Source organism: Miscanthus floridulus, chromosome 17 (assembly GCF_019320115.1).
Source record: "Miscanthus floridulus cultivar M001 chromosome 17, ASM1932011v1, whole genome shotgun sequence".
Taxonomy (NCBI): Eukaryota; Viridiplantae; Streptophyta; class Magnoliopsida; order Poales; family Poaceae; genus Miscanthus; species Miscanthus floridulus.
Genome location: NC_089596.1, coordinates 73,772,949 through 73,916,057, shown reverse-complemented (window position 1 = coordinate 73,916,057; position 143,109 = coordinate 73,772,949). Strand labels below are relative to the sequence as shown.

The 143,109-nt window shown below is 45.8% G+C and overlaps 6 protein-coding genes, 2 long non-coding RNA genes and 4 pseudogenes across 8 annotated transcripts in view; 5 read left to right on the top strand and 7 right to left on the bottom strand.

Moving 5' to 3' along the window:
- LOC136516288 (uncharacterized) overlaps positions 1–1,801 on the top strand; it is a 1,835-nt gene extending 34 nt beyond the window's left edge. Inside the window, exons 1-5 of the long non-coding RNA XR_010773993.1 lie at positions 1–19; positions 123–188; positions 350–440; positions 703–778; positions 1,605–1,801. The exon at positions 1–19 is cut by the window's left edge and continues 34 nt beyond it. This is a non-coding gene — a long non-coding RNA (uncharacterized lncRNA). The remainder of the gene's footprint in view (positions 20–122; positions 189–349; positions 441–702; positions 779–1,604) is intronic.
- A 3,316-nt stretch (positions 1,802–5,117) lies between these two features.
- Positions 5,118–6,440, bottom strand: LOC136518646 (peroxidase 54-like; annotated as a pseudogene).
- Positions 6,441–13,539: 7,099 nt separating this feature from the next.
- Positions 13,540–15,192, top strand: LOC136518216 (peroxidase 2-like). Its single transcript, XM_066511864.1, has 4 exons — positions 13,540–13,923; positions 14,007–14,201; positions 14,325–14,487; positions 14,701–15,192. Exons 1-4 carry the CDS (start codon positions 13,669–13,671, stop codon positions 15,054–15,056), a joined length of 969 nt encoding a protein of 322 aa, XP_066367961.1. The 5' UTR covers positions 13,540–13,668; the 3' UTR covers positions 15,057–15,192.
- Positions 15,193–25,824: 10,632 nt separating this feature from the next.
- Positions 25,825–28,789, top strand: LOC136515794 (peroxidase 2-like; annotated as a pseudogene).
- A 488-nt stretch (positions 28,790–29,277) lies between these two features.
- On the top strand, positions 29,278–31,871 carry LOC136517232 (tubulin alpha-1 chain-like; annotated as a pseudogene).
- A 16,484-nt stretch (positions 31,872–48,355) lies between these two features.
- On the top strand, positions 48,356–57,806 carry LOC136517255 (CSC1-like protein At4g02900). Its single transcript, XM_066510796.1, has 12 exons — positions 48,356–48,953; positions 49,724–50,107; positions 50,323–50,472; positions 50,899–51,034; positions 51,203–51,304; positions 51,559–51,678; positions 51,824–51,904; positions 52,090–52,430; positions 55,938–56,183; positions 56,298–56,622; positions 56,838–57,071; positions 57,209–57,806. The coding sequence occupies exons 2-12, from the start codon at positions 49,794–49,796 to the stop codon at positions 57,464–57,466; spliced, it is 2,307 nt and encodes a 768-aa protein (XP_066366893.1). The 5' UTR covers positions 48,356–48,953; positions 49,724–49,793; the 3' UTR covers positions 57,467–57,806.
- On the bottom strand, positions 53,122–53,796 carry LOC136516372 (uncharacterized). The gene is made up of 3 exons (XR_010774009.1): positions 53,733–53,796; positions 53,575–53,646; positions 53,122–53,491 (listed from the first exon to the last, which is right to left on the bottom strand). It is a non-coding gene; the product is annotated as an uncharacterized lncRNA (long non-coding RNA).
- An 18,087-nt stretch (positions 57,807–75,893) lies between the features above and the next one.
- Positions 75,894–82,554, bottom strand: LOC136518942 (peroxidase 2-like; annotated as a pseudogene).
- A 3,739-nt stretch (positions 82,555–86,293) lies between these two features.
- Positions 86,294–90,259, bottom strand: LOC136515043 (probable histone deacetylase 19). Its single transcript, XM_066508737.1, has 4 exons — positions 90,026–90,259; positions 89,856–89,950; positions 86,461–86,542; positions 86,294–86,347 (listed from the first exon to the last, which is right to left on the bottom strand). The coding sequence occupies exons 1-4, from the start codon at positions 90,040–90,042 to the stop codon at positions 86,308–86,310; spliced, it is 234 nt and encodes a 77-aa protein (XP_066364834.1). The 5' UTR covers positions 90,043–90,259; the 3' UTR covers positions 86,294–86,307.
- A 1,935-nt stretch (positions 90,260–92,194) lies between these two features.
- On the bottom strand, positions 92,195–93,747 carry LOC136518321 (peroxidase 2-like). Its single transcript, XM_066511971.1, has 4 exons — positions 93,363–93,747; positions 93,081–93,275; positions 92,775–92,937; positions 92,195–92,649 (listed from the first exon to the last, which is right to left on the bottom strand). The coding sequence occupies exons 1-4, from the start codon at positions 93,615–93,617 to the stop codon at positions 92,294–92,296; spliced, it is 969 nt and encodes a 322-aa protein (XP_066368068.1). The 5' UTR covers positions 93,618–93,747; the 3' UTR covers positions 92,195–92,293.
- Positions 93,748–108,306: 14,559 nt separating this feature from the next.
- LOC136519104 (peroxidase 2-like) lies at positions 108,307–117,200 on the bottom strand. The gene is made up of 5 exons (XM_066512762.1): positions 116,940–117,200; positions 116,655–116,813; positions 109,099–109,134; positions 108,777–108,939; positions 108,307–108,659 (listed from the first exon to the last, which is right to left on the bottom strand). Exons 1-5 carry the CDS (start codon positions 117,198–117,200, stop codon positions 108,307–108,309), a joined length of 972 nt encoding a protein of 323 aa, XP_066368859.1.
- A 6,400-nt stretch (positions 117,201–123,600) lies between these two features.
- On the bottom strand, positions 123,601–125,168 carry LOC136518394 (peroxidase 2-like). The gene is made up of 4 exons (XM_066512044.1): positions 124,784–125,168; positions 124,502–124,696; positions 124,196–124,358; positions 123,601–124,070 (listed from the first exon to the last, which is right to left on the bottom strand). Exons 1-4 carry the CDS (start codon positions 125,036–125,038, stop codon positions 123,715–123,717), a joined length of 969 nt encoding a protein of 322 aa, XP_066368141.1. The 5' UTR covers positions 125,039–125,168; the 3' UTR covers positions 123,601–123,714.
- Positions 125,169–143,109: the final 17,941 nt, after the last annotated feature.

The window sequence follows — 143,109 nt, the reverse complement described above, 5'->3', positions numbered from 1 at the left end:
TATGAGTGCTTGCTGTTTGGTGTGTTCCCTGCTCTTAAAAATCCAGAGAAATTTGTTGCTGCATTTATTTCTTCATCTTGTGGTACAATCAAATAATGATGCTTTTCATATTTCATTTTCAGATCTTGATGACACTTTCTATCCCTTAAGCGCTGGCACCAATCTTTCTTGTCGCAAAAACATACAAGGTGGGTAATGATACTAATCTTTTTTTTTCACTGCTTCATGCTTCATGTATTTATAGGCTGTTTTCTTGGAGCTCTGTATGAGCACGGTTGCCATTTTGACACCACAAAACCTTCAGGTATCACATATTTGTAAGATGAATAACAAACATTCTTATTGCAAGGGAGCTGAAGGAATATCATCTCTACTTGCTAGGAGCCCTGATGGCTGGAGGGCGAGCCCTTGGTCTTGATTTCCTCTTTGCTGTGAATCAGGTTATTGCGCCTACAGACTCTCCTCGCATGCCAAATAAGAATGGAGGTAGTACATTAGCAGCTTAGGTGTGTTCACACTATTACAGATTTCAGAAATGGCCCAAACAAATTCCAAACGTCAGGCAACAGTAGCTGACCAGTCAACGAACACACTCATGACCAGTCAACGAACACACTCATAGCCTATCCAATAGATAGAAATTCACCTGGACAATTGTTTGTTTTATTTTTTTACAAATTTTGTCTTGTTTTGTATTTCAAGGAGGCAAGGGAGGTGAAGATTGTCTTGGTGAATGAGACATAGGTGCCCTGGTCCAGCAATTAAGAAGCAAAGCATGGTGAGTTGGTCTCTTTTCTTTGTTGATTTGAGTGCATATATGAAAATTTTGGAGAGCAATTTAGGTTAGCTTTCTATAGATCTATTTGGACAGTAATTATTTGAGTTCTGGATATCTACTTTTATAGATGACACCACCACACAACAATGCTGTTGGTCATTTGGTCCTTATGGCAAGAAGGCCGTGAGACATAATTTTTGACAAAATTTAAGGCACTGTTTTTTTGTTGCCATTTTTGTAGCGTGCTCTTAATCCTCTGTTTCTATTTTCTGATAGTCCTGTGTTAAGACCAAAAATTGACTTTTCAATTCTACACGGTGTTCTAATAGTCCTGTGTTAAGACAAAAAATTTCCATGATGTTCATTCTAGCATCAGCTAAGATAGGCTAAGAGATGTTGTCATAGCGATTTTAATGTCAAAGAGGACTACGAGAGGCTGTGAGATGCTTAGACTTGTTTCTAAGAGGGTACAAACAACATGTTGTTGCCTTCTGTTAAGGTACTCTCTCGGGTTAAATGATTGCATGTTTAGCTAATTTCCTTTGTTTGCTGGCTTAGGTCCCTTCATGTTTTTTTTTGTGGTTAGGTTCCTTCATAATTGTTTGCATGCCTTTCAAAAAAAAATCATGACACTGCGGATTTAGTTTTTATGATAGTACTTCCATTCTTGTACTTAGGTTCCTTCATGATTATTTTTTGTTTGCGATTTGGTTCCTTCATGATTGTTTGCATGCCTTTTAAAAAATCCTGATACTGCGGATTCAGTTTTTATGATAGTACTTCCATTCTTGTATTGTGCTAAATTCAGTTTTTGAATTTATGAAAGGGAATGCTACCAACATGGTGCTTTTGAGAGGATGGAGGTTGGCGGTAGACGACGTGGTGCTGGACTTGGACAAAAGAAAACAGATTCTACAATGGAATACGTCAACCTCCTTAGTGGTTTCTTCTATTTTTGGCACTGTTTTACTTTTCGAAAAATACCACAAAGCATTGTTGTAACATGCATTCCATGAAACATGAAGCCGGCAACCGGTTTGTCCCCCATCTTATATGAGCAGTGACTAGTGATTGCTCATGAAATTGGTCAGATCAATGAGCTGCTAGCTTTCATGATATTTGTAGGGACTTTGATGCTTTTTTGAGGGACCTGCTAGCCGTGACCAGAAGATGGCTGTGATGAAATTGGTCAGATTAATGGCCTGCTAGATGTGACCAGAACATGGCTGTAGCAAAAGGCAGACAATCTGTAATAACCATTGATCACGTATAATAGATTGATTTAGATTTACCATATTTTTCAAATTCATAATAATAGGTTGTTTACCAAGTTTGATGAATGAATGTTTAATATGTGTTACCCTAGATATTGCCGTAGCGTTAGCATGGACAATATACTAGTAGTAGTGGTGGGAACTTATTCTTTCTTCTTAGGCACATAAACTTGCTTCAGAGGCGACCAGACTTCATCGAATCATCACTTTTCTTTGTGTACTACTTTGTCATAAGTTGGTCAAAAGTCTATTGGGATTTCACCACTTTGCTAGAGATCTAACTTTTATTTGCTCTCTAAGTTCCGACCTCCGGATGCTTTGATGTTAGTGTGCTTGGGGTAGGGGTGGAAACAGAACGAATACAGATAGATTTTGGATATCTGTTAATCTGCTATCTATTTTTACCGGATACGAATATGGATTTGAATATTCTCGAATACAAATACAATCGAATAAGTCAGATTTAAATTGGATATTACTCAATTTAATTAATATCAAGTATTTTTATCAATAGTTTTTGAAGCAAGTAAGGTTAGAGTAAAGGTATACAGCACACGAAACACAAGATATTTATCAGCTAAATATTTTAATTATTAAATATATAAAAATGAAAATATAAATAAGTACTTATTTCAATTATATATAAAACATTTATAAGGAAATTATAAAAAATTTTGCGAGTAAGGAAATTATAAATTAAAGTGCATAAAAATATTATGCAACAATAATAAAATAAAATAATACATTAAAATACAATTTATAACAACGAATATATAAAGCTCAAATTAAATCAACACAATATCGGATATAGATACAGTCGAGTATTCCATGATTTTTACGAATATGATATGGAATTGCATAGAAAAAAATTACAAGAAATGGATTCAAATACATTCATTTTAGCATCCATATCAAAAACACATGTGACTATGGATATAGATATTTAAGTTTTATATTGGATGCACATTCGAACAAAATGGTTAATAAGGCATCCATTTCCACCCTACGTGGGAGGGCACGATTTGTATTAACAAGGCCAATAAATTGATCTTGCTGATTTTTGCTGTCACGAGCGAGCACTAGCACCTTTTTGGTCCCCCCCCCCCCTCCCCACCCCAACCCCGAGCCTATAAAACTTGATAGTGATCTTGATGTCCTTCTGAAAATCAATGGACCTCTTGAGCACAACTTCGTGACCTGAAATCTTCTTATTCTTCCATTCTTCCATAGGATAACCAATTATCACAATTTTCTAGTACTAAATTCAGCTTGATCAGTCCATAAGGGCAGTCCCAATGAAAGAAACTAGTAGTTTCTATAATATAGGATACCACACAAAAAAGTACTGCTTTCCAACCCATGGTTTCTATGAGTAATAATTATTTTCTCTTTCTCTCTCCCAACTCTATCTTCTTCCTTCAATGGGAGTGCGGCACGAGCCCCCTAGAAACTGGTGGTTTCTCCCCAATGGTGATTTCATGGTTTCTTGGTGCATTGGGTCAAGAGAAGACCTGATTTCTTCATGAAGAAACCATTTCTAGGATTTTTGTTCTCTTTCTTCATTAATTACGTTGCCATGTCAGCGTTTTACCTACGTGGCAAGTCATTTAATGAGGATAGAAACCATCATCAATACACCATTGGGACTGCCCTAACAAGACAACGGGATTGTTCAACGTCAGGGTATAAATCGGAACGACATCGTGTCGACCTACATCCTAGATAGACTCAATTAATCCTCATTAATGGCTGATTGGACTTATCTACGAAAGACATTGCAATCATTAGTAACATTGGAAACAAAATTATGAAACTTACAATATGCATGGCGTTTCAACTCAGCGAGTGGCGTCAAAAATACGATTGCATACATCAAAAGTAAACATCTTCTGTTCTTCATGATTGTTGTGAATCCGCTTGAGGGAAAAGCAAAAAAAACCGATTTAGCTTGTGCTAGACATACAAATTCAGCAACAAAATAATCTTTTGTTTTATAGTTCGAGCTATCTAAATAATACTCAATAGCATGCATGGTCGGACAATGTGAGTTATGAGATTCTCCCGTGTCTCAACTTCGGTTTTCGACTGCCGATTTTTTTTTTTTTTTTTTTTTTTTTTGCATCAATTGATCAAAGGTGAGAAACTCTAAGTGTTCAAGCATTTGTCTTTATACGAGAGCGTAGGCCAACAAAGTCAAATCAACAGAATATTTTTTTAATTATAAAATTTGAACATTAGTTTTAATACCTCTAAATCTTTTAACATAATCGAGGACAAACTCATCACGCCCATGCTTAAACAATGTTAAATTAGATATTGTAGAGATATATAGGGGGTCCTATCTTGATTGGATCTCGAAGAGTGAAGATGGACAAATATTTCCTCCATCCCATATCAAGTGTCGCTATAGGATTTATGCTGGTCAAACTTTTTTAAAATTAACTAGACTTATAGAAAATAATAGTAATATTTTTATCTTTAAATAAGTTTATTATAAAAATATATTCAACGATTCATCTAATGATACTAATTATGCACCATGAATATTAATATTTATATATATATATATTTGGTCAAAGTTAAAAACGCTTAACCTCTCGGGAAGTGAGAATGACACTTTTTATAGGACAGAGAAGGAGTAGATGGGTCGACGTACTTCAAAAGTTCTTGAAACTCTCTCACATCCTAGATTGTTCCTATATAATATATGTGTGTGAGATCCAAATATATGGATACAGTTGTATGGTTAATTGCCACCTTTCATCATGTGATCCACACAATTTCCTGCTGGAGAAATTGGATTTATCACTAGCTGAAGAGAGACCATTAAAGTAAAGTTGAGAGAAACCCTTGGTCACACATGACATTATTAACAACATAGAAATTATATTTTTTGAGAAATGCATATACAAGTGGTGTAAAAACACTTCACATTTGCTTTCCAACAACGGGAAAAAAGGGTACATACATTCTCAATTTCAAAGAATGACACAAAAATGATTTGCGTGGACATCACAATAACAGGTTTTAAAAAGGAAATCAATCAAATTGAATGAGAGTCTTCATCAATAGCCTTTGCTATTGACCCTCCGACAGTTCTTTCTGACCTCTCCATCCTTCCCTGTCAACGGGCTGATGTTGCCCATCTTAATCATGGATGTCACAAAGTTCGTGAAGAAATCCTTTTGGTTGCTCGCGAACCGGTGAACAACAGGTGCAGTGGTTGTCGGCGCCGAAGTATCAGATAGCATGACCTGGTCAGATGGCAGCTGCGCTTGGCCATGCAAGAGGTTGCCATAATACTTGTTGTCAAACACGGTGGGTGTAACCAGGTCCAGGTTCTCCAGTGCACCCTTTGGTTGCCCCGCCGAGCAGTTCTGACGCGTAAACTGGCACTGGACTTTGCCGACTGTGTGTGCTCCTGGAGTAGAAATTTGTTGTTGACATCAGTGTGCACGCCGTATGAAAACTTGCATCGGCAAGTTTGAACTGCACTTACAAATTATATATCGCTGAAATGTACTATGAATTATTCAGTATTTGTAGTTACCTTGGAGGGCGACGAGGTCAGTGTCGTCCAGGTTGACATTTCTGAACTTCTCCTGGAGCTTGTCAAGGGAGTCGAAAGGGCTGGGAAGGTTGTTAGCACTCTGGACGTTTGTCGTCGTGCCGTCTCGGCGGCCAAGAAGCACTCTCCAGCGTGGTCCTCCAGCCTGCGCCCAGTTCCGTGCGCGATTCTTTTCCGTCAGTTCAGGTCAGCCGAGAAGCTAGATTGAGGTAGTTGCAGTTCAATGCTACTAGAGGATACATATAGTTCGGACGCTGGCTTACGAGTTCAACGGAGATCTCCGCGGCGAGGGCAAGAATATCAGCGCAGGAGACGATGCCCGGGCACGCTTCCTCCAGCGCGCGCTTGATGCCGTCGACAACCGGGAAGCCGCGCGCCGAGTTGTTTGTTGGCTGGCACGTGCTTCTCGGTCTGGATCGCCGGGAGATCGTCGTCCAGAAGAAGGGAACCATCGCAACCCTGAAAGCCAACATTATTTGACGATCATTCATGTCAGATGATGCAACGCTTGTAGGTGCGTACATGCGTAACATGCTACACGAGCACTATTGATCAGCTCACGTACGTTGACGAAGCAGTCATGGAAGTGGAGGCGGATGAGGCTGGCCGGGATGCGCGGGTCGGAAACGCGCGCGTCCTGGATGACGCGACGGACGACGTCGTAGGCGCCGGGGCACGACTGGTCGTAGAACGCGGAGCTCAGCGCCGCGCCGGCGCTCGGAGAGTGGCCACGGGCAGCTCCAGCCAGGGCGAGCAGGAGAGCGCAGTGCGCGGCTAACAGCCACCCAGGAGACGACGAGATGCGAGAGGAAGCCGCCATGCGCGCGCACTTGCACGACGCCGATCGACCTGCTACGATAGATGTCACTGGAGAGGGCTAGCTGCTCGCTACTCGCTACTGACAGCGTCGCGGACTGGTTGGATTGGATGTGAGAGGCAGAGGACTGGTTGGATGGATGTGCGGAATGAAGGAGCATGTATTTAGGTCGGTCTCAATGGGGGTTTCGTGGGTGTATCATGCACATTAATTAGATGACACATCAACAAGAAAATGAATCTTTGCATGATTTTATGAGGAGAGAGAGGGAATACGTTTCATGGCCACGACACGTTTGGGCACCGTTACCAAGTCCTCGGTAACTGAATGAAACTCGCGTTGAGGGGCGTCCAGCGTTTCATCCTTATCCCGTGTGGCCGGGCTCCCGACGGCGCGCCCTTCTTGCCCTTTCCCGAATCTTCCCGCCCCCTTCCGCCTCCCTCCAGTCGTTCCCGCCCCTCTCCTCCTCCTCCGTGGATAGGTTCGCCCCCCGCACATCGCATGCGCTAGGGTTTCAAATCAGCGAGCAACGCTGCTCCGATGGCACCAGCGGCGATGCAAGTGCATTTGTATCTGAGATCTCATGCTAAACTATGTTTATTTGTGCAGGGTGAAAGCATCTATATGAATCTACGGGGTGCATCTCGGCATTGTTGGTTGAATGGTCATCATCAATTTACCGCCAGTTATCTGTCATCTTTTGCCATTGGAAAACTTGTTGTTCCAGTTATCTTGCTGTTACAATTCGTCTTAGTTATCTTGCTGTTCCAGTTATCTGAACTTATGCAGTTCATACTGCAGTTTGTAGTGCAGTTCTGAAGTTATCTGAACTTATGCAGTTATCTAAATTATGTAGTTCGTACTTGCTGTTCTGTTGGTTGAAACTGAAGTTCTGAATGTGTAGTGCATACTTGCTGTTCATACTGATCTAGGAGTCGATGAAATGCATTACAATGTGTAGTGCATACTTGCTGTTCTCTTCCTCTTGCAGTTCTGAAACAGCAGTTTATACTTGCTGTTCTGTTATCTGAACTAGGAGTGCTGCAGTATTTGTAGTGCACGTATTTTAGTTTTTGTGAAAATGGCTACACGAGCATGCGGTGCATATGATCCCTTCACTTTGCTGCAATTAAGTGCTTCACTTAGCTTTGGAATTGGTGAAATGAAACGCTGCACTGTAAGGGCACTCCCAATGCAGAAACCACTATAGTTTCTATAGGCATTAATTGTACTGCCACCTAAGCATTTTGCTGATGTGGCAAGGTAGTTATTGAAGAGAGAGAACAAAAATCATAGAAACCGGGTCTAAGTTAGAAACCATGTCTACACGAGAACCAAGACACGAAGGGATGTGATTGGTAGCGAATGGAGAGAGAGTGTATGTAATTAGATAAAAAGTTGTTCTGTAAAAACTATCCATTGGAACCATGGTTTCTATACATAGTGTCTATAAAAATTAATAGGTATAGAAACTATACGTAGTTTCTAGCATTGGGACTGCCCTAAAGGCCAGTTTCATTTACAGTTTCATCACGCTCTAGCTGATGTGGTCTTTTAGAAACCGTTTAGTGAAACTAGCCATTGAAACTGGCCGAGTCTCGACTGATAAGCTCGCGGACGTCTCGCGGACTTTTCTGGCATGGGCTGGGATTTTGGGTGCTCTGGTTTGACCGGAGCATGTGCATTTGAATGGTTTGTAGTTTAGCACTGGGCGTCTGGGCCACTCTCTATGGCTGCTACTGCTTGCACCTTCCTTTTCGGCACGCGGTTGCAATGCTAAAATATTCTTTCAGGATTGATACATGCATGCAGTTGAATGATGATTGCGTGCTTGCGTGTATGCTTGCCGAAATTAGCCGCAAGCGTCAGCCTTTGCAGCGTCCGGGGAAGATGCCCAAAACTCTGTGGCCTGTTCCATTTCTTCCGAAAAGTAGCAAAAAAGGGACGAACCGTAGGGTGCAATTGTGTCGGGTTCACGGGTGCTTGCCATCCCTGCCGACTGCTGGTGAACAACCATGGGCCATGGTTTGCAGCTGCCAGGAAACAGCCGATCGTGTGGCAAATATCTTGTTAATCAGTGCTAGCTTGTTGCAAATATAGTTATTAATCTTTCTTTATTATACCTCTGTAAAATGCATAGTACTCCCTCTATACTAAAAAATAAAGTTGTTTTGGACAGCTACACGGTCTCCAAAGTATTGCTTTGATTCCTTGTTTTTATAAAAATATTTATCAAAAAGTGATATATGTATATTTTTATGAAAGTATTTTTCAAGACAAATATATTTATATGGTTTTCACATTTCCAAACTCAATGACTTAAAAGTTATTCATGATTTATATTTCCAATGTTTGACCCAAGCCTTGTCCAAAATGACTTTATTTTTTTAGTACGGAGGGAGTATATATTGTTAAATCAGTGGTAGGTTGTAGCCAACTCATCACACAGAAGCTTTCAGATTCGAGATTTTCTAGGTGTGTCTGCCGAGCTTCCAAGAGGGACGCAGAGCGTTTGCGGAACGCACCACCTATCTTTCCCCGCCGTGCGACGTCCCCTCCTGTCTTATTCTTCCTCCTCGCCGACGACGTCCACGCCCCCTTCCCCCGCCCTCGCTTCCACCGCCTCGCCGCACCACCCGCCTCCCGTTCCCTGCCCATAGACCCTGCCCTCCTCTAAACACAGGGCCGGTGAGCTTCGTCGTCGTCATCCTCGCCGCTGTCCGCACCACCCGCCGCCGTCCGCACCACCCGCCGCCTCGCTGTGCCACCCACCTTCTGCCCCCGCCCTCCACTAAACACAGGGTGCAGTGAAGCTTCGCTGTGACTCCCTACCACTAGGCCCACCCAACCGCCGTCTCCCACCGTCCCGGCGGGCGGCGCCCCCGCCGCCCTGTCCTGCCCCGCCGCCGTCCTGTCTCGCCCACCACCAACATCGTCCGCCAAACCCCCTTCTAAAGGATGCCAGGGAATAGATCTCCTTACCTCAAAACCCTAACTCCAACGAGCTCCTCGTCGGAACCCTAGCTGTCTTCCTCCTCCTCCTCCTCCTCCTCCTCCTCCTCCTCCTCCTCCTCCTCCTCTTCTTCTTCTTCTTCTTCTTCTTCTTCTTCTTCTTCTTCTTCTTCGCCGGGCAGGCGCGGGCGCCTGGGCCGGGCTGCGTCGCGCGCTCATCCGCGAGTGTGACCGATCATCTATTTGATTTTGCATTCCAAGAGGTGGTTAAGGAACCTTGGGATAAGCCAATGCATCACACATAAGCTTTCCACAGCTTGGGCATGCATAAGTTGCACACAACCGCAACCATCCTCCGAGCTAGGAGCGAATCCATCATTTTGGACGCTAGAATGAAATTCCATATGGTGTAGAAAATTATACTCCAGCTTGACTCCGATCATAAAAGATATAGAGCGCTTTCAAACGACGAGTTTTTAATCCACAAAAAGCTTAAAAGTGCCTCATGTTTTATTTATTAAGCCTAAGTTGCTAAGGTTATGCTTAGCACCACCAAGTGATTAGAAATAATTAATATCAAGATTATACATAACCCAAACCATCCTTGGAACCAATTAACAAAAAAGATCCAAGCCACCAAGGATTTGTCGATACCCATCTGCCAAGGATTTGTCGATCCATCCAACACTTCTAAGGTAAGGAGACAAGGAATCACTACAAAGCTTTTCTCAAGTCATTCTAATAAGTTGCTGATGCTAAGGTTTCAACCATCTAGCCATATGGAGCACTCCTTCAAGAGTGGCACACATGGTCACGGTATAGCACGCACCTTCCTAGGACAAGACCCTTCCTGACTAGTGTCCCTCTCTTGCCCTTTTGGTAAGATGCAGACAACCTAGAACCGATAAAGGTACTAGGCTAAGATTAGAGTCATGTAGTTTTCATGGTTATACAATAAATTCTGGGGTGGCCATCTTAAGATTCAATCCTTAGGAGGGTAGACTATAGAACACTCAAAAGACCCAATCCTCTAGCCCCCTTAGCCATGTTTTTAAAAGGCGTCATTTTAACATTGATTTCTATGAGTCATGAATCAAGTTAAACATGTAACAAACTAGAAAACACATCTGTTAACCTATCAGATCTACTGTAACCCTACCCCCAGGCTATATAAGGAGAGTTAAGAACCCTCCCCCAATCGGTAGTCTATTCCTTTGTTTCTAGCGCATAGCTTATATTAGTGCTCTTACGAATACACAAAGATCCATTTCAAACTGGACGTACCGTACCACGTACATGAACCAATATAATCTCTATGGTCTTGTGTGTTACCCATCTGTTTCCATGTACGTGAATACGCTGATCGATATTGTTGGAGTAAGGCCCTGTTTGGTAGGGCTTCTTCACCGGCTTCAGGAGCCGTTTTGTGCCAAACGGGGTAAAACAAAATGGCTTCATCCAAGAAGCCCCTTAAATCGTGCTCTCACATAGGTTTAAGGTGGGATGGAGCCAAAAATAGTGGTTTCATCCGACTTCACCTCATCCTGAATGGCGTTCTGTGAGAGTATATTTTAAGGAACTATATATGTGGAGTCATTTTGCCAAACGATTTACCAAAACGGCTCTAGCTCCACCGATGGAGCAGTTCATGGAGCTAAAACCCAAAAAATAGCTTCACTAGTGAAGTGGAGCTGTGCAAAACAGGACCTAAATGCTTCTGACTGATGTATTGTATCTTGTGAGAAATGTGCTGACAGTAATATCGAAAGTATAATATTCGACAACAACCTCTACTTAAATGTGATAATCTATAGCTAATAATAAAGAGATAAAATTTCTCTTCACCTATTTTTTTGTCCGGCCATCCCTAAACTAACTTTGTGAACGTGGAAAACTGCCTATAGCCTTTCTCTTTATATAACTAGGAATCTTAATCCAATTATATCTCTCCAACTGTGAGTAACAGGAAAAGGAATCGTAATCCAAATGTCAAAAATATAAGAATAGAAATCTAATAAAAGGAAAGAAGGGTAGAATTACTTTATGCGTTTCTTTTCTATTCTTTTTTCACCTTTTTCGGTTTGTCCGTTTTTACTTGCTCCAAGTACATGTTGCTTTACGTTCATTTGGACAATTTTCGCTTGGCTCCGAATAGTTCTGATTTTTTCCTTTTCTAGAGTACATTCTAATTTTTGTCATGACTGTTTTCTACTTGGCTTCGAATATGCTCTGATTTTTTCTCATGGATATTTTTACACTAGCTCGACTTTTTTTATTTTGTTTTCATCATTTTCTCCATCTGGTTTTTTCGTGTTCTAATAAATATAATAACAGTAAAAATAAATAATAAATAAGAGATGACGGCCATTTTAATTTTTGACTCTCTAAGAAACAAAGATTTTTACCATTAATTAATTTAATTTTTTATTCAAACTCATGACTCGTGCTATAACTCACTACGTATTGAATCCTATTGCAACGCAAGAGCATGTTTGCTAGTAAAATATATAAAAAAACGAAAATAAGGGCCACTGACGATTGAAACCACTGAATCAGTACTGACGCCCACAATATCATTGTTAGGGCGTCCCCATCGGTCAGCCTGTTCGTCAGGCCGTAAACAATCGTGGATTATTTACTACTAGCTAATTTGGTATGAGAAAAAAATACTATTTCAATTTATAATCTACAATCGTACACGAGCGAGCGAATAGACCGAGGTACATCCACCTGTATGCGTGAAAGAATCAAAGAGAGCAGAGACACAGAGTCTCTTGGGACTTTGGGAGGAGTGCGAGCCTAGCGACTGTTGGCTCGCTAGCGATTGATTTTTTTGGCACCCTCTCCCTTCCACGTAGGCGCAAATTGAGTTGAGCCGGCGACGACGTCGCCCTGTTGGGGACGGCCTTATCGTCTGTCTATCCAGCAGCGGTCCTTACGCTATATATTCAGGCCGTTCGGCTGCTCAATTTATTTCTAACTTATTATCACTCACACAATATTATTAAATTATTATCAAAAAATCATTTAAAATCTGATCTAATCAGCCGAACGGGCCCATTAATGCCACGGCTAGTTTTGAACAAACAGTGATAGGCAAGCCCTGTTACTGTACTATTGATTATCCTTACTGGATCCAATTGTACAGTGATGTCGGATTTAGATTTGACGATGATGGCTGGATCTGGACTAGTGAGAGATGTGTCGAGCCAAGAGTACATAAAACTATACATGCATTTCATTTATTAAAAAACCAATAATCTACAAATACATATTTTTGAAAGTTGATTTTTATACATCAATCCACCAATTCTAGCTTTTCAAAAGCAAAAACTAAAGCCCAAACAAAATGTTATATATATGGACGTAGCAAAGAGTTGAACTAGTTTATAGAGGTATATGAAAGATTGAGAATTATTATATATATTCACAACAAGACAACTTTTTTTAGGGGATCGCAACAAGACAGCTACTAAGAAGCTCCCTATATACATAAGCACGGGCTTAATGCGGCCGACGGGCACAACTCCAACTGCAGCGTTAAAGATACTGATGGTTCTGGGCCTGGGCGTCTATACCTTCCTCATCTGAGAGACTCTCTTTGACCCGGCCACATGCCCACATGACCGGCCGTTTCGTCGCAGCTGCAAGCCATGGTTGGTCGCCAGCAGTCGGCAGGGATGGCAAAGCACCAGTGGTCCGTGGACCCTATGTCCTATACAATTGCACCCTACAGTTCGTCCCCTTTTGCTACTTCTCGGAACAAAGGGAACAGGCCACACAGTTTGGGCACCTTCCCTGCTCTCAAGCCTGCCGCTTGCGGCGAATTCCGGCGAGCATACGCAAGCACGCAATCATCATTCCACTAAACGCGGTCACTTTTCTCATGCCGCCATCATGCATCATCCTGGAAACATTTCAGCATCGCAACCGCGTGCCGAATTGATGGTGCACGCAACAGCAGCCATAGACAGTAGTGGCCAAGTGCTAAACTAAACCATTCAAATGGACATGCTGCGGTCAGCCGGTCAAACGAGCACGGAGCACCCAATCCAAGCCCATGCCAAACAAAAGCCCGCGAGCTTATCAGTAAAAAAAAAGGAGTCGAGACTATAAATACTCCCTTCCCTTCGCATATCCAACCAGTCCCCTCACATCCATCCCAGCAATCTCAAGAGCACCCACAGCACCTACGAGACGACGCTGTCAGAGTAGCGAGCAGCTAGCCCTCTCCAGTGATATCGTAGCAGCTCGATCGGCGTCGTGCAAGAGCGCGCGCATGGCGGCTTCCTCTCGCGTCTCGTCGTCTCCTGGGTGGCTGGTAGCCGCGCACTGCGCTCTCCTGCTCGCCCTGGCTGGAGCCGCCCGTGGCCACGCTCCGAGCGCCGGCGCGGCGCTGAGCTCCGCGTTCTACGACCAGTCGTGCCCCGGCGCCTACAACGTCGTCCGTCGCGTCATCCAGGACGCGCGCGTCTCCGACCCGCGCATCCCGGCCAGCCTCATCCGCCTCCACTTCCATGACTGCTTCGTCAACGTACGTGAGCTGATCAGATCAATAGTACCTCATTGCCTTGCATCATCTGACATGAATGAGCGTCAAACAATGTTGGCTTTCAGGGTTGCGATGGCTCCCTTCTTCTGGACGACGATCTCCCGGCGATCCAGACCGAGAAGCACGTGCCAGCGAACAACAACTCGGCGCGGGGCTTCCCGGTGGTCGACAGCATCAAGCGCGCGCTGGAGGAAGCGTGCCCGGGCATCGTCTCATGCGCTGATATCCTTGCCCTCGCGGCCGAGATCTCCGTTGAACTCGTAAGCTAGCGTCCCATCTAATCCTCTGTATATCCTATTGCATTGATGAACTACCTCTCTAGCTATCTTCTCGCCTGAACTGAACTGATGGAAAAGAACCGTGCACGGACGAACTGGGCGCAGGCTGGAGGACCACGCTGGAGGGTGCTTCTTGGTCGCCGAGACGGCACGACGACCAACGTCCAGAGCGCTAACAACCTTCCCAGCCCTTTCGACTCCCTTGCCAAGCTCCAGGAGAAGTTCAGAAACGTCAACCTGGACAACACTGACCTCGTCGCCCTCCAAGGTAATATATAAGCCGCTCTTACTATTTTGGTACATCTATTTTGCTATGTATCTAGATATGATAACATGTCTAGATATATAGAAAAATGGATGAACCAAAAAAGTCTAAAGTGACTTATAATCTGGAACGGAGACAGTATGTTACTGTTCAAACTTGCGAAGTTAATTTTTATACGGCGTTCACGCTGATATCAACAACAAATTTGTACCCCAGGAGCGCACACATTCGGCAAAGTTCAGTGCCAGTTCACGCGCCACAACTGCTCGGCGGGGCAACCACAGGGTGCACTAGAGGACCTGGACCAGGTTACACCGACCGTGTTTGACAACAAGTATTATGGCAACCTCTTGCATGGACAAGCGCAGCTGCCCTCCGACCAGGTCATGCTATCCGACCTTGCTGCACCGACAACCACTGCACCTGTTGTTCACCGGTTCGCTAGCAACCAAAAGGATTTCTTCACGAACTTTGTGGCATCCATGATTAAGATGGGCAACATCAGCCCGCTGACCGGAAAGGATGGAGAGATCAGAAAGAACTGCCGGAGGGTCAATAGCAAAGGCAATTGATGAAGGCTCTCATTCAATTTGATTGATTTTCCTTTTTTTAACCAATTATTATGTTCGCGCAAATCATTCTTGTGTCATACTTTGAAATTGTGAGAATATATGTAGCCTTTTTTCCGTTGTTGGAAAGCAAATGTGAAAAGTGTTTTTACACCACTTTTATATGCATTTCTCAAAGCTCTTGCTTGGAAGGCACCGCGTCTGGACAAGGACGTCGTTGGGCTGCCCTATGTCGGCCAGCAAGCCTAGGGCACCATCCTTGGTCGTCAAATCAAGCGATGAACAACAACATTGGGTTGGAAGAGAATAGGGCAAAAATGGGTAATAGATGTAAAATGATCGATTAGATGTTGGATACCTCAATGGCCATATGTACCCCTTATTTTATAGGGAGGTAGGGTTGTCTTATCCCATTGAAAAACCAATGCGGTACTATTTTTATGTCGCTTTATAGAGATTTCCTTAGATTGGGCCAAAACTGGCGTGGACCTTCCGTTTTGAGTGTTAACAGACGGCGGCGGCAAGGATTCTACCATTCCCATCTCGTTGGTGGTGCATTGGCAACCCTTCCTGGGCCCCGGAGCTTCGTGTTGGCGGCCCTCTCCTTCAGTGGCAAGTCTGGTGCCCCGATGGACAAATCCTGTGGTGTGTTGACCAGATCCAGTGACCTGGAGACTGGATCTTTGCTTTCCTGGTGGATGCTTGGGGAGGTCTTGTGCGGCACTGTTCTTAGGCATACCCACACGTGTGCGCATGGAGGTGATGGCCACAGGTAGGAGCGGTGCGGTGATGGCATCCTTGCCCGTGTCGCTTCACCATTGGCACCGCACTGCAGGGTGGAGCCATAGGCTCGTAGGGTGTTGGCACTGAGAGCAATGACCTCTTCAGCCCTTTGGCAACAAGCGTGCTGGCGGCTGGTCCACCTTCTCCACCGTGATGATTGTGGAAGGTTGGTTGGTGGAGGAGTGGTCAGATCTGACGACCACTCAACGACTCCGTGTTGGTTCTTTGTAGTGGCGCGTGGTGGTGTTAGTTGTTCCTAGGTGGTCTATCGGCCATGGTGGGCTCCTTGAAGAGCAAACATCATGGTTGTCAGGTCTCTTCTTTGGCGATCCACAAGGACTTAGCGGCGACTCGGTTGGCTGCGATCCATTTGGACTGGCGCCATGGTGGATGGTCGCGCATGTTTGTGACCATTCTTCTGTAGCAGCGACAATAGTTGAAGGTGACTCTGCATGGCTAGTTGGCTGCGTGGTGAATCGACATCGATGGTTGCATCTTGTTGGTTGGTCTAGTGTGGCGGTTGTGGAGAGGAGGCTGCAATAGCAGCTTGGTGTGGCCACATGTGAATGTCCAGTGTTTGGTGGGATAGTGGTGGCTGTGAAGCTAGCACCGTGTTGACAAGTTACGTATGCCTATGACTTAATCAGCGTAGCAGCGTATTCCCACTAATGGCGGCATGCCGCAGACATTGCCTCGATGGCTAGCCTAGCATGGCATGGAGTAGTTTGGTGCGGCAATGGAGGGCCTTTTGTTTGAGGGGTTGGATTGGGATTTGGGTCATTTTCGGGCAAAAGCCATGCTTGACATATTGATCCGGCAATGGTGATGCTTTTTGCGTCATTTTCGTCGTTGGAGACATTGTTGTGAGGTCCTCCATCACCTAGGTTTCTCATGGTTGAAATATCTAGTACCGGTCTACCAGTTGATGCTGGCAGCATCCAAGGACATCGCAACCTCCTTGGAGGCATCATTGTTAAGAACCACCTTCCCCAACAGAAACTCGCCTCACCCGCATAAGGTGACCCTTAGTCATCGGTGTTTAGGTTTCTTTGGTTGTTATCCTTGTGTGGGTTTGTAGTATTGTGCCATTGTAACATTCTCCTTCTTTATCAATACATAATCGACAAAGTTCTTGCCTGTAGCTCTTTGTAATAAACAAATACATATTTTCAAAAGTTGTTTTTTATATGTCAACCACCAATTCTAGCTTTTCAAAAGCAAAAGCCCAATGAAATCTTAGAGCATCTCCATATCCCTTCCCCGTCCATGTTTTTTTTTGGGAAAAATGAGAAAAACTCATTTCCAAGAGTACCCCATATCACTTCCCCATCTTTTGACACTTGGCAAACCAGCCTCCTCCGTGCGTAAAAATGCGCGCATCGTAGTTGCGCGCATCCAGACTTCCCCATGCCGTCTCCTCCTTCCCGCGACAATTTCCAGCGCGTCGTCTCCTTCACGCCATACTCCAGGCTCCGTCTAGGGGAGAGGATCTTCGCCGCCGCTGCTACACGTCCAGGGCAGAGGTGGGACCTCGACGGCGAGGAAGGTACGGCGACAGGAGGGGCAGATGAGGTGGTATCCCACATACTTGCGCTCGAACTCGTGGAGGAGGCGGCATCCAGCGCAGACGGTCTAGAAGGTCCCGGGGGGCAGGGCGTTGAGGGCCTCGTGTGTTGGTGTAATCCTGATCACACATGTGCAAGGAGTATGCAATGACGTGGCGTGTCTGAGATGGAGACGGCAAGGCGGGAAGACCAGTTTCAAACTGGGGAAGCCAAGCCAGGCGTGGTGACCACGCCCACGTTCTGCTGTTAACTGCAACATGTGTTTTCAGTAAACTTGTATCGAGTGTGTAGCAGTTTTTTATAGCTGCAGAGTGTGTGTTAGCTTGACATATATAATGCAGGGTCATTAGGGAGTTGAGTAATGCGTCGTGGTGCTGGTTAAGCACATTGTATCCAGAACAAACCAAAGTGAAAAAGGGCACTATCTCCCGGTAGTCCACCCGGCGGTTCCAGTTCTTGTGTTCGCTGTGTTGATGTTCTAGCGCATTCCTTGATTTTTGTTGTTCGATCCAGCCACCATACAGCGTGTAATTGAGATCCTAGACCTTCATTTGGTATCGGAGCCTTGATTACACGCGGAGATACTCCAGATCGGAGCCATGAGCGTGAGCGGGGAGAAGGGCGGCGGGGAAGCTCGTCAGGTTTACCCGACTCTGACGAACACGAATTACACCAGTTGGTGCATTCGGGTTCAGGCGATCATGGAGGATCGGGGGGAGTGGGAGGTGGTGGAGCCGGAGGCGGGGAGCGGGACGTCGGCGACGCCGAGTGCGGCGGAGCAGGCAAAGGCAACCGCCAAGGACAAGAAGGTCAAGGCGCATCTTCTGCAGTGCATACCGGATGACTTGCTGATGCAAGTTGCCAAGAAGAAGACTGGCAAGGAGGTGTGGGAGTCCCTGAAGGCAAGATTCGTCGGCGTAGATCGAGTGAAGGACGCTCGGATGCAGACGCTCAAGGGCGAGTTCGATGCAATCCGGATGAAGGAGGACGAGCTGCTCGATCAGGTTGTGGGGAAACTGACGACACTGTCAGTGAAATATAACAGCCTGGGTGGAAGCCTTGATGATGCAGAGATGGTGAAGAAGCTTTTTGACATTGTCCCTGATCGTTACCTCAACGTCGTGGCGGGCATAGAGCAGTTCTATGATTTGAAGACATTTGCATTTGATGAGGTGGTGGGGCGTTTGAAAGCGTTCGAGGAACACACACGGCGGAGCAGTGGCGGCACGCGATCTGACAGTGGGCAGGTGCTGCTCACGCAGGCGGAGTGGGAGGCCAGACAGAAGAGATCAGGTGGTGACTCTTCGGGGAAGGGGAGGAAGCATGAAGGCGGCGGGCGAGGTCGCGGTCGGGGCCGATGTGGAGGAAGCGGTGGCAGTGACGCCGGGAAGGACGGCACGGGGAAGCGTGACAAAAGTCACATCAAGTGCTTCAAGTGCCGCAACTATGGGCACTACGCCAACCGGTGCCCGGAGGAGAAGAAGAAGGAGGAGGCGCACTATGCAAAGGCGGAGGAGAACGAGCCCACGGTGCTGCTCGCAGAAACAGCTATGCTGGGACTGAATGAGCACTCGTCATCAGGGCAAGTTCAGAAAGTTCAGAAAGTGTTTCTGAATGAAGCCAGAACAGTGCCAGAGCTCCACCTGTCAGAGGGAGGCAATTCGACAGGCAACATTTGGTACTTGGACAATGGGGCAAGCAACCATATGACTGGTGATCTTCAGAAGTTCAGAGATTTGAATCGAGCTATAACAGGCAAGGTAAGATTTGGTGATGACTCTACTGTAGCAATTCGAGGTAGAGGTACTGTAGTGTTTCAAGGCAAATGTGATGATCAGTGGGTGTTATCTGATGTCTACTACATTCCTAAGTTGAAAAGCAATCTTGTCAGTTTGGGTCAGTTAACTGAAATAGGACACAAGGTTGTACTGGATGAAGATGTGTTAGAAGTGTTAGAGAAACATCCTGTCAGAGTTATCATGAGAGTGCCTAGAACACAAAATAGGATGTACAAGATTGAGTTGAGAACAGTAGAACCAAATTGCTTATTGGCTAGCATTGATGATCAAGCCTGGCTTTGGCATGGGAGACTTGGACATGTGAATTTTAGATCTCTGAATCAGCTGGTGAAAAGGGAGATGGCTGTGGGAGTACCTGAGATCAGTCACCCAGATCAGGTGTGCAGTGATTGTCTTGCAGCTAAGCAGACTAGAGCACCATTTCCTAAGTCTACACAATGGCATTCAATTGAGAAGCTCATGCTGGTTCATGTTGATTTGTGTGGACCAATATCACCAGAGACAGCAGGAAGGAACAGATACTTCATGCTGTTAGTTGATGACCATTCTAGATGGATGCAGGTGTACATGCTGCAGAGGAAGGATCAAGCATGTGAAGCATTTGTCAAGTACAAAGCAGATGTTGAAAATGTCACTAGGTGCAAAGTGAAAACACTCAGGTCAGACAGAGGAGGAGAATTTCTAGCTGGACAATTTGCCAAGGTGTGTGAACAAGCAGGAATCAAAAGGCATTTCACAGCCCCATACTCACCACAACAAAATGGTGTGGTGGAGAGGAGAAATAGGACTGTGATGGAAATGGCTAGAGCACTGTTGAAGAGCATGAAAATACCAGGAAGGTATTGGGGAGAGGGTGTCAGGCATGCTGTTTATCTGTTGAACAGGCTGCCAACAAAGGTGTTGGGTGACAAAACTCCATATGAAGCCTGGAATGACAGGAAGCCTAGTCTGGGACACCTGAGGGTGTTTGGGTGCATATGTCATGCCAAGGTTGCTGTACCCCATCTGAAAAAGCTTGATGACAGGAGTAAACAATTGGTCTACTTTGGAGTGGAAGAAGGGAGTAAAGCACACAGATTGTATGACCCTAAAAACAACAAGATTGTCGTTAGTAGGGATGTAGTGTTTGAAGAGAAGAAGATGTGGAGTTGGGGGTTAAGCCTGGGCACAAACATCACTGAAGAGTTTGTAGTTGAAGGAGACTTTGAGCCTGAAGGTATTGTGAATGTTGACAATGTTGTAGCAGATCAGGCAGGGGAGACAGATGCAAGTGTTGAGAATTCTGTCAATGTGCCAGATGAGCTACAGATGCCTGTAGGAATGTATGATCAGGGAGATACTGAAATGGTCAATGCAGGTATGTTGACACCACAACACAGCATGTCTCAAAGTGACAGTTCCACACCACCATCAGTTAATGAGAGTGGAGCAATGAGGTTCAGAAACCTTGATGAAATTTATGATGAGACCACAGAAGTTGAACTGATGGACTCTGATGTAGAGGCATTGTTGGCAGAGGCAGATGAGCCATCTTGTTATGGTGAAGCAGCTGGTCATCAAGAATGGATGGAGGCAATGGATAAGGAAATGCAATCCATTGAGAAGAATAGAACATGGGAGCTGGTTAAGCTGCCTGTAGGGAAGAAGCCTATTGGATTAAAATGGGTCTTCAAGTTGAAAAAGAACTCAAAGGGTGAAGTGGTGAAGTACAAAGCAAGATTAGTTGCAAAAGGTTATGTGCAAAAGCAAGGAATAGATTTTGAAGAGGTGTTTGCCCCTGTAGCCAGATTAGATACAGTGAGACTATTACTGGCTTTTGCAGCTAATAATGGCTGGAAGATTCATCATTTGGATGTGAAGTCTGCTTTCTTATATGGGGAGCTTGAGGAAGAAGTCTATGTGTCACAGCCTGAGGGATATGCTGTGAAGGGAAAAGAGCAGTATGTTCTGAAATTGAGCAAAGCTCTTTATGGACTTAGACAAGCTCCTAGGGCTTGGAATGTCAAACTTGACAAAAGCCTGAAAAATCTTGGGTTCAGAAGATGTTTGAGTGAACAGGCAGTATACACCAGGGGGAATGGTGTTGACACAGTCATTTTAGGTGTCTATGTAGATGATTTAATTGTTACTGGAGGAAATCCTAAGGCAATAAATTTTTTTAAGAGACAGATGATGACTGAGTTTGAGATGACAGATTTAGGCTTACTGTCATACTACCTTGGGATTGAGGTAGAGCAAAAGAAAGATTATGTTACTGTGAGACAGACTGGTTATGCCAAGAAAATTCTGTTGCAGTTTGGGATGGGTGATTGCAATTCAACAAAGTTCCCAATGGAGCCTGGTTGCAAACTTGATGCAGACAAGAGTGGTCAGGCAGTGAATGCAACTGAATATAGAAAGGTGATTGGGTGTCTCAGATATTTGCTTCATACTAGACCTGATTTGTCATACTCAGTTGGAGTAGCAAGCAGGTTTATGGAGAAACCAACAATTATGCACACAAAAGCAGTTAAGCAGATCATGAGATATCTGAAGGGTACCATCAACCTTGGACTGGTGTATGTGCAAGGTGGATGTTCAGATAAGTTAGTGGGCTACACTGATAGTGATCATGGTGCAGATGTAGTGGAGAGAAGGAGCACAGGTGGCATGGCATTTTATTTGAATGAGAACCTGATAACATGGTGCTCCCAGAAGCAAAAGACAGTAGCATTGTCTTCTTGTGAATCTGAATTCATGGCAGCCACAGCTGCAGCCAAGCAGGCATTGTGGTTAAGAAATATGATCAGTGAGATCACCAAGGAGAAACCTAAGGCAGTGACTCTCTATGTTGATAATAACTCGGCTATTGCACTCATGAAGAACCCTGTCTTTCATGGCAGGAGCAAGCATATTGATATCAAGTACCATTTTATCAGGGAGTGTGTAGAGAGAGGGCAAATTGTTGTGAAGAGAGTTGGTACCGAGGAGCAGAAGGCAGATGCGCTGACCAAGCCACTTGCAGCAGGCAAGCTGATTGTGATGAGGCATTTGCTTGGTGTGAGAGATCTCGGTGTGTGCCAGGATTAGGGGGGAGTGTGTTGGTGTAATCCTGATCACACATGTGCAAGGAGTATGCAATGACGTGGCGTGTCTGAGATGGAGACGGCAAGGCGGGAAGACCAGTTTCAAACTGGGGAAGCCAAGTCAGGCGTGGTGACCACGCCCACGTTCTGCTGTTAACTGCAACATGTGTTTTCAGTAAACTTGTATCGAGTGTGTAGCAGTTTTTTATAGCTGCAGAGTGTGTGTTAGCTTGACATATATAATGCAGGGTCATTAGGGAGTTGAGTAATGCGTCGTGGTGCTGGTTAAGCACATTGTATCCAGAACAAACCAAAGTGAAAAAGGGCACTGTCTCCCGGTAGTCCACCCGGCGGTTCCAGTTCTTGTGTTCGCTGTGTTGATGTTCTAGCGCATTCCTTGATTTTTGTTGTTCGATCCAGCCACCATACAGCGTGTAATTGAGATCCTAGACCTTCATCGTAGGCCTCGGTGGCGCGGCAGAGCGCCTCCTCAGCGGCGTCTGCGGAGGAGGGGTAGTCGACGACGTAGTCGGGGCCGACGCGGAGGGCCTTGACGAGCAACTTGAAGTGGCGCCGGAGCTAGGAGGCGGAGAGCGGCGAGGCGTCGGGGTCAACGGGCTCAGGCAGCAGGAGCGTAGCATGGTGGGAGGAGGCGTCAGCGAGGAGCACATTGGCGGCGTTGACCACCACCGAGGCGCGCGAGCAGGACGAGTACAAGCGGGAGGAGCGGAGGGCGTGCCTGCGCGCGGCACGGAGCCGGCCCGCGGAGAGCTCCGACTCGGGCAGCGCCATGATGTGTAGCGTGCTTGAGAGGCCGGCTGGGAGGTGGCGGTGGCCGTCTGGGAGGTCGTTGCGGCCGGCTTGGTGGAGGGCGAGGCCAGCTAGGAGGAGGCAACGGCTGGCTGGAAAGTGCCTGCAGTCGCCTGGGATGCGGCCACGGCCAGCAGGGAGGAGGAAGCGGCGATAGGATACACGCGAGCGAGGATGGGTTTCGCGCGACACAGCCAGGCCGCGGGGAAAAAATGCCGGTGAGACCAAAATTTTATTTTTTTTGGAAGTCATTTATTGAAAACTCTTGGAGATAGCCTTCTTTTTTCCTCACAATAATTTTTTGGGAGTTGTAAAACTATAAGTTTTGGGAAAAAAAAACAGGCACTCTTTGAGATGCTCTTATATATGTGGAGGTAGCAAAGAGTTGAGCTAGGGCATTTTATAGAGGTGTAATAAAGAAAGAGAGAGAGAGAAGTATATTAGCAACAGCCTACTACTAATTAACAAGATATATTTATTCTCCCTAGACCAGCACGGGCTGAATACGGGCAACCATCGGCCGTTTCCTCGCAGCTGCAAGCCATGGAGGCATGGCCCATGGTTGGTCGCCAGCAGTCGGCAGGGATTGCAAGCACCCGTAGACCCTACACAATTGCTCGCTACTGTTCGTCCCTTTTTGCTACTTTTTGGAAGAAATTGATCGGAACAGGCCACAGAGTTTTGGGCACCTTCCCCGCTCCCAAGCCTGCCGAGCATACGAGCGCAAGCAATCATCATTCAACTCAACGTGATCACTTTTCTGGTGCCTCCATCATGCATGGATGAATCACGTAACAATATTTTAGCATCGCAGCCGCGTGCCGAATAGAAGGTGCACGCATGCTGCAGCAGCCATAGACAGTGTCCAGGCAACAGTGTTAAACTAAACCATTCAAACGGGCATGCTTCGGTCAAACGAGAGCACCCAATCCGAGCCCGGCCATGCCAAAGAAAAGTACGCGAGCTTATCAGTCGAGAGAGACTATAAGTACTCCTTCATTCTTCGTGTCCAACTAGTCCCCTCACATCGGCCTGCTTGCTTGCTCGTAAATGATCGTAAATTTCTAGCTGAGAATAGTGTTTTTCTCTCATACCAAACCAACCAGCAGTAAATAATCTACGATCGTTTACGACCTCCCGAATAGGCTGTCCCTGCAATCTCAAGAGCACCCCCGACACCTACGAGGCGACGACACTACCGGAGACAGCTTCTTTGCCCAGACTTTGCCGAGTGTTTTTTTCGTACACTCGGTAAAAAGACTATTTGCCGATTGCCATATAGAAAGCACTCGACAAACAAATGACACTCGATAAAAAGATAGTTTGTCGAGCGCCGAACACTCGGCAAAGAATAATACTCGACAAAGACCAGTTTTGCCGAGTGTCAAACAATAACACTCGGCAAAGGACCGCCGCCGTTAACGGCTGACAGCCGCCGTTAATCCTTTGCCGAGTGTCTTCTCCTGACACTCGGCAAAGAGGCTCCTTTACCGAGTGTCATTTTTTGACACTCGGCAAACCATATTTTTTTTCACTTTTGATCTTCAAACTTTTTCTGCAATCCTCAGACAATACCTGGTACTCCATGTTCTAATGTGGCATATTTCTTGGACTTTTCTATATTTCTTTAATTTATTTCATTTAATTGAATTTTCTTGGATAATTCAAATTATAAATGCTAGTCATTCGAATACTGAAAAAAAGAATGGAAAAATGATATTCATGTTATTTAGTATAATGTGAAGCCGTATCTAGGAACAGACCACCAATTTCGAACATCTTGTTCACGAAACATGACCACGAACTTGCGGTCGAGTTGTTTTTAAATTCTATAAAAAGCAAACGAAGTCCGAAAATCATGAAAATCAAAATAGAAATTAATATTTTTTCTTAATCATTTGGACAGGAACTAGGCGATTGTGGCGAGTGGAGGTGGTCACACATGCCAAGTCAATGGCATCCTCGGTCTTCTGTGCAATGAGCACTTCCCTGGCCTGGTTGAGTACGCCGGAGTGACGGGGCCGGCCTACTCGTTTGACCACTACGTCGCTGCCCCCGATGCTGCAGATCGGGCCCACAGGGTATTCAACAACAAGGCAGAGCGGGTGAAGTAAGAGCTGTGGGTAAGTCTTTCTCGCACTATATTGCTCAATATATTCTTGAAATAATGAATGGATACATCGTGTTTGTATGCATGATTTCTTTAGATGCCAGGACGGACATGAGGCCAGGGCGGATGTGGTGGCTACCAAATGCTGCAAAAAAACTCATCGTGGACATGCATTACGAGGCGCGTATCCAGACCGTCGTAACTTACCACGGGACCGTCCTTGGAACGAAGGTCGCCAAAAGACACGCAAGATCCATAACGCTGACCCGGGACCAGTACCTGCAGGTAAATACAAAACATTAACACTAATTCCTTTTGAGATTAAGTAGGCTTAATTTCATCTTCTGATATGTCATATACTTGATGGCATGTAGATGATTTCTTATTGGTGCGCCGCGCATCCCTACTGCTGGGAATAGATGGTGGATAGGATTGTGCCGGGAGCGGCGTTTGATGATGCTAGGTGTAGCACATCATCAAGGCAGCCGTAGCCTTAGCGGATACGTAGAAACATGGATATGCAAATTCATTTATTTATTCTAATACTCAATTCTGCATGATTTCTAATCATCTTGCATTTTTTTCTCGCAGTCGGCGTCACATGGTGGCCAGCCTTGCTCCATCTTCAAGGCATTTGCTATGGCCCACAAGGGCAAGGCGACGTCCGACGTCAACTACAACCTGGAGGACGGGCCCGAGGCGTACAGCAATGCGACCGTCCACAACCGCCTCAGTGAGTACACATCGATGGCAAGGGATGTCCATGGGTCAGAGTACGATCCGAGCACCGAGGACCTTGATGAAGAAGTCGTCATGAGGGTGGGCGGAGGCAAGAAGCATGGGTGGTACTGGATTGACGACGACGCAATCGACTTGGCCGCTACTCCCAGTCTCTCCCAGATTCGAGCAAGCAGCACGAGCCCGGCTATACGACCTCGGCAGGACACTTCACACCACCGGGTGGAGGCACTCGAGGTTATTCCTGGTTTATTTTGTCGTTCATTGGTTTTTTTCATACCTTTTCTTTGCATTATTGTAATATTTGGGTGAATATATTGTAGGCCCAGCTGAAACAAGAGAGGATGATACGGGAGCAGATGCAGGCGAAGATGGAGAGGGTGGAGGCCGAGCGAGAGGCCGAGCAGCGGAGGATGACGGAGATTCTTCAATACATGTAAAGTCTTGGCGCTGCTACGGGTGTAGCTCCGCCACCTTCGCTATTCGCTCCACCTCCACCTCCACCTCCTCATTATTCTACTCCTGTGAGTATAAATGTTTTAGTTTGTATGTTCATGCTTACGGTCAAACCTAGTGGAATATGAAAGTTTTATTCATGTATGGTATATATTTATCTTGTCTCACACATGTAATCTCTTCTCCTTTGTGCAGAATCAATCGGAGGCATCGAACGATCCTCATGCTTCAGCGAATCCTTCACCAAATCAGTGATGATACTTGTGGTTGTTAATGGTACTTCTATTTGCAATTGTGGTTGACGATGATGGAGCACTTGAATTGCTTGTGAACTTATTTGTGATATATTGGGAGACATGTGACGTTTATGATATATATGTGGCGTTGGTGATATATATGTGATGTTGATGATATATATGTGATGTTGGTGATGTTTGTTATATATATCTTCTGTTTGTTTGGATGGGATGTAAAAAAAATAAAAAAATTATTTTCAATCACTTTGCCGAGTGCAATGGCCATGACACTCGACAAAGTGACCATCTGGGAACTACCTGGGAACATGCTTTGCCGAGTGCAATGGCCATTGCACTCGGCAAACATCACAGGTTTGCCGAGTGCCACGGGCCAGGCACTCGGCAAAGGTCGCTACTTTGCCGAGTGTCTAAGTCAACGGCGCTCGGCAACTCGGGTACCTTTACCGAGTGCTTGACCTTGACACTCGGCAAAGCCGCCGTCACGGCTACTTTTCTTTGCCGAGTGTCGGATTGGCACTCAGCCCGATAAAGTGCACTCGGCAAAGAGGTCTTTGTCGATAAATTGTTTACCGAGCGCTCTTTGCCGAGTGTAAGGCTTTGCCGAGTGTATATCGGCATTTGCCGAGTGCCTCAGGCACTCGGTAAAGAAGCTGAATCCGGTAGTGTGACGCTGTCAGTAGAGAGCAGCTTTCCAGTGATATCTAGCCTGTTCGGTTGGCTGGTTCGTATCGTTGCTGGTTCGTTAAGAAGTACTGCTGGTTGGTCTGTACGAGAGAAAAATACTTAACAGCTCAATCGCCGATCGGCGTCGTGCAACTGTGCAAGTGCGCGCGCATTGCGGCTTCCTCTCGCGTCTCGTCTCCTGCGTGGCAGTAAGCCGCGCACTGCGCTCTCCTGCTCGCCCTGGCTGGAGCCGCCCGTGGCCACTCTCCGAGCGCCGGCGCGGCAGCGGCGCTGAGCTCCGCGTTCTACGATCAGTCGTGCCCCGGCGCCTACGACGTCGTCCGTCGCGTCATCCAGGACGCGCGCGTCTCCGACCCGCGCATCCCGGCCAGCCTCATCCGCCTCCACTTCCATGACTGCTTCGTCAACGTACGTGAGCTCATCAATAGTGCTCGTGTGTAGCATGTTACGCCCCTTGCATCATCTGACATGAATGAACGTCAAATGAAATAATGTTGGCTTTCAGGGTTGCGATGGCTCCCTTCTTCTGGACGACGATCTTCCGGCGATCCAGACCGAGAAGCACGTGCCAGCCAACAACAACTCGGCGCGCGGCTTCCCGGTTGTCGACGGCATCAAGCGCGCGCTGGAGGAATCGTGCCCCGGCATCGTCTCCTGCGCTGATATTCTTGCCCTCGCCGCGGAGATCTCCGTTGAACTCGTAAGCCAGCGTCCGAACTATATGTATCTCTAGTAGCATTGAACTGCAACTACCTCAATCTAGCTTCTCGGCTGACCTGAACTGACGGAAAAGAATCGCGCACGGAACTGGGCGCAGGCTGGAGGACCACGCTGGAGGGTGCTTCTTGGCCGGCGAGACGGCACGACCACCAACGTCCAGAGCGCTAACAACCTTCCCAGCCCTTTCGACCCCCTGGACAAGCTCCAGGAGAAGTTCAGAAACGTCAACCTGGACGACACTGATCTCGTCGCCCTCCAAGGTAACTACACATACTGAATAATGCATAGTACATTTCAGCAATATATATTTATATACGTACAGTTCAAACTTGCCAAGTTTTTATACGGCGCGCACACTGATGATATATCAACACCAAATTTCTACTCCAGGAGCGCACACATTCGGTAAAGTCCAGTGCCAGTTCACGCGTCAGAACTGCTCGGCGGGGCAACCAGAGGGTGCACTAGAGAACCTGGACCAGGTTACACCCACCGCCGTGTTTGACAACAAGTATTATAGCAACCTTTTGCACGGCCAAGCGCAGCTACCATCCGACCAGGTCGTGCTATCTGACCCTATGGCGCCGACAACCACGGCACCCATTGTTCACCGGTCCGCGAACAACCAAAAGGATTTATTCACGAGCTTTGTGGCATCCATGATTAAGATGGGCAACATCAGCCCGCTGACAGGGAAGGATGGAGAGATCAGAAAGAATTGCTGGAGGGTCAATAGCAAAGGCTATTGATGAAGACTTTCATTTTGTTTTATTTGACAGATTTCCCCTTTTTTTGCCTATTAATATGTTCGCGCAAATCATTCTTGTGTCATTCTTTGAAATTGTGAGAATGTATGTATTAGACCGTTGGAAGCTCTTAAATTTGATCATTGCAAACGCTAAGGGCCGGCCAGCTGGGCCGGGGCAACGCCACCACGGCAGCAGTTTTGTGGCCACTAGCCCACTAGGCGCTGGGCCGCTGGCCCTCCCACGCGTCCACGCCCCCTCCAAATCACACCAACGGTTTACCCTTCACCTGCACTTCAAAACGCGTGTAAAAATAAAAAATAAAATAAAAACTGTCATCTCGCTCTATAAAACTGAGCCGAGTGGAAAGGTCTGAAACCGTAAGCTGAGCACCGCAGAGAAAGGTGTCTTCGTACTTGCCTCTCTCTGCGACCCAGAGCTTTTACCCCTCCTCCCATTTCCTGCCGCTGCTCCACCATCCCGACTGCACCATGAGGGAGTGCATCTCGATCCACATCGGCCAGGCCGGTATCCAGGTTGAAAACGCGTGCTGGGAGCTTTACTGCCTCGAGCATGGCATTCAGGTACCGATCCGTTCATTTCCTCTTCCGTTCTTGCGCTGTAGCTGTGGGTATATGTTGGATCTATGTGTTCTTGGGGTTGTTGTGCTCCAGATTTGGTGGATCTGAGTGGTGTGGGGAAATTATATTTAAAATGAGTTGTTCTGTTTGCGGATCTGATAACCGCAAAAGTTCTGTCCGTGTATTGTTGTTCATCTTGGTTGGTTCGTGCAATCCTTGCGTTATTGGAACAATGTAACTCTCTATTTGAAAGGCACGGTTCCTTTGGTTCGGTTTATTTATATTGTATTATATAGATCTCCTAGTTTGGATAAGTTAATTTTAGTTATGTTGGTCATGAATTTCTTCATAACTGCTCTATTCACATTTCTAGGTTGGTTTACCTTAGATCTGTTAATTCCCCCCCCCCCCCCCCAAAAAAAAGCCTTAGATCTGTTAATACCGCTACAGAAATTTGAACTATATGGAGCGAGTCAGTTAGGTTTTCTTAATTTAAGATTTGCCTCAGATCTGTTTCAATTGGGCTGGATCTAGTAGTTTATAGGATTCTGTAGGCAGTCATGGTTTCAAGTATTGTCTCTAAAATGTTAGCAATATATGATTGATCAACGGAAGATAGGATGCTTGAAGCTAATGTGATCTGATAATTTTGCCTGCCTGTTGGGCCTTACCTTGTCATTCAATTCTGCCATTTGCCCACGTTTTGGTTGCACATCATGCATAAACAGATCTAATAGTAGTAGATTGTATACTTCTGAGTGCCCTGTCTAGATGTTCTTTAGGATTGGTCATATATAATAATTTGTTTCGTAATGTGTTGTGACATTAGCATGTTTCTGATCTGGGGGCAAATTTGTTGTAAATTTCTACTTCTAGATTCCTGCAGTTGAATTGTTCTTGTGATTTGCGTACCTAACTCTGTTCTGTATGTTCAATTCAGACTGATGGTTAGATGCCCGGTGATAAGACCGTTGGAGGAGGTGATGATGCTTTCAACACCTTTTTCAGTGAGACTGGTGCTGGGAAGCATGTCCCCCGTGCTGTGTTTGTTGATCTTGAGCCCACTGTGATCGATGAGGTGAGGACTGGCACTTACCGTCAGCTCTTCCACCCTGAGCAGCTCATCAGTGGCAAGGAGGATGCTGCCAACAACTTTGCACGTGGTCACTACACCAGTGAGTAATATGATCTTCAAGGGCATTGTTTCCAGTTGTTCATTCTGTAATGAACATTTGACTTACTTCGATGGTTGCTTGTCTTGCAGTTGGTAAGGAGATTATTGACCTGTGCCTTGACCGCATCAGGAAGCTTGCTGACAACTGCACTAGTCTCCAGGGCTTCCTTGTCTTCAATGCAGTTGGTGGAGGAACTGGCTCTGGCCTTGGTTCTCTCCTCCTTGAGCGTCTGTCTGTTGACTATGGCAAGAAGTCCAAGCTTGGGTTCACTGTGTACCCGTCTCCTCAGGTGTCCACCTCGGTGGTTGAGCCATACAACAGTGTCCTATCCACCCACTCGCTCCTTGAGCACACTGATGTTGTTGTGCTGCTTGACAATGAGGCAATCTATGACATCTGCCGCCGCTCCCTTGACATTGAGCGACCAACGTACACCAACCTCAACAGGCTTGTGTCTCAGGTAAGCCATGGGTTTTGGATGCCAAACAGAAGGGCTAAGCATGGACTAATTATGGGCTAATAAAAGCTAATGGGTGGTTAGAGCCCATTATCACAAGAAGATGCACTAATTTTTGGCCCTGGGATCTAAACACTCCCTTAATCCATTCTCATTGTGTTGTCTTGAAACTGGAGCATCTGAGCCTGTCTCCAAAACTAACTGTTTTCCTGTTACACTATTCTGCTGCAGGTCATCTCATCTTTGACTGCCTCCCTGAGGTTTGATGGCGCTCTGAATGTTGATGTGAATGAGTTCCAGACTAACCTGGTGCCCTACCCAAGGATCCACTTCATGCTTTCATCCTATGCCCCAGTGATCTCTGTCGAGAAGGCCTACCACGAGCAGTTGTCCATGGCTGAAATCACCAACAGCGCCTCTGAGCCATCTTCCATGATGGCCAAGTGCGACCCCCGCCATGGCAAGTACATGGCTTGCTGCCTCATGTACCATGGAGATGTGGTGCCCAAGGATGTGAATGCTGTTCAAAGCGCACCATCCAGTTTGTGGACTGGTGCCCGACTGGGTTCAAGTGTGGCATCAACTACGAACCCCCCAGCGTGGTGCCTGGTGGTGACCTTGCCAAAGTGCAGCACGCTGTGTGCATGATCTCCAACTCCACCAGCATGGTGGAGGTGTTCTCACGCATTGACCACAAGTTCGACCTCATGTATGCCAAGCGTGCTTTTGTGCACTGGTACGTGGGTGAGGGCATGGAGGAGGGTGAGTTCTTTGAGGCCCGTGAGGACCTGGCAGCACTTGAGAAGGACTATGAGGAGGTTGGTGCTGAGTTTGACGAGGGTGAGGAAGGGGATGAGGGTGATGAGTACTAGACTATTGGTGCTGCTGCTTTTGGTCCATGTGATGCTATTATCCTGAGGGCTGTGTGATCTACCATGTTATGTGTTGGTTTGAACTGTCTGTCGATTGTGTGTGATCTACAACACCAGATGTTGTAAGACTTTAATGTTAAATTCCCTGCTTTGTTACTGGGTTATTATGAACGTTGTTATGGTCTAAAAATGTTAGCTTGTGGTACCTCACTTTTTTACTGTGATATTTCTTGTCTTCAGTTTGGTCACTGTCGATGTTTCACCACCGATAGCCTGCCACGGGGGTACCCGGGGCAGTATGTTCAGGCTTCGGCGTATGCCGAACTCGATGGTTAACGCAAGACACAGTCGATTTATCCTGGTTCAGGCCCTTGATCGTAGATCGAGTAATAACCTTACGTCTAGTCGGCGTTAGCCTTTGCATTGGATTGATTGTCAAGTGTTGTGTTGTACAATGGTCGTTCTGTCTCAGGAGCCCTGCCCTCCTTTATATAGTCAGGAGGCCAGAGTCCTAGTCCGTTTACAATGAGATTTTCTAGTAGGATTACTTAATAGCTATACTACTAAGATTACATGGGGAGAATCCTAGTTGGACTAGATCTTCTCTCTCCCTTGCGGGGTATCCTGTGGGTCCCGCATCGACAAGCCCCCGAGCACTTCATGGTTGAGCTCTGAAAGTCTCGCTTTGCTTCTTCAAGTTTTGTTGAGTAGGAACAAAATGTCATCCGAGTGCTTTCTGGAGCGAAACCTTGTAGCGCTTCTTGGGATCTTCGAGTGGTGAGTGCTTTTTGAAGAAAAAGTACATCCACCTGGTTGTAGCCCCCGAGCCTCTCGCTATTTGAAACAAGGAGCTGGAGGATCTTGTCTTGAAGTTGCTCTGATTGTTTGTTGAAGTTTTATGAAAAAGAACTCGAATATGGCTCGTTCCGAGTTATTTTTGTCATAGTGTCTTGAAGTGATCTGCATTGAGGAAGTCTTTTGGTGACGTGCGCTTTTTTGAAGAAAAAGTGCACTCACTGAGTGTAGCCCCCGAGCCTCTTGCTATTTGGAACAAAAAGTTGGAGGGTCTTGATTCTTGTCTTCGAAAAATTCTATGGCTATGTATCCTGCTTTCTCCATGTTCTTCTTTTTTAGAAAAGAAGTCGGATGGAGAGTCTTGATGTGTTGTCGTCATTGTAGTCTTGAGCTTCTTGTATTCTTGGTCTTTTGTCTTTGGTTCCGAGCCTCCGGGGGGTAGTTGAAATGAAAGGCCGAGCTCCCTAGCTTAGTGTTGATTAAGCTATGATGTTGGCCGAGGCCCCGAGCGTATATCCGTGTTGTTTTGTTCGGGAAGAACTCGGATGCGGGGTCTTGGTGTATTCTTTGATAGTCTGCTGTTGTCAGATGTAGTTGTATGGTGGTGGTTGAGTGTAAATGCCTTTTGTTCACGGGTTGTACTGTGCTAGTATATTCTTCCGAATATGCCCGTCTTCGAGTACTGCCTCTTCTCGCCTGAGTCGTCCATTATTGTGTCCTGTCTTTTCACTGTGTCCTTTGTTAGGCTTATTTCGTTGGTACTCCTAGTCCATGTGCGCTGATCCTTTGGTCTATAAATACTGTCTCGGAGTGCTTGTTTTCATTCATTGGATATTCTGTTGAAGCCTTGGTGGTCATGAACATGGTAGTTTGTGAAGTAGAGCAGCCCCCGGGCATGTTTTGTAGTTTCTGTGTGTCTTGCCGTAGCTGGAGGAAGTCTTGTGATAGGGATTAGAGGTAGGCTAATCCCGCGACAGCATTGTGCCAGGATGTACGTGGTGGTAGTTGGAGGAAGTCTTGTGATGTGGGCTTCGTTCCTTCATCCGGCAGTTCTGGATTGATCCTCGTTGCCTGTCTTGAGACCGTCTGGTGCAGATCAACACCATATCCAGCATCACATCGGTCTTGGGTAGACAGATGCCCGCCGGCCTTCTCTGCTCCATGTTGCCCTGCCGTGCTGCCGATTTCTGCCTTGGATGCACTGCGTTCGTCCTTTGAAGAAAACAGTGTAGCTAATGGCGGTCTGTCCTTCCGAGTAGCAATTTGGGACACGTAGTCGTTCCAGAGCCTAGTCGTGTCCGTGTTCCTCTTTGCTACTTTGCTTTTCGTGGTGCCGAGTTCGTTGGGTCTTGTATGATTTGTAATCTTCTATTTTTGAAGTCACTTGTAATGTAACAAATCTTGTCTTCTGAGTTGTCTTTGACTTTTCTGTTGTGATCCCTATCGTTCATGAGTCTACCGAGTTCTTTCTTACATAACCGGGTTCTTTTGTTCCTCGTGAGGTAGCCCCTTTTTTTCTTCTTGGTTCAACGAGTTGTTCTTGTGGCTATCCGATAACCCTGTTGTGATGCTGCGCGGATAAGTCTGAAATCTGCTCGTTGGTTTGTACCGTTGTGTGGATTCGTGCCCTCCGTCGTTTTAGCTGCCTCGGTAAATGGACCGTTGCGTTCCCACGCTGTGCTTTAACGGGCCTTATGGGCCGTTTGTATCACTGAGAAATCTATTTAAAGACCTTTTATCTTCCTTTCCCTTGTCACCCAGCTCTTGCCTTTAAACCCTAGTTCTCAGAAAACCGCCGCCATCATTGTCGTTATCGCCCGAGCACCATCATTCTAGCTTCATCCTCCTTAGCGCCTTTGTTGCTTCCGCCAGTTCATGGGAAAGAAGAAGACCGCAAGCAAATCTTAGGCGACCTTCGTGGACGAGGAGTCATCGCTGCCTTTGATTGAAAACCAGGAGTTCGTGGCCATGAGGGCAGCTCAGAAGGTTTGGCCGGCTCCAACAACCAGCGAAGACCAGCTGCGCGAGCTTGTTAGTGATGGCTTGATCCAAAGCAAAGTCATCGCTGAATGGAGAGTTCCGGGCGAGCATCGAGTTCCGGCCCCGGGTCCTGGTGAGATTGTCCTTTTTGTTTCTTTTGTCCGTGCTGGTCTTTGTCTTCCTGCTTCCGTCTTCCTTCATCAGTTTCTTGGGTATTTCGGGGTTAGTTTGAACCATCTAACCCCCAATGCCGTTCTCCATCTTTCTGTTTTTGTTCACCTTTGCGAAGCCTTCCTTGGGATCCCTCCTTCTCTATCTCTTTTTCGTTTTTTCTTTCGCCTGAAACCTCAACCCCGCCGCGAGGAAACCAGTGCCCTCGGCGGTTGCGGGATTCAGTTTTGCCAGGGTCTCAAAATCAAGTTTTTTGATTATGACCTGGTCGATTCTGTCAAGGATTGGCGCGCCGAGTGGTTTTATGCTGCCAATTTGATCCCTTCTCTTGTTGTTCACTCCGGATCCGGTCCTGTGGCGAATGACCGGTGGGACAAGAAGCTTGAGTCTCCTGCTGAGATTCAAGCGATTCAGCCACTCCTTAATAGGATTAGCACGCTGAAACAGCAGGGATTGACCGGCTTTGGTATTGTCTCAAGTTTTCATCGTCGCCGGGTTCAGCCCTTGAAAGAGCGAGAACATCTCGGCTTTGAGTATTCTGGGGCCGAGGATCCTTCACGCATGGTCCCAGCTCTTGAGCTGACCGGTGAGGAGGTACTCGAGCGTCTCCAGAAGATGCTGAAAGGAGTGAGCGTCATTCCTCCTGCCGTCCCTGAGTACTCGGCCAACAACCCGCCCCCAGCTGTGAGTTGTCTATCTTCTTTTTTTCTTTTTATTTGAGTTCTTTATGTACTCTTGCTGCGTCCGTTCTTGCTTAGCTTTTCCTTGTCTTGGTGTTTTGTCTATTTTCGCAGGAGCTTGGGTGGAACTTTGTTGATCCGATCCCCCTTGATGTTCTCCCTGCTGTGGCGGAGACTGGGGATCGTTTAGCCGGTACTTCTGCAATTAGTAAGTCTCAAACTTTTACAGCCCTTCCTGGGGTTTCTTTCAGATTTGATGATGTATATGAAGAGTATGTTCCTTGTCTAGTCCCTCGCGGTCCTCGCAGTGTCCCGAAGAGGGGGCGAATGGACGGGTCTTCATCTGGCTTGCCTGTCTTCAAGAAGCCTCGCAAACCAAGTACTCCCTCAGGTACTCCAGTTGTTGCTAGCATGCTCTTAGGTGAGCACATTTAGTACTCTTTGTTCTTTTATTTTCATGTTTCTCTCTTGAACCGAGTACTTTTCATCTCTTTTTCAGCAGGTGCTCTGGTTTCGCTGGCTGAGGAAGAAGAGGATGATGAAGTTCCCCTCATCATGCGGCGGTGAGTTGTTTTTCATATTCTTGTCGCATTGAATTTTTCCTCTTTGTTTTTAATTTTAGTCTTGAACTTTTTTGAAGTAGTCGGAGGTCAGGTGTGAGTTCTTCCGAGGCTCTCGCGCCGACTTCTTCCGAAGCTCCAGGGTCGAGTTCTTTGGTTGCCTCTGCCCCGAGCTGTACTGCTCCTCCGGTGCGGAGTTCTTCCACGGCTCCAGCTCTGGCTTCTTCCGCGGCTCCGCTGTCGGCTGTCCCGCTCCCGTCGCTGGGTGGCGGGGACGTCTTCGCCGTCGTGGTTCCCCCTGCGAGGCCTTCTCTTGGCTTCGTAAAGAAAAAAGTAGTCGGGTGAGTAGATTCTTGCTTCATCTTTTTGGCTTTTATCTTCCTTCCTCTGGTTCTTATTGGTGCTTCCTTTTATCACTTTTCAGTGCTTCGTCTTCTCTAATTTCTTCATCGACTTCTTCTCTGCCTCCCGCCGTGCCAACGAGTTCTGAGCCTCGAGACTCACAACATTCTGTTGATGAAGTCGCGGCGGGGGCTTCAGAGCTACCTGGCGGAGTCGCGGACTTGGTCGCTCCGGAGGTAACTGTGGCTGTCGCGCCGGGTTCTTCTGGGGGTTTGGCTCTGGCTTCCCTGGAGGTTGCTCTGGTCGCTCCTGCTTCGCCCCAGCCGGCTTCTCTTTCCCCTTCTTTTGCCTCCGACGGCCCCTCCCTGTCCGATGATGTGGTGCAACAGTTTGATGCCACTCATCGGTTATCGGAGCTGACCGCAGCCTGGGGGAGCTTGTCGACCCTTGCGACTTCTTTTGGTGAAAAGCTCCAGGTAAGTTTTACTGCCACTTCTCTTTTGCATGCTTGTTTTTCTTCTATCCTTACGCCTTGTTTCTCTTTGCCTCTTTCTGCTCAGTCTTTTTCTCGTGATCATTCTGGCTTCTTTTTCTCATCTGAAAATGAGAGGAAGTTGTCTTCGGAGGTGGACGCTCTGAAAGCCGATCTTGACCTTCTCCGGGTTGAGTTGGAGACGGAGCGTCAATTGCACCAAAAGGAGGAGAAAGCCCTTCGCGCCCGGGTAGTGGAGACAGAGAAACAGAGAGATGCTGCGGTGGAGTCTGCGAAGAATGAATGCAAAGGTGCCACAGGTTCTGCCTGTTTCTTCTTGTATTTTGACTTCTTTTTCCGCTGACTTGTTCTTTGATGTTCTATCTAGCTCTCCGAGTTGAGAAACAAAAGCTCTCGGAGAGTATTGATGAAATGAAGGCCCTTGTCCGTTCTAGTCATAATAGAGCTGAGGAGGTAAACACTCATGCTGAGGAAGAACTCGCCCTTGCTAGGCTGATTAGGCGTGGAGCTGACAGAGATCTTGTGCAGGCCCAAAAAACCATTGAAGGCTTGTCTGGGAAGCTGGCGACGGCTACCGAGAATTGGAATGCCTTGTGGAAATCTTTTCGCTCGGTGGCCGATGTCCTTCGAACTCCAGCGGATGACGGGCAATCTTGGGCGCAGTTCATTCCCCGGATTCCGACTCGTTTCCAAGAGTTCACGAAGAGGTGTGCCCAAGTATGTACCAAGAATGTGCTGGCCTAGGTCCGGGTCCTTGCTCCAGAAGCGCCTCTCTCCAAAATAGCAGAAGAAGCTGAAAGCCAAGAATATCTTGACGCCGTTGAAAGGATGGAACCCGAGGTTGAAGATCTAGCCAGTAGGGTTGTAGATAGTCTAAATATTGATATTTCCCTTTCTGATGACAACGCCTGACTCGGTTGAGCGTCCTCTTGTAATATTACACTTCTTTTTAAATGAAGATTCTTTATCTTTGTTGATGTATTCTTTGCATGGGTGTGGTTGAAGTTACTTGACTTGCTGAGTACCTTGTCTTGTTCCTGTCTCTGCTTCGTAAGACAACTCTGTGCGTTATTCTGACGAGGCCCCTCGATTTGTCGAGTACTTTTATTTTCTTCTTTCCTTTGTGATTCGTCGAGTGCTTTGTCCGTGCTATGACTTGTTAGATGTAGATCTTTTGTGTTAACAACCTTTCACCTGCGCTGTGTAAAACAACTCGGTATAGAAAGTTGCCTCGACAAACTTCGTTGTCCGAGTGCTTTCTTGAGTGGCGCTTGTGCTTTTGTGAGGAAAAAGTATTCCTATCTGGATGTAGCCCCCGAGCCTCTTGCTTTTCGGAACGAAGTGCTGGAGGATCTTTTGAAGTTAAATTTCGGTCGACTCAGCCAATTTGCTTTTTGTTAGCTTTTAGCTACCCTCATTGGCGAGTTGAAGCGTTTTTTCAGCTATTTTGCTCTTGGCCGGGATGCTCAGGCATGTTTTCAGCCATTTTGCTTTTTGTTTTGGGTGTTAGCTTTTTAGCTACCCTCATCGGCGGGCTCAAGCGTTTTTTCAGTTATTTTGCTCTCGGCCGGAATGCTCAGGCATGTTTTCAGCCATTTTGCTTTTTGTTTCGGGTGTTAGCTTTTAGCTACCCTCATCGGCGGGCTCAAGCGTCTTTTCAGCTATTTTGCTCTCGGCCGGAATGCTCAGGCATGTTTTCAGCCATTTTGCTTTTTGTTTCGGGTGTTAGCTTTTAGCTACCCTCATCGGCGGGCTCAAGCATCTTTTCAGCTATTTTGCTCTCGGCCGGAATGCTCAGGCATGTTTTCAGCCATTTTGCTTTTTGTTTCGGGTGTTAGCTTTTAGCTACCCTCATCGGCGGGCTCAAGCATCTTTTCAGCTATTTTGCTCTCGGCTAGAATGCTCAGGCATGTTTTCAGCCATTTTGCTTTTTTGTTTCGGGTGTTAGCTTTTAGCTACCCTCATCGGCGGGCTCAAGCATCTTTTCAGCTATTTTGCTCTTGGCCGGAATGCTCAGGCATGTTTTCAGCCATTTTGCTTTTTGTTTCGGGTGTTAGCTTTTAGCTACCCTCATCGGCGGGCTCAAGCATCTTTTCAGCTATTTTGCTCTCGGCCGGGAATGCTCAGGCATGTTTTCAGCCATTTTGCTTTTTCGTGAAAACAACTCGTTGGAGTTCGTGACAAGACATGCTGTGGATGAATATCATCTTTATTGATCATGAGTATAAACTAATACATATGTTGTTGAAGAGTATTGTCTTTCGTTGATTGTAGGTCCCTTGTGGCTTGCATATCTGTTTTTTCTTGAGTTGTTTTTACGCGTAGAATCTTCTTAGCTGGCTGATGTGTCATGTATTGCTAACTTCTTTTTCATCTTCGGTCATCAACTTGTATGTGCCTGGTCCGGTGACTTTTGTGACAATGAACGGGCCTTCCCATGGACTGAGTAGCTTATGTTGTCCATCAGTCTTTTGTATCCTTCTTAGTACTAAGTCTCCAACTTGTAGTGATCGCGGTTGGGTACTCTTGTTGTAGTGCCGTCTTAAACCTTGTAGGTATCTGGCTGATTGGAGGGTAGCGTTTATTCTGACTTCTTCTGAGCTGTCGAGTTCTAATCTTCTTGTGTGTTCTGCTTCTCCTTCATCATATTGTTCTATTTTTGGGGAAGTCCAGATCAAGTCGGCGGGTAGTACGGCCTCTGACCCGTAAACTAGGAAGAAGGGTGAGTGGCCTGTTGCTCTGCTTATCTGAGTTCGTAGCCCCCATACTACTTTCGGTAATTCTTTAATCCATTTGGACCCATAGTCCACTAGTTCTTCGTATAACCTTGGTTTTAATCCGGCTAGTATGAGTCCGTTAGCCCTTTCTACTTGTCCGTTGGCTTCTAGATGTGCAACGGACGCATAGTCTATACTGAAACCACAGTCTTGTGCCCAGCTCTTGAATTCCGTAGCCGTGAAGGGGGAGCCTAGATCTGTGATGATTCGATTGGGCACGCCGAAGCGGTGCATAATGTCTTGGATGAACTCAACTGCTTTGGTTGCGCTGTACTTTGCGAGCGGTTTGTATTCAATCCACTTGGTGAATTTGTCGATTGCTACGAAGATGTACTCGAAACCGCCTTTTGCTTTTTTCAAGGGTCCTACTTGATCTAGCCCCCAGCAGGAAAAAGGCCAAGCGGGTGGGATGCAGATAAGATTGTGAGCTGGTATATGGGCTTGTCTTGCAAACATTTGGCAACCTTTGCATTTTCTGACAAGCTCTTCGGCGTCTTTTAAAGCGGTTGGCCAGTAGAATCCGGTGCGAAATGCTTTGCCAACCAGTGTCCTTGAGGCGGCATGATTTCCACAGCAACCTGAGTGTATTTCATTTAGGATTTCTTTGCCTTCTTCAAATGAGACACATTTTAGTAGTACTCCTGATGATGCTGCTCTTCTGTAGAGTTTATTCCCTACTAAAACGTAGTTTTTGCTTCTGTGAACAACTTGTGTGGCCTCTGCTTTATCTGCTGGCAGTTTATTTTCTTTGATATATTCAATGAAATCTTGGGTCCATGAAGTGTTGATTGTCAAGATCTGAACGCTTTTAGCCTGAATTTCATTTGTTGTTTCACCGGGTTGTTTGATAGAGGGAACTGATAGCTCTTCTATGAATACGCCGGGTGGAACCTTTGCTCTGTCTGATCCGAGCTTGGCAAGGACATCTGCTGCAATGTTAGAATCGCGTAGGACGTGTAAAATTTCTAATCCTTGGAAGTGTTTTTCAAGTTTCCGTATTTCAGCACAATAAGCACCCATGTTTTCTTTGGTGCAGTCCCAATCTTTGTTGACTTGGTTGATGACCACTGCTGAATCGCCGTATACGAGTAATCTTTTTATTCCGAGGGTAATCGCGACTCGTAGCCCATGGATGAGGGCTTCGTATTCTGCTTTGTTATTTGTAGCTTGCCATAATATCTGAAGGACGTACTTGAGTTGTTTTCCTTCTGGAGAAATGAGGAGAACGCCTGCACCGGCCCCGCTTAGTTTGAGTGATCCGTCAAAGTACATTTTCCAGTGGTCGAGGATTGTATCTGATAAGGGCTGTTGAATCTCTGTCCATTCGGCCACGAAATCGGCGAGGGCTTGAGATTTGATTGCTTTCCGTGAGGTGAAATTGATATCAAGAGCTCCAATTTCAACTGCCCATTTGGATATGCGCCCTGTGGCGTCTTTATTGTGTAGGATGTCTCCGAGTGGAAAATCTGTCACTACGGTAATCTTGTGGCTTTTGAAATAGTGGCGAAGCTTCCGTGAGGTAATGAGTAGAGCGTAGAGTAGTTTTTGTACGTGTGGGTACCGGATTTTGGATTCTGACAGTACTTCGCTGATGTAGTATACTAGACGTTGCACTTTATACACGCGCCCTTGTTCTTCTCTTTCTATGACTATTGTTGTACTGATTACGGTGGGAGTTGCCGCGATATATAGCATCATATCTTCATCTTTCTTTGGAGGTGTCAGGATGGGCGATGAAGTGAGGTATTCTTTAAGTTTTTTGAAAGCTTCGTCGGCTTCTATTGTCCACTCGAACTTGTCTGTCTTCTTTAGTAGTTTAAAGAAAGGTAACCCCTTTTCGCCGAGTCTTGATATGAAACGGTTGAGGGCCGCCATGCATCCTGTTAGTTTCTGCACATCTTTGACACTCCTAGGTGGGCCCATTTCTGTTATAGCTCGAATTTGCTTGGTGCTGGCTTCGATCCCGCTCTGACTAACCAAAAATCCGAGTAGTTGTCCTGAGGGAACTCCAAATACACATTTATTTGGGTTCAATTTCCATCTCCATTTCTTCAAGTTTTCGAAGGTTTGCTTTAAATCTTCAATTAGAGTGTCTGGGTTCTTTGTTTTCACCACCACATCGTCCACGTATGCTTCCACATTTTCACCTATTTGATTCCCAAGGCAAGTCTGGATAGCTCTTTGGTACGTGGCGCCTGCATTCTTTAGTCCAAACGACATGGTCTTATAGCAGTAGGCGCCAAACGGGGTGATGAAAGATGTCTTGCTCTGGTCTTCTTCTTTTAGTGCGATCTGGTGATACCCTGAATAGCAATCGAGAAAAGATAATAACGCAGATCCTGCTGTTGAGTCAACTATCTGGTCAATGCGTGGTAGCCCGAACGGATCTTTTGGGCAATGTTTGTTGAGATCTGTGTAATCGACGCACATACGCCACTCGTCCGTGTTTTTCTTCTGTACAAGGACCGGGTTGGCTAGCCAATCTGGATGAAGGATTTCCCTGATGAATCCGGCTGCCATCAGTTTTGTTATTTCCTTTTTAATTGCTGCCTTCTTGTCGGGTGAGAATCGTCGTAACCGTTGTTTTACAGGTTTGGAGCCTTCGTTAACATCAATTCTGTGCTCAGCCAACTCCCTTGGGACTCCTGGCATGTCGGCTGGCTTTCAGGCGAAGATATCTTTGTTGTCCCGAAGAAAGTTGGTGAGCACGAGTTCCTATTTTGCCGAGAGGTGAGCACTGATAGTTGCTGTCTTGGAGGTGTCGCCTGTGCCTAAGTCGATTTGCTTGACGTCGGCTTCTTTTGGTGGTGCGATGATACTGGGTTTTTAGCCGGTATTTCTAATTCTTCTTGGCTTGTTTCTGCAGCGATTGCGGCTATTTCTTTTCTTCCATTGTCAGCTTGTGCTTTAGCCGCAATTTGGATTGCCTGAACGTCGCAGTCAAAAGCGTGCTTTAAATCGCTTCGAAGAGAAAGGATACCGTGGGGTCCTGGCATCTTAAGCAGTAAGTACGGATAATGTGGTATTGCCATGAATTTGGCCAGTGCTGGACGTCCTAGGATTGCATGATATGATGAATCGAAGTCGGCGACTTCGAATTTGATAAACTCTGTTCGGTAGTTTGAAGGAGTTCCAAAGGTAACAGGTAAAGTAATTTGTCCGAGTGGCATGGCTGCTTTGCCGGGTACTATTCCGTAAAAAGGTGTGCTTGTTGGTGTAATCATCCCGGCGAGTTGTAGTCCCATTTTCCTTAGAGTTTCTGAAAAGATGATGTTAAGCCCAACTCCTCCATCGATTAGTACTTTGGTGACGGTCATACCAGCTATAGTTGGATCCAGAACCAATGGATAATGGCCTGCGTTTCCCACGCTAGTCCATTGGTCTTGTCTGGTGAATTGGATAGGATACTGTGACCAATTGAGGTATCTTGGTGTAGCCGGTTCTGCGGTCATAATGGTCCGCAGTGCTAGTTTTTCTTGATGTTTGCTTCTGCAATCCGGAGCTCCTGAGAAAATCACTGCTACCGTTCCCCTAGGTTTTTGGAATCCTTTGTCCTCGTGGTTGTCTTCTTCTCTTTTCTGATTGTCCTCTTTAGTGTCTTCTTTACTATCTTTTCTTGTGTATCGATCTTTGAAAGTATAGCAATTTCCGATGGTGTGCCTCCCACTAGGGTGTAATGGGCAACGTATGTTTTCAATGTCATCATATCTTCTGGGTTTGGTAAACTTCTTTGATTTGTCGGCCATTGCCACAGTATTGTCTGGTCTACGTTTTCTTTCTTGATGTCTGCTGTTTCGATGATTTTGCTTGTCCGAGTTGTCCTGGTTGTTTCTGTCCGGGAACCTTTCTCGTGTTTTTTCTTCTGCAGTAATCATCTTTTCTACTGTTCGTCTGAATTCTTCATTGTTTCTCGGATTTTCTTTGCAGAAGTCTTGAAATTGCCACCTAGCCATGATTCCGTGAGAGAAAGCTTCAATTACTTCTCGTTCGGTTATGTCATGCACTTGAGCTCGTAGTTCGCCGAATCGTCGATAGTAATTTCTGAGACTTTCACCTCCCTTTTGCTTGAGTCCTTTTAATTCTGCATGGGTGATTGGATGTGTAATGATTCCCGCAAAATTCTCACAAAAAGCTCTTTGCAAATCCTCCCAATTTCTGATAGATCCTGGGTTCAGTTTGTCGAACCATTGGAGAGGCATGGCTTCCAGTGCCATGGGAAAGAACAGGGTTTTGATATCGTCGTCTCCTCCGGCTAGTTCAATTGATTGTGAATATATTCTGAGCCATTGCCTTGGTTCAGTTTTGCCATCATACTTGGAGTGGTTAGACGGTTTGAATTTGTGAGGTAATCGTACCAATGTAAGCCTGTTCGCGAAACAGGGGAATCTGTCGTGCGTCTTGGTTTCTTTGAATTCGGATTCGGCACCTTCTTCTGGCCAACTGTCGTTCTGACAGGAATAATCTTGCGAGATTGTCTGGGTAGGTACCCTACTCCTAGTCTTCTTTGGTTGTTCAAATCGGTGGCCTTGATTATGTTCCTTCCTACTTCCTTCGTCATGGCTTCCACCCGGCCCAAGTCTTTCGAAAGCGGATTTTTCCTTTGATTTTGATCTTCTTGCCTATGGGTTGTTGATTTGGCGGGTAGTCTTGATCGAGCTCTCTCTTCATGCGTTTTTGGGATCGTCGGTCGGAGCAAGTCCTGGAGCTGTTCATACTTCTCACTGGGATGTGAAGTTTTTCTGAGTTCTTCTAATGCTTCTTGAATCTTATCGTAAGGTGTATTCGCCGTGCGTCTCCCCTCGACTTCTCGTTGCGATTTTCTTTTGTCGTACTCTGCCAATTCTGACTCGTATCTGATCCAAGCTTCCCTGCGCTGCCTAGCACGGTGTTGACGCCCTTGCTTCAACTTGTTTTTTCTTTCTCTAGCTTGTTTCTGACTATCTGTTTCTCCGTCGTAGCCTTGGGCAAAAGGTGATATGTTGGATTCTGATTCATCTGATGATCTAACATCGGGTACTTCTGGGGGATTTAATGGTGACCGCGGTCGTCGAACCATGAGCACTTCTCGCGCATGAGTCGTTCTGTTATTGGCGTTAGTTTTCATGCTGTCGGAGTTGTTAATAACTTTAGTGGATGCCTCGGTGTCGTAGATCGAGTCTCCTTCTTGGTAGGGTAGAATTGCTGTCGTCGTCGTGCCGACTAGTTGGGTACCGCTGTCCTCAGGAACAGAACCTGGCCAGTGGATGATGCAGTCTTGGGATGTTATTGTTAGCACGAGACCCTCCTGAGCTCCTGTCAGTGGTATCCCGCATCTTGGATTGAAAGATCTTTCGAACTGTCCCTGATAGGATTTTGCCATGTTGTCGAGCCCAAATGGAAAAGAACTCGACTTCTTGGAAGAACTCTGAGGGTAATCCGAGTTGTTTTGGGTTGTGCTCTGGAATCTTGCCAAAAAAGAACTCGGTTTTTTGAAAGCACTCGGATAAAACTTCGCCTTGATGTTTGAATTCGAATCGGATATGAGTGGCTGTGAGATCTGATTTGAATCGGATACTGTGAGTTGTGCGAATCTTCTGGTAAGCTGATCCGTTGTAGTTGGTGAAATATGAAATTCTTTATGACGATCTGGATCTTTGAGGAGATGGCCCTGAAGCTTGCCGTTGTTGTCCGCCTCGCAGATCCACGAGCCGAAGATGAAAGTTGATCCCGTCGGGAAGATTATGTTGTCGAGGTCCATCGAGTTCTCGGATGCAAAGTCGCCGAAATCCCCTACCTGGCGCGCCAGCTGTCGATGTTTCACCGCCGATAGCCTGCCACGGGGGTACCCGGGGCAGTATGTTCAGGCTTCGGCGTATGCCGAACTCGATGGTTAACGCAAGACACAGTCGATTTATCCTGGTTCAGGCCCTCGATCGTAGATCGAGTAATAACCTTACGTCCAGTCGGCGTTAGCCTTTGCGTTGGATTGATTGTCAAGTGTTGTGTTGTACAATGGTCGTTCTGTCTCAGGAGCCCTGCCCTCCTTTATATAGTCAGGAGGCCAGAGTCCTAGTCCGTTTACAATGAGATTTCCTAGTAGGATTACTTAATAGCTATACTACTAAGATTACATGGGGAGAATCCTAGTTGGACTAGATCTTCTCTCTCCCTTGCGGGGTATCCTGTGGGTCCCGCATCGACAGTCACATAGGTGAATGTTTGTTTCCTGTCTTATGGACCTTGGGGATGGTTTTTACTAGAGTAGAATAGAATAGCTGCTAGCTGCTGCTGCTTCGGTGCTTCCGGTCTGCAGGCTACTACCTCCGTACTAAAATATACTACATTTTAATTTTTTAAGAGTCAAATCATCTTAAGTTTAACTAAAAATATAAGAAGAATTATAAATATTTATGACATCAAATAAGTATACTATAAAAATATAATTAATATAATTACAGTAATCTCAGTTGTATAGATGAACGTAGTTGTCAATTTGGCAGCTGTAACTGAATAATGGAATTTTCCACTTCAACAAAAGCTAGAATTTTATTGCCACTTACGAATGAGTTTTTTTAATCCACGTGCGTGGCACACGTGCATATTCACTATTATAATTAATATAATTAATAAAGAATCTAGTATCATAAATATTATTATTGTATTATATAAATTTAATAAAAAAGACGGTCAGTGTCAGTTCTGGTTGACGTTTATGAATTTCTTGGAGCTTGTACGTCTAGAGGGTCAAAAGGGCATAAGCTGCCTGTGAATTATTTACTGTTGACTGATTTGGTGTGAGAGAAAAATACTGTTCCAGCTTATAATCTATGCTGGTTTGTTGGTGCTCTCGACGTTGGTCATCGTGCCATCTCAGCTGCAAGAATAAGGATGTCACACAGAAGATGCTAGGGCATGCATTCTTCAACATAGCCTTAGCTTGGTGTGGTCGATCACAAGAAAACAAAAATAATAGATATATAGAACTATATTCTATTATTAGGGTCTGTTTGGTTCGTCTAGTAGCTATTAAATTTAGTAGTTTTTAGTTACTTTAGTAACTTTTTAACCAAACACTATGACTAAAAGCTACTAAAAAAGCTTGTGACTAAACCGTTTAGTAGCTACTAAAGTTTAGTAATTCGAACCAAACACCCCCTTAGATTATATAGTTCACACTCATCCTCATCGAAAACACAGCAACGCACTGCAGGTGTGTTGCACCGGTGCATGCTTACATAGCTACACAATTTCAGTGTATATTTCCTGATGTTGCATTATGTTCTTCATTTGCAGTCTCCGCTCCCGCTAATGGCTGGACCTAGGCATGCTTATATAGCTACACAATTGCTACACTGTAGAGTACATCCTGTTAAAGGACCCCAATCATTCGGGGGCCTAGAGAGGCCACACCATTGGAACCCTTGAGTGTCGTGGTCTTGTTAGTAATTAGAATGCCGATATATGGGTTTTGTTGGCCTAACACTTAAGACATAAGAAGTTTATCTTGGTTTAGGCTTGTGCCCTACGTCCAACAGAGAATTCGTGTTAGTGTTCGGAAGAAGGGGTTACAATCGAGCAGGCAAAATGGACATGTGAGTACAGGTGTGAGCTAGTCATCGGATCGGCCAATCTTAGCTAACTTGCTCTCTGATCATTTTTTGTGTTGTTTCTCGTCTTGCCCTAATGGCGCCCTTCCTTGCCTTACGCATCCGCATACAAAGCAGTTTTAGAGAAGTTGGGGCATTGGCGCATTCCAAAGGAGACTGCAGGGCGATCGAGATTCCCCGGATGCGTCGTAGATCCGGAGCCAAATCTCGTCATCTTGATGCCTGCACGTGTTGTTGAAAGAGCCGTCCCGTGCAGCGGTTTCTACCCTCTGCGGCCTATAGGGTGACGCCTATAGTCACCTCCTATCACAACTGCCTTTTGCGTCCACTATTGCGACAGTCCCATCACCGAAGGCGCATGTCGTTTTGCCTTAGACTGCGAGGGCTGGCGGGCCTCTGATAGCCCTTCGTGTGGCACAGGAGCCGGCCATTGGGTGGTGGATCGCTCGGGAGGTCCGCCTTGTGGCCGTTGGGTGATCTGTCCACCTTGCCTGATCGACGGTCGCATGGGTAGGACGGTTGAGCGATGGGGGCGGGCGCGTCCAACCTGTCGCCCAATGTCGGTTGTGATCGAGTCAGTTGGCTTTGTATCCACCTGGGGCGTATGAATATACCCGCCAGATGTAGCCCCCGAGCCCCTATCTAGTTAGAAGAATCAGTCAAGAAGACGTTAATACGTAGTCGTGGTGAGAACAAGAATATCCATAATGTAAGGCATGCATTCTTCAAACACTATCTCGATGTCGTCAATTATATAAAAAAATCAGTACATTCTATTATTAGATACTTGAGATACATCTGGTCAAAAAGACAGCCACACACACTTGGCAGCAGGTGTGGTGCTCACGAAGTCACGAGCCGTGGAAGTGCAGACGACTTGCCTCCCCGTTGGCATGGCTTCGGTGGTCTGCCGGACACACAAGAAAGTGGGACCCGACTCATCTGTACTCCGTATATAATATAATATAGCACTTCTTGTGTGTGTGTGTGTGTGTCTATATATATATATATATATATATATATATATATATATATATATATATATATTGCTGGCCGGGGACGGCACGCACCGCCGGCTTACGATTTGTCCAATTCTCGTGTGCTTCGCCTTCGTAAACGCATCCCTGGCCTCCTCCACCCTTCGCCACGGCCACTTGATCGCCCAATTGCTAGTGCGGAGAACGCGAGGAGGGGAGATTGCCGGGGCTATCACCTTGCTGCAGGCGGAGGCGCCGGTCGAAGAAGGATTCACGGGCTCACGGCCCACGGCTTCTCTCTCCTCTCGGCTCTCGTCCTGACTGCAGGCGTAGATACGCGCGCGGTGATCGTGATCCCCATCCGCCCCTCCGTCACACCAGTCTCGTCTTGGCCTCTCCTCTCGGCTCTCACGTGCAAACCTAGGCGCCGGCGCCGGCGCCGGCGTGCTCCTAGCGCTAGCGTGAGTGCACGGCCAAAGCGAGGGACCGGCGGGCGGTGGCGCGGAAGAATCGGGCCGGCAGGCGGGCAGCGGAGGCGCCGCCGTCCTTGTGTGGGGCAGGACAGCAGAGGCGGACACGGTGCTCGTGCTTGACGGGGCAACAGAGGCGGGACCGCGGGAGGAGGGATACCGGGGAGTGCGGCAGGCCGGCAGTGGCCACGTCACGCAGCATGCCGGGCGCCGGCAAGGCAGCAACGAATCCTGGCAGCAGCGCCCAGCAGGTTAGTTGCAAAATCCCCACGGCATTTTCCCATCACACGCCCCAAATCGCATCTCTAATTCAGCTGCACAAATTGTTTATAGTTTACTAGAATTTGTATACGATAAGGATGACCTAGATTGCATCCCTAGTTTTTTGTATTTTGCATATTGCACCCTAACTTTTGTTAAGTGTCCAACTTGTAGTGTAGGCTGACATTCTTTTTTTTTAGAAGTCTACGGAGGGGGAGAGGATCCCCCACCTGATGCATTTCATTTAGGGGCCCAAGGCCAAATTGGTTCAAAGTACATAGGTGGTTTGAACGACAAACTAGGGTGACATTCACATGCTAGCATCGGTAAACTCATAAAGATAGGAGAGGTGATGTTAAACCGAAGGGTCATTAGTTAGGTATTTTGATTTTCACTTGCATTGTGTTTGTTGTTCATTAAGCATGAAATTGAAATATTGTACACATAATTCATTTTATGCATTAATTTTGTTACCTGTCAAAGGGGCTTAAATGTTGGCCCTAGCTAGGCATGAGAATTTACTAGCTCCGCCACTGGTTCTATGGCCTCTATATATATGATACCTAGCTTCTGCCGTGCCTTTTATATATTCTCCTTCATCTTCAGAGCATTGATCAAGGGCCTTGACACTAACTATTGTTGTGTTAACAAGAACCTAATCTATGACCTAGTTTCATTTGATGGACCAACCAGCGGACATATTTATTATTGCAAATGTCAATGTCCTACTTCTCTTGACTGTTTGTTTGTTTATATGCAGCCTTTTGCTTCAACAGCTTGCTAATACTACTCTATGATGCTTATTCAGTAGTGAATCCCATAATAGAGATATGGGTTCCCTCACTGATATTGGAGTTTCTGCGGGACTAAACATACTATCTGCAGTGGGTTTCCTTCTTGCATTTGCTGTTCTGAGGATACAGCCTATTAACGATCGGGTATACTTTCCAAAATGGTACCTCAAAGGGACAAGAAGCAGCCCAAGGCAATTGGGAACTGTTTTCTCGAAGTTTGTGAATGCAGATTTGTCAACATATATCCGGTTTCTAAACTGGATGCCTGCAGCACTGAAAATGCCAGAACCTGAACTTATTGAGCATGCGGGACTAGACTCTGCGGTATATGCCCGCATTTATCTTCTTGGGTGAGCATGATATTCGTGTTTCTCAATTTTCACATTGCATGATTGTTTTTAGTTTCATGTCTTTAAAGTTAAAAAATAATTATTTAGACTGCCAGCTTGATGTTAGAACATGATCATTTGACTTGTTGGAACATATATATACACTGGAAAATCAGTATATTTATAGCATTAGTACATTATATTTCCTGATGCTGAATTATGTTCTTCATTTGCAGTTTAAAAATATTTGTGCCAATTGCTCTGCTAGCATTTTCTGTTCTAGTTCCTGTCAATTGGACTAGTGGAACATTGGAAAATGAAAAGGGACTAAGTTATGACGAAATTGACAAGCTTTCAATATCAAATCTAGGAAAAGGTTCAAAAAGGTGTGAACTAATTCTACTACTTGCTTATGATATGTGCTGTTTAGTGCATCTTGCAATGCTAGAATTGAGCATGCCTCCTTTTTATCGAGATAGTTTTGTGCTGCATGATACACTCCATTCGATTGGGCTTGTTCTAACCTCTCATTTTCAGATATCTTATATCCATTTTCTCAGTCTTGTTGGAGATTAGCATAGAGTCTTAATTAGAACACAAAAAGATTGACTGCAATTGTAAGATTATGATCAAAAGAAACACAATCATTTCTGATATCTTCAATTTTTTTTTCAAGCATCTGTGCATTTATGTAGTTGAGGATTGACATATTCTTTCATTTCTCCTATTACTTCGCATAGTCAGATAAATTTTCTATTTTGTCTTTTTGAGTGAAGAGATATATCTACTGAATTCTTGAACTATTTTCATAGGTTTTGGGCACACATAGCGATGTCCTATGTGTTTACATTTTGGACGTTCTTTGTGTTGTATCACGAGTATAAGGTTGTGACAACGATGAGGTTGCGCTTCCTTGCTAATCAAAATCGTCGACCTGATCAATACACAGTAAATGTTCTATCCTTACAGTTTCAGTAAACGTGTCAGTTTTACTATATTTATTTGTTAAGTCTGCGTCCTATTCAATGAAAACATTATTTATTTCAGGAAACTTGTTGAACTGTAAAATTTCCTAATTGCCACTCCTAAGTCCTGACCCTTTTCTTATTTATTTAGGTTCTTGTGCGAAATGTACCTCCAGACCCAGATGAATCAGTTAGTGAGCACGTTGAGCACTTCTTTGCTGTGAATCACCGTGATCATTACCTTAGTCACCAGGTTATAACTTTCATTTGATTATGTGTACTGTAGTACTGTCATGATGATTTATATGATCAGGCAATTAGAAAATAAATAAATAAATAAATAATTGTTTATATTTGGGTTTCTTCTTTGATTGTACTTCTTAACTCTTCAACTCATGCAGAAAGAGTTGCTTCTTTTCCTGTCTTGTTCTTTTTTGAATGAGAGATCACATGTCCATTCCAGTTCAAATTTTGCTTCTAGAGTAACTTTATAAATCTGGTCAACAGATTGTATACAATGCAAACCACCTTTCTGGCTTGGTTGAGAAGAAAAAAGGACTGCAAAACTGGTTAATCTACTACGAAAACAAGCATGCTAAAAACCCTGCAAAAAGGCCAAAAATAAAGGTACAACTTCTCTGTTTCAGACATTCTCTTGCACTGAATGGCTTTTTTTTTTCTCTTGCACTGAACGACTTTTGCCATCTAAAATGCAATTTCAATGGATACATAAAAGATTGCAAGTGGTATAACTCCAGTAAATTTCTTACAGACAGGACTGTGGGGTCTTTGGGGACAAAGAGTGGATGCTATAGAATACTACCAAAAAGAAATTGAGGATTTATGTAAACAGGTATACTAAAGCAACAACCACCTCTTCATCAGTTGATACTATCGTCAGACTGTCAGGAACCCTCCTTGCTTCCTTCAATTCTACAACCAATTTACTTGATACCATTTATAGTACTCCTTGCTTCCTTCAATTCTACAACCAATTTACTAGATACCATTTATACAACATTTTCACATGCATTGCAGGAGGACGAGGAGAGGCAAAAGGTGATCACTGATCCAAACTATATCATGCCAGCAGCATTTGTGTCTTTCAAAACACAGTGGGGGGCTGCGGTTTGTGCTCAAACACAGCAGACAAGTAATCCGACCGTGTGGTTAACTGAGTGGGCTCCAGAACCTCGTGATATTTTCTGGGCTAATCTCGCAATCCCTTTTGTTGAGCTCTCAGTTAGGAGGCTTATTGTAGCTGTTGCCTTCTTCTTTCTGACCTTTTTCTTCATGATACCAATTGCTATTGTCCAATCGTTGGCAAACCTAGAAGAGATCGTGAAGGTGCTTCCTTTCTTGAAACCTATAATAGAAAGGTAAGTGTTAATATTTGTTAGTTTACAGTTAAGTATCATGAAAAAGCATTTTTGGCATGCTATTTTACAAGTAGGTTTCACTTAATCCTACCATCTTGCAACTTAACTATTGTCACGCTGACTTCCAGTGACTCATCAATATGGTGTCCAAGTGGGCTTGTTTTTGCCACAATATTGGGCGCATTTTAAAATAAGATGGTCAATGTTTGAAATTTATTAGTAGGCATTATACATGGCCATCGGGCCGTGCCGGCCCGGAACAGTGTCGTGCCTCAACGGGCCGCCGTGCCTGTCGGGCCGTGCCTGCACCGTGCTCGTGCCTGGCCTTCGGCCCAAGGCACGGCCCGTGGGCCATTTGGCCGTGCCGTGCCGCCCGTTGGGCACGGCCATTTTCACCGTGCTGGGCCGGCCTACAGTCCGACAGGCAAAAAAACACCTCCAAAAAACCACCAAGTGCTGAAACACTTCATTTTCAAATTTCAACAAACAAAAGATCACATTTTCATTCACATTCACATACAGTTATCAACATTCACGTTCATACACAGTTATGAACTGATCTGATCAACATTCAACATTCACATTCACATTCACACAACTGTTAACTGATCAACTGATCAAGTTACCATTTTCATTCACAGTGACAGACTGACAGTTCACATCACATATCACAGCACAAAGACAAAAGGAGACTAGATTATATGAAAATGATGATCAAAAGGAGCTGTTTTGTGCAATGCCGCCTCATTAAAAACCTTTCTAGGTAAAACTCACCCTTGTAAGAAACCCTAAAAAGAAAAAAAGAGTGCAGCCAGCTCAAAGTCTTAGTCTTAATGTGTTATTACAAAAGCCAACAGCTGTGGCAAAGTTCACAGAATGGCTGTAGCAAAGTTCACAGAAACAGAATGATAGAATCAGAGTCCACACTCAGTCACTCACTCTTCTTACTGTCACAGACACACAGACTCACAGTCACACACACAGCTTCACAGCACAGCACAACAGACCAGCAGTCCAGCACAGCACCAGCCACCAGCAAAAGACCAAAACTCCAAAAGTACCTGCAAAAATAGAAGAATCCAATCAGTCCAAAAGTATTGAGTTGATTGAGTCATAGTATTTAGTTGAGGTAGACAGTCAGTACCTCTCAGGCTCTCCTCTCTCCAGTTCTTCTTCACTTGTTGTATCCAGCACAGCAAAAGAAGTCCAAAAGTACCTGTAAAATTGTACATAATTCATGTTATTGTTTTGCCATTAATGTAAACAGGCTGGTACTTATAGTTATAGATTTGAGTTGAGTACCTAAGAGCGAGAGGAGAGGTTCTTCACTTCTTCTATCCAGCACCAGCAGCACCGCCGCTGCCGCTGCCGCTGGCTTCGCCTTCACCATCAAGGAAGAGGTTCTTGAATGCCTCCTCTAGGTCCACATCCTCAGGTGCATGCTGTTCTCTTCTTACTGCTTGCTCCCAGTCCTTCATGCAGGTGAGCATCTCCACATGCTCCGGCAACAAGCGCCGCCGTCGGTCTTCGAGTATCCTAGCTGTACAGCTGAAACAAGACTCGGAAGAGACACTAGATACAGGAACAAACATGATATCTCGAGCCATAATAGATAGGATTGGATAGGTTAGCTTGTGGTCACGCCACCAGAGCAGCATGTCAAAGGATTCCTCATAACATGTGACAGGGTCACTGTCCAAGTAAGCTGAGAGCTCACTGACACCAGAACCAGATGGAGTAGATGAAGATGAGGGGGAACAGCCAGAGCCAAGGGAAGCACCAAGACCTCCAAAGATCCTTCCCCATGCCTGCTTTCTCTTACCACAATGAGCTGAAGGCTGTGAAACCCTTTGAGTCCTAGCTGCCCCACCAAATTTCTACTCATACTTGTTAAACAATCTGTACAATTCAGCTTTGACATCACCATAGTATAAACTATAACTGGATCCAGTATGTTAAGCAAGCAATTCAAGCACATTAAAGAATCCTTTGATCTTCGAGATTAATCGGATGGGTGCCATCACCGTCACCGAGATCGATGCCGAACAGCCTGGCTGCATCCTCACGGATGTCGTCGTCGTTCTCCACTTCCAGCTCCTCCCAATCCGAGGCCGAGGGAGGGGGGGAGGGGGACGGCCGGCCGGCCCGGCCCCGGCCCCTGGCTCCAGCTCCAGCACCGCCCCTCGACGGTGGACAGGGGCGCTTTGACACTGGTGGGCTTGCCATGGCGCCTCCAGAGGAGGACGACACGGCGTCAGGCACCAACCTGCGAAGAAGATGAAGAAGAAGATTACAAATTTAGAACTTACAAGAACAGAGACAAGAGAGTGACAGTGAGTGAAAGAGAGAGACAGATCTAGGGTTAGGGTTTCGACCCACCTACGCCACCGGAGCCCAGTGCCGGAGAAGAGGCCAGGGAGCCAAGAGCCCAAGACCGAACCAGAGGAGAGAGACACCGGTTAGAACGACGGCGAGCGGCAGCGGAACGACTGACAGGCACAAGCCACTCACATGATAGTATGGTACACCGGAGGAGGAGAGGAGGGAAAGGAGGGAGGAGAAGGAGAAGAGGGAAAGGAGGGAGGAGAAGGAGAAGAGGGAAAGGAGGGAGGGAGGCGAGGTGCAGGACCGGCGGCGAGGTCACCGGAGCAGGGCCGGCGAGCACCAGGCGAACGGCGGCGACAGATCGAGGTCGAGGTGTCGAGGCACCAGACGCGAGGCGAGAGCGGAGAGCGGTCAGCGACTCAGCGGCGAGGCGATTGGAAATTTGGAATGTGAAGCTAAGGTTAGGGTTAGGGGCGGCCCGCAGCGGCGCCTGCCTTTTATATCAAGAGGGGGAGCCGGGGAGGGGGCTTGTTGGGCCAGCCAATGGGCCGTGGGGGCACCGGGCCGCCACCGGGCCGCCTCTTTGGACCGGGCCGTGCCCGTGCCGTGCCACGGGCCAGGGTGGCGGCCCAAGCCCGTCCTGGTCGCTCGGGCCCGGCCGGCCCAGGCCCGGTGGCCACCGTGCCATGCCGTTCTCGGGCTGGGCCAAAACGCTGGGCCGTGGGCCGGGCCGCGAGCCCGCGGGCTGCATGGCCATCTATAGTAGGCATCAGTTTAAGGAGCAGAGCCTCTTATGTAGATTGTGTGATTTTAATACATCCTTGCTAAATCATTTGACTCAATGCCTGTTTGGGTAGCTTTTGCTTCTACAAAGTTAGCTTTGGCTACCACTTCTAGGAAGCAGATTGGACCTAACCTTATTAGTATAATAAGTTATTAAGTTATGATCACAGTTTACCTTCAGTTGCAAATATGGTATCTTGAATTATTAAATGATGCAATTATGTTCGCTTGAAGAAAATATTGTTTGTCGATTTACAAAAGTGCAATTACTGGTTGCAGTTACCAAGATTTTCCTTGGAATGCATAATACATAAAATCCAACACCTTTTTGTATGATAAATTGTTTGCAAGGTAATTGTTGTCTAATGGATCTAAATTCTATCGTGCAATGTCATGCAGAAATTCCCTTCAAGCAGTTATCCAAGGCTTCTTGCCAGGGATCGTATTGAAAATCTTTCTTATACTTCTCCCAACAATTCTAATGGCCATGAGCAAGATTGAAGGACACACATCGCTCTCTGGATTGGACAGGAAAACAGCAATGAAGTACTACATTTTCCTTTTCGTAAATGTGTTCTTGGGGAGTGTAATAACTGGAACAGCATTCCAACAACTAGACAACTTCATCCATCAGTCCGCTAATAAGTACGCTGAATTAAAATATCATTTCTTGCATTATGATAGTTTTGGTCAAATTTGCTATCTACCTAACAAATGCATTATCTTATTCTATGTCATTTTCACTTGTGTCACCTCAAGAATTCCAGAGGTTATTGGAGAGTCCATTCCTATGAAGGCAACATTTTTCATGACATACATAATGGTTGATGGCTGGTCTGGTATAGCTGCTGAAGTTCTTCGGTTGAAGGCATTAGTCATATTCCATATAAAGAATGCTTTCTTGGTCAGAACGGAGCACGACCGCGAGCAGGCCATGGATCCTGGAAGCCTGGATTTTTACAACTCAGAACCACGATTACAGCTGTATTTTCTGCTTGGTCTTGTATATGCAGTTGTCACACCAATGCTTCTTCCCTTCATCATAGTGTTCTTCAGCCTTGCATATCTTGTTTTCAGACATCAGGTACTACTCTGTTTGAGTTTAAATCACCATTATGTTTGTTGGAATCTTATTCACATTCCATAAAAAACAGCAACTTTGTGTTCAAAAAAAAAAAAAAAAAACAGCAACTTTTGATTACAACTTTGCCAACATTTCATTTGATACTTCAAGTACCATACTCTATTATCGATCTTCTCTAACATGGGTCCCTAATATATTTTTCCCTATTTTGCAAGATAATTAACGTATATAGTCAGCACTACGAAAGTGGTGCACAATTCTGGCCAGATGTGCACATGCGACTAATCATAGCACTGATAGTATCACAAATCCTCCTACTGGGATTGCTGAGTACACAGGAAGCAGAGAAGTCCACTGTTGCTCTTCTCCCACTTCCTGTCCTCTCCATTTGGTTCCACTATGTTTGCAAGGGCCGGTTTGAGCCAGCGTTTGTGAAGTTTCCCTTGCAGGTAAGACAAAAAAATGAGCTCACAAATATATCTGAATAAAGTGTCATAATGAATCAATGTTAAGCTATAATAGCATGGAAAGCATACAAAAATGGGACCTATTCTGACATAAGTTGCCATATGCTTCTATTTGGCAGGATGCTATGGTAAAGGACACATTGGAACGGGCGCATGATCCGACTTTAAATTTGAGAGAGTACCTAAAGGGTGCTTATGTGCATCCAGTCTTCCAGAAAAATGATATATATAAGGTTGTCGCCATGGACGAGGAAGAGAAGAACCCCATCGTTGTGACAAAGCGGCAGTCTCGCACGAACACACCAGGGGGAAGCAAATTCAATTCCAGTTCTGGTGGTACTAATGAAGGGGAATTCAGTCGGGTGCCTCCTACCTAAAGCCTGATTCTTTCATGAGCAAATATAATTTTTTAGCCCAGTAATCTTGTAAATGTTTGGAGAAAATGGAAATACAAAAGGAGGCAGTAGGATAGTGAAACAGTGGCTGTATTATATATGATCTACAATTTGTCAATTCATTAGTTCATCAGGACAATTTGAGCAATTAAGAACTGGAACTTCATCCAAAGTTGACGTAAGTCTTCCCCTGACATGATAAAAAAAAAAAGTCTTCCCAATGCGCTCCAAGACTCTGTACGGACCAAAGTACTTGTAGGAAAGTTTAGGATACGGTCTGCTTGCTACCGATGATTGGGTATACGGCTGCGGACGTAGCAGCACCTGATCGCTGACTTCAAACTACCTGTCAGAACACTGTCTATCAGCTTGCACTTTCATTCGATTTTGTGCTTGCTCCAGGCGTTGCTTGAGTGCCTGACAGTGCTGCTCTCTGTTGTCAATGACTTGTGCCACTGTAGGGGAAGTCTCGGCAGTGACTGTTGGACAGGCTCCTAGATTTGGATCATATCCATATAGGGCTTTGAATGGAGAGCACCCTAGAGAGCTATGGAAAGATGAATTATACCACAGTTGTGCTAAGGGAAGCCCACCTCAAAAACATCTCAAGACACTGATTAACTCGCTCTGTTTGACCATTAGACTGTGGATGATATGCTGTTGAGAAATTGAGGTTAACTCTGTACAGCTTGAATAGTTGCTTCCAAAATTGGCTAACAAAGATAGTATCTCTTTCGGTCACTATGGATTGTGGCTGGCCATGCAACTTAACAATGTTGTCTAGAAACAACTGATCTATTGTGATGGCAGTATAGGGATGTTTGACAAGTGAGCAAACTTGGTGAACCTGTCAACTACCACCAAAATCACTGAGTAGCCTTCTGATTTGGGGAGTCCTTCAATGAAATCCATGGATAGATCCTTCCATACTCCAGTAGGTATAGGCAGTGGCTGGAGTAAGCCTGCTGGATGGGTGTTATTGTGTTTGGCTTGCTGGCATGTGGAGCATTGCTTAATGCAACTGTCCACATCCTTCTTCATTCCTTTCCAATGAAAGTGCTTCTTAAGTCTGTGATAGGTTGCAGCCACCCCTGAGTGACCTCCAATGGCACTTGCATGAAAAGTTGTGATAAGTTTGGTCTACAAAGCTGAGTTATGTGCAATCCAAATGAGATTGTTCTTTCTGATCAATCCTTGATCCAAGATAAAGCCTTTGGCATTAGGATTAACAATTGCCAACTCTGTGAGAAGTTGCTGTGCTTTTGGATCAGTCATCTATGAGTTGAGAACCTCTTGAACCCACTGAGGCTGCACTACAGAAACTGCCTGCAAGGTATACATGTGTGCTATTCTTGACAAAGCATCAGTTGCTAAATTTTCTTTACCAGGTTTATACATAATTTTGAATTTCAAGTCCATAAGTCTGATCATTGCTTTCCTCTACAGATCAGAGCGCAGATTTTGCTCATTCAATCATTCAAGTATGACAGAGATTTGTGATCTGTCAAAATTATGAATTCCTGCAATTGAAGATAGGGTCTCCACTTTTTCACTGCCATTATCAGAGCCAGGAATTCCTTCTCATATATAGATAAATTCTTGTGCCTTGGACCCAATGCCTTGCTTAGATATGCAATAGGTTGGCCTTTTTGCATGAGGATAGCTCCAATTCCCTATGCACAAGCATCAGTTTCCACTGTAAACTGCAGTTTGAAGTTGGGTAAAGCAAGTACTGCAGTTTTTGTCATTGCTGTTTTGAGCTTGTCAAAAGCTTGGTGTGCTTCAGCAGACCACTGGAATTGCTTCAGTTTGAGGATGTTTGTAAGTGGCTTTGCTAGCAGTCCATAGTTACTGACAAACTTCCTATAATATCCTGTGAGTCCTAAAAATCCTCTGAGCTCAGTCGTTGACAGTGTAGGCCAGTTGAGCATATCATCAATTTTGGTTGGGTCTGTTGCCACCTTTATCAGATATAATGTGCCCCAGATACTCTAGACTGGACTGAGCAAATGTGCATTCGGACCTTTTGAGATAAAACTGATTTTGCCTAAGTGTTTCCAGCACCTGTTGCACATGTTGTAGATGGTCAGTCCAAGAATCACTTTATATGAGTATATCATCCAAAAACACTAGCACAAACTGCCTAAGAAATGGTTGAAGAACTTGATTCATAATACATTGGAAGGTGGCAGGTGCATTGGTGAGGCCAAAAGGCATTACCTTGAACTGGTAATGTCTTTGATGAGTCTTAAAAGCAGTTTTGCGCTCATCTGTTGGTAACATCCTGATTTGGTGATACCCAGATTTCATGTCCAACTTTGTGAAAAATTTGGAGCTAGCTAATTCATCTAGAATTTCTTCAATGATAGGCATAGGAAATCTATTTTTTATGGTCATGTCATTTAGTTTCCTATAATCAACACAAAATCTCCAACTGCCATCCTTTTTCTTTACTAGTAAAACAGGAGATGCAAAAGGGCTGTGACTGTGAGTAATCATACCAGTTTCCAGCAGGTGCTTAACTTGCTTTTCACTCTCATTTTTGTGCTGTGGAGAATTGTAACACCCTCGGTGTTACACCCTAAATAAATTACTAAACCATGTCATGAGCATCATGTTTACGTGATAATGCATGTGATGGAATGAATAGATAAAGTATTGCAACCTAAAATGATCAATAAAAATGCTAAATGAGAAGCTATTCCATAACTTAGGCAATTATCAAGTAGGGTTTTAAACAAATTTTTATGGAACAAAAATACTATAGAACATGTGTGTGATGCTTAAATAAAGTTTGAAGTACAAACTTTGTAGATGACAATGAAATACTTGTTGTGGAAAAATAACATTGCTAGCTAACATTTCTAATAGCCTAAAAATGGAACTTGAAATTAAATTCAGCTCGAGGACTTAGAAGAATTTAAGTATATATAAGCAGCAAGACAATGCAATGTTTGGTGATTTATTTTGTGAAATCGAGTTAGAAGTTGGTGTCCTGTTGTAGCTCGGGTTGGTAGCCTGATATGCTCTCTAGAGCATGGTGAAGATGGTTTAGGCTCAAGAGCAACCGTTTAGTTGTTATAGGCACTTTAAATTTCGTGCGCAACATGTTCTTGGGTTGGTTGGCCGGGTGGGCACGGTCACCACGTCCCGGGAGCGTGACGTCGCCTCACTGGCTCGCCCCATGCGCGCAAGCGCGCTGCTGCACGAGGTTACTGACACCGTGGCGCCGTGTTGCGCTGCTACTGCTCGCATTGTCGCCTGCCCCACAGCGCTGCTGCCCTGTCCCACCGCGCTGCCGCACTGCCGACCCGCCTCGTGCCGCGACGCAGCCACTGCCGCTGCCATCGCATCGCCGTCGCGTCCGCGCCTATCGACTGTACCCTTACCTCGTTGCTGGCCCGGTTAGATGTTGCGCGCACGTGGTTGAGCTCGTCGTTGCCATGCCATTTATGGCATTGCGGCCGCATGGGCCATGCCGGTCGTGGACGCACGCGCTTATCCGTAGCGTCTGCGCGCGTGCCTCACCGATCACGCCGGCCACGTCCTACCAAGGCGAGCCCGAGCTGAGCCCACCTGTCGCGCCCCGTCTCTCTCTCTCTGCTGCCACCGTCGGAGACGCGGCAGCATGTTAGACATCGAGTGTTCACCTCTATTCAATTCAGCACGTCTGCAGCTTCACCATCAAGTTCTCCAGCTACCCAACCCCACCCAGCCATGAAGCACACACTGCCAAGCTCCAACTTGGCGCTTTTCCCGCCGCCATGCCGATAAGGCCGCATCCGGTCGCGGACGAGGGCAGCCCCCCTACCGTATGCCCTGATCCAATTCACCTGCACCACTAGCTTCGCCTCACCTCCCTCTACACCTTGCCCACATCAGCAGAACTGCTACCGCCTCTCCGTCGCCGCTGGCGCGACCGTGCCACCGTGGTGCGCCGCCGCATGGCTCGGCCGCACGTGGCCACCCCTCCTCCGCCATCCTCCACCCCTACCGTCACTTCGTCCTGGTCCATTGTAGCCTCCTGATGCTCACGCGCGAGTCAGTTAGGTCTATAGCAGCCCCAGCTCATCGAAGTGGGTGCGCCACCGTCACGGATGGTCGTGTGTCGCTGCAGCTCGTTCCAGCGTGTTCTATCGCCTCGCATTGCTGCTTGGTGTAGGCGGTTGGACCGTAGTTGAAGGTCGGCTCGACTGACGGGCCGACGCGAGCCCCAGGTGGCCGGCGCAGCAGTGCTATGCCACCGCCCATGGCGCCGCCGTGCGATGAGTCGCTGGGGTGCGCACGAGTGAATTAGGAAAAAGTCGAGGGGTTAAGTGAGAAGTCTTGTGAGAAGGGAAAATAGCGTTAGGACTTAATTATAATTTGGCAGAAGTGCGAGGTCTATTTTGCAAAAGCGGCAGCTCGCGGGATTCCCCCGCCGTGGGCCATCTCGCGCGCGGGCCGGCGTCGCATGGGCCGCTGCTGCACGTGCTGCGCAGCGCAGGCCGCGCGTTGTGGGCCGCGCGGAGAATCCGTTTTCTTTTTTCAGGGGATTAGTAAATAGTTTTCTAATTTAATTTCTAAGCTGATCTTTGGTAATTAATATAAAATCATGTAGGTGTCCAAAAATTGTAAAACATATTTTGTGAAGTTTCTAAAATTGTGATCTATCTATTAGTGTATTTAGTTCATATATATACATGTTGATACTTGGAGCTATTAAATCGTTTGAAAGTGCTTCATATTATTAAAATTAATCATTATAGGAATTTTTGTGGTAAATTAGTGATAGCTTTAATCCTAAAATTTTTACAGTGGCTTCATTGTATTATTATGTGCTTACTATAATTTTTGTAGCCTTAGAATAGACTAAGCATTAGGGTAGTTAAATGCTCTTTGTTTCAATATATATTAAATCATTAGTAGAAATAAAGATATATTCTTAATTTGTAAAGCTAGGTATTTGTTAGTTGAACCCAACACTTTGCTTGATGAAGATGATAGTTAGCTTAGTACCTTAGTCATTAGAGCTAGCTTAGTAGCCTAGTATGCGTATCCTTATTTTAAGAGTTACTGTTGCCTAAATGCTAAGTGTTGCATCATTATTGCATGCGTATAGAGAATGAGTTGGCGGAGATCGTGACCACTGGTGATCACGAGTTCGAGGAGATCATCGAGGAGTACGAGAAGGAGATTCTCGTGCAGGAGGAGGTCCTGGAGCCACCACTAACTGACTCGGCTGACACCACGCCTGCCCAAGGTAAACCCCGGTGCATAACCCTTATTTTTGATAATCACTGTATATATGTGTTATGTGCATTTACGTTACAGGAATTTTATAAAAACCACATGCATAGAGATATCTACCTTTGAGTCCTACTAGTACATGTTCAAGTAGTTGCTATGTTTAGGTTTTCGGTAGCGTGAGTAACAGACAGGGCAAGGATATGGTATGGTATTGGTGGGTGTAACAGGTTGTGTCCCGAGGCCAATGCGGCTTAGCTTGGTTACACTGTTTTCCCTGTTCGTGTCGATTAAGGACCGCCTGTTCCTGTGGATGGTAGTCAGGTCACAGACTTATTATCCTAAGTATATACTTGCTTATGGGAGCGAGAAGGCTCGTTACACTCTTGTCGTGGGTTTTGGCTCTTTCTGGACTGACTGATTGGAGGAGGGGAAAGGTGGAGGTCTGAGCACCATGTTGAGATCGGGTCTTAAGTGTCGGGGCTTGGAGTCCAAGTTTGGATGGAGACCTAGACCCCGTGACAGGAGTGGAATGGGTTGGTCTTGTTTGTGCCTGGGGTATAAACGGGGCATGTGTTTCGGGTACCTAGGTCGGATATATTGGTTCGAGAATCGCCGTTTCTGTGAGACGGTACAACTTGGCTATGGTCTAGCACCGCAGTAAGAACAGGAATATAAAAGATGGTAAATTAGTTCTGATTGCTCAACCTTTGCTTGAAAGTAGAACATGTGCTTACCTTGAATGGTTAGCTAATGAAGTAACCATAACTGCTAATTAAACTTGATCTTAAGGACGTACTTCTAGTAATGCTTTTCGCAAATAAAAAGAAAACAACAAACCCATATTGCCTATCATATCCTTGAGAGTCGGGAAACTATTCTCACTAGTCGGGTAAGTCTTGCGAGTACATTGTGTACTCAGAGTTTATTTTACCCTGTTGCAGGTGCAGTTTGAGGAGTAGCTCTTGTATGGAGGATTCTTCTGGTGGGCATAGACGGATCCATGTATCGTTTCCGCTAGATGTTTATTTCCATTCTGCTATTTAATTATCGTACACTGAACCTTGGTATTGTAATAAATAATTTTCAAGAACTCTTATTGTATAAAATAGAGTAAGCATTGTAAGCTCGTACTCATTATTGGATTCTAGAGGTAGAACGTGGATTGATTCAAGTTCTCCCATGGGGTGTGCTCGATGAAACTGTTCGATATAGCTAACTTTCGGAGTGCTTAGTGTCTAATGAAAGACGAGCGCTTTCAAAAGCGTGTTATTTCGGGCGATTCTGCCACAAGAATAGTGGTAGGGTCTAGAGTTTACATGTACTGACCCTGGATGGAGAGGGATAGCATGGTCATAACTCCTTGGAGGAGGTAGATGTTGTGAGTCATGAAAATTATCAGCATAGATATCCAACAACAGCTTCAGATCTTTAGAAATACTTGGGGCAGGTGTTGCATTTGCTTGATCAGGTGAAACTTGATCCATAATCACATAAGCCTAGATATCATTGCCTTGAGAAGACTTGTATAATTGAGTGGCAGAAATTGGAGTAACTTGATCAGGAGTATTGGTAAGACCTTGTATGGTGATAGAAGTACCCATATGCTAGAACTGCAATATCTTAGCCTGCCAATCACATTGCATGGGGCTATTGGCCTTCAACAAATCATATCCCAAGATAGCATCATAGGGTAACATGTCCAACATTATCATATCATGGGAAATGTATGACCTTGTATAAACCACTACAGATTGGGTACCTTTCTGGCGGTGGTGAGCCATTCTCCATTGGCTTGCTTCACTTTCTGTTGGGATATTGGCGCTGTTGGAAGATGAGCTATCTGAATAAAATGGGAGCTCACAAAACTATGAGAACTACAAGTATCCACCAAGATCAGCATAGTTTTGTTTTGGGCAGTGGTTCTGAGCTGAATGCAGTCTGAGGTATGAGTGCTAGCCAATGCATTGAGAGATAATTAGCAAAAGTCTTCAGTAATCATATCCTCAATAGCCATTTCATTAAGTAAGTCTTCGTTGATCTCCTTGTCTAAATCACTGACCACTAGGGCATTCACTTGAGGTTTGTTCCTTTTAGTACAATGTTCAGCATGGCCATGCTCAAACTTCTCGCCACAGTGAAAACACAAGTTTTTGGCCTTTCTGTAATCCCTCAATTCTCTATCTCTCCATAGGTTTCCATATGTTGTTGCTGGTTTTGCCTCTGCTCTCTGTTGCTAAGGCCTGGTAGCTTGACTGTTTCTCTAAAACTTTTGCTTACTTCTGTCCAGCACATTTTGTTGGGTTTTGGTAATGAGAGCTGCTCTATCCACAATAACTAGTACTTGAGGTTCTACAGTGGCCTTGATGTCATCCTTTAATCTAGCAACATGTTGAGTAGCAAAATACAACTCATCATGTTTTCAACTGTGCATAGTGATGTTATATTGCAAAGCTCAAAACTAGGTTGTATGCTCTTCCACTGTCCCTGTTTGCTTCAAAGCAATGAGGTCTGCCAGAGCAGTTCTATAATCATCACTCCCAAACTTAGCTTGAATGTCTTGATAAAAGACTTGCCAAGTGACCGTAGGGTGACTGAGCTTATAGGTTTCCCACCACTTGGCAGCATTGTCCTCCAAATGCATAGTGGCTGTTGTGGTCCACAAGTCTTCTAGGATAGCATACATGCTAAAATAGTTGTTGCATTTGTTGATCCAAATCTTGGGTTATTCCCCAGCAAAATTAGAAAATTATATCATTGGTAGAGTGTGATGAGGAAGCTATTCCTTCTTTGGATTGGTTTCTTCTCTGTTCTCTTTCTTTTGATTGTCAAAAGTAGGCTTATGCTGCTTAAAAGTACTTGGTTTCAAATTTCCTTTACCCTTGGCATCAGCAAACACATTGGTGAAGGGAGCTTCTTCTTCATAAATCACTAATGTTGAACCACCACTCAGAGATTGGGCTTCATCTTCAAACTGTCGAAGTGTTAATTGAGCCACTGCATGACCATTAGCCTTGACTTGCTCTGCTATAAACTGTCGAAGTGTCCACCCTTCTGTTGTTGTCCTCAAGCTGGGTTTTGAGGCCCTACTGGATGATGCCAATGTCATTCAACCTTGCAAACAACATGTCAAAATTGTCCATCACCGAGTCCCGACGAGTCTTCTCATCATCATTGCTGTGAGACATTTCGTCGAGTAGAATCTATGTCTGCTTTGAGGGCTTTGGAGGAGCCATGATGAAGAATTGGGGAAACAACAGGCTTGGATGAAATCCTCCCCTATCGCGTGCTTCACCTGTGAACCCAACACCTGGAAGTGAGGCAGGATCGAGGAATTTTACACAGAGACAAGCGCTCTGCAACCCAAATCCATAGACACTTCCCTACCGAATGCCACCACACCGCAGAAAACAACCAAACACCAGAATTTTACACGAGGACTGGTGCCCCGCAACCTTTGTGCATTGTTCATAGCGTGCTAAAGGAAAAAGTCTTGAATCCACAGAGATCGAGCTTACAGTGGGTGATGCTGTCAAACCCTTGGTGTCAAAGCAGGTATCCCATCGGCTTCACTGAGTTGTTGGAGAACTGGTAGTCGGAGCCACTGGCACTGAGCTACTGGACCAGTTCACACCGTTGCCACACCACCGCCAGTCATTGCCACCACCAGATCCCGACACGCCGCAGCACCAGTGTAACGACCCGAGTCCGTTGCAACCCAAACAACCATTTTGATTAGCGAAAGGAGTCAGCCATTGACCATCCATGAAGACTCTCAACATGCAAACATGACACCCGACATCGATAACCCACCGAAGTACCTTGTGAGAATCCCCGGATAACTATGGTCAGGCTCATATTCGGATTAGAAGAGAACTTCTACATGGATTGGCAATTCTCCTACTGACATCATCAACACCCTATCACTCTCAAGGACATACCCTAGCATGATACCATGGTCATCGATGACATTCATCCAATGACTTAGTCAATTCAGCAAAGACAGGGAATACCGAACTATCTGCCAATGTACCGGACTATTCGATAGGAGTCAGGACAGAACATAGTTAAATGGAATTGAGTTGTTTCTTATTTATGACAGTATGAGTTGGGACACTTCACTAGCTGAAGGAGCACTCTCCCACTCACCCTCTCACTCATCCACTCATTTGCAAACACCCTCTCTCTCTACCTCTCAAGAACAAGGAAGGACCCTAGAACTAGAGAGAGAAAGGAATGGAGAGAGGATTGATTGTAACACCTCGGGTGTTTTAAATACTAAAACCTGCCATGTCATCATATGCATTGCAAAGCATTTGGCCTTAGTGAAAACTTTGATATGCATACACTAAAACAAGCTTATCTTTATGTGGTATGTGTTGAATTGTATTGTTTGAATCAAGTTCAAAGTTTTGTTTGGATTTGAATTTTTAAGAAAACCCTAATTTTTGGTATTTTAATCCTACCCTGAAAACTCATTTCAAAATCTAAGCATGTTTTGGGGTTGAGCCTAAAAGCAAAAGTGTAGAGCTTGTCAAGTTATACAAAGTTTGTTTTTGGAATTTTCAAAGTTGTTATAAAAAAATTGATGTAATTTGAAAAGGTGAAATTCTTTAAATGTCCCCTATTTGAATTCAAAATTTCATTTCAAAATGTAGACTGAATTAGGGGTGGTTATAAAAGCAAAGTTGTAGAACTTTGAATTTTGAGCAACTTTTATTTTTGGAGATTTTTGAGTTGTTATACAAATTTGGGAGTAATTTAGAAATTTAGACGAATGGTAATTATATAATTATGTTGAACAGTAGCCGCGGGCAACTGTCACCGCCGGCGTCCTTCTCCTGGCTTCCAGTCGCGCCTGTGGCCGCCCTCGGCTTCACGCTGGCACGAGCAGGGCGCTACGTGTCGTCTCCTTGCGCCTTTGCCGCCCTATAAAGCCCTGGTGCCATCGCCGTTCGTCTCCTTTCTATTCCTCTGCTTTTCCCGTCGCCACCGCTCAACTCCGGCGAGCCCGCGCCATCACCGTAGTGCTTCACCGTCGCAGCCAAGCCTGTCCTAGCTCCGTCTCCTCCTTGCGAACCCAGTCGTCCAGCAATTGTTGCCTGATTGCGCCAGGAAACGCTGCTCGTCTTCTTCCTTCTTCACGGCCGGCAGCGCCATCGTGGTGTGTGCGTCGCTGTGGCCAGCACGCTACGGTCTGCCTCTGACCTTGCAAAGCCTTGCTTCAGCTTCGTCTCGATGCCATGGTGCTTAATAGCTTGTTGCTTGATCGTTTTGTCCACTGCAATCGCCGAAACACCACCACCGACGACGTTTTGCTCCGCCATGTTTGTTCAGATCGTCGAACCACCTTGCTGTTGCTCCTTCGGCTCGGTCTTTGACTCCAACGCGTTCGGGGTGAGCTACTGGTGTTTCCTGGACCCTTTGTTTAACTGCTACCGGTCTCCTGTCGTCGGCGTAGCGCCGTCGTGCAGTCGCATCCGCCATGGCCGGCGTCAGGCTTGAATCGTGTTGTAATTGAGTTAGCTAGTGTCTCCAATCGATGCGCCGTGTTGTTGTGATCGTGTTGGTGACTTTGCTGTCGCCGGTGACCTCGCCGTCGGTGAGATTTCACCAATCAAAGCTATTGTCTCTGTGGTCAGCGCGAGAGGTAGAAGATGACATGTGGGATCGGTTGTCAGTGACTCAGCGTTCAAAATGGGTTTTTCTATTTTGCAGATTTGAATGAATAGTGATAGTTTTTGTTATTTTTGTGTAGAATTATTTAGAGTTCCAAAAATTATGAAAATTTTTGTGTGACCTCTTTGTGATGTATATTATTTAAGAAAAATATGAAATATTGTTTTTCAGTACTTTTTGAATGTGATGAAAATTGCTCAATTAATTAATAAATGGGTTTCCATGATTTTTCTAGACTTATTTATTTATCCAAAAATTATGAAAATTGTTTTGCCACTTAGTTATCATGTGATGAACCTTTACAAAAATTTTTAGCTCAATTGGAACAAGTTGATTTATTTCATAATTTTGAATTAAATAATTAATTCATAAAAGCAAATATTAACATTTAATGATTTAGGTTTTGTTTAAATTTTGGATTGAGTGATGACCTTGGGTCATTAGTGGTAATGATCCTTGGCAATTGATGTATGTGTTACAAAAAAGGTTTAGTTAGTTTGATTTACAACTGTACCGCGAAGGAAAGTTGTATTCGAGTGGTTAATTTTGCATCCATCATCGAGCATCATGTTTCGAATCCCGCATCATGTTAAACATGGCATTGTTACTACGTGTAGTGAATGAAGGTGAACACGTGATAGTTAATCAAGTTGCGGAGGAGGTTATCTGTCTGTTGAGGTCGGATCTGATAATTGTGGAACGTCGCAGGAACCTGACTTTTCCGTGAATCAAGGCAAGCCCCGGATGCATTTAAACTACCTTGTGTTTTACAAATTTTATCGCTTTTGCTTTTATATACTGCATTAAGTGATTAGAAGTCAAGTGGAAACCTAATTGATGCATTACCAACCTTGTTTTTCCATATCTACCTTGTTACCAGTTTTATTCGTAAATGCCTAGTTATGCTTAGTCATGCTTAGCCGGGTGATTACCTATCACCTGCGAGTTTCAAATGGATCTTTGGTTACTTATGTTATCATGAGATATGAACATGTGAAGTAATAAATCTAGACTGGGCGGACTCGATGTGTGAGAGCCACAAGGCATGGATGTCTTATGAGCGGCTTCTTTCTGCCTATGTCGATTAAGGTCCGTCTGTTGTTGAATTGCATGAGGTGAGACTTTGTAGTACTAACCCCATACTCCAGTAATCCTTAACTCGGCTATTCTATTACGAGAATGGCTACTCACGCACTGGGAGTGGAGAGATGGCGGGAATACCATGTACCCACGTGGCCATGGGCTGGAATGGTGGAGTACTGTATTCTCGGGTGGCACAGACCCATTCTTGTTTTAGAGGATCCAAGGGTAGGTTGGTATATGTAGGTCAGGGACCTGCATATGTCGTGTGGTCTGGAATCCCCAGCTGGGTTTTTAATCGATTTGAATCCTCGTTGCTCCTCGGTTATGGAGACTCAACTCACTGTTCATCATCATAGTTAATAACTAAAACTTGAGTAAGATTTGAGAAAAAGTTTGATATGAAGTTCATGATCTCATTATGGATCATGGCAGATTCATATGTGGTTCTTATAAAGTTTTATATGTTGAAGTAAAGAATTTTGTCAAAGAGCTTTTATGCAAAAGAACTTTGATTATTGTTAAAGCCATACCTTGAATCCCTGAGCCTGCATTCCTGAGTCGTCTCAGTTTTTATTCCGGTTAAGTCTTGTTGAGTACTTTTGTACTCAGGGTTCGTTGACCCTTGTTGCAGGTGAGCCTCATGAGCAGGTCTGTTTTGGACCTTGCTGCATGAGTGTTGTTCATGTCGATGACGATAAGTGAATGTGTGATCCTTGGGCAGGATGCTTATTTTTTGTGTTTGTATTATGATACTAATGCCACTCCACTACTACTATGGTTTGTAATAATTATCGAACTTAGTTTGTAAGGTTTGAAACAACTGGTTTGTAAATTAAGTTATCATAAGACTTCCGCTATTTTACTCTGATGTTGATATTTGAATAAATGTTGTAATACTGTAATGACTCTGTAATGTGATCCTGCTCGGAAATCATGGATGATTTGGGGTTCCCCGAGGACAACCGACAGCCTTCTTAAGTTACCAGGAACCTATGCATAGTCGTCAAAGGTCGTTAGACAGTGACAAGTGCATGTGGGTCCTATAATTTAGGAGGTTTTGCCACATTGAAGGAGGAGAGGAGGAAGAAGAAGAGAAGCATCAGCACCTTCCCATGGATTCCATCAACATCTTCAACAAAGTCATGGTGAGCTCAAGAGAGTAGCTCTCATTTTGTGGATTTTCCCCCAAAGTGATTAATGTGTGGTTTTTTATGGAGGTTGGAAATGATGGAGGCTTGGATGGAAGAAGAGTTGGATCTTCAATCTTTTGACTATGGAAGCTCTTAATCTCAGAGCCAAGGATCTCTATCTCAATCTCAAGGTTTATCTCTTATCTCATGAGTTTGGTTTAATTCCTAAGCCTCAAGCCACACTTAGTGAAACTAGCTTACAACTTAGCCATAGTGAGCCTAGTAAGCCACCTAAACTACCATAGGAATGTTTGGCACATTCAAGATGCAACGGTAGAAGTCGAGAAAGAGAAGGGAACTCATACTCGCGTGTGAAGGATGCTACACCTGGATAATTAACTACTAAAACCAATGAGGGTACAACTTGACTTATCTAACTAACCTAGTTAAGGAATGATATTCCTAATGTGATAACCTTGATGATAACTTGGATAACATGCTCATGCTAAGGGTAGGTCATCGTGAGTGTGGGATCTCAGACGACATAGCTCATGGAGTAGTAATAAGGAACATGTATTGGGATATGTAAGTCTGAGTGACCACCCGTACAGACCACATGTCATGGATGGGGTCGACAAGCCAAGTAACTAGTTATGACCTGTTTCTCTGTGAAACTGGTAAGGGGGTTGGCATCGGTTGGGAATGTCTAGGACATTGACTGGGCAACCGCTCGAACCTTTTGTCGGACACTCGGGCCGAATTAGGGAAAGGTTAAAGATGTGAGGCAACCCTTATCTCTGGTGCACGAGATATGGAGGTTTGCCCCATTTCTCCGTATGGGTATAGTTATACACCTCTGCAGAGTCTTGAAAGCTTGGAGTCCTTCGGGATGGAACTATTTGGTTGTTCTTTCTTTCTATACCCATGGTAGCATGAATGATGAACTATGAACATCTTGGTTATAATGATGAGTACTTTAATTCTAATGTTGAACATAGCATGTCATACTCTTAAAGAACATCATTGCTTTCTGCCTTCATACAAATACCTGATAATCACCCTATGCATCCACCAAATATTATATTTTGGAATTAAGTCCTGCGATTATGAAATGTACTCACGGTGTGGCCGTTAAATTATTTTGCAGGAACATCATAGATTGATTTGAGCTGAGTCTCCATCACCGCTACCTAGTAGCATCGAGGAAGGGCAAACCCGAGCATGCTGCAAGTTAACTCTGAAGCCTTGTTTGAGTGATCTTGAGTGACCAACCTTAGGAAGGGTACATAATCTCGTCCATCGGTTGGACTAAGACATATAATTCATGTAAACTTTCTTTTGTAATTTACCCAGTATAAGATGTTTTGAGCATTATTCATTAGCCTGTGTTGGTTTGGTATGTGAATTGTCGTATGCCACTCAACTTGATCCTGAAGAGGAGTTGCTTAGTGCGCTCCTGGGGGCCTCGAAGTCGTGAATTTGACGACCCCCGCAACAACTAGGGAAGCACTACGCACTCAGCAATGTGCCGAGTTTGATCGACCTCGACATGGACCTATGGTGAAGCACTAACTCGCCGGAGCAAATCAACGCACTGCACCTATCATCGGGGATCACCATCCAAAACACAAGATACGGGCTGAGAGATTAGGATGGGTGGGGTAGATAGTTGCCGAGGAAAGATCGCCTTTGATATCACTTGTCACCCCTAGCCGCCGGCGAGTGCCGTCGACATGAGCAAGCAAGGGATCACCAGATTTCGGCCGAAGCTCAGAGGAACACCTCCGACTCTTACTGTATTAGTTTCGATAATTGTCGATAAGTTCTTACGATGCACAGTTCTAAAATATAAGCATAGAACCACCTGCGCATCGGGTCCACACGTCATAGTCTAGCTATTACATAAACATGAGATACCCACCCTGTTCTGCAGCACTACTTCAGCAATATTTTTCAGCGAAGGAACAATGTTTTTTCCTCTCACAACAAATCAGCATAAGCATCATCAGCAGCTAAATTTTAGCGAAACAAACAGGGCCACTGCCTTCTATTCTTGAATACATCTTCTTGTCTTGCCGCCTTCAGTTCTGGGGTGTGACACTGCACCGCACAATCTCCTAGTCCTAGGGTGCGATAATCTTGGGGGAATCGATCAATCTAAGTCATGATTTTGACCAATTTTGCGCATATTGTTCCCGTTTTGTCCTCTAATTCGGAGTCCGTTCTTAAAACTGGTCTAGTTTTCGCATACGAACTCGGATTTCGACGTTCCATATATCAAAATTGATTAGAAAAAAACATCGGAAGCTCTTAATCTCAGAGCCAAGGATCTCTATCTCAATCTCAAGGTTTATCTCTTATCTCATGAGTTTGGTTTAATTCCTAAGCCTCAAGCCACACTTAGTGAAACTAGCTTACAACTTAGCCATAGTGAGCCTAGTAAGCCACCTAAACTACCATAGGAATGTTTGGCACATTCAAGATGCAACGGTAGAAGTCAAGCAAGAGAAGGGAACTCATACTCACATGTGTAGGATGCTACACCTGGATAATTAACTACTAAAACCAATGAGGGTACAACTTGACTTATCTAACTAACCTAGTTAAGGAATGATATTCCCAATGCGATAACCTTGATGATAACTTGGATATCTTGCTCATGCTAGGGGTAGGTCATCATGAGTGTGGGATCTCAGACGACATAGCTCGTGGAGTAGTAATAAGGACCGTGTTTTGGGATATGTAAGTCTGAGTGACCACCCGTACAGACCACATGTCGTGGATGGGGTCTACAAGCCAAGTAACTAGTTATGACCTGTTTATCTATGAAACTGGTAAGGGGGTTGGCGTCGGTCGGGAATGTCTAGGACATTGACTGGGCAACCGCTTGAACCTTTTGTCGGACACTCGGGCCGGATTAGGGAAAGGTTAAAGACGTGAGGCAACCCTTATCTCTGGTGCACGAGATATGGAGGTTTGTCCCATTTCTTCGTATGGGTATAGTTGTACACCTCTGTAGAGTCTTGAAAGCTTGGAGTCCTTCGGGATGGAACTATTCGGTTGTTCTTTCTTTCTATACCCATGGTAGCATGAATGATGAACTATGAGCATCTTGGTTATAATGATGAGTACTTTAATTCTAATGTTGAACATAGCATGTCATACTCTTAAAGAACATCATTGCTTTCTGCCTTCATACAAATACCTGATAATCACCCTATGCATCCACCAAATATTATATTTTGGAATTAAGTCCTGCGATTACGAAATGTACTCACGGCGCGGCCGTTAAATTGTTTTGTAGGAACATCATAGATTGATTTGAGCTGAGTCTCCATCACCGCTACCTAGTAGCATCGAGGAAGGGCGAACCCGAGCATGCTGCAAGTTAACTCCGAGGCCTTGTTTGAGTGATCTTGAGTGACCAACCTTAGGAAGGGTACAGAATCTCGTCCATCGGTTGGACTAAGACATATAATTCATGTAAACTTTCTTTTGTAATTTACCCGATGTTTTGAGCATTATTCATTAGCCTGTGTTGGTTTGGTATGTGAATTGTCGTATGCCACTCAACTTGATCCTGAAGAGGAGTTGCTTAGTGCGCTCCTGGGGGCCTCGAAGTCGTAAATTCGATGACCCCCACAACAACTAGGGAAGCACTGCACGCTCAGCAATGTGCTGAGTTTGATCGACCTCGGCATGGACCTATGGTGAGGCACTAACTCGCCGGAGCAAATCAGCGCACAGCACCTATCATCGGGGATCACGATCCAAAACACAAGATACGGGCTGAGAGATTAGGATGGGTGGGGTAGATAGTTGCCGAGGAAAGATCGCCTTTGATATCACTTGTCACCCCTGGCCGCCGGCGAGTGCCGTTGACATGAGCAAGCAAGGGATCACCAGATTTCGGCCGAAGCTCAGAGGAACACCTCTGGCTCTTACTGTATTAGTTTAGATAATTGTCGATAAGTTCTTACGACGCACAGTTTTGAAATATAAGCATAGAACCACCTGCGCATCGGGTCCACACGTCATAGTCTAGCTATTACATAAACATGAGATACCCACCCTGTTCTGCAGCACTACTTCAGCAATATTTTTCAGCGAAGGAACAATATTTTTTCCTCTCACAACAAATCAGCATAAGCATCGTCAGCAGCTAAATTTTAGCGAAACAAACAGGGCCACTGCCTTCTATTCTTGAATACATCTTCTTGTCTTGCCGCCTTCAGTTCTGGGGTGTGACACTGCACCGCACAATCCTCCTAGTCCTAGGGTGCGATAATCTTGGGGGAATCGATCAATCTAAGTCACGATTTTGACGCAGGCTGGCTATCTTGTTTTCTTTCCCAGATCCGCCGATAGAGACCAATCAGAGATGGCCGACCGCTTCCTATTCTGGAGACTCGCCTCGTGGATGTCTAGGTGGCCGAGTCCCCTCGACGTTCGTGCCTTGCCTTCCTGTGCTACTTATAACACCTGTCTCTAGGAGATGAATGTTCGGAGAGTGGAGGAGATGGATTTTGTGTTTGTGATTTTTCTTCCCCCTACTCTACTCTTTCGTTGCTGAAATTTCTGTTTTATTTTGTTGCAAGAGAAAACATTATATTAGCGAAAGCTTCTCATCTTGCTATATCTCCTGCTCAGGAAGGCGACATTGGAGCCCTCCGTAACCTTGTCAATGGATCTTCTCATCTTGCTGTATCTCCCGCTCAGGAAGGCGGCATTGGAGCCCTCCGTAACCTTGTCAATGGAGTTTCTGCAGACTGCACCACCGTAGCCCTCAGTCTCCCTCGACCCTCGACCCTAGTGGCGAGGCGGCATATATTCATGCAAGGGCGTCATTACTTCACGTTCCAAAACTATTGATAAAAAGAAAGGAAATGTTGATATTATTAACTAAATTGAGTACATATTCAAATGCGAATTCAAATCCGGCTTATTCGTCTTATATCCGTATTTGAGAATATTAGAATCTGTAATTGCATCCAGCAAAAAGAATTGACAGCTGACTAATAGATATCCAAAATTGGTTCATATCCATTCTATGCCCACCCTTGTTTAGGAGGCCGAAGACGGGTAAAACATTTTTCACGTTTGCTTTACTTCCGGAAAGAGAAAAGCGGAACATCTTACAGTTACAAAGAACGAGGAAGAGAGAAGCGGACCATCTTACAGTTACAAAGAATGTGGAAAAGAATTGAAAGAATGATTATTTACACGTACATCGCAATTGGTCAATCAATCAAATTGAAAAGAAGTTTTCAATAGCGTTTGCTGTTGGTCTTTCAGCAATTTTTTCGTATCTCTCCATCAGTCCCAGTTAGCGGGCTTATGTTGCCCATCTTAACCATGGATGCGGCAAAGTTCCTGATGAAATCTTTTTGATTGCCTGCAAACCGATGAACAATGGGAGCGGTCGTCGCCTCCACGGTAGGGTCTGACAGCATGACCTGGTCGGAGGGTAGCTGTGCGGCGCCGTGCAGGAGGTTACCATAATACTTGTTGTCAAACAGGTTGGGGGTGACCTGGTCTAGGTTCTCAAGTGCGCCCTTTGGCTGCCCAGCTGCGCAATTCTCTTGCGTGAACTGACATTGTACTTTACCAAAAGTGTGCGCTCCTGAAATAGGAATAATTTGTTGCTGAAATCAGTATGTGAGCCATACTATAAAGAATTGTAGAGGTCTGAACACTGAACCGTACACGACTGTATTTTCTGATATGTTTTGGTAGATATAAGTAGTCGACATTACCTTGAAGGGCGACGAGGTCAGTGTTGTCGAGGTTGAAGTTTCTGAACTTCTCCTGGAGCTTGTCCTAGGGGTCGAAAGGGCTGGGTAGGTTCTTGGCGCTCTCGATGTTAGTCATTGTGCCGTCTCGCCGGCCGAGCAGCACCCTCCATCGTGGTCCTCCAGCCTGCAAGCACGTAGTTCATGATTCCGTCAGTTCTCAGTTGAGATAAAAAAAAGATGCAGCAAGATTGGGATGCTAGAGCTAGCTAGGTATGGGGTTCTTACGAGTTCGATGCCCGAGATCTCCCGCATGGGTGAGCCGACCGCTCACCGTCGTTTTCGACCACACACTACGCCCAGAGGTAGAAGAGGGAGAGAGAATAGAGCGCACACACAAAGCACAAACACCAGCGTTGGCCGAAGCTCTGCAGAGAAGATGGCAAAACTGAACTCGCTCTCTTTACTGAGTTACAGTGGGAAGCTACATATACAACTGTATCCATCTAATCCTAGTACACAGACATGTCAGGCTGCTAGGCTGCTACAGTGACTAGATGTGATAGTTGGGCAGACTTTGGCGCTTGCCCCTGCTGTGGCTATAGTGCGACAGGGGAGCCTTTCGGCACCTGCCCCTGCCGCAGCTACAGTGCAGCAGCAGGGGAGCCCTTTCGGCGCCTGCCCCTGCCGCGCATACAGGGAGGGCAGCAGATTACTTTACAATTCTTCCCCTAATCCTGTTGCTAACCCTAGAACCTCCACCATGCCGATCAACTTCTTCAGCTCCGTGAACCGAAGACGGCCGAGCGGCTTGGTGAGGACGTCCGCGAGTTGCCGACCAGTTTCGATGAACTCGATGACGATCTGCCCTCCATCGACACCGTCCCTGAGGAAGTGAAACTTGACGTGGATGTGCTTGCACCGGTCATGGAGAACTGGATTCTTTGAGAGGGCCATGGCGGACTGGTTGTCTACCATCAGTGCTGGTGGGTGAGCTTCCACACCGGTCAGCTCGCCCAGCAGCCAGCGTAGCCACACAGCTTGGCACGTCGCTATGGCCGCTGCCACCTTCTGTTTTAGCGACAACCATGAGATTGGAGCCAACCCGAGGAAGACGAGCATGCCATAGGTGCTCCGCCGTCCGTCGATGTCCCCTGCCATGTCTGCATCGCTGAACACAGTGAGCTACAGTCCACTTTCGCCGGTCTTGGGGAAGAAGATCACCTAATCCACCGTCCCCTTGACGTAGCGCAACAGCCGCTTCACCGTAGCCTAGTGATCCTCTCGGGTATCCTCCATGAAGCGGCTGACGTAGCCCACGGCGAACGCAATGTCTAGCCTTGTGTGGACTAGGTAGCGTAGACTGCCGACGATGCTCCGGTAGAGTGTTGCATCTACCTTCGCTGCGGTACTAGCCTTCGTCAGCTTCAGCCGCTCCTCTATCGGAGTCACGCATGGCTTGCACTCAGCCATGCCACTCTACTCCAACAGCTTCGAGGCATACGCGCTCTGATCGAGCATGAGCGTCTCCTTCCCCTGTCTCACCTCGATGCCGAGGTAGTAGGAGAGCGCGCCGAGATCGCTCATTCAAAAATGAGCCGCCATCTCGCGCTTGAAGCTGTCGATGTCTTCCGCATATGCGCCGGTGACGATCAAGTCGTCCACATACACGTCGACGACGAGCAACTCCTTCCCCTGTCGCCGTGTGTAGAGCGCATGCTCGATTGCGCACCGTGTGAACCCAAGCTCGCCCAGCGTGACGTCAAGCTTGGCGTTCCATGCTCGCGGGGCCTGCCGTAGCCCGTAGAGCGCCTTGTATAGTCGAAGCACCCTGTGCTCCGCTCCCTTGACGGCGAAACCCGGAGGTTGCCTGACGAAGATCGTCTCTGCCAGCTCACCGTTGAGGAAGGGCAATTTTATGTCCTGGTGATGGACGCGCCAGTCCTTCGCTGCTACCAAAGCCAGCAGCAGTCAGATAGACTCCATGCGCGCTACCAGTGCAAAGACTTCCTCGAAGTCAATGCCCTCGCGATGGACAAAGCCTCGGGCGATGAGGCACGCCTTGTGCTTGACAATGGCACCGCGCTTGTCCCGCTTGACATTGTACACTCACTTTAGGCCGATCGGACAGCATCCTAGAGGTGGATCTATGAGCTCCCAAGTCTTATTTTTCTTGATCGCCTTCATCTCCTCTAGCATCGCCCGTCACGAATTTGCATCGCGCTCGGCCAACGTGAACGTGGGTGGTTCCTCTGCACTAACCAGAAGCAGCTCTGGGTCATTGAGCAGCCGACCCGCTAGGCCTGAGGACCCTGTGCAGTCGACGGTGTCGACCAGCTTGCAGAACTGCACCTCCTCACCATCGTGGAAGGCATCCACAAACTCGATGATGTCGCTTGGAGGTGAGGCGAAATTGATCGGCGTCGAAGGAGTCCCCTGTTCCGCCGGAGTGGTCGGCACAGCACCTAGAGTGCTCGGCACCCCAGCTGCAGTGCTCGGCACTACTCCTAGACCGCTTGTCACCACTCCTAGAGTGGTTGGCACCACTGCGGGAGTGCTCGGCACCAGTCTTAGAGTGGTCGGCACCACTGCAAGACCTCTCGGCTCCGCTACGGGAGCGTTCAGCACCCATCCTGGAGTGGTCGGCACCACTGCAGGACCACTCGGCACCCGTCCTAGAGTGGTTGGCACCACTGCAGGACCGCTCGGCACCACTCTTGGAGTGCTCGGCACCCCTCCTAGAGTGCTCGGCATGGCCCCAGGAGTGCTCGGCTCTGTTGCTAGAGTGGTCGGCGTCTCCTCTCTAGCATCTCCACCACCGTGGATGACCAAGTGCTCGACGACGAAGGTGCTGGTGAAGACACGTAGCTTCCCCCATGCTCGGACTATCCCAGTCCTAGGCCGCCTTCTCGTCGAACATGACGTTGCATGAGACGACCACCTTACCTCCGCGTGGGTCATAGAACCGGTACATCTTGGTACCTTCCTCGTAGCCTAGGAGCACCATCGGTGTGCTCCTGTCCTCCAGCTTGGTGAGGACCGACTTCGTCTTCCCGACGTGTCCGATGCAGCAAATGTCCGGAGGAAGGACATGCTCAGCTTGTGCCGATACCAAGCTTCGAATGGCGTCACGCCCTTCAGGGTCTTTGTGGGCGCGCGGTTGAGGATGAACACCGCCGTGGTCACCGCCTCAGCCTAGAACATTGCCGGCATGCTCTTGGCCTTCATCATGGATCGAGCCATGCTGACCACCGTCTAGTTTCACCTCTCCACCATGCCATTCTGCTGTGGCGAGTATGGCGCGGTATGGTGTTGCTCCACACCCTGATTCACGCAGTACGCAGCGAACTCCACCAAATTGAATTCGCCGCCATGATCAGTCCACAGCATGCGCAGCTTCTTGCAGCTCTCTGCCTCCGCGCGTGCCTTGAACTTCTTGATCGCCTCCGTCGCCTCGTCCTTGCTCGTCAGGAGTTGCAGCCACATATAGCGACTATAATCATCTATGAGCAGGAGAAAGTACCGTCGATCACCGTTTGTGGTTGGCATGATTGGCCCGCAGAGATCACCGTGGATGAGCCCGAGAGCGTCCGTCACGCCATACTTGGCCGCCTTTGGGAACAGCAGCCTCCTCTGCTTTTCGGCCAGGCAGCTGTCACACAGCTCGCCTATGTGCTTGATGTGGGGCAGCCCTCAGACCATCTTCTCTAGCTGACCGAGCGCGTCAAAGCTAGATGGTCGAACTGGGCATGCCACAGCCACGGCTCCTCGAAGTGCCATGCTGCCAGGCAAACCGGCTGCTCCACCTTCAAGTCGAGCAGGTACAATCAATTACGTGAGCGTTTTACCTTCGCGAGAAGACGCCACTCCCGATCCCGGATCTTTAGGATCCTGCTCTCGATCAGTACCTCGCATCCACGCTCATCCAGCTGGCTAATGCTAATGATGCTTGAACATAGCTATAGGATGTAATATACATCCGTTAGCGCGTGGTGCTCGCCGTTCTGGCGCCAGAAGATGATGGTGCCGCGCCCTTGGATCACCACCCTTGAGCTGTCACCGAACTTCACAGTGCCGGTCATGTTGCCGTCGAGCTCGGAGAAGGCTTCCATAGAGCCCGTCATGTGGTTGCTGGCGCCAGAGTCCAGGTACCACCGCTGCTCCTGCTCGCTGCCCACATGTCCGAGGTGGACTTGGGCGCGTGGTTCGTCAAGGTTAACAGCCTTCAGAGCCTTGTCGTTCCCTTCCACCGCTGTCACCTATCCCTTCTCCGTGGCCTCAACATCGTGCAGTGCACAGAACGTCGTCATCAGAAGAGTGGCCTCATCATCCTCATCAGCCTGCACTAAATGGGCCTCAGCCTTCTTCTCCTGCTTGCGATTTGGGCACTCCTTTGCCCAATGGTCCGTCTTCTCATAGCGTCGGCAGGCGTTGGGATCGACCTTCTTCTTATTCTTCTTCTTATTCTCTGAAGAAGCCTTGCCACGGCGCTTGCCATCGCCACCGCGGCTGGAGGAGGCTTCCCTAGACTTCTTTCGGGCAGCCCATTCCTCCTCTGTCAACAGCAGCTTACCATTGTCCGTCGTTGCTATGGCCTGCTCCATTGGCTCGTCCACCGCCCACAGACGGCCTGTCACATCCTCAATGGTGAGGGTGGATAAGTTCAGCATCGTCTCTATGGAGAGAGCGATCTAGATATACTTCACCGGCACGGAGTGGAGGTACTTAGAGACTACCTCTTTTTCGTCGATGGTGACGCCGTAGCTCCTCAGCTTGCTAATGAGCGACTGCAGGCGGAGGGAGAAGTCCTCCACCGACTCACCATCCTTGAACTTGAGGTTGGCGTACTGCTGCTTCAGTAGCTAGACCGTCGCCTTCTTTGCGTGGTCGGAGCCAACGTGCATCGCTGCAATGGCCTCCCACGCCTCCTTAGCAGAGTTCTTCACCCCCAACGGCTTCCTGTACTCCATTGGCACAACAGCGAGGATAGCCTCCAACGCTGACATATCGTATTCTTTCTTGTCGGTGCCCTTGTTAATGGTATTTCAGAACCGTCGGGCTCTGAGCTTGACTTTCATGGTCACCGCCCACTCGCCATAGTTGGTGCGAGTCAGCGTCGGCCAACTGGTGTCGCTGACCTCCCGCACCGTGCGCACGATGACCTCCTGTCGTGGATGGGCAGCCACAGCAGCGCTGCTGCGGTCGCCCGTCTCCAAACCATCTGTTATCACTAGCGGTTAGTCCGGTGACGGCGCTTGTATGGCTTTGATACTACTTTTGGGTCATGAGATCTCCCGCACGGGTGAGCCGACCGCTCATCGTCGTTTCCGACCACACACTACGGTTGGAGGTAGAAGAGAGAGGAAGAACAGAGCGCGCGCACACACAGTACAAACACCAACGTTGGCCAGAGCTCTACAGAGGAGATGGCAAAACTGAACTTTTTTCTCTTTACTGAGTTGCAGTGGAAAATTACATATATAACTGTATACATCTAATCCTAATACACAGACATGCCAGACTGCCATGCTGCTACAGTGACAAAATGTGACAGCAGGGCTAACTTTGACGCCTGCCCATGCTGTGGTTATAGTGCGATAGAGAAGTCTTTCGACGCCTGCGTCTGTCGCGCGTACAAGGAGGACAGCAGATTGCTTTACAGATCCCGGCTGCTAGGACGAGGATGTCGGCGCAGGAGACGATGCCAGGGCACGCTTCCTCCAGCGCGCTCTTGATGTCATCGACCACCTCGAAGCCACGCGCTGATTTGTCGTTGGCGGGCACGTGTTTCTCGGACTGGATCGCCAGGAGATTGTCGTCCAGCAGAAGGGAGCCGTCGCAACCCTGAAACATTTGGCCGTTCATTCATGTCAGATGATGCAAAGAACGCACTTAGCTGCAGTGTTCATCCTACAGCAATATTAATCAGCCACGGGCAGAAGCAAGCATTGGCACTCACATTGACGAAGCAGTCGTGGAAGTGGAGGCGGATGAGGCTGGCCGGGATGCGCGGGTCGGAGACGCGCGCGTCCTAGATGATGCGCCGGACGACGTCGTAGGCACTGGGGCACGACTCGTCGTAGAACGCGGAGCTCAGGACCACGCCGCCGCTAGGAGCGTAACCGTGACCGTGAGCAGCTCTAGCCAAAGCGAGCAAGAGTGTGCAGTGCGCGGCTAACAGTAACCCGAGAGACGAGACGCGAGAGGAAGCTGCCGCCATGCAGGTCTGAATGCTACACTACACGTGCAGTGATCGCTGGAGATCGAAGCTGGTTGATGGCTACTACTAACAGTGCAGACAGCTGGCAGGCAGGTATCTACGTCTAGTGCCGGTGATGATTGCTGCAGACGGAGCTTGCAGTTGCAGAGATGAGAGAGCCCGATGCGAGAGGGATAGGTGATGGATGCGGCAGCTTTTATAGTCTCCAGCGAGCGACGGGCAAGCGGACTGTTTCGCTGGGATGGAGGATTGTCTTGGGCGTGCGTGTGCGTTTGACATTTTCCATGTGCCGGAGCATGTCAATTTGAGTACTTGTTAGGGCCGGCGATATGCCGCTGCACGCGGTTGCATCTAAAAACTAGTATATTGTTGCGGTGTTGACCGATGAGGCCATGTACACATATGATTGCGGCCCTTAGCAGAAGCGGCCGTGACGAGAACGAGCTAGTGACCAAAACTGCAACCAGTTTATATATAAAAAAAATAGTAAAGTAAAAAAAATGAAGGTGCGGTGATGCTCAGTTCAGCAACTTTGGATCAGTAGGGACATTTCCGCTTTCGAGCTGTATTGGTATGGAGTATGGACCAGCTCCAAAGTTAGCGGGGGGGGGGGGGGGGGGGGGGGGGGGGGGGGGGGGGTGATCGGTATTTTTTTAAATGGTAAAAAAAAAATTCAGAGGTGATGTTCATAATCACCTGTATCAAACGTCTCGAGAAACTAAACAATTTTTGGAGTGGATATATAATTTAGGGTGGAGGGTGTTAGCAACCATCCTTGAAAATGTTTTTAAACTTGCAAAAACAGTAGAAATGTGACCTCTTATCTTACGTGAGCCCTCTACCACACCACTTAATCACTTGCTTTTACTATATATCTAAACATAGTGTATATCTAAATATATAGTAAAATCTATGTATCTAAAAAGTGAAAACCTCTTTATAGTTTGGAATTGAGGGAGTATCATTTTGTCTTAATAACTTCTACAAATATTTTATTGAATTTTTTTGACATAAACCAATTGTGGAAATAAATATTCATCTAATTTCTAACATCTCGTAAAGCTCTATAACTTTGCATAGAGCATGTATCCATCTAAGGTCATTTAATTTTTTTAAAGAAAATTAAATTAAAAAATCTAAGAACTCAACAAACATCTAGCCCAAACATTGACTAAAAACTATCAATTATTAAGTTTTACATGAACTTCAAATTTTTGTTATAAAGTTTGTCTTTATCTGGCTTTATTTTAAAAGTTATGAATTTACTCCCACCAAAACTATTTTAAAAGACGAGCTATCTTACCTACTACCTCCAAAAATCGAGCTCTATGGGGCGGTTGGTGTTACCAACCGTCAATAACATCAATCACCTATAGAAAACATTTTTCTAGGGCAGTCCGTTTGCTGAATCCCTCAGGTGACTTCAAAGAAACAGAGTCACCACGCCCTTTGGTCTCTGCCCATGTAAACCTATCGTCCGCAAATGTGACATGTTCCACCTCAAGCGCACATTGCACAAGTAATAAAGATCATCATCTGCACTGGACGTAGGGTACCCATACTTGACCTAGTATAAACATACTTCGTGTGTTACCCCCTCCACTCGACTACCGTGATACCCAAATTACAATTTGTTTGTACATTAAAAACAACGAAAGCCACTACACCACAACACCAAGATTAGCGATGGACGGTCTGACGCTAAAAGCGGCTACAACGACAGACAGTCTGATGCTAAAAAGTTATAGCGACAGACTTCTGCAGACGCTATAAGTCCTGACGCTAAAAATCTTTAGCGTCAGACAGTCTGTTGCCCTGAATTTTTTTAGCGACAGATAGTCTACTGCTACTCTTTAGCGACAGATGCTCTGTTACTAGGCATATACCGACAAATATGGCTGGACGAAAAACTCGAAGCTCGTTAGCTCGCTCGGCTCGTGGGTGGCTCGACTCGGCTCGGCTCGGCTCGTTATGATAACGAGCCGAGCCGAGCCAAGATTTTAGCTCGTTAGCTATAACGAGCCAACTCGAGCCAGCTCACGAGCCGCTCGCGAGCTAAACGAGCCAAGCTTCCAGGAAAAAAGTATCAAAACTTATATTAATTTTTGTATTACTTCATGTCTTGCACTTTACAATTGACTGGTAACTGGTCTAGACCCTATAAATTGACTAGTAACTGGTCTAGATGCATTTCTTTTATATTATTATTATTCTCAAACTTTAGATAAATATAAATATTATATTTTGTGTATTTTTTATACCTGGCTCGCGAGCTTAACGAGCCAGCTTGAGCTTTTAACGAGCCGAGCCGAGCTGGCTTTCTGGCTCGTTAGGATAATGAGCCGAGCCGAGCTAGCTCGTTATCTTAACGAGCCAGAACGAGCCGAGCCGAGCCAGCTCGTTATCCAGCCTTACCGACAGATCATCCAACAGTACATGTATTTATAGCGACATATTGTTCTATAGGACACTATAAATATATATAAAAAATAAATACAATGAGAAAATATGTAGCACATATCATACCCAGATTCAAGCTTAAGGTCCATCACATAAATATATAGAAACACATACATCACATGGAGATCAATACATATATAGCATACAATCTTGTCTTGCACAGTACATCAAACCCTGAATAGTTATGATCAAAAGGACACATGTCTTAAGAGCACAAAAATGTATAATAGGCAAACTTGCTTCCAATTATAACTTACAATGCAAGTGACTGGAAGCCGAGAAAAGATGAAGAACTAACTGTGAGAGGCCACCCTTTCAAGGTCAAATTGTTCCCCGCCTGATTAGAGCCTGCCAAGCATGAAAACGAAGATGGAAAAGTATGTTACAAACAGCAACAGTACCATTCTGGGCACTAGTTGTAAAATCAGTGTTTTCACTGCGCTACTGTTGCTTCTGCTGCCGCCGTTGCTGCTGCTGCTCTTGCGGATGCTGTTGTGCATGCTTCTGTAGCAAGAGTTGCTGCATCTGGATCTGGTGCTGCGATTGTTGTTGCTGCTCCCGTGCTTTAATCGACTGTGTGGGCATAAATTTATATGCCATCATATAAAGGTGCACAAGAGTATAAGACAACACAACCGGCAAACAAAAAGTCATAGTTACTTCCTCCGATCACATATATCTATAACTTTGACCTAAGTCATAAAAAGTCAAACTTCTCTAGCATTGACCACCAATATCTTTGAAAACATATTATTTCAAATGAAAAGAGTAATGAATTACAAAAGTAGTTTCTATAATGAGTCTAGTAAAGTTGTAATGTCAAGCTTGTCTTGTTAATCTATATAATTTAGATATTTATAGTCAAAGTTAAAAGCTTGACTTAGGACAAACCTAGATGGATTTATATCTTTGATTGGAGCTGCATAATGTGTAATTAGGCTGCATTGAGCATGGTCTATGGCAATTTTAACTAGATGACAAATATAATTACTAGCAAATAACATATAAGTAAGAAATATATGTTGAACGTTATGATTACAAAAGTAACAATGTGGACATCCATTCCAATTTCTTTTGACTAGTCTATCTTTAACCATGTAATTAGGCACTTACAGGAGCTTGCTTCGAGGAACCAATGTCTTGTGCCATGGGTTCCAGTCCTCTATGATCAGATGCAACTCTGCCACCATCCTGCACAATACAAGATCAATAAGAATGTCAGCAGATAATCACATTAGTCGAGCAAACAGAAGTGCAAAAGAAAATGAAAATACCTGCACTTTGGTCTCATTTTCACCAAATTCTCTCGACATTTATACCTAGAATGCTCCTCCTACAAAAATTGACGAGGGCCACACATCAGGATGAAAAATAAAACCCAAAACGTAATGAGTACAGTCACTCAGAGAGGAAAGGGGCTAGAGAGGGAGGGAGGGAGAGAGAGACCTCGCTGACTCGTCCACAGCCTTGTGATCATCCACTTCCATATCAGAGTCAGGATCATGCCGTTCATCTAGATCATCTTGATCTGCTAACACGTGCAAATAGAAGAAAGGAAATTACCACTACTTTTACCTTCTATCCATTGCACAATCTCTGAAGGAGTGATACTTTGTAAGCAGAATGCAAAGAAAACAATTGTTCCTACCTGCTACCTGGTGAACTGAACTATGAAAGAAAAGAAGTAAACTGAGCTAACAGGCAAAATGAACAGATTCCGTAGAACTTGAGCAAAATAGTGAAAATGTAAGAATTGATGTAGTGGAGGTGGGCATAGCTGACGAGCAGTCTAGTGAATCTAGCAAAATGTACAGTGATAATAAAGAGTAAGAATTGACCTTACAAAACCAAACCATTTTTTGAATCACAATTTTCCTTTGCCAGAAGCAGCACTTGTGCACCACTGGACGGCTACTGAGTAACCAGGAGACATATGTACGAAAGAGTTCTCTTTTTGAATTATAGTTATAACAAAGCGCAGTCACAACAATAAACTAATGGAGGATAGTACTCTCATATATGATGGCAAGAAAATAGTTGAATCAAAGTTAGCAGATGTGCAGAGTGGCTGAGACCAATTGCTAAATAAAAGTGTTGGGAGTCAAACTAAATCGATTTCACCTTTAATCAGCTCTTGAGAGCAGCAACGCTACAAGATAGAAATATCTTTGAGCAGCAACACTACAAGATAAAAGTATCCCTTTTACAAACTGGCATGACAATTTAAATTGGAGGTTACATGTTTCCTGCAGGCTAAGTGCTTTAATAAAGGCTACATGTTACCCTTACAAAAAAAATCTTTGTTCTGGCTCTGTAAATTTCTGAAAGTACACTGAGAAAAGAATAACAAAATATAAGGGAATGGCTATAGGCAAAGGACCCAGACGCATGCGAGCAATGTGTTTAGAGCAATTCGTTTAGGAAAAAACATGTGAATTTGAGCTCAGCAATCAAGTGTAATTGAATAAATAATTTAAGCATCGGTTAGAAATATGCACAGCTTTGCAACGTTTAAAGGCCAGGAGATTTGGCACATTTATCCGAAACCAAAAAGATCTAATGCAAAACCGGCCAACCGCATCTCTAAAATAAAAGCTGAGGCATGCTTAGTGGATTAGTGATTGAGGGACCACCAGCTACCGGAATAAGATGGATTCATGAGCTTCCTGAATCAGTTCAATTGGAATACTAAACCTTCAGGTCATATTTTTCACAAGATAAGCAACACTCAGTGGTGGAGCGGCGGCGGCAGTGGCGGAGCAGCGATAAAAGAGCAGAGCACCAACTGCGTGAGCTGGTGAACACCTACAGCAACACAGTAGCCAAGTTGATGTTACAGAGCAATATTGAATATCCAAATTCGTTCCAGAACAAAATGTGACATTCTTCTAGCTTGACTACACGAATAAGGCTTAATGCTTTAAACAAGCACTGAGAATACAAATGGCACAGTGCAGTTTTGGTACATAGGAGAGACATGACATTCAAAGTGTTAATAAGAATCATTCGTTCATATAAACTTCTTTCACAATGTATAAACTTTATTAGAACATAAATTGAGCGATGACATGTATGGTTATTGAGAGCTATGAAATCTACTAATATTCCTCTTGCTGGTTTCATCTCTTAAACATTTTTGTTTCATGTAAAACATAAGTGTTCATAAAATCAAAAGTTCTAGCTAGCACCAGCAGACTAATCATGCTCTTGTAATTTATCTCAAAAGTAGACCGAAGAACACACCTGAGTAGCAATGACAACAGTAAACTGGGGAAAGAACGATGGATTAGTGTCTATCAAATGAGCTGGAAACTCCTCAACAAACTTGGCTTTAACAGTGTCATTAAGCTCTTGTAGGAAAGAACATATAGATTTAGCTCTTGGTTGCCCCAAACATCCTTCATCCACTGCATGCAAATTTAAGGTCCCAGAATATGAGTTCCATCAATTTCGTGGGGATGAATTCAGAAGAACAGGTGGAATCACAAAGCGAAGAAATTACACAGAAAATTGTTCCCCAGATCAGATGCTTCAACTTTGGAGCCATCAACAACAGTCACACTTCCTATTCCTCCAAGCACGAGGTTCTTCAACGCTTCTGTTCCAGTCGGACCACAGTTAAGCAAGCATATGCTAGCCTTCTCCAGTGCAGCCTGACCTTGATCACCCCATATCCTGCGCTTTGCAGTTAACACGTAACAGGTGTCTTTCAATATCTGGGCATGCAATCCGATCAAGTACTGGAAAAATAACAAGCTTGTACCTAACAAACTACAGGTTAAATGACAGAATGGATTTCATTAGTTTTAATAAACAATGCCTTGCAGTTCACAGAAAATTCAACACTCAGTTTGCAGTTGAGTATGTAATAATGCCTTGCAGTTCGCAGAAAATGCAAGCACAGGCAAATTGTCTTTGAATGCCACACGAAAAGAACAATGAAATCGAAACCAAAGGAAGAACAAAGACAAGCATGTTCTTATTTTTCTTCTTTTTTTTGTTTTTGAACCGGAGATTCATCTGGCTGTACATCAAACATGTCCAAAAAGAATCAGATTTTGACTTATCACTTCCAATAGAATACCAGGGCAAATTCAACCAACACTAAATATTATTTGTAAAGTTACATTTCTGATAGCTTAACACTTGTTACCAATCACTTTATGTAGATAGTTGAAGACTTGAAGGATAAAACTAACTAAAATAAATTATCAATCATCCAATTTTTGTTCATGTTGGCGTTAATGATATATGTTCAATTCAGCATGATAAGTCCTAACATTCAGACTGATCGAGGCCATGGAGAATAACACTAAGCTTGAAAAATAGCATCAAAGTGTGCTTCAAATAAAAGAATATTCCGTGGCAAAAGCCACTCTTAATTTTTAACTATAACACAGTCTCTGGTACACGAATAATTCAAACGAACTGAATATCAAACAAAATATGGATGAGAAGAAATCCACAAAAAATGTGGAAACTGGAATGTGTGCACTATCTTCTCATGCCACCTCAGCTGAGAAGCATAGCACATGCATGTATATCACAACATTGAAACACATAGCAAGTCCACTGTATCATTCATACACATAGCACATGCATGATATGCAGTGTAATATGCCTTGGTAAGGCCTGAATTCTTTTTTTTAAACCACATGGCATAAAAAACTAGAGAAACATTTCAACCTACAAAATTATGATATGCTAGTCACATCAAATTATAATTTCCAAGATACGCTTAAGCAAAACAAATATAAACAAATGGGCATGCTATTGTCCTGCTCGAGATAAGACACCAGAAGCAAGTAGAAAAATACAGAGTAGAGGAATCAATCAAGTACCTGCTGTCCTGCTCGAGGGAGGGATGCTGCAGCAAGGAATCAATCGGGTGAGCTGTGACTTCCGGTTCTTCTCCCCGGCCTCCTCCTCCTCAGATCTGCAAAATATCTTAAGTTAGGGTTCGGGTGCTGGCTTTCACACAACAACAAGGGAAGAGAAGGGGCGTGCATACCTGGTGGGTGCGCTCATCACCGGCGAAGCACAACAGCAAGGGAAGAGAAGGTGGTTGGAGCGGTGGTGTGCTGTCGTGGATCTGGCCGGAGGAGAAGGGCAGCCGACTCGCCGTGGATCCGGCTAGAGGAGAAGAAGGGCGGCCATCCCATAGTAGATTCGGTAGGGGGAGAAGAAGGGCGGCCACCCCGTCATCAATTTGGCCAGGGGAGAAGAAGGGTGGCCACCCCATCGGCCGGCGGCTAGGGTTCTGGTTGGCAGCTATGAGCTCGTGCACCATGCCTGACCCGCGCTACCGTGGCCCGTCTAGGGAGCAGGGCGACCTCAGCGCCGGAGAAGGGAGGGAGGGAAAGCTCGCGTTGGGAACAGAAGAGCAGGGGCGCCGACGCCGTCGTCAGTCTGCTGGGAGGAGGTCGTGGGGGAGAGATAGATGCGGGTGGATGGGGAGCGATGGCCGAGCAATGGGATAAGGCGGCCGAGGCTGCGTGCGTTTGCCGTGGGCCAGGCAAAAATTTGCGCACGAGCTGGGCGTGGGGCCTATTTTTTTTTAGCGTCAGACAGATCAACGTTATATCTGGTTTTAGCGACAGACGGACTAACATTAAACATGAACATCTATAGCGACAGACAACAAATCGCTAAATGAGGATTTAGCGTCAGATGGTCTCTAAGTTATCTTTAGCGTCAGATCATCCATCGTCAAATATAATTTTTAGCGTCAGATGTCTGACGGTGAAGCGGTGTTGTGGTGTAGTGAGCGTCAAGTTGTGCAAGATACAATGTGCTGTCATCACTAAAGGAATGCAATGGCTTGATAGAGGCCATGGTGATGGAATTCTTCAGCTAGTTTGTAGGATAGGGACTTGAGAGTCATTCTTTTGATTTTGTGTCTTAACTTGTATCATCATATAGTGGAGTGTGGTCTAAATACCATGGGTCTATTCTAAACCGCTATACCTATTCATGAGCCTTGTTATGGTACACCCATTACCTTCTAGGAGGTAAGAGGTCAAATAAATCTGAGCCCTTCATTTTAAGAAAAAGTAAAACAATTAACTAAAGTTAAAAAAGAAATAACCAGCAAAATTATTAGTTTTAGATGGAAAATTATGTCAACGTTACTGTCCATCCACCTAATTACGGGAATGAAGTATGATTTGACATGCACGGCAAATCACCTTCACATAATTTAAGTATTAGAAAATTGTATTATTATGGTTGGCCATACACGTACAGAGTTTACTTCCCAAATTAACATCTAAATTTTCTCAACTAATTTATTCGCTCAATCTATTTTCTCTAGATATTGTTATCAATGAACTGTCGGGCGGAGCAGCGATTTGATGACGAGTCAAGATCTATCTACAAGCAAGTCTCGTTTCTTGTTTTGATAATCTAGCTAACATGTTTCTTGTATTTGCATTCCAAACCGTAACATACATGTTCAAACCGTAACATACATCTAGCTAACATACATGTTCAAATAATCAAATCTACAAGCAGGTGTTCAGAGAATTTGGCTGGAAACCGACTGCCAAGACCTAGTGCGGCTGTGGAATGAGGGCATGAATCATAGATTAGCCGTGTTGATGATTCTGAGGGAGATCTGGGAGATGAGTCTGAATTTCCAAGACTTTAAATTTTCTTTCATTTCTAGAAGATGTAACAGAGTAGCCCATTCAATAGCAAAGCAGGTCACAGGTGATGACAGGTCCGGGTGGTGGCATGTTGGCCCGACTTGCATCGAACACCTGTTGACCGCAGATTGTAATCCCGGAATTGTTTGAGTAATGAATCTCCCAAGTCGCAAAAAAAAAAAAGAAGGGCTGACATAATCTAAAAACCATTTAGGGTGGTGGCTATCAGCCTATCACAAGGTAGGTTGCTACTACTTTGCTCGTCACTCGTGCCTCCTTCGTGGGCTCGGCCACCTCCCGGCATTCCCTTTCTAAACCTAGCACCAACGGTGTATAAAAGGGAACTAGCAACAACAATTCTTATATAAAAAAAAACTCTAAATCCCTATACAGGTATATATCCCTTTACCTTAAATTTTTCCTGTCGACGTCGTTTGAAATTTGTTTGAGATTTGCTGGTATTCGTCTAGGAAGCTGGAGGCATGTAAAATATTTTCACATTTGCTTTATTTTCGGAAAGAGAAAAGGAGAACATCTTACAGTTACAAAGAATGAGGAAAAGAAATAAAAGAATGATGATTCACACATATATACATCGCAATTCGTCAACCAATCAAATTGAAATGGAGTTTTCAATAGCCTTTGCTATTGGTCCTTCGGCAATTTTTCCGTATCTCTCCATCAGTCCCAGTTAGCGGGCCTATGTTGCCCATCTTAACCATGGATGTGGCAAAGTTCCTGAAGAAATCTTGTTGGTTGGCTGCAAACCGATGAACAATGGGAGCGGTCGTCGCCTCCGCGACAGCGTCTGACAGCATGACCTGGTCGGAGGGTAGCTGTGCGGCGCCGTGCAGGAGGTTACCGTAATACTTGTTGTCAAACACGTTGGGGGTGACCCGGTCTAGGTTCTCCAGTGTGTCCTCTGGCTGCCCAGCTGCACAGTTCTCTTGTGTGAACTGACACTGTACTTTACCAAAAGTGTGCGCTCCTGAAAGAGAAATTTGTCGTTGAAATCAGCATGTAAGCCATGGTACAAAGAAATGTAGAGCTATGAAACGTACACAATTATATTTCCTTATAAATAATAAATGTGTTAGATTAAGTCAATATTACCTTGGAGGGCGACGAGGTCAGTGTCGTCCAGGTTAAAGTTTCTGAACTTCTCCTGGAGCTTGTTGAGTGGATCGAAAGGGCTCGGTAGGTTGTTGGCGCTCGCGATGTTAGTGGTCATGCCGTCTCGCCGGCCGAGCAGCACCCTCCATCGTGGCCCTCCGGCCTGCAAACATGCAGTTCACGATTTCGTCAGTTCTCAGTTGAAATCGAAAAATTAACGTGGAGCAAAATTGGGAAGCTAGAGCCAGCTAGTACGAAACACTAGTTGTTCACTAGAAGAAGCCATCTGATGGTATGGGTTCTTACAAGTTCGACGGAGATCTCGGCTGCCAGGGCGAGGATGTCTGCGCACGAGACGATGCCAGGGCACGCTTCCTCCAGCGCGCTCTTGATGTCATCGACCACCTCGAAGCCACGCGCTGATTTGTCGTTGGCAGGCACGTGTTTCTCGGACTGGATCGCCGGGAGATCGTCGTCCAGCAGAAGGGAGCCATCGCAACCCTGAAACAGTTGGCCGTTCATTGATGTCGTCAGATATTGATCAGCCACGGGCAGAAGCAACTAAGCAAGCATGAACTGTGTGCTCACGTTGACGAAGCAATCGTGGAAATGGAGGCGGATGAGGCTGGCCGGGATGCGCGGGTCGGAGACGCGCGCGTCCTGGATGACGCGCCGGACGACGTCGTAGGCGCTGGGGCACGACTCGTCGTAGAACGCGGAACTCAGCGCCACGCCGCCGCTAGGAGCGTAACCGTGAGCAGGTCCAGCCAAAGCGAGCAAGAGCGCGCAGTGCGCGGCTAACAGCAACCTGGGAGACGAGATGCGCGAGGAAGCTGCCGCCATGCAGGTCAGAGTTGCTACACGTGCAGGAGATCGAAGCTGGTTGATGGAATGATGGCTACTACTACTAACAGTGCAGACTGCAGGCAGGCTGGTGGCTCCGTCTAGTGCCGGTGATTGCTGCAGACGGAGCTTGCAGTTGCAGTGAAGAGAGCCGGAGGATGCGAGAGGGATGGATGGATGCGGCAGCTTTTATAGTCTCGAGCTAGCGAGATGGGCAAGCGGACTGTTTCCCTGGAGTCGATAGGAGGATTATCTTTGGAGTGCGTTTGACAGTTTCCAAGTGGCGGAGCATGTCAATTTGTTGCGGTGTTGACCGATGAGGGCATGAGGCGATGTACACGTATGATTGCGGCCAGACCAGAAGCGGTCGTAACGAGCACGAGCTAGTGACCAAAACTGTACATTTTATATACGTGTCTAAAAAAGTAAAGGAAAAGATAAACATGCGCTATTGCTCAGCGACTCCGATGAGTTGGGGCATCTCCGCTTTCCAGCTGTAGGTATGGAGCAACCCAAAAGTTTTTGGAGGTGAAATTGACAATGACCTATTCACCTCTACCAAAGGTCTCTAGAAACTAAACAATTTGATTTGTACATGCAATTTAGGGTGGAGGGTGTTAGCAACAATCTTTGAAAATGTTTTTAAAACTTGCAAAAATAGAATACAGTAGAAATGTAACCGGCTTGCGTGAGCCCTCTTACCACACCACTCAATCAATTGTGACCATTTACATCCTACTCTCTCCATTACAAATTATAAGATGTTTTGTTTTTTCTAGATAGATTACTTTTACTATGTCTCTAGGCATAATATATATCTAGTGCATACTAAAGCAATGTTTTATTGAATTTTAAGACCTAAACTTGTATTTTAAATGAAAAATCACCTAAAATTCTTAGATCTCATAAAGCTCTATAACTTTGTATATAAAGAGCATGTATCCATCTAAGGTCGTTTAAAGATTAAAAAAATAAGTTTAAAATCCAAGAACTCAACAAATAATAATATTTGGCCCCTACACAATTTGAATAAACAATTATCAATTATAAAGTTTTATATGAACTCCAAAAAATTGGTATAAATTTTGTCTTTATTTGATTTTATTTTAAAAGTTTATGAATTTATTTCCACCAAAACTATTTTCAAAGATGGGCCAACTTACCAACTACCTCTGAAAATAGAGCACTATCGCCTCTAGAAAAGAGTTTTACAGGGGCGGACCATTAGTTAGATCGCTCACATGACTTTTTTGGGCTAGCTAAGATGACAACTGACTACAACATGTTCTAAAAATTGTTTTTGTAGTACTCCCTCTGTTTCAAATTATAAGTATTCCAACTTTCTTAGAGAGTCAAAGTATCTCAAGTCTGATCAAAATTATAGAGAAAGTTATAAAGATTTATGACATCAAATAAGTATACTATAAAAATACAATTAATGAAAAAAATCTAATGATACCTAGTTGATATTATAAATGTTATTATTTTATTACATAAACTTGGTCAAACTTGACATGCTTTGACTCTCCAAGAAAGTTGGAATGACTTATAATTTGGGACGGAGGAAGTAATGGATTAAGCTTAGCCCACGCAAAGAAACAGAGCCACCAAGCCCTTGGTATGCGGTATGCCCAGGTAAACCTATTGTCCCCAAAATGTTCCACCACTCACAATGCACTATCTCCCTCACTTTTTTCCCATGAACACATTGCTACACGACCACTGTATAGGGTAAGGGTTTTGGTTAATGGCCAATGTATTGCTAGCCATTATGTCCGTGTTTTGTCACCAGCCGACTATTGGATTGTGTATTACCAATGATGATGATAGGGCTATGGGCTATCGTGAGGTAATACCTTAGTCCTGTGTTGTTGGATTGTATTGATAAGTGGACATATGGTGTCCCTATAGGATGTCCTTGCATCCATGGATATTGCCTGGTAAGGCATGGTGTGGGACATCAAGCTAGGGATGTTGCCTGATGATGCTCTAGGTTGTTTGTTGTGTGTTGGGATGAGGTGTCTATTGGATCTCCCACTCAGGGGTCTTCTGTTGGCCTTATATAGTTCAGGGAAAACATTATAAGTTGGTCTGATACTAGGATAATTTGAAAATACCTCTAATTATCATCCTTAATTTAGTACATAGAATCGGATCAAAATGTTTACCAAGAAATTACCCACGTATACTATTATGAAAAATACATAGTAATCCCCTAAATTTGTTTCTACTTGCCCACTTCTGAAAGACAACTTAAAATAACCCTTAAATTTACGTCTAAATTGCCCACACGTGCCTATGTAAGATAATGCAAAGTAATCCCCTAAACTTTCTTTTAAACTACTAACATCCGCCATCATGAAAGATAATATAAATTAACCCTTTAATCAATATCTAAAGTACCCACATGTCGTTATAAAAAAAATAAACTAGCATATCCCTTGAATCTACTTCTAAATACAAATATAGAAAATAATTCAATAACCATAAAATATGATATATGATGTTTCTAAATCACATACCTCTAACACTATCAAAAAAAAAAGTAACATAAATGATATGTGTCACTACGTCGACCAAGTGAACATCCATATATTTTGACAAAATATTATATTAAAATTATATAAATTATGAAAAATGAACCCCTTAACAAATCACATGCAAATGACACTGACAATTCACTTTAAATTGTATGAATGTTGCATCATAATAAAGTTTGTCAATGACTTCTTTATATATTAAGTTTACATTTTAATTAAAACATTATGATATTAAAATTGTCAGGGTTATAACCCCGGGGTATTTCAAGGCACCGACTAGGTAGCAGGCCACGTGGCCTGCAACGCATCGGCGAGGAGAGGCCCAAGCGACCGAGGCCCCGCAAAAGACGAGCATCACAGGTTAGGAACTAAGGACGGGGTCGGTCGTGACCCATTCTCCAGCCCTTGCCGCGCGACATTCGCAAAGCACATGACCTCTCCCCATTATGACCCTCGGAAGGGATGAGGAGAAGTCGCGTTTGGCCAAGCGCTCCTGCTCTGACAAAAGCAAGCACGCTGCACTAACCCCGCAAGGACTGAGGGAACTGTAGACACCTCAGCCCGATTAGAAACCAACCCTGTGCCACGCCGCACAGACAAGACAACACCGCCTCAAAGCAGGGATAACGGGTACAAAGACCACTGACCAGATACGGCCCGACGTTATGGATATACGGTCCCACCCACTATGGGATGGGATCCACGACAAGGGTCTCAACACAGAGGCCATCCGGACCGGCTGAAAGCCCTAACCCCGACGATCAGGGTTGCGACCCTCAGCCATATGAAGTGACCAGGCGATCGACAACTCGGGGCGACTACCAACTCCCATGCGATGCCCCAGATAAACTAGGAGATAGCAATGAAGGCCAAGACGGATACCGCGTCACACAAGACAGCTGATGAACCACCATCGTGTCTATAGTGCCGCCACGGCCAGCACAGTAGCACCACGTCGCACCCTGCCATGACGTGGCCACAAGACCATGACGATAGCCACGCCCAAACAAACACTGGAAGACGGCGTAGCTTGTAAGCCAAGTTAGCTAGGACCTCCCTCAGGCTCACGACCCTTTGGTCGGGGGAACCTTCTCTTTGTATCAGCCCTGGCCCCGAACTCTATATAAGGACCGCCAGGGCAATACATTTCGGGGTCCCCTATTAATTCACTCATTCTCCATTGTAGTAGGGCTCCTGAAGCTTCCCTTCGGGCAGCCCTTCGTCTAGCTTAGGTTCTCCTACCTCTTCCACCATTCTTGCACCCCCATTGTAAGAACTTCAGAGCATTCAAGCAAGAAACACACACTCGATCATCTCTGAGACTAGACGTAGGGCCCCGGCCTGAACCAGTATAAATCCTCGTGTCTTTTGGATGCTACCATCGTCTTCCTAGAGCAACGCGACAATAGTATAAGTTTACTAGTCTGGTTTACAAAACACCGACAGTTGGCGTGCTAGGTAGGGGATAGTCGCGAACTCTTGATTATTGAGAAGGAAGTGATGGCTCTTGGAGTGGCCCCCGGTGGCCGCATCCGCTTCTGAAGCCTTGAGTTCGCCGACATCAACGGGCCAGCTCCCATAGACGGTCTTCTCCCCGGCCAAGCCTTGCGCTTTGGGGCCTTGGACTTCGTGGCCGACCGCCTAGGTTGGCTACAACTGAGCAAAGAGAATGCAGCCCTGCCGCACATCTCGATTCCTGATCATGGACCGGCCCAAGCCGATCCCATGATCGTCGACTTCGATGCGCTAGCATGCCGAGTTGACGCCTATCTTGGGGCGAACCCTGAGCCAGAGTTGAGCCAACGCGTGTTCTACATGTTGGCAAATACTTTTGCCCAACTCTCCGGAGGCGGGCCCCTGCCACCAGAGGCCAAATTCTAGAACTCCAACACTCCACTGCCCTCTAAAATGAGGGACGTGATCGCGCTCTTCGAGCAAGAGCTGGCCAGGCGCAACGGCCGAACAACGATGCCAGATTCCCATGGGTTTGTGGGGATGATGGGGCAGGACCCAGAGTCCCTCTATGACCTCTTGCTAGCAACCCCTAAGAGCACGGACTCTGAGTCTAATTCCGAGGGGAGCTGTCCTCTGCTAAGGGAGTGCAACATGTTGCACCCTTCGGAGGAAGGGGCAGCATCGGTAGAGGACGTAGAGGACAACACCTATCCAATCCCTTGCACCCCTGGGGAACTGGCCGAGTATGATCAGGAGCGCCTAGAATGAGCCAGGGCGCGGGAAGCTAATCAGGTCAATGCACACCGAGACGACGGATGCCCTAGCCCGTAACACCTCGATGCCGAGGGCGCGTGGGCTTAGGCATGCCATGTGTACGATCAAATCCAATAGGGTAGGAGGGAAACACTAGTCTTCCCTCGAGCCAACCAGAACATTGCGGCAGCTGCCATGATCAGGTGGACAGCCCCTAAGCCCTCGACCGATGAGGGAAAGAACATCCACTAGGAACTGCGAGACCTGCTGGAAACCGCAATGGTACAACAAGCTCAACGTTTCGTAGGGAGGCGACATCCTGAGGCCAGCTTCGTACACATCTCCTCGGCATGTGGTGCCCCCAAGGGGTACCACGCGCCAAACGAGCTCCGACCGAACAACGGCGGCATGGTGCGATGGTGGGAACCTTCCCCAGTGCGCCCCCACTACGTCAGAAACCACAATGCTGGACCAACTCAAGGCGCTAGGCGCCCTAGGCCAGACTGGGTGGGCAAAGATCAGCTACACTATGGTGACAGCGACTCGAACAACCATGGCCAGCATCCTTGGGTGCGGGATGCTCGACGTAGCCCAAGCCCCAATGCCTACGGCCTATAGGCGTTCACAAAAAGGATCCGGCAGACACCGTTCCTGGTGCGCTTTCGCGTGCTGCCGAACATCATCAAGTACTCTGGGACACCAACCCTGCCGTATGGTTGGAAGACTTCTGCCTTGCCTGTCGGGCAGGCGGAGCAGATGATGATCTCTTCATCATCTAGTATTTGCCACTCTACCTTGCAGAGAGCACCCAAGCATGGCTCGAGCATCTCCCCATGAACAACATCCATTCATGGGCAGACATCAAGCGTATCTTCGTAGGAAACTTTTGGGGCACGTACGTGTGCCCTGGAAATTCCTAGGATCTCAAAGCCTGCAAGTAGAAGGCAGGAGAGACTCTACGCGAGTACATCCACCACTTTTCCAAGCAGTGCAACAAGCTTCCTGACATCGTGGATGTTGACGCGATCATAGCGTTCATCTCTAGCACGACCAACGAAGCACTCGTCCACGAGCTCGGGTGCTGTAAATCGCAAATGATGTAGGAATTGCTCGACCTCATAACAAGCCACACCTCTGGTGAGGAGGCCATCCGTGCAGTCCTTTGCAAGCACAAGGCAAGGCTAGGGACTGCAACCGGCCTATAAAAGGCAAGAAGGACAGCTGGAGGCGACGCGACAACGAGTTTGTCGCGGCCATCGATAGGGTCCACAAGCAGAAAATTGGCAAGCTCAACCACATCAGTTTCAACAAGATAGTCAAGATGCCATATCATAACCATGGCTATCCAGTCAAGCACACCCTCGAAGAGTGTGACCTCATCAAGCGCTACTTCAATGGTGACTACAAGACGACCGGCACAGACGCGTCGTCTGGACCCGCTGACAATGAAGAGAAGGGGATGCATATCCTTACCCGAGAGGGTGCCTCATGATCTTTGGTGGACCAATGGCGTATGAGTCCAAACGCTGGTAGAAGCTCATAGCCAGGGAGGTCAACACGGCCACCCTAGGCGAAGCCGTCCCAGCATTCCTAAAATAGTCGGAAACCATGATCACTTTCGACAGAAAGGATCACCCCAACCACATTCCACAACCAGGACACTTTCCCCTTGTCGTCGACCCAATTATCGGCAAGACTCGCCTGTCTTGAGTCCTCATGGATGGCGGGAGTAGCCTCCACCTTCTCTATGCCGAGACTTATGATGCCATGGGGCTCTCATGGTTAGCTATACGACCGTCTGACGCTCCATTCCACAGAGTCATACCCGGGCTCCAAGCTGTCCCCCTTGGGCAAGTCAACTTACCCATGATGTTCGGGGGTCGAGCCAACTTCCGCACGGAGATGCTCACCTTCAAAATAGCAGACTTCCCTAGCACCTATCATGCCATACTGGGCCAGCCATGCTACGCCAAATTCATGGCCGTTCTCAACTATACCTACCTAAAGCTCAAGATGCCTGGCCCACACAGGGTCATCACTGTAGGTGGCGACCTTCAGCAGGCCCACCTCTATGAATAGGAGAAGTACGACATCATGATAGCTACGAGCCAGCCCCCAAGGGCTAATCATAAACACAATTTCCCTGCGTGGTAGGGGAGCACGTGAAGGATGCGCTATACGACCTCGACCACGGCACGTAGCAAGGCAGGTAGCAACATGGCTCAAGGACGGCATGATCGAAGAGCGCCAAAGGGTCTGCAATAGGGCACATTCCTCGACATAGCGAGCCTTGTGTCCCAGGCCCCGCCGCATCGGGCACCACGAGCAATGAAAGCTACGACCAGTGGCGCAGGCGCTAAATGTTCGCGTCAAGGCTTCTCTCAGCCCACTAAAAATTTTGTACATAACCATCAATGAATCTCTTCCGAGCCTAGAGATCGCAACACACCTTAATAAGTGCACGTCAAAGCGACACTCTAATGACGCGTGCGCCCAAGAAACCTATGTCGATCAGTGCGTGCCAAACGACACGGTTCACTCATAGGGGCTACACCATAGCATACCATGCATCGATGCCCACCAGGAAGATCATCACAATCCAAAAGAAAAAGAAAGCACAAAACTCCAACTGAGGAATCTTATTCATCAAAGGACCCTAGCTACATCCTAAGGCCCCTAGCCACCGCTGTGGAGGATGTCCTCCACGTTCACAGTGGCCACGATGATGGCAGCAGCGGTGGTGAAGCCGCCGACCATCTCCGCTCACTCTGCCTAGCTAGTATGGTCTGAGAATCCGAGCGCCACCTAACAAAAATCCTAGCTGATGTGGAGCTGTAGGGTGGCGAGTGCAACGCTAGCTCCTTGACGGATTCCGGCCACAACCACACGTTTGTAGTCCTCCATCAGAAGAACCTCCTAAAGGCGAGCTTCCTCCATCTAATGACAGGGGGCTACCAGTTGCTCCTCCAATGCTGGCAACGAGGGGACATGAAGATCGGAAAGAAATTAAGAAATGACAAATGACGAGTGAGACAATAGGATGCAAAAGCATCCATACCCATGACGTGGGCTTGGGCGTCGGTGGCCACCGCCTGCGTGGCAGTGGTCTCCCTCTCTGATGCCTTGAGGGCCACATGGACAGCCTCAAGACAGCGCTCCAGTGGGCTCACCTCACGAGTGGCGTCGGAGTAGTGCTGGTGGGCCTTGTCTGCCCCATGGACAAGCTTGCGAAACTCACGCCGATCCTCCAAAGATGATGATGATGAGCTCGACCCCCTGGAAGGTAGGGTCACGGTGCGAGCGGCGCCGATAGCCCCTGCGGGCGCAGCGCAGGAGGCAGCCCTACAAATCGTGCACAATCAACATAGGTCGTACCCCCAAACTTGAACATCATCTGAATGCATTAACCCTTGATCCCACAGGCAAGGACGGATAGGCGGTGGTGCCCCACCGGCGCCCGATGGCTCCTCCAATGGCCACTTGCCATGACTCATCCTTGTCGGCAAGAAAGCGACTCCAGAAAGAGCTGAAGCGAGAATAGGGAAGTGATGGAGTAGGTGACTTAGGGTGAATGCCCCCTCGCCGCATTGCTCCTAGGATATTTGTAGCTGCTAAGGATAATCAAGGCATGTGTGCACCCACTCACATTTACTAACCACTTGGAGAACCTCGTAGAGCAGGTGAAGCGATCGGAGGGAAGGCAGAACGACGGTCGCCCTTGAATCAAGTAAGCTACGTGCATCCCCACTCTCTCCATACTGTTTCAATTTGTGCACCCGCATTTCGCGGCGCATGATTGTTCACGGTCAGGCACCATTGAGCCATGATGTAACCAGGGAGGCTGATTGCCCCCAAAGATTGTGTGCCGAGCAACCCGCCGTGACCATGACCCCGTGTCGTACTTAGGAAACCCACTCTTTGGCCGGTCCTTAGAAGGGCTCGAGGCTATAAAGGGATAGGGGAAGGGAGGAGATGGGCCCCGCGGCTCTAATTGATGGTGCAGGGCTACATGACCATCTCTCTAAAAGGACCTTTATGTCACCTAGAGGGGGGGTGAATAGGCCTGTTTAAAACAAACTCACACCAGAAGTTAAATTCTAGGTGCGGCACTGCTGCTCTCAAGGTGCAGCACTGCCGCACTGTGGCACTGCCTCACAAAAGTGTGGCACTGCCGCGCCTGCAGACAAGCTTGAAGTACAATTCAAAAACTACCCAAGAAAAAGTAGGTTGAACAAATTATTGATGTTCCTAGGGTAGTATAGAGCCTATTCCACCACCTGGATGTTGGCGGAAGTGCACGAGCAAGTAGATCGAGACCAAACCAAAGAATCACCACAAATACAAGTATAGCAATGCAAATCACAATAACACAAGTAAGACACCGATTTATCCCGTGGTTCAGCTTGCTACCAAGGCTTGCCTATGTCCACGTTGTTGAGGTTGCCACAAAGGCTTTGGGTCTCTTTCAACCCTTTCCTCGTTCTCAAGTCAAGAGAATGAACTCTTGAGATGAGGGGTGATTTCACTAGCTGTTTGGGGTGATTACAAACCTCCCGGGGCTGCCACACAAGTTGGCAAGCTCCATGGGCGATGCTCTAGCCGGCTAAGAGCAAAGCTCCAAGAGTAATAAACACAACCGCTGACCAAAATGTGAACCAAGTGCTCTAGGAGATGATGAATAGTTGGGGCTACTCTCTAATGCAGTTTGGAGGCTCAAACTCTCTTGGATTTGGAAGAGAATCAAAGAGAGAAGCGTAAGGGGCTCCAATGGTGAGTGAGAGAGAGAGAGAGAGCTGCTCTCTTCTATTCTTGGATGAGCTGAATGAGTGGAGTGCTCCAGATTAGCACTCCATGGTACGTTCAGCGCAAACCATGCACACCTTTGAGTTGGTCACCACATCATTTTTATAATAGGGGGCTCCACCATTGAATGTATTGTCCTGGTTCCCATTATGCCTTAAGCATATGACTTGAACCATTTTAACCACTTGAGCCTTCAATATCTTCATATGCCATTTCTTCTCAATATCACTTCATAAGGGGTTGTAATCTTTTTTATCTCATCTATTTGAACAAACACACCTTGAGCATGTGACTTGAACCATTTTAACCACTTGAGTTCACCTCAATGGCTTCGAGTCACTTTCACTAATGATTTGATTCTCAATACAATATGACTCCTGATAGCTTGATTAGTTCCTCGACTCAATGCAAGTACTCTCTTCTTCACCTCAGCCATGGTACCTCGGTCCTCAAGCCATCGCTTGCCCTTCACCTTCGCTTAGTCCCTCGAAGCCCTTTCCTTGCTATCTTCACCTTATCAAGTCATACTCAAGTCACATCATATTAAGTATTCATTGAAAAACCATTTCTTCAATAGTATGATCCTTTCTTGAATATCTTCTAGATATGAATGTTGAGATCAATCAAGCTGTAGTTTGATTCACATAAAGACATATATGAATCAACATCAATATGGTCAAGCCAATTCACGATTCCTTATATCCTCTTCATTTTGGCTTGACACTCCTAATACTCACTTCAATATCTATCTTCATACTTCTAGCTTGATCAAAGCAATGCAAAGTGATTTTCCAAATCTTTATCCATACAAGCAAACCAACATAGAGACTGACTTATATCCAATATGAGTTGTGTCCTTTGTCATTTAAACCTTTGCTTTGTATTTCTTCACTTAAGCATTCTTGACTCATTCTTCAATCCTTGATCAAAGCTAATCCACTATCAAACTCTTCTTGTTCATGCAAAGCAAGCCATTATTGAGACCAATCCAAAATCATCAACTCATGTGTCTTTTAACCTTTGCCAAATATGCTTGCTTTCTCATGATACTATGATATTCCTCAACATAGAAGTCATTTCATCAACTCCATTTGTATTGTTGTCTTTCTCTTGAACTATATTGTTTCCGTGATCTTCCAATACAACAATATACAATTTTTGCCTTGATTTGAACATTATGTGGAATATCATCAAGTTTGCCTTCTTGTTGAACCTATATACACTTCTCATTCCACAATCCATAAGTGTATGCAATAAACTCAATTTCCTATTCAATACTTAGCAAACTTGTTAGACCTTTAATGGTGTTGCCATTCAATTCACCAAGACCCACTAAATTGCTAGATGCACTTATACTCTCCCTGTGTTCGAGTCATCCGCTTTGAAGTCTCCTAGGTTGACCCCCTCCGGGGAGAGGCATCTTGCCCTCTAGCCGCTGCGGAGGCAGCTGGGGACCAATAGGATTGATGGCTGATGATTTATGGGACGTCTCATGTGAGGCATAGTCAAACTTCACATCAATTGGGGAGGATATCGGGTCCCGCTTGAATTATCCATAGACCCCGATGAGGCGCACCGCTCCGACCGCGTGGTTACGGTGGACATGCCTCTCCCCGCGTGGGGCGAAAACAAACCTACCTGTGACAAGGCAACATGACCCCCTGAGGTCAGCAAGGACATCGAGGAAAAAAGGAGTTGGGTCCTCATAACCCCGAAAGAAGTTAGGGCCAAGCCACGGCTGACTCCTCCTTGCATCCTAGGTCTCAGATCTAAGGCCTGCTGTAGAGACTCAAAAACCATCAGAGGTCTATGACCTCTTTGGGAGAGATCGACGAAGGCAGAGGCTAGGGTGATGAGCAATGTGGAACCCCAAAACATGATTACGGATCAATCACATGAAAAAGGCAAGGTCCAAGACCTATGAGCTAATGCATGACTGCAAGAAACCTCATGATCGTGCGGTAAGAGGTCAGGGAAACGATCCCCCATGACATCAAGGAGAAAATAGCCCCTCCAAGCGAGCCTGGGTCAGAGAGATGACCCCAAAACCATGGCTCAGGGGCTCACGACAAAGGCTACTCAGAAGTATCGAAAGGCAAATTCTTTTGGCAGGTACAAAAGCAGCCACGCCGCCAAAACATCAAAAAAGGTGTTGCCTCGATGGTGATGCCAACTGACAACCCAGGGCTAGGTTCCGCCAAGGAACTAGGGGTCATAAACCCTCATAGACTCCCTCGCTGGCACCATGCCCCTGAGCGACAACGCATAGGAGGAACGCGACAACTCCTTTAGCTCCGAAGGAGGGAGCGGCCAACAATAGCGAAACGGCCACGTCACCATCCAACCCCATCTAACGGGGTAGAGTGATAGGGAAGCACTGCCTCATCCTCCTCTCATCCCACAAGCAGTCCAGGCAGGCCAATGACCAGCCCAAGGATCCCTGAGGGGAACCAAAAGTGACTCCAGCCGTCGCCCATTTCGAGCACACAAGCCGCCCAGGCTCGGAGCAAGAAATGGTGACGAGATGGCACACCGATGTCGTGTCTGACCCGACGCGGTGGCCATACTAACCTTTGCCCCCTGACTCATGAGATCCCTTCCAGCATCGATTGTTGGGACGGATAGCCATGGCTTGGGGTGGCCACCCGTGATCCCCGACAGAACGCATGTTTAAGAACCACGAGGTTCTCTTCAGAAACCTTTCTTCTCTTTCCTCTTTGAGAGTTAAGCTCCTAAAAGAGGTCAAAATAAACTTGGTGCTAGGGGTAGTTCGAACAGGAGAGAAGCCCTAACTTATAGACCCAGAAGTAGACCGAGTAGCCCGAGACCCCCTCGCCACGTGGCGGGCCACGAAAGGTCACGTGCAGTGATGGATGCCCACGTAAGGGCGAGAAAGATGAAGACCTTCTCAAAGGCAAGACTAAGACAGCATCAACAAGACCCCTCAGACCTGCTTAGGTCACGAACCCCGATGCACTGCTCTCCGATGTGACAAAGCCCAGCAGTCACTTGCCACATCGTTCGGACGTCCTGATGAAACAAAACCCAGTGATCCCCTACCGCACCGGTAACATCAACCCATATGGGGTATCTCAATGCAAAAACGCTCGGGGGCTACTATCGGGGTTATAACCCTGGGGTATCTCAATGCACTGACTAGGTAGCAGGCCGCATGGCCTGCAATGTGTCGATAGGGAGAGGCCCAAGCGACCGAGGCCCAACAAAAGACGAGCATCACAGGTCAGGAACTAAGGCTGAGGTCGGTCGTGACCCATTCTCTAGCCCTAGCCGCGCAACGTTCGCAAAGCACATGACCTCTCCCCATAATGACCCACGAAAGGGATGGGGAGAGGTCACGTCTGGCCAAGCGCTCCTGCTCTAACGAAAGCGAGCACGCTGCACTGACCCCGCAATGACAAAGAGGACAGCAGACACCTCAGCCCGGTGCCACGCAGCACGGATAAGACAACACCGCCTCAAAGCGGGGATAACGGGTACAAAGACCACCGACCAGATACGGCCCAACGATACGGATATACGGTCTCACCCACTACGGGATGGAATCCATGATAAGGGTCTCAACATAGAGGCCATCCGGACCGTCTGAAAGCCCCGACCCCAATGATCGGGGTCACGGCCCTCAGCCCTATGAAGTGACCAGGCGATTGACGACCCGAGACTGCTACCAACTCCGATGCGATGCCCCAGGAAACCAGGAGATGGCAACGAAGGCCAAGACAGATACCGTGTCGCATAGGACGGCCGACGAACCACCACCGTGTCTACAGTACCGCCATGGCCAGTACAGTAGCAGCACGTCACACCCTGCCGTGATGTGACCACAAGACCATGATGATAGCCACGCCCAGACGAACACCGAAAGACGGCGTAGCTTGTAAGCCAAGTTAGCTAGGACCTCCCTCAGGCTCACGACCCTTTGGTCGGGGAACCTCCTCTTTGTATCGACCCTGGCCCCAAACTCTATATAAGGACCGCCAGGGCAACGCATTTGGGGTCCCCTATTCATTCACTCATTCTCCATCGTAGTAGGGCTCCTAAAGCTTCCCTTCAGGTAGCCCTTCGTCTAGCTTAGGTTCTCCTACCTCTTCCACCATTCTTGCACCCTCCATTGTAAGAACTTCAGAGCATTCAAGCGAGGAACACACACTCGATCATTTCTGAGACTGGACGTAGGGCCCCGGCCTGAACCAGTATAAATCCTCGTGTCTTTTGGATGCAACCACCGTCTTCCTATAGCAGCGCGATAATCGTATAAGTTTACTAGTCCGGTGTACAAAACACCGACAAAACTTGTAATTTAAAATTTAGCAGTCTAAGTTTTTACGAAAGAATATGGCAAAATAAATTCAACATCATGAGTGTTGTGGTGTAAACTAAAATGACTATTTACTTTATTGTAGTAACTAAGAGCATAGTCTAGGACTTAGAACCTTTTTTAAACAAAATATAAATAAATTAGTGAAATATAAAAATAAAACTTTTGAATAAAAGGAACAATAACTATTAGAGTTTCAACTTAACATGTTGATAAAAAGATAACAAAAAAAGACCAAATTAAAATTGAGAGCTAATACATATAACTTGTGTTTCAACTAAGTATGGCAACATGTATATTAACATTACTAACCAGAGGCCCTCAACAAAACTTTTTCATATTAATCCGCATGAGATGCTTTAGAAAAATAATAAATTCTAAAAATTTTCATAATAATCATAAAGATGTAGCCATTAATAGAATAAATGATAAATTATCACAACCAAATAGAGATTTAGAAAATGAATAGAGAGGGAGAGAGTAAAGGTAATCGGTTTTGAATAATTATGTTTCTAAATTAATTCACAATAATTTTAATGTTTATGTAACTTAAAATTTTATGCCACGCTGGAGAGATGGCTAGTTTGATAAAAAAAATTGTATAAACTCAACTCTCGTGAAATGGACATGCGACCAGCGTGAGAACATTTTTACATTTGCTTTCCAGAAAAGAAAAAAGAGTAATATGAACACCTTACTGTTACAAAGATTGAGAAATGGAAACAGAAGAATCATTTACACAAGCCTTGCATTTGCTTAAGAGAAAAATGGAATCAATCGAATTGAATCAATGTATTCAGAGTCAGTAGCGTTTGTTAACCCTCCGGCAGTTGTTCCTGATCTCCCCATCCTTTCCTATCAGCGGGCTAATGTTTCCCATCTTAATCATGGATGCCACGAAGTTTTTGAAAAAATCCTGTTGGTTCCCGGCGAACCGATGAACAATGGGAGTAGTGGTCGCCGCCGCACAAGGGTCCGATAGCATAACCTGGTCGGACCGGAGCTGAGCGTGGCCCTCTAAGAGGTTGTTGTAATACTTGTTGTCGAACAACTTGGGTGTGACCTGGTCCAGGTTCTCCAGTGCGCCGCTGGACTGGCCGGCTGTGCAATTCTGCTGCGTGAACTGGCACTGTACTTTGCCGAATGTGTGCGCTCCTGAAGTGGTAATAACAGCTATGTTGAGATTTGAGACAAGGCACACACTGTCTTAAGCTTTAACTCCTAAGCTTGAAGTGTTTGTGTTGCTACATCGGTAAGTGGAAGTTTGATTACCTTGGAGGGCGACGAGGTCAGTGTCGTCGAGGTTGAAATTTCTGAACTTCTCCAAGAGTTTGTCCAGGGGGTCGAAAGGGCTGGGTAGGTTGTTGGCGCTCTTGATGTTAGTCGTCGTGCCGTCTCGCCGGCCGAGCAGCACCCTCCATCGTGGCCTTCCAGCCTGCAAGCACGCAGTTCATGCATCATTCCGTCAGCTCAGTTGACATCGAAAAATTATTAATTAATGTGGAGCAAGGTTGGGAAGCTAGCTAGTACTACGAAATAATACTAGTTGATCAATGGAATAAGCTAACTAGGTATGGGACTATGGAGTTCTTACGAGTTCGACAGAGATCTCGGCTGCCAGGGCGAGGATGTCGCACAGGAGACGATGCCAGGGCACGCTGCCTCCAGCGCGCTCTTGTATGAATGTTGCATCATAATAAAGTTTGTCAATGACTTCTTTATATAATAAGTTTACATTTTAATTAAAACATTATGATATTAAACTTGTCGGGGTTATAACCCCGGGGTATCTCAAGGCACCGACTAGGTAGCAGGCCACGTGGCCTACAACGCATCGGCGAGGAGAGGCCCAAGCGACCGAGGCCCCGCAAAAGACGAGCATCACAGGCTAGGAACTAAGGCCGGGGTCGGTCGTGACCCATTCTCTAGCCCTAGCCGCGCGACATTCGCAAAGCACACGACCTCTCCCCATTATGACCCTCGGAAGGGATGAGGAGAAGTCGTGTTTGGCCAAGCGCTCCTGCTCTGACAAAAACCCTGCAAGGACCGAGGGAACTGCAGACACCTCAGCCCAATCAGAAACCAACCCTGTGCCGCGCCGCACAGACAAGACAACACCGCCTCAAAGCAGGGATAACGGGTACAAAGACCACTGACCAGATATGGCCCGACGATATGGATATACGGTCCCACCCACTATGGGATGGGATCCACGATAAGGGTCTCAACACAGAGACCATCCGGACCGGCTGAAAGCCCTGACCCCGACGATCAGGGTTGCGACCCTCAGCCATATGAAGTGACCAGGCGATCGACAACTCGAGGCGACTACCAACTCCCATGCGATGCCCCGGATAAACTAGGAGATAGCAACGAAGGCCAAGACGGATATCGCGTCGCACAAGACAGCTGATGAACCACCATCGTGTCTATAGTGCCGCCACGACCAGCACAGTAGCACCACGTCGCACCCTGCCGCGACATGGCCACAAGACCATGACAATAGCCACGCCCAAACGAACACTGGAAGACGGCGTAGCTTGTAAGCCAAGTTAGCTAGGACCTCCCTCAGGCTCACGACCCTTTGATTTGGGGAACCTTCTCTTTGTATCAGCCCTGGCCCCGAACTCTATATAAGGACTGGCCGGCTGTGCAATTCTGCAGTGCGCCGCTGGACCGGCCGGCTGTGCAATTCTGCTGCGTGAACTGGCACTGTACTTTGCCGAATGTGTGCGCTCCTGAAGTGGTAATAGCAGCTATGTTGAGATTTGAGACAAGGCACACACTGTCTTGAGCTTTAATTTCTAAGCTTGAAGTGTTTGTGTTGCTACATCGGTAAGTGGAAGTTTGATTACCTTGGAGGGCGACGAGGTCAGTGTCGTCGAGGTTGAAGTTTCTGAACTTCTCCTGGAGTTTGTCCAAGGGGTTGAAAGGGCTGGGTAGGTTGTTGGCGCTCTTGATGTTAGTCGTCGTGCCGTCTCGCCGGCCGAGCAGCACCCTCCATCGTGGCCCTCCAGCCTGCAAGCACGCCGTTCATGCATCATTCCGTCAGCTCAGTTGACATCGAAAAATTATTAATTAATGTGGAGCAAGGTTGGGAAGCTAGCTAGTACTACGTGTTAGAATCGATGTGTGTGTACTTTTCTGTGTAACCCGTATATCCGGATAGGCTCCTCGCTTTTTCAGTAGATGCACCGTAGCCGGTGCCGCGGTGTAGAAGACGTCCAGCGCCGGCGAGATGAAGTCCAATGACGCCGGCGATGTCCTGCAGGGGCGAGGCAGAGGCGGCGGGGTTGGCGGACTCATCCCGTCGCTGGCAGCACGCTTTAGGATTGGATTAGGGTATCTCTGTAGGTGGGTGTGGCGGCTCCAGTCAACCTCGTAGTCCGAGCCCTCACCCCCACCTTCCTTTTATGTGTGCTGTGCGACAGGGGCCCATCAACCGGATTAGGGTTGGGCTTCCCCGATCAGGGAGCAGAGATAAGGGCCCAATAGGCCGTTGGGCCTATTGGTGGAGATCAACTAACATTCTCCCCCTTGATCTCATTCCATCTTTCACTTTCATATTATTTGCTTTTGTTCATTCCATTACAGATTAGCTCATAGAGCATGTCTCATCGTCACGGTCCATTGCCGATAAACTTAACAGCTACAACTCACTACTCTGTTCTGAAATAGATACTTATCTTTGGCCTTCTTTTGTCCAGGAATATTTTAGGCTTTCCCTTAAACCCAAGCTAGCTACATGTTCTATGAACACCATGTCATCTGAACATGTTGGGTGGTAAGTCTTTTGTAAGCGGATTCGCGAGCATCCTTTCTGTTCTTATATGCTTAAGACTTATGACTTGATCCCGGACTTTTTCTTTCACAATATAATATTCTATGTCAATGTGTTTGGCAGCACCACTTGACTTATGTTGTGAGCATACTGTACTGCCAGATTATAATCGCAGTATTACTTTAGTGGTTTATAGATGTCGTCTACCACCTTCAAACCGGGTATGAACTTCGTTAGTTAGTTCACCTGCCCGTTGCCTCATAACACGCTACAAACTGTCATATATTGTGGACGATGTAGTGACAGTTTGCTTTGAGCTTTTCCATGAAATAGCTCCTCTTTGCGAGATGATAGAAAATCCACGTCTGGATATGTATTCACTCTCGCATAATCAGAATCTGAATATCCCACCATGTGGAGTGAATCAGATCTTCCATATGTCATCATGAGGCCTTTCGTTTCTTGCAAATAATGCAAGACTTTCTTTACTAATTTCAGTGTTCTATTCCAGAATTGCTCTGGAATCTGCCAAGTAAAACCCGGTAACAAATGCAAAGTCAGGGCGCGTACATACTTGAGCATGTTGCAAGCTTCCGACAGCTGAAGCATATAGAACCACTTTCACTTTGTCGATTGAGCTCATATTGGTTCCTGGGGCATTGAAAATCCCCACATCTGTCGCCCTTGACTATAGGAGCAGGTGAGAGACTACATTTGTGCATACTGAATTTCTTTAAGATCTTTTCCATGTATGCCTTTTGTGACAGTCCTTATACCCTTTTTCTTTTATCTTGGTGAATCTCGATCCCTAGAACGAACGAGGCTTCGCCAAGATCTTTCATATCAAATTTCTTTGTCTCCAGTAGTAGACTGACATCACTACTAGCAAGTAAGTTATCATCTACATACAGGACAAGGAAGATAAACTTCCTATTCTTAAACTTTGCATAGACACAATTGTCCTCTACATTCTCTTTTAAAACCCAAAATTCTTTATTGTCTGATCAAACTTCAAGTACTACTGTCTTGAAGCTTGTTTTAATCCATAAATGGATTTCTTTAGGCGGCATCCCATTCGTTCTTTTCCTTCCATGACAAAACCTTTCGGTTGTGCCATGTAAACCTTTTTCCTCCAAGTCTCCATTGAGAAATGCCGTCTTTACATCCATCTGATGTAATTCTAAATCGTAATATGCCACTAATGCCATTATGATTCTGAAGGAATCCTTACATGAGACTGGAGAAAAGGTCTCATTGTAATCAATCCCTTCTCTTTGCATAAATCCTTTTGCCACAAGTCATGCTTTATATATTTCTATATTCCCTTGAGAGTCAAGTTTTGTTCTGTAGATCCATTTACAGCCTACTGTATTGGCTCCTTTAGGAATTATTTTCAAATCCCAAACTTTATTGGCATTCATCGATTTCATTTCATCTTTCATGGCCTCAAGCCACTTTGATGACTGATCACTACTCATGGCTTCTTCAAACGAGGCTTTGATAATCCTCCATTTGAAATTCTTTAGTATTGTACACTTCATAATCAGCAGGAATAGCTGATTTTCTAACTCTTTGAGACCTTCTAGGGGCCTCCACATTTGGCACATCCACTATTTGAGGCTGTTGTTGCTCCCCCTCATGTGTGGCAATTGGTTCTATTAGATCCTGAAGAACAGGTTTCTCATTTTCATTCATTGTTGCCACAGGTGGGATAACAACTGATGCTGGCACCACAGTATCTAGCACTGTCGGTGCAGCTACAGCAGGTAGTGAGAAAATTGGCTCATGAATCATTGGAGTGGGCGCTTACACCCGCTTCACTTCAAGGTCAATTTCTCGAGCTACCATGCTCCCCCTCATCAATTCGTTCTCTAGGAAGACATCATGTCTCGTTTTCACAAACTTTGTATATCTCTCTAGACAGTAGAAACGAAAACCTTTTGACTTTTCTGTGTAGCCAAATAAATGACAACTTACTATTTTGGGATATAACTTCCCAATGTTTGGGTTAAACACTTTAGCCTCAGCAGGGCTCCCCCCACACACGCAAGTGGTTAAGTGAGGGTGTTCTTTCTGTCCACAACTCATACAGTGTTTTGAGCACTGACTTTCTTGATACTCTATTGAGAATATGAATGGGGGTTTTTAACGCCTCCATCCACAGGCTCAACTATAAGGTAGAGTAACTTATCATATTGTCCACCATATCCATCAGGGTACGATTGATTCTTTTAGCTACTCTATTCTGCTGAGGTTCACCCAGTATAGAATACTGGGCTACTATGCTATTCTTTTAGGGTATGCCGACCGTAGTACTCCCCTACGGTCAGACCTGACTATCTTAATCTTTAATAACTTAAATTTATCCAATACATCTTTTCTTTCTTTAATTGGATAAATATAGCCATAATAGGAGTAATCATCTGTGGATGTTATGAACAAATCATTACCATCCATACTCTTTACAGGAAACTTACCACAGATGTCTGTGTGAATAATCTATAAAATTCCTGCACTTCGTTTGTCATCTTTCTTACTTTTCTTCATATACTTTTCTTTTATGCATTCTCTGCATTGTTTTAAATCTAAGAGCTCTAATGGAGGAAGAATATCATTCTTAACTTGTCTTTCTATTCTCCCCCTCGAAATATGGCCTAAACGACATTGCCATAATTTCGACAACGCATCGTGAGCTCTCTTATGCCACCACTTCAGCTGAGTAGCATATGTCTTTGAAGAGCCAGTAAACTGACTCTTTATTCTATCGAGGTACTTGGTGACCGTGTCACACTCTGAGATTTAGCCTACAATTACAGGTTCAATCATGTTCTTTATCACAGCCAAACTTTTTCTTGTTGGTAGTGATTCATTTCCTATGCCCAAGAAGTCATAGGATATCTTTTGGGATTCAAAATCCCTCTCTTTAGTTGCCCAAATGGCATCATTCACTTTTGTCTCCCTCACCGGTGCCACAAACTCAGTGGAACACAGTGAGGTGACTACCCAGTCCACCTCAAACAAGATGAAAAACCAGGTTAAAACTTTTCTTAACATAGAAATAACATCATTTGCATGCCTTGATTCCAACGTTGGTCAAAATCAAAACATACAATTATTCTTATACACTAATTCTACATCACCGTTGGGCAGAAATAGAATTAATGCATAAATCTTTAACATCCACAACTGTTCTTACACACTAATTCTACATCACCGTTGGGCAGAAGTAGAATTAATGCATAAATCTTTAAAATAAACATATGTTCTTATACACTAATTCTACATCACCATTGGGCAGAAGTAGAATTAATGCATAAATTATTAACATTACGATATTGTTATTATCAACGTTGGTCAGAAAATAACAACATCATAATCATGTCAAATCTCTTTTTCTCTCCAATTAAATACCATATTGGTTCAAAATAACTGGAGAATCAACGTTTTCTTTAGCAGCGGAATAACTTTCTTTTTCTCCGATTAAATACCATGTTGGTACAAATTAACTGGAGAATAAACAATTTCTCTTTAGCAGCGGAAAATAATTCAATTTCTTAAATTTTACCCACAGGGAAAAATTACCTTTTTCTATTTTTCTTTTGAGCCAATTTGCATTTTCAATTTTCCAGGAAAAGGAAAAAACGAAACTGGGCTCTTGCTCTTTACTATTTTGGCCTGAAACGGCCCACGGCCCACAGCCCACACGCCCTTCCCACGCGCTCCCCCGCGCCCAGGCCGTAACCTGGGCCTGGGCCGGGAATTCGGCCTGGGGCGCGCACCCGCTTGGGCTGAAGGCCGGCCCGGTGAATCTGCGCCGTCCGATGGAGATCGACGGCTGCGCGTCGATTTCGCGCCAACAAAACCCGCCACGACCAGCGCATAGCAAAACCCTAGAATCATTTCCATTCGGTCTCTCTCTCTCTCTCTCTTCGCTCGCCGCTCTCTCCTCTCTCTACCTCTCTCAGCCGTAACCAGGCGCTACCGAGAGGACACCGAGCGAGCGAGCGGGCGGTGGAGCGACCATGGCGCCGTCGCCGGCCCCCTCGCCATCGCGCGTGCTCCCCAACGGGTGAGCACGCCGCCGTCGAGCGGCCTGGCCGCGGCCTTTTCTCCTTTGGCTGAGCCCGGCGAAAAATCTTCCCGGCTCGGTCTTCTTCTCCCTCGCCGGCGAAAGGCCGGTTCGGCTCCCTTTTCCCTTCTTCCCCGTCCCCTTCTCACCTTTGGGATTAACCCGTGGTGGGGTTGGGGCCAAGATCTAGGGTTAGGGTTGCGCTTTTCGATTCGATTTGATTCGGCCGATTCGTTTTTCTGTTCTTTTGATTTCTTTCTTTCGTTTGTTCACCCGAAAAGGGGATCTAGGGTTAGGGTTTCGGCTCTGTTCATCTTAATGCCGAAACATATCCTTTTTCCTTTAATTTCTTTTCTTTTCGGATTTGATTTCGATTGAGATGAGGGGGGTAGGGTTCCGAAAGTCTTTCCCTTCCTTTTCTCTTCTTCTTCTTCTTCCCCAATCGGATCTAGATGCTTTTCTTTGTTTGACCGATTGGGGTTAGCCCTTTCTCCATGTGAGTTAGGGCTAGGTCTTAGGGTTCTTGAGATCCCTTTTCCCCTTTCTTTTCTCTGATTTGCTGTTCTTCCTTTTCTTTTCTTTGACATCCGAATGGATCTAGGGTTAGGTTCTCCTTTCTTTTCTTTGACATCCGAATGGATCTATTCTTTTCTTTACTTTTGTCGTGCGCCATCAAACGGTGCGGCTCCTTTCCCCCACGCGCGGTGGCGGTGAGCCGGTCTCTCTTTCCTTTTGCTTTTACCCGGTTAGGGTTAGGGTTACACACTTGTAACCTAGCTCCGATGCCAATGTTAGAATCGATGTGTGTGTACCTTTCTGTGTAACCCGTATATCCGGATAGGCTCCTCGCCTTTTCAGTAGATGCACCGCAGCCGGCGCCGCGGTGTAGAAGACGTCCAGCGCCGGCGAGATGAAGTCCAATGACGCCGGCGGTGTCCTGCAGGGGCGAGGCAGAGGCGGCGGGGTTGGCGGACTCATCCCGTCGCTGGCAGCACGCTTTAGGATCGGATTAGGGTATCTCTGTAGGTGGGTGTGGCGGCTCCAGTCAACCTCGTAGTCCGAGCCCTCACCCCCACCTTCCTTTTATGTGTGCTGTGCGACAGGGGCCCATCAACCGGATTAGGGTTGGGCTCCCCCGATCAGGGAGCAGAGATAAGGGCCCAATAGACCGTTGGGCCTATTGGTGGAGATCAACTAACACTACGAAATAATACTAGTTGATCAATGGAATAAGCTAACTAGGTACGGGACTATAGAGTTCTTATGAGTTGACGGAGATCTCGCCTGTCTGGGTGAGGATGTTGGCGCAGGAGACGATGCCAGGGCACGCTGCCTCCAGCGCGCTCTTGATGTCATCGACCACCTCAAAGCCACGCGCAGATTTGTCGTTGGCGGGCACGTGTTTCTCCGACTGGATCGCCGGGAGATCGTCGTCCAGCAGAATGGAGCCGTCACAACCCTGAAACATTTGGCCGTTCATTCATGTCAGATGATGAAACGAACGCACTTAGCTGCCGCGTTCATCTTACAGCAGTATTGATCAGCCACGGGCAGAAGCAAGCATGGAATCGAACTGTGTGCTCACGTTGACAAAGCAGTCGTGGAAGTGGAGGCAGATGAGGCTGGTCGGGACGCGCAGGTCGGAGACCCGCGCGTCCTGGATGACGCGCCGGACGACGTCGTAGGCGCTGGGGCACGACTCGTCGTAGAACCCGGAACTCAGGGCCACGCCGCCGCTAGGAGCGTAACCGTGGCCGTGAGCAGCTCCAGCCAAAGCGAGCAAGAGCGCACAGTGCGCGGCTAACAGCAACCCGAGAGACGAGATGCGCGAGGAAGCTGCCGCCATGCAATGCAGGTCAGAGTGGTACACTACATGTGCAGTGATCGCTGGAGATCGAAGCTAGTTGATGGCTACTACACATGCGAGAGGGATGGGTGGATGCGGCAGCTTATAGTGTCGAGCGAGCGATGGGCAAGCGGTGCGGACTGTTTCGCTGGGGTTGGAGGATTGTCTTGGGCGTGCGTGTGCGTTTGACATTTTCCAAGTGCCGGAGCATGTCAATTTAAGTACTTGTTAGGGCCGGCGTTATGCCGCTGCACGCGGTTGCATCCAAATTTATTATTGTTGCTGTGTTGACCGATGAGGCGATGTACACATATGATTGCGGCCCCAGCAGAAGCGGTCGTGACGAGAGTGACCAGAAGCGGTCGTGACGAGAGTGACCAAAGCTGCACCATTTTATATATCCAGAAGAACTAGTAAAGGGAAAAAAAAAATGAAGGTGCGGTGATGCTCAGCTCAGCAACTTTGGATCAGTAGGGACATTTCCGCTTTCCAGCTGTATTGGTATGGAGTATGGACCAACTCCAAAGTCAGAAATAGGGGGGGGGGGGGGGGGGGGGGGGGGGGATGGATCTACAAATCAGCACTAATCGGTATTTTTTTTAAATGGTAAAAAATAATTTTCAGAGGTGATGTTCATAATCACCTCTATCAAACGTCTCTAGAAACTAAACATTTTTTGGAGTGGATATGTAATGTAGGGTGGAGGGTGTTAGCAACCATCCTTCAAAATGTTTTTAAACTTGCAAAAACAGAAAACAGTAGAAATGTGACCTCTTGTCTTGCGTGAGCCCTCTACCACACCACTTAATCACTTACTTTTACTATGTATCTAAACATAGTGTATATCTAAGTGTATAGTAAAATCTATGTATCTAGAAAATGAAAACCTCTTTATAGTTTGGAATGGAGGGAGTATAATTTTGTCTTAATAACTTCTACAAATATTTTATTGAATTTTTTTTACCTAAACCAATTGTGGAAATAAATATTCATCTAATTTCTAACATCTCATAAGGCTCTATAACTTTGCATAGAGCATGTATCCATCTAAGGTCGTTTAATTTTTTTTAAAGAAAATTAAATTAAAAAAATCTAAGAACTCAACAAACATCTAGCCCAAACATTGAATAAAAAAACTATCAATTATTAAGTTTTACATGAACTTCAAAATTTTGTTATAAAGTTTGTCTTTATCTGGCTTTATTTTAAAAGTTATGAATTTACTTCCACCAAAACTATTTTGAAAGACGAGCCATCTTACCTACTACCTCAAAAAATCAAGCTTTATGGGGCAGTTGGTGTTACCCACAGTCAATAACATCAATCACCTATAGAAAACGTTTTTCTAGGGCAGTCCGTTTGCTGAATCTCTCTGATGACTTCAAAGAAACAGAGTCACCATGCCTTTGGTCCCTGCCCATGTAAACCTATCGTCCGCAAATGTGACATGTTCCACCACTCATAATGCACTTTCTCCCTCACTTTTTTTCCCATGAACACATTGCTACACGACCACGGCATAGGGTAAAGGGTTTGGTTAATGGCCAATACAATGCTAGCCATTATGTCGGTGCTTTGTCACTAGCAATGGGTATTGGGTTGTGTATTCCTAACGATGATGACCTAATGACGATGATAGGGTTATGGGACAAATCAAGAACTCAATGGAAGAGACCGATTTATGTAGGTTTAGGCCCTCGTTGTGAGGTAATACCCTAGTCATGTGTTGGTGGATGTATAAGGTGTGTTTGGTTGGGTGCCCAATCCCTGGCCTGGTTCCCTAGAGCCAAGATGGGTTTGTTTGGTTGGCTGTAGGTGGGATTTAGCCTAGCTCCACGAGACCACCGTACGCCCTAGGCCTGGCTCCAAAAAAACGCCAGCAGCGGCCATTTTTCTGGGCTTGGCTTGATTCGCATCACCTTCCGGTTGCCAGCGCCGCTCGTCCTCGCTCGCCCTACCAGTCGCCGGCACTGCACAGTTCTCCATCACCGCAGAGGCGCATAAGATATCTGCCATCAAGGAGAAGCATAAGATTCGTTTCCTCGTGATGAAGAACCGATTGACGGCTTTCTGCCAGGACATTCAACATTTCAAGAGCATATTGATTTGTTTGACATGCTACCCATGCCAATTCTTAATTGTGATGCTTCTTTTTCTGTTGGAGAATCAGTTTCGAGCTTCTACCAAGGAAGAGAGGAGTGCGACAAGTGGCATGTGTCCCAACCGTAGGCAGTGAAGACAATGTGGACCTAAGAAGAACTTCAATATAATTTCTTTTTCCTACAAAGGTCCCCTTGTACGGGGCTAAGGCTGGACGAAAAACTCGAAGCTCGTTAACTCGCTCGGCTCGTGGCTGGCTCGACTCGGCTCGGCTCGGCTCGTTATGATAACGAGCCGAGCCGAGCCAAGATTTTAGCTCGTTAGCTATAACGAGCCAACTCGAGCCAGCTCGTGAGCCGCTCGCGAGCTAAATGAGCCAAGCTTCTAGGAAAAAAAGTATCAAAACTTGTATTAGTTTTTGTATTACTTCATGTCTTGCACTTTATAATTGACTAGTAACTGGTCTATACCCTATAAATTGACTGGTAACTGGTCTAGATGCATTTCTTGTGTATTATTATTATTCTTAAATTTTAAATAAATGCAAATATTATATTTTGTGTATTTTTTATACCTGGCTCGCGAGCTTAACGAGCCAGCTCGAGCTTTTAACGAGCCGAGCCGAGCTGGCTTTCTGGCTCGTTAGGATAACGAGCCGAGCCGAGCTAGCTCGTTATCTTAACGAGCCAGAACGAGCCGAGCCCAAACGAGCCGAGCCGGCTCGTTATCCAGGCTTATACGGGGCTACATGTAATATTACCTTTGTATAATTAATAAAATGTCCAACTAGCTTTCTAAAAAATTTAAGCATTGCATTGGGCCATATAAGAGCATCTCCAACAGATACCCCAAATAGGACCCTGCTCTATCTTTTGGTGCCAAAGTAAACTCAATTCAACAGGACCCAACTCAGGGTCCCTAGTATCGAGGCCCTCAAATTTTCCCTACTATCTCATATGGATGCATAGGGAGCTCCCTACTTCTTTCTATGATTTTTTCTCCATAAACTCACTACCATGGTCTTTTCTTTCATCCTGACCCATTCATGCGCCATCATCGCCGTATTCTCCTCCAGCGTGGTTCGCCGACGAAGCACTCGGTCCAGCACAGCTCCCCTCTTGGTCACCTGTCCTGTTCCTTGATGAGGTGCATTCAATGCGACTCCTCTGTGGTCTCCGTTGCTCCTCATCCTCGTGCCCCATAGCTTAGTCAATTAGAACAACTGCGGTGCTCCTCGACCTTGTGCTTCCATAGCTCAATCAGTCAAAACAAATCGATGGCAGTGCTCCTTGCCCTTGTGCCTCCATGGCTCAGTCAATTGCAATGGTGGTAGATATTACAGAATGACGGTTTGGTCCTTATACCAGTGTCTACTAAAATTTATTTGAGAGTCCTAATTTGAGGGCTCCTATTAGAGTAAATACAAAAAATTTACCAGGCCCTTAAAAATAACGAGATCTCTTAAATAAAAGGTAGGGGGCTGATTTGAGGGTTCCTGTTGGAGTTGCTCTAAGCCTTGACAAGCTAGGCCCCTGCATTTTACATTTACCCTCTTGACGTACTTGTGGTTGTGGATTTTAAAGAAAAAGAAAAAAAAATGAAGGTGGCACAAATGAATGGCGATGCTCGTGGGACGACAAAAGCATGGCTTCCCTAGGGCAAGGATCAAGCGGCGCCGGCTGCGCGAGGAACCTTGTTTATCGCTGCCCTGGCATTAGCATCGTCAGGTCTACTATGACCGCCACGAGCGTGGCTTTCAGGTTTTGCATGTCATATTGCCTCGTTGTCCATGCTGCCATTGTACGTGTCCACGGTGTGACATGGATATGTCGTTGTTGCTGCAGAGATGAATGGACATGTCATTTCCTCTAGCATAACGCGCATTAGCCGAACGCATGAGCACGAGAGGCGAACAATGGCAATGCAAGGCTAGCACGAGAACAGAACAATGGCATTGCGGTAATGAGACGTCCGGATAATACCTTGGGCGAGTGACTGAGCTTGTCCGGCGACTCGTCATGCTTGCGCAGTCGCAAACAACACCGGATGTTCTTCTAGCCTTTAAATGTCACACCAGATAATATGGTGATGCTATGTTGGTTGATTCCTCTCGCAGCTAGTAGAGAATATTCTAGCAACGTTTGGGCGGCATTGTCATTATATTACGCCCCGGGTACCCTCGCCGCAAGGAAAACATGGCAAATGGAACAAGGTGCATCGAGCATCTACGCAAGAGGCCGAACCCGGATATGTTACCTCATCTACTTGGTGGACAAGACACAACAAGATATATACTTATAAACCAACACTAACCATCTAAATTTCCTTATAACAAACTAGGAAATATGTAAACCGATTAGGACTCTATCTGTAACTCTACCCCGGACTATATAAAAAGGGGTAGGGAGCCATGATTGGTTATCCCAGCGCATCCCAAAAAGATTGAGCTCATCCTCCATATAGCTCCACCCATAGGAACATTATTGTGATCTCCTACTCGTAACCGACCTCGAGCGCACATCGCACAAGCAATAAAGATCATCATCTGCACTGGACGTAGGGTACCCATACCTGACCTAGTATAAACATACCTCGTGTGTTACCCCCTCCACTCGACTACCGTGATACCCAAATTACCATTTGTTTGTACATAAAAACAACGAAAGCGTCAAGTTGTGCAAGATACATTATGCTGTCATCACTAAAGGAATGCAATGGCTTGATAGAGGCCATGGTGATGGAATTCTTCAGCTAGTTTGTAGGATAGGGACTTGAGAGTCATTCTTTTGATTTTGTGTCTTAACTTGTATCATCATATAGTGGAGTGTGGTCTAAATACCATGGGTCTATTCTAAACCGCTATACCTATTCATGAGCCTTGTTATGGTACACCCATTACCTTCTAGGAGGTAAGAGGTCAAATAAATCCGAGCCCTTCATTTTAAGAAAAAGTAAAACAATTAACTAAAGTTAAAAAAGAAATAACCAGCAAAATTATTAGTTTTAGATGGAAAATTATGTCAACGTTACTGTCCATCCACCTAATTACGGGAATGAAGTATGATTTGACATGCACGGCAAATCACCTTCACATAATTTAAGTATTAGAAATGAAGTATGATTTGACATGCACGGCAAATCACCTTCACATAATTTAAGTATTAGGAAATTGTATTACCATGGTTGGCCATACACGTACAGAGTTTACTTCCCAAATTAACATCTAAATTTTCTCAACTAATTTATTCGCTCAATCTATTTTCTCTAGAAATTGTTATCAATGAACTGTCGGGCGGAGCAGCGATTTGATGACGAGTCAAATCTATCTACAAGCAAGTCTCGTTTCTTGTTTTGATAATCTAGCTGACATGTTTCTTGTATTTGCATTCCAAACCGTAACATACATCTAGCTAACATACATGTTAAAATCTACAAGCAGGTGTTCAGAGAATTTGGCTGGAAACCGACTGCCAAGACCTAGTGCGGCTGTGGAATGAGGGCATGAATCATAGATTAGCCGTGTTGATGATGATTCTGAGGGAGATCTGGGAGATGAGTCTGAATTTCCAAGACTTTAAATTTTCTTTCATTTCTAGAAGATGTAACCAGGGGCGGATCCAGGGCCCGGGCTGCCCGGGCTGTAGCCCGGGGCGAGTCCATGTAGCCCCTTTAACATATGTGGTGTTTAGCCTAAAAACTATGATCTTAATTAGACAAAAGGAGGCCTAGGAAGCAAGATCAGACTATTTTGAACGTGAATCAGCAGCTCAGCCCGGGGCACAGCCCCGTTCTGGATCCGCCCCTGCATGTAACAGAGTAGCGCATTCAATAGCAAAGCAGGTCACAGGTGATGACAGGTCCGGGTGGTGGCATGTTAGCCCGACTTGCATCGAACACCTGTTGACCGCAGATTGTAATCCCGGAATTGTTTGAGTAATGAATCTCCCAAGTCGCAAAAAAAAAAAGGGCTGACATAATCTAAAAACCATTTAGGGTGGTGGCTATCAGCCTATCACAAGGTAGGTTGCTACTACTTTGCTCGTCACTCGTGCCTCCTTCGTGGGCTCGGCCACCTCCCTGCATTCCCTTTCTAAACCTAGCACCAACGGTGTATAAAAGGGAACTAGCAACAACAATTCTTATATAAAAAAAAAACTCTAAATCCCTATACAGGTATATATCCCTTTACCTTAAATTTTTCCTGTCGACGTCGTTTGAAATTTGTTTGAGATTTGCTGGTATTCGTCTAGGAAGCTGGAGGCATGTAAAACATTTTCACATTTGCTTTATTTTCGGGAAGAGAAAAGGAGAACATCTTACAGTTACAAAGAATGAGGAAAAGAAATAAAAGAATGATTATTCACGCATATATATACATCGCAATTCGTCAACCAATCAAATTGAAATGGAGTTTTCAATAGCCTTTGCTATTGGTCCTTCGGCAATTTTTCCGTATCTCTCCATCAGTCCCAGTTAGCGGGCCTATGTTGCCCATCTTAACCATGGATGTGGCAAAGTTCCTAAAGAAATCTTGTTGGTTGGCTGCAAACCGATGAACAACGGGAGCGGTCGTCGCCTCCGCGACAGCGTCTGACAGCATGACCTGGTCGGAGGGTAGCTGTGCGGCGCCGTGCAGGAGGTTACCGTAATACTTGTTGTCAAACACGTTGGGGGTGACCCGGTCTAGGTTCTCCAGTGTGTCCTCTGGCTGCCCAGCTGCACAGTTCTCTTGTGTGAACTGACACTGTACTTTACCAAAAGTGTGCGCTCCTGAAAGAGAAATTTGTCGTTGAAATCAGCATGTAAGCCATGGTACAAAGAAATGTAGAGCTATGAAACGTACACAATTATATTTCCTTATAAATAATAAATGTGTTAGATTAAGTCAATATTACCTTGGAGGGCGACGAGGTCAGTGTCGTCCAGGTTAAAGTTTCTGAACTTCTCCTGGAGCTTGTTGAGTGGATCGAAAGGGCTCGGTAGGTTGTTGGCGCTCGCGATGTTAGTGGTCATGCCGTCTCGCCGGCCGAGCAGCACCCTCCATCGTGGCCCTCCGGCCTGCAAACATGCAGTTCACGATTTCGTCAGTTCTCAGTTGAAATCGAAAAATTAACGTGGAGCAAAATTGGGAAGCTAGAGCCAGCTAGTACGAAACACTAGTTGTTCACTAGAAGAAGCCATCTGATGGTATGGGTTCTTACAAGTTCGACGGAGATCTCGGCTGCCAGGGCGAGGATGTCTGCGCACGAGACGATGCCAGGGCACGCTTCCTCCAGCGCGCTCTTGATGTCATCGACCACCTCGAAGCCACGCGCTGATTTGTCGTTGGCAGGCACGTGTTTCTCGGACTGGATCGCCGGGAGATCGTCGTCCAGCAGAAGGGAGCCATCGCAACCCTGAAACAGTTGGCCGTTCATTGATGTCGTCAGATATTGATCAGCCACGGGCAGAAGCAACTAAGCAAGCATGAACTGTGTGCTCACGTTGACGAAGCAATCGTGGAAATGGAGGCGGATGAGGCTGGCCGGGATGCGCGGGTCGGAGACGCGCGCGTCCTGGATGACGCGCCGGACGACGTCGTAGGCGCTGGGGCACGACTCGTCGTAGAACGCGGAACTCAGCGCCACGCCGCCGCTAGGAGCGTAACCGTGAGCAGGTCCAGCCAAAGCGAGCAAGAGCGCGCAGTGCGCGGCTAACAGCAACCTGGGAGACGAGATGCGCGAGGAAGCTGCCGCCATGCAGGTCAGAGTTGCTACACGTGCAGGAGATCGAAGCTGGTTGATGGAATGATGGCTACTACTACTAACAGTGCAGACTGCAGGCAGGCTGGTGGCTCCGTCTAGTGCCGGTGATTGCTGCAGACGGAGCTTGCAGTTGCAGTGAAGAGAGCCGGAGGATGCGAGAGGGATGGATGGATGCGGCAGCTTTTATAGTCTCGAGCTAGCGAGATGGGCAAGCGGACTGTTTCCCTGGAGTCGATAGGAGGATTATCTTTGGAGTGCGTTTGACAGTTTCCAAGTGGCGGAGCATGTCAATTTGTTGCGGTGTTGACCGATGAGGGCATGAGGCGATGTACACGTATGATTGCGGCCAGACCAGAAGCGGTCGTAACGAGCACGAGCTAGTGACCAAAACTGTACATTTTATATACGTGTCTAAAAAAGTAAAGGAAAAGATAAACATGCGCTATTGCTCAGCGACTCCGATGAGTTGGGGCATCTCCGCTTTCCAGCTGTAGGTATGGAGCAACCCAAAAGTTTTTGGAGGTGAAATTGACAATGACCTATTCACCTCTACCAAAGGTCTCTAGAAACTAAACAATTTGATTTGTACATGCAATTTAGGGTGGAGGGTGTTAGCAACAATCTTTGAAAATGTTTTTAAAACTTGCAAAAATAGAATACAGTAGAAATGTAACCGGCTTGCGTGAGCCCTCTTACCACACCACTCAATCAATTGTGACCATTTACATCCTACTCTCTCCATTACAAATTATAAGATGTTTTGTTTTTTCTAGATAGATTACTTTTACTATGTCTCTAGGCATAATATATATCTAGTGCATACTAAAGCAATGTTTTATTGAATTTTAAGACCTAAACTTGTATTTTAAATGAAAAATCACCTAAAATTCTTAGATCTCATAAAGCTCTATAACTTTGTATATAAAGAGCATGTATCCATCTAAGGTCGTTTAAAGATTAAAAAATAAGTTTAAAATCCAAGAACTCAACAAATAATAATATTTGGCCCCTACACAATTTGAATAAACAATTATCAATTATAAAGTTTTATATGAACTCCAAAAAATTGGTATAAATTTTGTCTTTATTTGATTTTATTTTAAAAGTTTATGAATTTATTTCCACCAAAACTATTTTCAAAGATGGGCCAACTTACCAACTACCTCTGAAAATAGAGCACTATCGCCTCTAGAAAAGAGTTTTACAGGGGCGGACCATTAGTTAGATCGCTCACATGACTTTTTTGGGCTAGCTAAGATGACAACTGACTACAACATGTTCTAAAAATTGTTTTTGTAGTACTCCCTCTGTTTCAAATTATAAGTATTCCAACTTTCTTAGAGAGTCAAAGTATCTCAAGTCTGATCAAAATTATAGAGAAAGTTATAAAGATTTATGACATCAAATAAGTATACTATAAAAATACAATTAATGAAAAAAATCTAATGATACCTAGTTGATATTATAAATGTTATTATTTTATTACATAAACTTGGTCAAACTTGACATGCTTTGACTCTCCAAGAAAGTTGGAATGACTTATAATTTGGGACGGAGGAAGTAATGGATTAAGCTTAGCCCACGCAAAGAAACAGAGCCACCAAGCCCTTGGTATGCGGTATGCCCAGGTAAACCTATTGTCCCCAAAATGTTCCACCACTCACAATGCACTATCTCCCTCACTTTTTTCCCATGAACACATTGCTACACGACCACTGTATAGGGTAAGGGTTTTGGTTAATGGCCAATATATTGCTAGCCATTATGTCCATGTTTTGTCACCAGCCGAGTATTGGATTGTGTATTACCAATGATGATGATATGGCTATGGGCTATCGTGAGGTAATACCTTAGTCCTGTGTTGTTGGATTGTATTGATAAGTGGACATTGGTGTCCCTATAGGATGTCCTTGCATCCATGGATATTGCCTGGTAAGGCATGGTGTGGGACATCAAGCTAGGGATGTTGCCTGATGATGCTCTAGGTTGTTTGTTGTGTGTTGGGATGAGGTGTCTATTGGATCTCCCACTCAGGGGTCTCCTGTTGGCCTTATATAGTTCAGGGAAAACATTATAAGTTGCTCTGATACTAGGATAATTTGAAAATACCTCTAATTATCATTGAAACACCTAAACCTTAATTTAGTATGTAGAATCGGATCAAAATGTTTACCAAGAAATTACCCACGTATACTATTATGAAAAATACATAGTAATCCCCTAAATTTGTTTCTACTTGCCCACTTCTCAGTTATGAAAGACAACTTAAAATAACCCTTAAATTTACATCTAAATTGCCCACACGTGCCTATGTAAGATAATGCAAAGTAATTCCCTAAACTTTCTTTTAAACTACTAACATCCGCCATCATGAAAGACAATATAAATTAACCCTTTAATCAATATCTAAAGTACCCACATGTCGTTATAAAAAAATAAACTAGCATATCCCTCGAATCTACTTCTAAATACAAATATAGAAAATAATTCAATAACCATAAAATGTGATATATGATGTTTCTAAATCACATCCTCTAACACTATCAAAATAAAAGTAACATAAATGATATGTGTCACTACGTCGACCAAGTGAACATCCATATATTTGGACAAAATGTTATATTAAAATTATATAAATTATGAAAAATGAACCCCTTAACAAATTACAAGCAAATGACACTGACAATTGACTTTAAATTGTATGAATGTTGCATCGTAATAAAGTTTGTCAATGATTTCTTTATATAATAACTTTACATTTTAATTAAAACATTATGATATTAAACTTGTCGGGGTTATAACCCCGGGGTATCACAAGGCACCGACTAGGTAGCAGGCCACGTGGCCCGCAACGCATCGGCGAGGAGAGGCCCAAGCGACCGAGGCCCCGCAAAAGACGAGCATCACAGGTCAGGAACTAAGGCTGGGGTCGGTCGCGACCCATTCTCCAGCCCTAGCCGCGCGACGTTCGCAAAGTACACAACCTCTCCCCATTATGACCCTCAGAAGGGATGAGGAGAGGTCGTGTCTGGCCAAGCGCTCTTGCTCTGACAAAAGCGAGCACGCTGCACTGACCCCACAAGGACCGAGGGGACAGCAGACACCTCAACCCGATCAGATACCAACCCTATGCCACGCCACACAGACAAGACAACACCGCCTCAAAGCGGGGATAACGGGTACAAAGACCACCGACCAGATATGGCCCGGCGATACGGATATACAGTCCCACCCACTATGGGATGGGATCCACGACAAGGGTCTCAACATAGAGGCCATCTGGACCGACTGAAAGCCCTGACCCCGACGATTGAGGTCATGGCCCTCAGCCCTATGAAGTGACCAGGCGATCGACAACTCAGGGCGGCTATCAACTCCCATGCGACGCCCCGGATAAACTAGGAGATAGCAACGAAGGCCAAGACGAATACCGCGTCGCACAGGACGGCTGACGAACCACCACCGTGTCTATAGTGCCGCCACGGCCAGCACAGTAGCACCACATCACACCCTGCCGTGATGTGGCCACAAGACCATAACGATAGCCACGCCTAGACGAACACTGGAAGATGGCGTAGCTTTAAGCCAAGTTAGCTAGGACCTCCCTCAGGCTCACAACCCTTTGTATTAGCCCTGGCCCCGAACTCTATATAAGGACCGCCAGGGCAACACATTCGGGGTCCCCTATTAATTCACGCATTCTCCATCGTAGTAGGGCTCCTAAAGCTTCCCTTCGAGCAGCCCTTCATCTAGCTTATGTTCTCCTACCTCTTCCACCATTCTTGCACCCCCCATTATAAGAACTTCAGAGCATTCAAGCGAGGAACACACACTCAATCATCTCTAAGACTAAACATAGGGCCCTGGCCTAAACCAGTATAAATCCTCGTGTCTTTTGGATGCTACCATCATCTTCCTAGAGCAGCGTGGCAATCATATAAGTTTACTAGTCCGGTTTACAAAACACCGACAGTTGGCGCGCCAGGTAGGGGACAGTCACACACTCTCGATTGTTGAGAATGAAGTAATGGCTCTTGGTGCGGCCCCCAGCAGCCGCATCCACTTCTGAAGCCTCGAGTTCACCGACATCAAGGGGCCAGCTCTCATAGACGGTCTTCTCCCTAGCCAAGCCTTGCGCTTCGAGGACTTGGACTTCATGGCCGACCGCCTTGGTCGGCTACAACTGAGCGAAGAGAACGCCTGATCATGGACCGGCCCAAGACGATCCCATGATCGTCGACTCCGATTCGCTAGCATGCCGAGTCGACGCCTATCTCAGGGTGAACCCTGAGCCAGAGTTGAGCCGACGCGTGTTCTACGTGTTGGCAAACACTTTTGCCCAACTCTTCGGAGGTGGGCCCCTGCCACCAGAGGCTGAATTTGGAACTCTAACACTCCACTGCCCTCCGAAATGAGGGACGTGATTGTGCTCTTCGAGCAAGAGCTGGCCAGGTGCAACGGCCGAACGATGACGCTAGATTCCCACGAGTTCATGGGGATGATGGAGCAGGACCCAGAGTCCCTCTATGACCTCTTGCTAGCGACCCTTGAGAGCACGGACTCCGATTCCGATTTCGAGGGGAGCTGCCCTCCGACGAGGGAGTGCAACATGTTGCACCCTTTGGAGGAAGGGGCAGTGCCGGTAGAGGATGCAGAGGACGCTGCGTATTCGATCCCTCGCACCCTCGGGGAACAGGCCGAGTATGACTAGGAGCGCCTAGAATGAGCTAGGGCGTGGGAAGCTAATCAGGTCAACACATGCCACGACGACAGATGCCCTAGTCCGCAACACCTCGATGCTAAGGGCATGTGGGCATGGGCACACCGCGTGTATGATCAAATCCAACAGGGTTGGATGGAAACACTAGTCTTCCCTCGAACCAGCTAGAATGTCGCGACAGCTACCATGATCAGGCGGACAGCCCCTGAGCCCTCAACCGATGAGGGAAAGAGCATCCATCAGGAACTACGAGACCTGCTGGAAACCACGGTGGTATAGCAAGCTCAAAGTTCCACAGGGAGGTGACATTTCGAGGCTAGCTTCGTACACATCTCCTTGGCATGTGGTGCCCTCGAGGGGACCACGCGCCAAATGAGCTCTGGCTAGATGATTGTGGCGCGGCGTGAAGGCAGGAACCTTCCCCAGTGCGTACCCAATACGTCGGAAACCACAATGTCGGACCAACTCAAGGTGCCAGGCGCCCTGGGCTAGACTGGGCGACCAAAGATCAGCTACACTATGGTGACAGCGACCCAGACAACCATGGCCAGCATCCCAGGGTATGGGATGCTCGACGCAGCCTGAGCCCGAACGCCTATGGCCCGTAGGCATTCATAAAAAGGATCCAGCAGACACCATTTCCGGCATGCTTCCATGCACCGCCGAACATCGTCAAGTACTCTAGGGACACCAACCCCTGCCGTATGGTTGGAAGACTTCTGCCTCGCCTATTGGGCAGGCGGAGCGGATGATGATCTCTTCATCACCCGGTATTTGCCACTCTACCTTGCAGAGAGCACCTGAGCATGGCTCAAGCATCTCCCCATGAATAGCATCCATTCATGGGCAGACTTCAAGCGCATCTTCATAGGAAACTTTTAGGGCATGTACGTGCACCCTAGGATCTCAAATCTTGCAAGCAGAAGGCGGGAGAGACTCTACGCGAGTACATCCACCGCTTTTCCAAGCCATGCAACAAGCTTCCCGACATCGTGGATGTGGACGTGATTAGAGCATTCTTCTCTGGCATGACCAACGAAGCACTCGTCCACGATCTCGAGCGCTATAAACCGCCAATGACGTGGGAATTGCTTGGCCTCGCAACAAGCCATGCCTCTGGTGAGGAGGCCGTCTGTGTAGTCCTTTGCAAGCACAAGGCAAGGCGCAAGCCAAACCCATGGACGAGGCTAGGGACCGCAACTGACGTATAAAAGGCAAGAAGGACAGTTGGAGGCGACACGACAGCGAGTTTGTTGTGGCCGTCAATAGGGTCCACAAGCAGAAAACTGGCAAGATAAACCATGTCAGTTTCAACAAGATAGTCCAGATGCTAGGTCGCAACCACGGCTATCCAGTCAAGCACACCCTCAAAGAGTGCGACCTCATCAAGTGCTACTTCAGTGGCTACTACAAGACGACCGGCACGGACGAGCTATCTGGACCTACTGACAATGAAGAGAAGGGGGATGCGTATCCTGACCTGAGAGGGTGCCTCATGATCTTTAGTGGACCAATGGCATACAAGTCTAGATGTTGGTAGAAGCTCACAGCTAGGGAGGTCAATGCGACTGCCCTATGCAAAGTCGTCCTGGCATTCCTGAAATGGTCGGAAACTATGATCACTTTTGACAGAAAGGATCACCCCAACCACATTTCACAACTAGGACACTTCCCCTCGTCGTCGACTGGATTATCGGCAAGACCCACCTTTCTTGAGTCCTCATGGATGGCAGGAGTAGCCTCAACCTTCTCTACACCGAGACTTATGATGCCATGGGGCTCTCATGGTCGGCTATACAACCGTCTGGTGCTCCATTCCATGAAGTCATACCTAGGCTCCAAGCCGTCCCCCTTGGGCAAGTCAACTTACCCATGACATTCGAGGGTCGAGCCAACTTCCGCACGGAGATGCTCACCTTCAAAATAGCGGACTTCCCTGGTGCCTATCATGCCATACTGGGCCGGCCATGCTACGCTAAGTTCATGGCCGTCCTCAACTACACCTACCTGAAGTTCAAGATGACTAGCCCACATGGGGTCATCACTGTAGGTGGCGACCTTCAGCAGGCCCACCTCTGCGAATGGGAGAACTACGACATCACAACAGCTACGAGCCAGCCCCCGGGGGCTAATCTCGAACATGATTTCCCTACGTGGTAAGGGAGCACATGAAGGACGTGCTCTATGACCTCGATCGTGGTATGCAGCGAGGCAGGTAGCAACACGGCTCATGGATGGCGTGATCGAAGAGCGCCACAGGGACTGCAATAGGGCACATTCGTCGACATAGCAAGCCTTGTGTCCCAGGCCCTGCCGCATCAGGCACCACGAGCAATGAAAGCTGCGACCAGTGGCATGGGCGCTAAACGTTCGCATCAAGGCTTCTCTCAGCCTGCTGAAAATTTTGTACATAACCATCAATGAATCTCTTTCGAGCACAGAGATCGCGACACGCCTTAATAAGTGCACGTCAAAGCGATGCTCTAACGATGTATGCGCCCAAGAAACCTATGTCGATCAGCGCGTGCCTGATGACATGGTTCACTCACAGGGGCTACACCGCAGCATACCGCACATCGATGCCCACCGGGAAGATCATCACAATCCAAAAGAAAAAAGAAAGCACGAAACACCAACTAAAGAATCTTATTCATCAAAGGACCCTAGGTACAACCTAAGGCCCCTGGCCACCACCGTAGAGGATGTCCTCCATGTTCACAGTGGCCACGATAGTGGCAGCAGTGGCGGCAAAGCCGCCAACCATCTATGCTCGCTCTGCCTGGCTGGTATAGTTTGGGAATCTGGGCGCCACTTGACGAAAATTCTGGCCGGTGCGGAGCTGTAGGGTGGCGAGCACAATGCCAGCTCCTTCATGGATTCTGGTCACAACCGCGCATTCGCAATCCTCCATCAGAAGAACCTCCCAGAGGCGAGCTTCCTTCATCTCATGACGGGGGCTGTCAGCTGCTCCTCCAATGCTGGCAACGAGGGGACGTGAAGATCGGAAGGAAATTAAGAAATAACAAATGATGAGTGAGACAACAGGACATAGAAGCATCCTTACCCACAACATGGGCCTGGGCATCGGTGGCCACTGCCTGCATGGTAGTGGTCTCCCTCTCCAACACCTTGAGGGCCACCCGAACAGCCTCAAGACAGTGCTCCAGCTGGCTCACCTCACGGGTGGTGTTGGAGTAGCATTGGCGGGCCTCGTCTGCCCCATGGACAACCTCATGGAACTCATGTCGATCCTCCAAAGACGATGATGATGAGCTCGACCCCCTGGAAGGTGGGGTCATAGCATGAGCAGCGCCAGCAGACCCTATGGGCATGGTGCAGGAGGCAACCCTGCAAAATGCACGCAATCAACATAGGTCGTACCCTCGAACTTGAGCATCATCCGAATGCACTAACCCTTGATCACGCAGGCAAGGACGGATAAGCAGCGGTGCCCCACTGGCGCCCGACGGCTCCTCCAATGGCCACTTGTCGTGACTCATCCTCATCGGTAAGAAAGTGACACCAGAAAGAGCTAGAGCGAGAATAGAGAAGTGATGGAGTTGGCGACTCAGGGCGAATGCCCCCTCGCCACATTGGTCCTAAGATATTTGTAGCTGCTAAGGATACTCAAGGCACATGTGCACCCACTCACATTTACTAACCACTTGGAGAACCTCATAGAGCAGGTGAAGCGATCAGAGGGAAGGCAGAATGATAGTCGTCCATGAATCAAGTAAGCCACGCGCATCCCCACTCTCTCCATACCGTTTCAATTTGCACGTCCGCATTTCACAGCGCATGATTAATCGTGTTAGGCACCATTAAGCCACGATGTAACTAGGGAGGCTGATCGCCCCCAGAGATCGTGTGCCGAGCGACCCACCGTGACCACGACCCCGTGTCGTACTTAGGAAACCTAGTCTTAGGCCGGTCCTTAGAAGGGCTCAAGGCCACAAAAGGGATAGGGGTAGGGAGGAGATGGGCCCCCATGGCTCTAAACGATGGTGCGGAGCCACATGACCATCTCTCTGAAAGGACCTTGATGTCGCCTAGAGGGGGGTGAATAGGCTTGTTTAAAACAAATTGGCAGCAGAAGTTAAATTCTAGGAGTGGCACTGCTGCTCCCAACATGCAGCACTGCCGCACTGTGGCACTGCCACACAAAAGTGCAGCACTAATGCGCCTACAGACAAGCTCGAACTATAATTCAAAAATTGTCCAAGGAAAAGTAGATCGAGTAAATTACTGATGTTCGTGGGGTAGTGTAGAGCCTATTCCACCACCTGGATGTTGGCGGAAGTGCACGAGCAAGTAGATCGGGACCAAACCCTAGAATCACCATAAATACAAGTATAGCAATGTAAATCATGAGAACACAACTGAGACACCGATTTATCCCGTGGTTCAGCTCGCTACTAAGGCTTGCCTGTGTCCATGTTGTTGAGGTTTCCACAAAGGCTTTGGGTCTCTTTCAGTCCTTTCCTCATTCTCAAGTCAAGAGAATGAACTCTTGAGATGAGGGGTGATTTCACTAGCTGTTTGGGGTGATTACAAACCTCCTAGAGCTACCACACAAGTTGGCAAGCTCCACGGGCGATGCTTTAGCCAGCTAGGAGCAAAGCTCCAAGAGTAATAAACACAACCACGACCAAAACATAAACCAAGTGCTCTAGGAGACGAAGAACAGTTGGGGCTGCTCTCTAATGCAGTTTGGAGGCTCAAACTCTCTTGGATTTGGAAGGGAATCAAAGGGAGAAGCTTAAGGGGCTCTAATGGTGAGTGAGGGAGAGAGAGAGAGCTGCTCTCTTCTGTTCTTGGACGAGCTAAATGAGTGTAGTGCTCCAAATAGATGTTGGACAGGAAGGAGAAATGTATAAATACCCCCTTGCCCCAACGGTCACTTAAGTCGTGGTAGTGCCACGGCTCAAGTGCGGCAGTGCCGCACCAGGCAAGACATCAAGGGTAAGAGTGAAGTGTTGGTTGTCTTGGCTGTGAATCTTAGGATGCATGTGTAGGTTTGAACACTTGGTAGCACATGTTAGCTTAAGCATTGTGTCCCTCTTTATAGTATGGCTTTTCCTATACTCAAATTTAAAATATCAAAGAATTTAAACACCTTTGAGTTGGTCACCGCATCCTTTTTATAATAGTGAGCTCCACCATCAAATATATTGTCCTGATTCCCATTATGCCTTAAGCATATGACTTGAACCATTTTAACCACTTGAATCTTCAATGTCTTCATATGCCATTTCTTCTCAATATCACTTCATAAGGGGTTGCAATTATCTTTATCTCATCTATTCGAACAAACACACCTTAAGCATGTGACTTGAACCATTTTAACCACTTGAGTTCACCTCAATGGCTTCAAGTCACTATCACTAATGATTTGATCCTCAACACAATATGACTCCTCATAGCTTGATTAGTTCATTGACTCAATGCAAGTACTCTCTTCTTCACCTTAGCCATGATACCTCGGTCCTCAAGCCATCGCTTGCCCTTCACTGTCGCACCCAATTTTGCATAGCAAAACCAAGTACTCATATATGTGCGCCCAGGATGTCCAAACACACACATATATCATAAATTGCAATAGTATCAAAGTAAAGTACTTATTACATCGCATATCTCATCATAAAGTTAATACAAAGTTTGCTCAAAGGCAATATTATTATAATCACAGTGGAATAACTAGCCCAACTGCAATAGAGACTCCAACTGGTGAACGTCTCCCTAGTAGTCCTGGACATCCTCCGGAAACTCTTCATATCCATTATCTGTTACCCATCTGGGATTTTCATTGGATGTAAAGCAAGTATAAGCTCACTATACTTAGCAAGTATATCAAAGGGATCTATGAGGCTCAAAAAGGCTTGACACTATTTGACTGTGGTTCGCAATTTTAGTTGATCAATTTTTAGCATCCTGATTCACTACTTTAATGAACAGTCCCAATTCCCAAGTGGTATTAAAGTATCATCAAGTTTATCTCAATTCCCAACCATCCATCATCCACAGTAACCACTAATCTCGAAGGATTCAGACCGCTCGTATCCGTGAGTACGGCTATTATAACAGGTTAATTATTTCTCCAGAAATTGTACAACTTTACCCACCGAGTAGTGATTCCCAATGTCGGGGTTCGCGAGACCCACTACACCTCTTCCTAGGAAGTGTGGCAGAGTTTCACTATGAAACCCTTAGCTAGTTGCACTAACAGGTCGTAGCTATAAAGGAATGGCACACGTGGGCATCGCAGCACGGTGCACACCCTAACAGAAAAAGGAAAGATACCCTCTTACCCCTTACTGGAGCTATAGATGAACTAGTACAATCTAGTTAATAGGTTAAAGTTAGAGCCATGTGACACTTAGGGTTGTATGGTCCCTCCTGGGTTGCCGCTTTAGGATTAAGTCTTTATGGAGAGACACTAGAGTACTCAACCCCGTACTCCAGCCCCCTATCTGTTGCTAAAAAGCTCCATTTTATCACATTGCATATAGCCTTTAATCATGTTTAACAATTATTTCATGTAAAGTGTTGTAGCATCTATCCAAAATGCCTACCCAATAATCCTAGGTATCAAGGATATGTGGTACAAGTAATCATCTAGGTAAAGTCCTTAAAGACATTTCAAATTAAACACATGCATGAATGTAAGTGGTAACAGTTCATAGGTAACAAGGGGCCTTTGGTACACTTGCCTTCCTCAAAGTCATCCTAGGAGTACTGTTGATCCTGCTGGGGGTCCTCAGTCACCTCAAATGGCTCACCCTCTAATCATGATCCAATCATCAATCAAGCATCATACCAATCATTACATGCATACAAGATAGACTTCCATTAGAATAGTACACCAAATAGTATAAACATAAGTTGAAAAGCTTACAAATCTATTCTATGCATTGCTATGAACACATGAGCGAAAGAATCACTCAAATCGAACTTAAAACGTGAAAGTTATGCATGAAATAAGATGTAATGGCATTTCTATAAATAAACTAAACCTATTTTTGAATTAAAACAACTAAAAATATAAATAATCACAGTTATAGGACTGTGGGCATTAAATCTGGAAAATATAGGGGCCTAACCGAATAAAAATAGGACTAGAAAATAACTACTTTGAATTAAAATGGACTGTGGGTTCATTGTGAGAAAACCAAAGGGCCTTTCTAAAAAATGAGCGCGGCTGTCAGTGGTTTGGTCCTGGCTGTTGACCGGGCGGCCACGTGGCGACTAGGGATGGGTGCGGTGCACCACGCATGCGTGGGCGCACGCTGATGTGGCCGGGTGGACTAGGTCCATGGCTTGCTGTGGACCGGCCACTTAACAGCGAAGGGGTACGAAATCTGGATCGCACATTCAAGATCCAACGGCGCTGATTACGATGGGACAGGGGATTACCGGCAACGACGGCTCCCACGGCGGCGCCATGGCCACATGACTGGAGATCGCCGGTATGGCGTTCCAGGGCACAAAATCGCGAATGGAAGGCACGGGGAGAGTCGGGAGCTCAGCATGAGTCTGATGAAGGTCCTCTCAGCGTTCGGGACGGGCTCCAGGGGCTTGGTCGATGGCGGTGGAGCTCTAGAGAGAGAAGTACACATGGGTGAGGTTCAATCTAAGGAATTCGTGACCAAATCAATGAGAGGGAGGTACCTACAGGCGTGGGAGGTCACTGTGGAGCTTCGAGTGGCATCGACATCAGCGATTGAGGCGCGGGAGAGGGAAAGCTACGGTGGCGGTGGTTCTCGGCTACGAGCAGAGGATGGGAGAGGAGGCGGGGCTCGGCTTGAGGTTTTATAGGCCGGATGGTGAGCTAGATTAGGAAGGGGAGCAAGCGGAATTGGCCGCTTTCCTTTTGTGGGCGACGGCGCGGATGGCTTGCCATCGGCGGTGACTGGAGAAAAGGAAAGAACCGGGCGGTGAAGAACGGAAAGGCTGAGGAAGAAGAAAGGAAAGAAGAAGAAAGGCGCTAATAGGCGGGTCCCATGGGGCAGTGAGGGAGAGAAGAAAGAGAGCGGCGAGCGCAGTGTTGTGGCCCGCGGTGCTTGGCTGGGCCACGCGCTGGCGGGTGCGGTGCGCTGCGTAGCGCGGTGGAAGCATGAGGCAGGCCGAGCAGTGGGCCGGGCGACAGGATAGGCTGCGCGCAATAGCATGCCAGTGCAGAAGAGAAAGGAAAAGAAGGACTAGGCTAGAACTGGGGTTGGGCCAGAATAGAATAAGATGAATTTTTTTCCCAAAACCAAATCTTCTTCCAAATCTATTTTCAATTCTAAGCCAAATTCAAATGGGATTTGAATTCAACTTCAAATCATCTAACCCTACACTCAATCAAAACCAATATGCTTCAGCATGAATGCAACAAACAAGTTTCTAAACCTTATAGTTTATTTTATTTATTCAATATTTATTATTTGGCCTAAGTTAAAAATACCTAGAAAATGTATTAAAGGATAGGAATAAATTGCTAATTTGTAGTAGAATTTTTGGGTGTTACATTCACCTTCGCTTAGTCCCTTGAAGCCCTTTCCTTGCTACCTTCACCTTATCAAGTCATACTCAAGTCACATCATATTAAGTATCCATTGAAAAACAATTTCTTCAATAGTATGATCCTTTCTTGAATATCTTCTAGATATGAATATTGAGATCAATCAAGCTTTAGTTTGATTCACATAAAGATATATATGAATCAACATCAATATGGTCAAGCCAATTCATAATTCCTTATATCCTCTTCATTTTGGCTTGACACTCCTAATACTCACTTCAATATCTATCTTCATACTTCTAGCTTGATCAAAGCAATGCAAAGTGATTTTCCAAATCTTTATCCATACAAGCAAACCAACATAGAGACCGACTTATATCTAATATGAGTTGTGTCCTTTGTCATTTAAACCTTTGCTTGGTATTTCTTCACTTATGCATTCTTGACTCATTCTTCAATCCTTGATCAAAGCTATTCCACTATCAAACTCTTCTTGTTCATGCAAAGCAAGCCATTATTGTGACCAATCCAAAATCATCAACTCATGTCTCTTTTAACATTTGCCAAATATGCTTGCTTTCTCATGATACTATGATATTCCTCAACATAGAAGCCATTTCATCAACTCCATTTGCATTGTTGTCTTTCTCTTGAACTATATTGTTTTTATGATCTTCCAATACAATAATACACAATTTTGGCCTTCATTTGAACATTATGTGGAATATCATCAAGTTTGCCTTCTTGTTGAACCTATATACACTTCTCATTCCACAATCCACAAGTGTATGCAATAAACTCAGTTTCCTGTTCAATACTTAGCAAACTCGTTAGACCTTTAATGGTGTTGTCATTCAATTCACCAAAACCCACTAAAGGGCTAGATGCACTTACAATCTCCTCCTTTTTGGTGATTGATGATAACACAATTAAAGCTTATAAGAGATTGATAAATAATAAGATTTTGAATCTATGATATAGTGAGCTCCCCCTAAATGTGTGCATTGAAAGAAATTCAAATTTTGGTCTCAAATGTCAAATGCACATATTCAAGATAAAGTGTGGGAACTCTCCTATATCTTATCATCCGTGGGGTGCAAGGAGTCATCATGATAAACATGATGCTCATGGCAGTTCATGCACTCAAGAAGTTTCTAAAGCTGTCTGGTGCGGCACTTTTGTGAGTGAGCGCGGCACTGTCGCACAGTGGCAGTCAGAGAAAATAAACAACACATCATTCAAGGCATAAACATCACACACTAGCATATATGGTTCTTATCAAGAGCATCAATTTAAACTATCCTTGCACACACCACACAATAAAAATTGAAAAATATTATATGCCTCCCTTTTACCCCTTTAAATCCTCATATCAATCTCTTTCCCTTACACTCTCTCCCAATATTTCTCCCCCTTTGGCATTAATCTCCAAAAAGGATCTCTCCACCAAAAGGAGGAAATAATGATAGACAAGTGAGGGCAAGAGGTAGGTAAAAGTTCAGCATATATGATTTCTCTCCTGAGTTTTCTACGAAACAAAGTATGCAACATGTTAAGTCAAGATTCTTGAGAAGTCAGCATATTTAGCTCATACCTCACTTAGATGACACTTTTAGCATGAGACTGACTCATGCCATCACCACAAGAGATATCAACCAAATATCTAAATAATTCTCTAATCGTCACCACAAGAACAAACTCATGGTGTGACTCAAAGTATTGCATACACATGCACATACTAGCATGTAAGGGCCTAGATGCACAAAGGTAGTACAAGAGTTCATGGAGCGATATACCTTTGCTCTAAGCCTCATAATCTCCACCGTGATCATGATATTTTGGATTTAGTGCTTTGATGGGCTTGGCATAATGCAAAAAGATTTCATTTGTGCCCCTCTTTTAATCATGACCATCATGAAGATTTCACAAACTTGTGCTTGATCTCGTTTGAAAGTCCATTGCTAGCACTTGTCATTTTGAGATACCAACTGAAGACATATTTCTTGATATACCGAATTGAAAGATTATACACTAATACCAATTGAAATATGATCTTCACAGTTTTGACACCACTTGAAGGAGAGTCTTCACAAGTTGATGCCAATTGGAATGGATTCTTGTATCTCATAATGTCACTTAGGGAATGCTCATAAAGACAAGAGACAGCATTAAATTGCACAAGCTAGAGTTTCACAACTAGTTATCATTTTGGATATGGAAGGCATGTAGATCACTAATTGCAAAACCTCATAACATAGACTAAATTCCCCCTTTTTGATAGTGCATACATATATATGTGGAAGTCAAGAACATATGCACTTTTGGTCAATTAAGTCCAAACAAGGGAATTTAAGCTATATTATGGAGAGTAGCTACACAAGAGATAAAATTGCAATCCAAAAGAATATAAGAGATAACTTTACCAATTTGGATTGAGTCAATGTAGCATACCCATGAGAAACTCATTCTCACCAAGAGACTACATAAATTCACTAGAAGAAAAGATTAGTCTCAAAAGACACAAGACATAGAATGGGCTCCCCTTAATATGTGCATCAAGTACTCGAATTACTTTGGGAAGTGCACTTGAATCGGTTTAAGAGTCAAGAGGAGTTCATCCTATATCTTGGTCAAGGCATGATAAATTTGCAACAATTGAAATTATGCCAAGGAGACATACCACCACCAAGGTAGATAGATCACCACATTGATATGACCATCATAAGTGAGACTTGATGATTTGGATAGCCATAGTTCTTCACTTGATGACTCATGGTGAATTAGAGCTCTTATGATCATCTAAGATCCATATTTTATTTCTAGTTCTTTCTTTACCTAAAGCAACTCACACAGAGAGCAAAGGTAAAATTTATGAATTTTGCAAATAGTGAACTAGGAGTTACCACTCTTTGTTGATAAGATCCTGGGTGATCAATGGGATGGATCATGTACATATTATGAGTTCTAGAGAGAAGAAATAGCAATGAAAGCCCACTCTTCAATTCTTTTCTCCAACTCATTCAAATCTAGTTCCACTAAAGGATTGGGGTATTCGACAATAAACCAGGAGCACTTGGTTTATAAAGACCAAGACCTCCTAGAATAACCTTTGGACCACCCAAGGATTCCATTGGAACCATCCATCCTCCTTTGATGTTCTCCTTTTTTCAATGTGTGTGAGACTACTCAATATTAACTTTGAAAGAAACCATTAGTCCCACAAGATATAGGCTTAACTCCCCCTCAATTTGTGCATACAAGAGTACACAAAGTACACTCATGCACATCAATAATTATGAGGTCAAGAGAGAAGTTTACACTATATTCCAACTAATCTTAAACTCCTTCAAGCTGCATGCAATCCAATTAGTTTTAACTGGTTTCAGTTGCTTCCAATTGATTTCAAAGAGTTCCAACTGATTGTAGTCCATTGCTGCTACTTGTAATTTGATTGCAACTCTTTGGACCCTTGTGTGAGTCTTTCTCTTTCATTGCATATCCTTTAGACCAAACTGATGCTTATCATTTTTACTGATTCTTCATGATCAATCTTGAGAGCCACCTTAATCTTGTTGTTTTGATGCAATCCAATTCCATACAGTGAGTTTTCAGATTCTGTCTCTCTTGGAGAAAAAATTCATATCTCTCATACCACTAATCCAATATGCATGAAATTTGGTAGAGATGTGCACCCATGGATCCTATAACTTTTGTAAAAATTTCAGCTCATTTGGACTCCATTTGTTTAGTCAAATCAATTTTCTACCAAAACTGCTAAGGCCTGAAACTGCAGTGCTGAAGCTGACAGAATTCAACTCAAAACTGACTTTCTTCTAAACCAATCTTCATGCCAACTGTACAACAAGTAATAGGTGTGTATAGCATGCTCACAAAGTTTTAGGACAATTTATCAGTATTTGAACTTCCAAATCCATGCTTGAAGGCAGCCAATTCAGAATTTTAATTTTCTGGACAGATTTGATAATTCCCAATTCTTCTCTTCTTGTCCAATCTTGAGGTGAATTTGGTTTAGAATACTCACAAGATGATATTTCCATTCAGTTCTCTTATTGATACTTGTAGTCTTGTGAATTCTTCCAATATAGCTTATCCAACTCAACCTCAAACTTGACTTTATCCAAACTGAAAATGTTGGTCTCTTTGGCCTCTAGCAACCTCATCTTTCTTCAGGTGAAGAGTAACCATTGGCTTGTGATTTATTTAGTTAAACATGCACAACCTCTTTTTCTTTATTTTCTATAAATAAGCTCAACACAAGAGGGCATTAGTAACACAAGCACTAGTTTCTCATTTAGTAACCTTTTATGTGTGGAAGATAAATGGGTTACTAAAATAGAGAAACCTCATAACATGGACTAAATCTCCCTCAAACCCTCATGCACATTCTTTTGAGTGGAATGGAAATGTAAATGTACATGGTTGGTCAATTAAGTCCAAAAGGGTAGATTTAAGCCATATTATGGTGAGTGGCTAAAATAGATGAATCAATTCCAAATTAACTAGAGAAAGCACATCACATAGTTTTGGATTGATGATCTTCCTATGATAGCACACTCCATTTGAGAAACACATTCTCATTTAGTGAGACTACACAAATCACTTAGAGAGAAAGATTAGTCTCACAACACTAGTCATAGAAAAAATTCCCTTTTGATAAGTGCTCTAAGTATTTGAATTTCTCACATAGCACTTTACTTAAGAACTTGGAATTTCACTCTATGTCTAGGTCATGGCAACAATAGTGTAATCAAATTGAAATATGCCAAGAAATACTTACAACCATTTGAGCATGTAGAATGCCATAAGATGAGAATGATAATT

Coding starts and splice junctions, on each gene's coding strand:
- LOC136518216 (XM_066511864.1), top strand. CDS start 13,669: ATGGCGGCTTCCTCTCGCGTCTCGTCGTCTCCTGGGTGGCTGGTAGCC. Junction 13,924..14,006: donor TCCATGACTGCTTCGTCAAC/GTACGTGAGCTG, acceptor GTTGGCTTTCAG/GGTTGCGATGGCTCCCTTCT. Junction 14,202..14,324: donor CCGAGATCTCCGTTGAACTC/GTAAGCTAGCGT, acceptor AACTGGGCGCAG/GCTGGAGGACCACGCTGGAG.
- LOC136517255 (XM_066510796.1), top strand. CDS start 49,794: ATGGGTTCCCTCACTGATATTGGAGTTTCTGCGGGACTAAACATACTA. Junction 50,108..50,322: donor GCCCGCATTTATCTTCTTGG/GTGAGCATGATA, acceptor CTTCATTTGCAG/TTTAAAAATATTTGTGCCAA. Junction 51,679..51,823: donor CAAAAAGGCCAAAAATAAAG/GTACAACTTCTC, acceptor AATTTCTTACAG/ACAGGACTGTGGGGTCTTTG.
- LOC136515043 (XM_066508737.1), bottom strand. Junction 86,543..89,855: donor TCCCTCGAGCAGGACAGCAG/GTACTTGATTGA, acceptor ACGTGTTAGCAG/ATCAAGATGATCTAGATGAA. Junction 86,348..86,460: donor GCTGTGGACGAGTCAGCGAG/GTCTCTCTCTCC, acceptor CAATTTTTGTAG/GAGGAGCATTCTAGGTATAA.
- LOC136518321 (XM_066511971.1), bottom strand. CDS start 93,617: ATGGCGGCAGCTTCCTCGCGCATCTCGTCTCCCAGGTTGCTGTTAGCC. Junction 92,938..93,080: donor CCGAGATCTCCGTCGAACTT/GTAAGAACCCAT, acceptor GCATGTTTGCAG/GCCGGAGGGCCACGATGGAG. Junction 92,650..92,774: donor TGACCTCGTCGCCCTCCAAG/GTAATATTGACT, acceptor TTTCTCTTTCAG/GAGCGCACACTTTTGGTAAA.
- LOC136519104 (XM_066512762.1), bottom strand. CDS start 117,200: ATGGCGGCAGCTTCCTCGCGCATCTCGTCTCTCGGGTTGCTGTTAGCC. Junction 116,814..116,939: donor TCCACGACTGCTTTGTCAAC/GTGAGCACACAG, acceptor CAAATGTTTCAG/GGTTGTGACGGCTCCATTCT. Junction 108,940..109,098: donor CCGAGATCTCTGTCGAACTC/GTAAGAACTCCA, acceptor GCGTGCTTGCAG/GCTGGAAGGCCACGATGGAG.
- LOC136518394 (XM_066512044.1), bottom strand. CDS start 125,038: ATGGCGGCAGCTTCCTCGCGCATCTCGTCTCCCAGGTTGCTGTTAGCC. Junction 124,359..124,501: donor CCGAGATCTCCGTCGAACTT/GTAAGAACCCAT, acceptor GCATGTTTGCAG/GCCGGAGGGCCACGATGGAG. Junction 124,071..124,195: donor TGACCTCGTCGCCCTCCAAG/GTAATATTGACT, acceptor TTTCTCTTTCAG/GAGCGCACACTTTTGGTAAA.